Source organism: Neodiprion lecontei, chromosome 4, assembly GCF_021901455.1.
Source record: "Neodiprion lecontei isolate iyNeoLeco1 chromosome 4, iyNeoLeco1.1, whole genome shotgun sequence".
Taxonomy (NCBI): domain Eukaryota; kingdom Metazoa; phylum Arthropoda; class Insecta; order Hymenoptera; family Diprionidae; genus Neodiprion; species Neodiprion lecontei.
This window is the reverse complement of record NC_060263.1, coordinates 36997659-37139822: the sequence shown is the minus strand read 5'-3', so window position 1 is coordinate 37139822 and position 142164 is coordinate 36997659. Positions and strand designations below refer to the sequence as shown.

Here is a 142164-nt window from a genome sequence, read left to right as displayed (position 1 = left end):
GACGGCTGTGCGGACAGTCAGCGGTGATTTTTCACCGATGCAATAAAGTGTCCCACTCCTTCTTCAGGCGCAGGTCGTCTATTTTTGCCGGTAAATTACGAAACTCTGCTTCGCGACGATCAGGGTGGTCCAGCCCGGGTTACAGCAGCAACAACGATGCGGAGCACCGGTTGCTCCGCAAGACGTCGTGAGATACAAGACGTCGCGACGCTCGAAATCAAACAAACACGAACCGTGGACGAGTTACTCTATCTGGCCGACGACGAGCTGCACTGCAGGTTCACTCCAGACGCCGCATCCAGGCCGCGTGACAGACGGAAGTTTCGCTACTTCCTCCGTCACTTATGTATATTGTTTTATCTCTCTACCTCCCGACCTTTCATCTTCCACCTTCCGGTCTTATGCACCTTTTTTATACAATACGTAAGCTCGGTTCGATCGGCGACGGCGCGGTTAGCACTTGTCGTATCTCAAAAAAAAAAAAAAAATAAAAACTGTGGGTTTATACGTGTACCTCTTATGGGTTATTATAGAAAAGGTAGATGTATAGTGTGAGTTGGATTCGGTGTTTGGTATATTATTCAATAAAGAAATAACGCTATATAATCAGTACGTAATCAGATGAAACTTATATAACACTGGTCAACACGAATTTTCAGTCTGAGTTCTAGATGTACAATTTTTAGTTCTTACACGAAACTAATAAAAGAAAAAATAGTTTTGTTGTAGAAAGTTTGCTTTTGTAAAAGCCGGAACGATAGCTTTGATTTTCAGAAAAATTATTCATTTCATCAAATATTTATACGAATTTTTAGGAATATTGGGATACTTCGTACAATTCTGTGCAAAATAGTACCTAAATTATGTAACAAGGGAATAAAGTCGACTTTTATTCCTGTGTTACATGTAGGACTTTACTTCCGATTCAACTCTGGCCGCTATATTTATTTGAAAATTGGGACTTTTAAATTGGGCTCATATTTCCCGCTGATTTGGATTTGCGGCAAATAATGAGCTCAGAATACCCGCAAATGCGTTTTAGAAAAAAATATGCCACTTTCGTCTCGCTTTTGAGGTGAAAAAATTCAACTTTATCGTTGTGTCGGGAATAAAATAGTTTTCGTAAAAAATTGTAAATATCGATAATTTCTCATAAAAATTTGTAGATTCTCATTAAAAAATCTTTAAGCTGTTACAATTTTTCTCACGAAAATTAACGATTCTTTACGAAAAAATATCAATATTCAGAATCTTGTAAGAAATAATACGAAATTTTCCAATTTTTGTAAAAATTCTTAGTGGTGGAAATTTTTCACAAGTGTAAACCTCTATTATACACACGCATATGAGTCAGCCGATCGTCGCGCATGCATCGAAATTACAAGTGAAACGAGCTGTGCTTTGAACGGCCGACTTCAGCAGCGAAGTAAATTTGGCATGCAGCGAATATTGAGACATGGAGAGTTTTCCCTGCAGTCCATGTCGCAGAATGGTTCGAAGGCATATAGCTATTTACAAACCATCTGACATGTGTTCACCAGACGTTTGTCCGCGATACCGAAGCGACCGTCCGACCGACCGACGTCAAGGTACTCGGCAAGGAATTCACTGTTTTATTGGACCCTGCAGGCTGCCACGAACAATGCTTACCCTCGCAAAAACTTTGGACCATAGGGAGAAGGGGAGACTTGAAGAGAGAGCTCGAGGGGAGAGAAACAGGGGCAAAACTCCACCCCCGAAAAGGGTCGTCTGCACCGTTGTTACCGCCCTCAAACTGCAGGATTCCAATCGCTGTAGCTTCGGCGTTGTGTTTTCTAAAATCTTTGAACACGATAGAAATCGAAAAATACAGTGTAAAAAATGCGGTGTGGACTTTTATAGATTGTAATTATTCGTGTCAATTTATTTGCATAGAGGAACTATCTGATGTTGAATATAGGAATTGACCACGATTAGAATCAATCTGCACTTGGCCAATTTGACCACCACCACTTTTTACAGTGAGTATTTCCAAAGAGTACTTCCGGTCCGCCTTTCGCAGGTAGAAACGCAGGCAGTCTTTCACTTGGCGTTGTAAGGTGAAAATCCGGATGCCAAACACCATGGTGTACTCAATGATATGTACTATACTGTACATCCACGCGTCATAACGTGCAGATGTCAAGCAGACTTCTTCCTGGTACCGTACAAACGACTAGCATAATCCTCGAAGAATTTCGTCAACGAATCTTGTCGGAAGTTAGTCAACACTTGTTGCTACTGCAACTATACATTCCTTGTTGGGAAAATATACCGGTGGTTCAGTTCATGAGTACACAAGTTTATCTCATGCTCTCCGATTCAGGTCGAATGGAACTCGTACCTGAGTTAACCTGAACGCAGATTTGTTAACCCTTTGACTACCATCGTAGCATATTTGCTAGAGTGACGAAACAGTTATTTTTGAAAATATCTTCTTAAATTTCAATTTAAAAATCCTGAAGTAATTCGTAAAATAGTAACGCACTCTAAAGATTGTTTTTCACTGAATAATTTCATTTGAAAAACTGTTTATTTATGCATGAAAATTAAAAAAACTCCATATTTTAAAAACCGTAATGTTTCAAACATTTTGATTGAGACAAATTTGAAGCGGTTGATGTGAAAAACGAGTTTTTTTCAACGGGAAAGAAGCTTGGCCGTTAAAGGGTCAATCGCACTCCACAGAAATAGCATTCCTCATGTGAAATTAGGTAAATTAATTATATTATCTGCGGTAGCTTGTGTAAATCGAAATTTCAATGTTCTAGTACTCCATCACAATTATCGTAAAACCAGTGTGACGGTAGAACTGTAATTTTTTACCAACATCTAAATTACAATATAAAGTGGCGTACAATATAAAGTACAATATAAAAATCAATCACGTGATCCGTCTCCCCCCCTCGCCGCTGTACATTATCACGTAGATTTTTCCTACTATAAATTCGTATGTCGGTTCGCCTAAATCATAGCGCCTATCATTGTATACTCTGTCCATAATCAACCGACCAAAAATAATAAACTTTATTGAAAATTAAACTAAAATTTAACTCAAATCCACTCGGTGTTTGTTGGGAAAAAAAGTACAAAAAAAAAAAAAATAATAATACACACGATATTGCTAGAGATCACCACCACCCCTCCCCCGCTTCACCAACGTGATCGATCGATCGTGATCTATTCACGTACATTCCCCTCCCCCCTCCGGCGAGAGTCTCACGTGACTCAATGAACGTTTCCGAGGCAGTCAACGACGAGTCAAACTGCAGCGACGTTTCACTTTGTACTTGTAAAACTGACCACAAGGAGTCGCATGCGATGAAACGATAGCTTGTGGGCTGAATTTGAGGATTATTCCTTTTAAACAGCGATGCGGAATCGATGGTCCGCTCAATTTTTACCGGATAAACAAACTCCTATAATTCTGCACAAGTGGTCTTCACCTTTTTTACAAGTACGGGTATTCCCAAAGGCGGGAATGCGTTCGATAAATATGCGCCTGCTTTCTCGCGAGTGCAATAATCTCGTCTCGTTCAGTATATATAAATGCGCTGCACACAACTCAGTATGGGCGGTCCGATACTCTTCGGCACAAACGAATCGATGCGAACGAGTAATGCCGCTTGTTCGACCGTGACGGACTTACTCCATCTCCTTCGTTCCACGGTCCGTCCTCCACGTGGGCGAAGGGAGAGGGAGGGGTAACCTAGCTGTCACGATTCTGGCCTCGTGCAGGGCTTCATGGTTATGTGAGTAGTCAGTGACCAAGTTAACTACAATAACTGTCCGATATCGATGAAGCGACCTTCAACTTAATCCAGTGATCGTCGAGCGTCGGATCGGGTCAGAGTTGGTTTGAGCTCAGGTTTCTTGATATAGCTTGCAACCATTGCAGTCATGTATCGAGAGGTTGGTTTCAACAATTCGGATACTTGATCCATCGTCGTACGTTACAGCCGTAACAGTGACTTTGACCGCTTTTTTGACCTTGGTTTTTTATTGCGAGTTTTTACTTTCGTCGTATTTCAAACTGTACCGAGAGGCGATCGTACTTGCTGATATATGGGTGGGAGTTAAAACTTGGAAGGGTCGATATTCCGAATAGCCGATATAGTATCGAAATTTCAAACATGCGAAAATAATATAACGAAAGATGAATGATCTTGATTTTCGAACGATTCTTCTTGAATTTCGATACTATATCGCGGGGACATTCGAAATATCGATCCTTCCAAGTTTAGATCCCCACATTTTTTTAACTACACCTATCGCTATGTTTCCGACTGTTAAAAAGCGTCAATATTCCTCTTTGTGGACGCTTCCTCTCCGACCTTGACGGTGAATTATCAAAAGACCAGAATGACGGTGAAATTTCGCATCAAGCTTCGGTATAGATGAATTTGCCTATGTGACATAGGTATGAGAAAAAAGGAAAGAAGGAGTCACGGCAAAAATCTACCACCACCACTAGCGTCTACTTTAATATTCTAATGTATTATTTTTCGAACATTATACGTTATAAAATAAAAGTATGTTCACACAGCTTGTATAGCGGGAGTTCTTTTATGTGTCCGGGAACTGCGGACCAGCGATGAGTCGATGAGGAGGACGAAGCCGAGGATGGTAGAGAGCGAGTAAGTAGTGAAAAAAAGGTACAACAGGACGAGTTTGAAAGGGTAAAAATAAGCGGAACGGTCGGAGTTTATACATACCTATTTATATATATATACAAATACGTATAAACGTGCATACGTACCTATATGTGTACGATATAGCGAAAAGAAAAACCGAGAAGCAAAAGGAGCGGAATCGCAAATAAATGAAGGCTGATGCAGAGGAGCTGCAGTGCTAACTGGGACGACCGGAGACACAAATCAGTTCCCTGTCACGAGGAAAACTCAAACTATATTCATTTTAAGAAGCTATCTTTAGCCTTGAAATATAAAAATGCACACCGCGCATATATTAGATATATATATACATATGTACATATTATACTTGTATATATTGTTACAAAAGGTGAAATCTCCCGTTTTATCCCCCCTTTTTGATCTAGTACTTGTCATAGATAAAATAAGTATGAAAGATTTGATATGTCAAAAAATGAATTAAGTTGCTGCATGAACCAACATTATTGTCAAAACAGTCTTGTTTCAGACTTTATACTGTAAACACGCATTGTCATTAAAGCATTTTTACTCGTCTTTTAATTTCGCTTCCTGTTTATTCGCTTCATCAACTCACGAACCTGTTCCATCTATTCCGTAACGCCTAGTTCGTTACAATATATACATATATATATATGTACATATGTGTAAATGACAGGGGTCGTGATCTCTGGATCTTGTGATGTCGAGACGACTTTCAAAACCCGTGGGATCGAATATAATGATCGGGCTACTCTGGTCCATCACTTTTTCTTCCACCTCGTCAAAACCCGCGTGATAGGATAAGATTTGAACACGAGCGTATTTGAGCGTATGCCTGTGTGTGCGGGCGCATTGCACATACCTATATTTTAACGCAGCGTGAAGACGCTCTTGTGAGAAAACAATAAAAACATTTTCCCCCGATTGTTCGTGACGCTCCAACTGCGACGTGCTGGCTTCGAGAAAGCCGGATGATTTATTTATCTTATCGTGAAAATTAAGTCGACCGGTGAGTTTTAGAAGTTTTGAAAAAACAAACAACCTGGCATTTAAACCGCCGCGGTTATATAAAGTTTGAGGAGCACTGTTTTTTCTCGCAGGCTCTTTCAATAACTGTAATATAATTCGACCTAAGAGAAAAAAAAAAAAATTGCTCGATTCTTGTTGAAATTGCCAGAAAATATTTCACACGGAATAAAATGAAATGTAGATTTTACAATGTGTGTGTGTGTGTGTGTGTGTGTGTGTGTATATAAGATGTATATATGTATATATAATATTACGACTATGACATCTTATTATCGGATTTCTAAATCTTTCCAGAATTCCTGTACATTTAACTCGAAAAAAGTGCTGTCCACATAAATATATATATGTTTTTTTCCGTTTACTTAAGTAAACGTTGAGTGCGGGTAACGATAATTGTCGATACTTGTACATTCTCATAATTAGATATTTTCCCGCTGATGGTGGTAAAAAATTAGAATAGTTCGAGGTCTGCGGATGACGCCGAAATTCTGACCTGACCCGCAATCTGCGTCTGCCTTCATTTCTGACCGAAGGCTGACCGTCCTTCAATATCTGCAAATGGAGGCTGCAGGGATGAAGAGAAGGGCGAAATTTTTCGCTGGGAAAACAATGGCTGCAAGGTTCTCGCCTAGCGGCTGCTTTGCAACCGACTGTCAACGCCCATATGGTACTTGTCCCTAATTCTGGGAAGGAAGAAGGATCCTCAGACGTTACGGCACCGAAAAACGACAATGGAAAGAACAACAATTTTTCCCCCCTGCCGAGTTCTTCGTCTCGCATGAGGTTTCATTTTTTATCGAACTCGCCGAGACGCTGTTGATGCTGCTGATGTTATACTGAAACTGCAGTTGTCGCATCGCGTCAATCATGGCGACGACTTGAGACGATGATTTTTCTTTTTCAAAAGCGAAATTTCTCCGCCATGCCGGAGCTCGGTGGATGATTAAAGACCGTTTCGAACCGCTGCGTTGTTGACGACCTTTTGTTCGTATAGTCAGACTTCTCGTAAAATATTTTAGGTACTACCAAGTATTTTTACAATTTAATACACGTATCGTGTACACTGAAGAAAAATAAATTTTCCGAAGCGTGATGAAAATTCGATAAGACGAGGTCGCTAAGTAGAATAACGAAGGTATTTTCACAGAAGTCGTTTATAAGTTCTTCAACTTTACCAACAGATCTCTGACCCATTTTTTCAATAACTATTGCGATTCCTCCGTCTATTTCGATAGCTCAACGCCATCCGGTCTCTGTAAGGTGCCGAATAAATGTGTCTGAAAAATTCGGTCAATTTTTTCTAAAGTTATTCAACAAAGTCGACGTGATATTTACAAATAAATTTTCCACCCGATTTGTCATAAGACGATTGTAGACTACGACGAAAACGTTTTCTTTCTTCGGCAAGATAAATTTTTGAGACACAACAAAAATATACTTTTAACAAGAAATTTCAATTTTGATTCGGTAAATTTAATGAAATAATACTTGTTCCTCACAGGTTATTAAAATAACGAAACAGCATTGAGTTATAGGTTTAAGATCCGTTGTACAGTTTACTAAATTTCCCACCAAAAATGTATTTTTTGAGCCAGCGTTCGGATACATCAAGTCATGGTTCGGATAATTCAAGTTTAAAATAACCGAGGTTCTACTGTACTGAGAGAAATTTTTAATTCCGGTTACCGCTCAGTCCTTAACTATTTCCATTTTTTACTAAAATTAGTTTTCTATCTGTTACCAGAAAGTCTAGTATCCGTTACTATTCTTTCTCATTACGATCAGTGTTACTAGATTTTCTTGCAACTGTTGCAAAAATTTAACGCTTATGCAATGATAAGTTGACGTCAAAGCCTTATTTAACTAAAATAGTAGAGTAAACCTCACAAACTGATTTTGCGTTGCAATTACCAAAAAAGGATCGACGGTAGCGCAAAATGGTTACGCGTACCTCGTTTTTCGTAATCCCAACAATATTCAAACAGTTTTTTCAACGATACCTGTTTTACCGAATTTTTCTAGTTACTGTAACAAATGAAATTCTTCTCCGTGTGTACATAATCTCTCCTTGCCGAATAAATTAGAACAAACCACTCGATAGTTCCTCGCCGAATGCTATCGGTGCGATACAGCTAAGACGCAGTTGCAGAAAGCTGTTGTCCTCTCTCAGCAGGATGACGTTACACAGATCTAGGTGTTCCGTAAATTATACCTACATATGTACGGCCAACGTTTACCAGGAACTTAAGAAACCAGGACACGCGACACCGCGCTCGAAGAAGTTGAAGAAGCCATTGCATGCATAGACGGGATAAGGAAGCGTGCCAGCAGGACACCCACGCCGCAGGAACGATGACAGAATGACGGTTATTTTTTCTTTCAGAACTTGTAGTGCACGACTAGCGGAGTCTGCAGTGCAGACACGGATGTCTGAACAGCTTATAATACGTATCCTGGAGCGACAAAACCGACCGCCATGGGAAGTCGGCCATCTTTGATACTCGGTAAAGGTGGTGAACACCTTCCAGCCGGCCTTTCGCGTCCGTTGGAGGACAGCCGGGCAGGTAAAAATCGACGTCAGGTAAATCTCGGAGAGGCGAACACCCCGCCCATCCTAACGGTGATCGTGAAGTTGTCGACGAACTGGAAGGCAGGCACTGCAGCGATGGCCCCTAACCTAAAAGTAATCGACGCATCGATTAATCGAGTCGAAAAAAACAATCGAACTCGACTCGATTGAGTCGGTAAAAATTAATCGATTAATCGATCGTTTCGGATTTTTTAAAAACGGTCCATTCGAAACCAAAATTTCCGTTAATTTCAGTACGCAGTCTTAACAGCGGATAAGTTTTTTCATAATTTACAGTTTTATTCAAAATATTTTTCAATTACAGGTAAAAATATTCATCTATCTATAACTTGTTATACCAGTAAACACGCTTTATAAAGCGTCGTTCATGGGAATAAAAAACAAAAGCCGATTGTTAGGAACAATAATCGATTCGGTCGATTAATTGATTACATTCGATCAATCGGAGCAGAATTATCAATCCAATCGAGAATCAATTGTTTTCGGTAATCCTCAGCAGGCAGGCAGACAGGCGTGGAGGCACGGGCACCTGTTACATTCGAGGTTCAGGCTAGGGCGCATCTGTTTAGAGCTGCACCACTCGAGTTTCCTTCCAGCTTGATTCCTCGGCTCGCATATGCGTCGTCGTGTCGCGTGTTCCTCTCGTAGACGTCTTCGGTGTCTTACAGCTCAGCTCCGACTCGTCTTGACCGACCAGCTGCGTCTCTGGCGTCAAACGACCAGCTGTTACGTGTTATCTCCATCCTTTCCTACCGTTAAGAGCTTTCGGGGTCTTCATTATTCACGCGTTTTCGAGCCTCATCCGCATGCAGCTACGAGTCGCGTCGCACTCCGGTTTCTGCATATCTGGCCGTCGCCCGACACCTGCGACGACAAACGATATAAACGATAATTCTTTTGAGGAATAAAAAAAAAAAAAATATACATAAAATGAAATAACAGTCTCCAATGCAATTCGCTACCTTCAATATATTATACACGGAAATTGTTCGTCGAACGCGCGGTCGTGTAAATGTTGAAAGATGGCGTCCGTTCTGCAGCTGATCATTCCAATTCGCAAAATATGCGACGGTTGTTTTTCTTATTCCCGCAGAAAGAAAAAATAAAATTACCACGCGCAGCGAGAATCGGTGGGCATCGTTCGGTTGTAGAAGCTGTGATTTATCGCGATCTCCGCCTACATCGAAGATGGTCGGCGGGGGGGAAGAAGGAAGGAAGAGAGAGAGAGAGAGAGAGAGAAAGAGAGAGAGCGAGAGAGAGTCACAGGGAAAAGGAGACACGCTTGATTATTTTAGTTTTTGTCGCGATGGCGCCAGCGGGGCGGATTCTGTGAAACCTAAGCTCTTGAATCATCTTACCCGCTAATCTAAGAGTCCTTGGGAAAGTTACGGGGCGTGGAACTGGCTGACTGAAAGGTGATATCGATGGAAGGGGCGGCGACGAAACGGAATACGGTATTACGTACGATATCTACGTATGTACATCAGACCAAGAGACATTTCGGCTGGCCATTTTGCGTCCGAACTGCAACGAATGTTGCTCAATTTATACCGTACATAATCCCATAGACACTGACCTAATCCTTGTACCTATATAAATTGTTACAATTATGTATAACATAATTTCTGCCTTGCTACCATAGCTGAGTTTGATATCTCTCAACATAAAAAAGTGAAGAGAAGACATATTACGCGTCGCTGTCGTCCCTTATCTCCCGAGACTAATATATATATATATATCTACCATACCATGCATATACATATTATATATATATATATATATATATATATATATATATATATATATATATATATATATATATATATACATGAATATAAAGACTACATCAGAGAATTCAATGCGCGCGTTTCGTTTCTATAAAAAGTCCCGTCGTCGTTCTACTTGAACCCTTTTAAAAATCTAATCATAAATCGTAAGAAAACAACCCTTTTCACTTTACCTACGCAACGAGGGTGGCGGTATTTTTTTGTTTTTTTTTGTTTTTTTTTTCCCGAGGTTTCTTCTAGTCGACACCCCTTTCTGCAGCCGGGCATAATACAAGGGTGGTTCGCGCACCGATAGATACGACTACAGACGCCGACGGCGAAACTACGACAACGACGAGGACTAGAAGACGCCGACAGACGCGGACTGGCGTCTTACACGAACTCGAGCTCGACGCGACGCGACGCGACGCTCAACTACCACCGACAGATTCACACCGTACTTCCGGCTTCTATATATCGTCCACCAACCATTCAGCGAACTGCGGGAAAATTTTAAGAATATCTTTCAGGCGACACATATGCTATAAATTAGTCTACTACTCGATTATCTCTACATGTATATGCATGTGCATGCAGGTACCTCACGTATATGGAGACTTTGTCTACATTGATCTCGTGACTCTTCTCTGATCTTATATTTTCGAGCGCTGAAGTTAAATCTCCGGAAACGTTATGGCTTGTACACTGAGAAAAATTTCATTTTTTATAGTAACTAGAAAAATTCGATACCTAAAACAGGTATCGTTAAAAAAAACTGTTTGAATATTGTTGGAATGACGAGAAACGAGGTACGCGTAACCATTTTGCGCTATCGTCGATCCTTTTTTGGTTATTGCGACGCAAAATCAGTTTCTCAAGTTTACTCTACTTTTTTAGTTAAATAAGGCTTTAACGTCAATTTATCGTTGCACAAGCGTTAGATTTTCGCAACAGTTGCAAGAAAATCTAGTAACAGCGATCGTAATAAGAAAGAATAGTAACGGATACCAGACTTTCCGGTAATAGCTAGAAAACTAATTTTTATTTTCTACCTAGAACTATATTTTTCGATTGTGGTAAAATATGAAAATAGTTAAGGACTGAGCGGTAACCGGAACTGAAAATTACTCTCAGTATACCAACTTTACTTCAAAAATTCATATTAATTCAAGTTTAAATATATGTATATTATAGGTTGCATTACGAATGTACAGTCCGTGTAAATACAACTAATGCGATACACTTTACCTCCTATTATATACTTACACGATATGATAATCTAGTCACAAATTTTTTGGAGGCAGTAAACTTGGCTAAAAACTGCTAAGTGGGTTCCACTAATGGTTTCCACAAGTTTCAACTAGATTTTTACTGTAACACCGATGCAGAGAGAATTCGGTTCGTACTCATATATAACGATCTCATCTATAATTGTTTACCCTCAACGTCGTCCTCTGCAGCTTCTTAGCTCCGACCCTCACCGAAAGTGGTTAGTGAGTTAGGAATCGACCTCTGAGAACGTCTCAAACCGTGAACCCGAATACTCCGACACATTCCTCGACAATATTCCCCAAGAGGGAATATAAGCGGAACACTCACTTCTCGAACAATCTTTCCAATTTCCGGCTCCACTCTGCGCCAAGAGTAAAAAAATGTGTTAGTCTTTCCTCAATAGTTACTCTGGGAATTGCTGAAATTTTTCGCTACGGTGGTTCTTCGGTAACGAATCAAGAATGTACTCGCGTGTTCAGTGGTATGAGTTAGAACCACTGTACGGGAATCAGTAAAAGCACGATTAACAATTGGGGTCCAAGCTTATTCCTAAAATATAATAAATGCCGCATGTGGCTGTAATTTACCATCGCAAATGAACTGTAAGTTGAAAAAGCAGTCATTTACTCAGAGCTTTAAATGGTTAGAAAATTATAACTAAAGAGTTTCACTGAGAGAAATTTTTATTTCCGGTTACCGCTCAGTCCTTAAGCATTTTCATTTTTTACCACAATCGAAAAATATAGTTCCAGGTAGAAAATGAAAATTAGTTTTCTATCTGTTACCGGAAAGTCTGGTATCCGTTACTATTCTTTCTCGTTACGATCGCTGTTGCTAGATTTTCTTGCAACTGTTGCGAAATTTTAACGCTTGTGCAACGATAAATTGACGTTGAAGCCTTGTTTAACTAAAAAAGCAGAGTAAAGCTCAGAAACTGATTTTGCGTTGCAATTACCAACAAAGGATCGACGATATCGCAAAATGGTTAGGCGTACCTCGTTTCTCGTAATTCCAACAATATTCAAACAGGTTTTTTCAACGATATCTGTTTTACTCAATTTTTCTAGCTACTATGACAAATGAAATTTTTATCAGTATTAGCTTCGTCTTTCTTTCGTTAATATTTGGCAGTTAATTCCGTGTACTATTCGCCTCCCTAATTTTCCCCAGGTTGCCTACGACGACAGCGTGAAACGCTTCAACTTTCTGACCTTCGACGAAGATTTCTTAGACGCCGCCCCGTCGTCCTCATTAATCAGGGCAGCTGTCGCGGCGGGGTCCAGGGCACCCGGGGCCCGGTGTGGCCCAGCATAGGAGGGAGGACAGAAGAGGATGAGGATGAGGTCGAGGAAACGGGGAGTACACTCCGTATTTCCATTAACACTTCTCCTCCGAGACAATTTTCGTTTATTGAAAACCAATGCCGGGCTGCATGATAAATTTATTCGCGGGTTCCCGTATAACGTCTCGAATCTGACTTCCATGTTCCGCGTCTCCGTCTTCGTCTTTCCTTATCTTCATCCGCTGCAGTTTTCTTAATTCTCTTATTTTTGTCGTTATTTTTACATTCTTTACAGCGCCGAAGTCTGCGGTTATTACACATTTCATCGCCCGTTTCACCGATTCATTCACAGTTTTATCTTTCATTCTTGGTGTGCACAAAATGAACTTGGACCGATTCGCACTGACAATAACGTAAATTGTTTTTTATTATATTGCTCTTCCTTCGGACCGAATAAAATACTTGAAGATACGTTTTTGTATAATCCGTTTGAAAATTTGTTATTTATAGCTGATATCCCCTTTCGGTTCAAAGCTTAACTCGGCACATGATCACACGGTTAATTTTTAGTCGACCATATTATCCCGAGCCAAGTGATCGGTCAATGATATAACGAAAGAGTTTCGAAAAATATTATTCCAACGATCGTTTTTCTTTCTTTTTTCTTACTTTTTAAACATTTTTTTTCTTCTGCTCCACCCTCTCAAAATTCCTCTTCTTTTACGATCCTAAAATAAAGCCGCGAGTGTGCATCTTAAACATATTTCTCAATATCTTAGATCGCAGGAGTTGCTCAATCGGTTATTATTAAATTATAAAATTTATTTCACAGGTGTTCTGAGAAGACGGAAAAAGTGTGATATACAAAATAGAATGACAATCAATTATGATCGATAACGATTAATTCAAAATAAAAATCGTATCAACGGAAATCCATGCTGGTGTAATTAGTCATAACGCGAAGTAAAATCAATGAGTTTTTCGGTACGGTAAACGTCTACTTAATCTATAATCGTTTGAATTTCAGCATTCGGAGATCTCAAACTTACGATGAAACCGAGTCTGCAGCCCGGACGTTACTTTTTTCAACTTTTTACGCGTCAAGTTAATACGCGTTCGTGACACAAACTCGCACGAAGAGCAAAGGAGAACGTCAGGAGAGAAGAGAAAAGAAGAGAAGACAATTTCTACTCGACACGAAGACAGCTGCGGTCGTAGAATCCGGTTCACATGACTGTCGTCGCTGTCTAGATCAAGACTCCCTTGGTACAGTAAACCACGAGCTTTTTGCCTTCGAATTGCCATCAAATTCAAAGGCAGAGGAAAATTCACGGTGTCTATCAGCTGACGGATGAACCTAATTTTCTTCATACGGAAAACCATCTTCACCTCACTCACGAACACGATCACGAATATTTTCACTGAGCCAGAATAAAGTTACTGATTTATTACTGCAACATGTATCTAATTATTGTGTGTGTTAAAATTTTTTCCAGACAAACTATATAAGTGATCTCGCAACTTATAAATGGAGCGTTGCCCACGTTGAAATGCATCATCAAGCGAGCTAGACTCAACAGTGTGCTTCGATTATAACTCACGTGCAGTGATTCAGACACGGATTAAATTCCAAAACTCTATACGACTTATTTAACAGCGAATCATACACTGTAAAAAATTTGCGGTGTAAACAAGCTCGGAGTTGTTGTTTAGGAATATCGGTGTCACAAACAACACCAATAAAGTGTATGAAAGACTCCGGCGATGTTGTTGTAATTAAAAATGGTGTTATCTTAACTAAATCAACACCATCTGCAGTGTTTAACTCATACTGACACCTTTTGGTGCAATTTGAATGACTAAGGTATTGATTCAGCCTCTTCAGAAGTTAGTAAGCAAGCTCGGTGTTATTGGCTGGGAATTTCGGTGTCACGAATAACACCAATAAAGTTTATGAAATACTCCGGCAATGTTGTTGGGATTAAAAATGATGTCATCTTACGTGAATCAACACCATCTGCAGTTTTTTACTCAAACAGACAGATTTCGGTGCAATTTGAATGATCAAGGTGTTGATTTACCCTCTTCAGAAGTTAGTATATCTTCAAAATAAAAATTCTCATAGTCACAATGAGCCTCGTCTGTGGTACGAGGTATACTCACTCTCTAGATGTCGGAAATCTTCGCACATAACTTCAGAATTGTATTCAGTGATTATATCTCACCGTGCGCGAGATTACTCGGGAAAAAAATAGTCCGCCCTAACACGATAAAATTAAATAAAAACAAACAAATTACAATTCGAATTTGATCCAATAAGATTATATCAGATTATACGCATGTATGTATAAATTAGTATATATTATATGGGCAACATTTATTCGCTAATTCAAAATTTAGCACTATATGGTGTCGAAAATGACGAGTTACGTGTGTTTAACAAGCTGACCGTGAGCCAGCCCTCGATCTTCCCGTTATCACACTGCAGGTTCCAAGTTGACGGAATAAAAAATTATTAATATCCAATTCGAATTTCGAACTACAAATTCAGATTCGTGATTGATGTGTCGAAAGTCCTTGGATACCATATTACATGAAGATAATATGATTTTCTTTTATTTTGAACCACTATAATGGATCCACCATTATGAATTTGGGAATTCTGACCTTGGATTTGTTATCGGTGACCCAAAAAACCTCCGACTACTAATTTCTACCAAAATCCGAATATTTTTAGATTTTATTCCACCGTATTGGATTCGCCATTTTAGATTTTGCAAATCTGATCCCATATTCGTGATCAACGACCCCAGAAATCTCATGGTACCAATTTTCATTCAAATCCGTTGATCCATTCTCAGGATATTTTTATTTTATTTTTCGGAGATTTGTTGTTCGAATAATTCAAAAAGTACTGAACCGATCAAAGCAAAAATCTAATCAGTTCTAAGTTTTGAAAAGCCGCGTCGATTGGGACCAAAATCATTGAAATGCGGTGCCTCGTTTTTGAGATATCGTCGGATAAAAAAATTGATCAGATACGTATATACATACACACATACACACACACAGTCGTCCGTCCGAAAGCGGTCGGAGATGATTCTCTGGATCTTGAAACGTCAAGATTTAGTGAACACCTAACTTTTCATTTTCGGGGTGATGACAATAATTTCCTTTTTTCTCCGAAAATGGAGAAACGGGAAGTTAAAAAGCACCAAATAGTGTTGCTTCCAAACCGAAATGCAGTCTATAGAAGTTTTATAGAAGTTCACACCGTCGATTGTTTACAATGTGTTGGTTTGACGGCGATGGTGTCAACCTCAAAATCCAAGTCTGTCACAGAATTGCGTGTACACCGACACAGTGTTGCATTGACACCGATATAATGTTGAATTGACACCGATGGTGTCAATCTGATGTCGAAAGCTCTTACGCGTACAAGTTTTAACATGCCGCAAGTCCTTAGCCCGCAGTCAGAGAAGCTCAGTTTCCTCCACGCGCGCTTACAAGCAGTCGCTTCGCATTTCAGGTAAAACGTGTTGTCTGCCTCGTGTATGGTTCTAATTATGTCGGAATCAGATTTTGTTAATGTTTTTACCGCGACTTTGCTTAATATGGATGGCCCTGAAATGGTAAATGTGTTGATTGATAGTGCGCAGCAAGCAGCAAATGTGCAGGATGCACCGGATAGTGGTGACATTGTTACCGGGACATCTTTCCAGTTGCGAAAGGGACGATACAACGGGGAGACTAAATGGATAAAAGTGCTCACTCCCAATGGCAAGCCCTTGGAATAGAATGATTTTATTATTACAGGTAAGTGTTAATAAATAATATTTTCCAATAAATCGTTAAATGCTATTTTCTGTTCATCTAACACTATTTGGTGTTCTTTGAATAGTATCTAGGGTTCTTTCAACGCTATATGGTGTTATTTTAAACCATTTGGTGCTGACTTGTATAATTGAGTACCAACCAAGCATTATCATTTCATTCCGCGTACTGAATTACCAAAACGCTCGATGTACACTAACCTATCTCCATTTGGTGAATTTATTGGAAATAAATTATTAAATTGGAATAAAATACTGCCACATTCTAGTCGGCATTGGCTTTGAAAAAAATTTTGAATTAACATATTTTATCTATATATAAGTGAAACTTTAGCCCGATATTTTTTACAGGATCATATACAGTAGCGAATTGTTTATGTGTTAATAAAACTATCTAGCATTTACTGATTTGAATTTCAGAAAATATTCTATGACCCTGAAGGCCGGTCAGGTTACATCTCCTGGAGACTGCGCACCCTCAATAGACGTCGTCAGGTGCCAAGTAAAGAAGTTAAAATTGAGCAGAAAGAAAACGTTCTACCCCCAAAAATGTGTACCCTCACAATGAGGAAAGTGCGCAAGGACAGTTGATCTTCCTCCGCAATGCCTGTCCTAAGACACAAAAGAAAGAAATTTTATTGGCACAGGCGGAGGCAAATTTGATAGGTATGACAATTTTATATCTGAATTTTTGTTAGCGAGAAGCGATTTTCAATTTAATCCATCCGATAGAATATACGTGGTTAAAAAAGTAGTTTCTGGATTTCTTTATAAAGTCGGATTTTCAATTGCAACCCATATTGATGAACAGACGGATCTACCCGTATTTCAGGTCATCACTCATATCTTTGTACATCGCAATGTACCATTCGTTATTTGTACCAAATGTAAAACAAAATATTTTAGTGACGAGTACCATGCTTTTGTAGTCGAACCCAAAATTATAAAGACCTATAGTTTAATCGATCTCAATCTGTTGGATCATAAGTATGCCTATGAATTTCATCAAAGTTATCACAAAACTATTACGTTCGTAATGCCGAAATGTCATATTTTTTAAACGTACCTATATGCTACTATTTTCATCATTATCATAATTATAATCTATATGTATATTGTACTATTAGTTTTTACGCCGTTTCGTGTCACTCAATTCATATGTTCATATAAATGCATACGGTATTGAAAAGTTCCTATCCCGCAGAACGGAAAGTACAAACAATAATGATTAATTATTATTTAGCCAATTTGTTGTTAAAGAGAAAATAAGTTTTGTACTTTTGATATCAAATATATAATATGTAAGATTATTCTAAGGTTCATGTGGTTATATATATTATATATGTATAAGCAAAAATAAGTTTATATATGTATATATTTGAAAGCACATGTAAGGTGTTTACCTATGTAATAGAAATTATATATTGACTTGGATTATCTTATGAATCACTGTATTTTATTTTTGAACCCTACCTCATGTGTCATATATGCATATACCTATATTCATATAAGCAAAAATAGTCGGTTTGCCAATTCTCTGGTGTTATTACCATGGTGTCAATTTTTTGGAGTTGTTCTCAGGGTGTAAGTTCTATAGTGCTATATTGCGGATGTCAATTTTCTGGTGTTATCAACTGGGTGTCAGTTTTTTGGTGTTATTGCCAGGGTGTTAATCCGCTGGTGTTCATTCGCAAGGTGCTTATTCAGCGGTGCGGATTCTTATGGTGTCCATTTCGATGTTGTTATTTCGCAGGGTTCAAATTCCTTGGTGCTGATTTTTATGGTGTCATAATTGTCTGGGCGTCAATACTCTGGTGTTATTCTGAAGGTGTCAGGTTTCGGGTGTTACTGCAATCGGTGTTACTTCGGAACACCAAACTTTTAACACCGTCTGTTAACACCAAGCATGCACACCAACGGAGTGGACTTTTCGGGACTACGCGTGGTGTTAAAATGGTGTTGATTTTGACACCAAATTTTTTACAGTGTACTTAGTACACTGATTTTCAATTGCCAATTATCAGTTTCTTTCCAACCACCGACTTAATATAAAAACCGAAGAAGGAAAATAGGCGATACCAGTTAGCGATTATTATAAACGACTCTTTTGAATTCGCTCAGTCCATTCTCACCGGTGGTTGCGGAACGATGTATCAAACGGTACCCAAACACCATGAATTGAAAAGAAATTAGTTAACGGAGAACAGAAAAATTGCGGTCGAATTTCCTGCGCATTCTTTGTCCAATTCGACATTGTCGAATTCGTTGCTTCGAAGTGAATTTAATCAGAGCGCGATGAGTCAGCATTCCAAAGTCTTGACATTTTTTCTCTTCGAGAATATAAAAAGAAAATGAGAAATAAAGATAAAAATAAGAAAAAAGAAATTTCAAAGGTTTTTTTGCCAGAGAAAATTTTAAGCTCGCGAAACCGCGTGTAGTGGCGAAGCGATGGTCGGCTGAAAATCACCGAAGCGAACGCCCCCGATGATGACTCGTGGAAAGCATCGTCGGCTAATTTACGTTTGAGATGCGAACCTGCTGACCCCCTGTACGCATATTTGACGCCCACTCGCGAGTACCATTAACCGTTACATTCGTTGCAGATATGTAGATTTAGATGTAGATGAAGCCGAATTTTGGACCATGGCCAACTCTTTGTTCGCCTCCGGATCCTTTTTCCATTTTTGAAGAATTCTCACTGCTGCCAACAGGCAGAGTCGGTCGGTTCAGTCATCCGCTTTGCGCAGAACTCGTTTAACCAAATCCTGGTTCAAAAGCACCGCCGACAGAATGCCAAATGGATCTCTGACTACAGTGATACGAAGATCTTGAAAAAACGAAACTCGATTCGAATCGCTGCCATTTATTATTGATGATTTGTTTGCCAGGATTTAGACGATTATCGAGAGAAGCCAATAAATGGCAAGGTAAGACAAAGCGCATAGTGCATGGGTAGCCTGTATGGAAACCCATGAGATTGAACGGTCAGGGCGGCGAATGCGGTCGATAAAGAGAGCTGGTGAAGACAGTGTCTTCATTCATTAATTCCCTTCGTGACCCATATACGCGGAATTGGCCCGTCGGGTCAGGCTTTGTTTTTGCTCATTTTTTCCCCTCTTTGATTTTCGGCACTCAGGCTAAGAGAGTCGAACTACACGGATACATGAGATGTGTTTGACGGAATGTATACCGGCTGCTTTTTACGACCTTTATATCATTTTCCGCTAAAGCGTAATAAAGAGGCGTCTATAATTAGTGACTCGTAAAATCAACAACAAAAACAACAACAACAACGAAGACTATTTTTCCTAGTAATCGTGGTCTGGTTATCATTGATTAGTTGATTCCTTTTATTCCTGTTCGATGCACAGTTTTAACGACACGTCGGTTCGGAGGCTGTGAGTGAATTATACAGCTCTTGATAAATTTCTACCTCGCTGCCAGAATATTACTGAAGTAGAAAAAACGATAGGAAGAAAGAAGAAGGAGAAAGAAACAAGGAAGTGTAGTAGCAAAAAAGTCGTCGCCGGAATGGATCGAGCAATAAATAAGAAACGGCATAATTAAGCGGCCATGATTCTTTGGCCCGAAACAATTTGTGTTTCGGGTCCACGCGACGCGTTGCAGCATCTTCGTGGCGCATCCCAATCCCTAAACGTAATCTTCCCACGGGTTAGTGTTTTTTGTTTTACACTTTTTTCGTCACCGGGAAGAAGAGATATTCCTGGACCCCCCCTAAGCTGCGGACGAGGTGACAAACGGCATTTCATCGGCACGCATTAGACACCCCTAAAATTTTATGCGCTGTAACCTGATTATTATACCTACGCATCCCATGCGGCTCCTAATTTTCAACGTCAATAAACGTGACGCATTGTACAGTAATTGATTGGTCGGCGGTTCCGATTGGCTCAAATATTGTACTCCACAACTGTCATTCGCATTCGGATAAAAATCTCCGAGCATTGGTTCCGAGCTTTTGTAATAACGGCTGTACGCAATCAATGAAACAAGGCTTCGTCCACTGGAGACAAAGTTCCGAGATGTCAAGAAAAGATATCCCGACTCTCAGGGCGGTCAGGGGACGGCTTCGTACAAGACGACTGACGTCGCGACGCCGCAGTGGTTTGTCGTCTCGTCACTTCGTCACGCCATTTCTTCCATTTCCTCCGTCGTCACCGTTCGCCCCACGTACGGTGTACGTACTTGCATACCTTGTACCGCACCGCGTCTCGCATTCTATTTTCGAAACTATTCAAATACGTGATAATTCTAAGGCTCGTCAACGTGAGCGGCACACTTCGTAAGCTCTATAATGTACAAGCCCTCCTCCGACTTAGCATGGTAGCGGATAATAGCACCACTCGATTAAAAATCTACATTTGAAATGTCAATTTTTCGATACCATTAATTTCTTTCTCGAATCGTTGGGGGAGGGGGGGGGGGTATCATTACTCATTAATATTCTACACTGAGAAAAATTTCATTTGTTACAGTAACTAGAAAAATTCAGTAAAACAGGTATCGTTAAAAAAACTGTTTGTATATTGTTGGAATTAGGAAAAACGAGGTACGCCTAACCATTTTGCGCTATTGTCGATCCTTTTTTGGTTATTGCAACGAAAGATCAGTTTCTGAGGTTTACTCTACTTTTTTAGCTAAATAAATAGTTGCGGGAAAATATAGCAACAGTGATCGTAATGAGAAAAAATAGTAACGGATACTGGACTTTCTGGTAACATCTAAAAAACTAATTTTCATTTTCTACCTCGAACTATATTTTTCGATTGTGCCGGATGATTGAACCGGAACTAAAAATTTACCTGAGTGTAAATACCGAATTTCAATCAGATTCTGCATTATATCTTCGGTCGCCATCTTGAATGTATGGTTTAAGTTAAAAAAAATGATAATGACTAAAGTTGTGGAAAATTCAATTTCCTACAACTTTAGTTACGATCATTTTTGAGTAAAAAGTTGAATATCGGTGAGTTATTTAACTAAAACAAATTCCACCACAAATTCAAAGATGACGACCGAAGCTGCTGCAGTATCTGCTCGAAATTCTCGATTTAGACCACTAATTATCTCCCCCCCCCCCCCCCCCCCCCTCTACCTGGACGATTAGAAGAAGAAAATAGTGGTATCGAAAAATATTACTTTCGGATGTTTTTTTTTTTTTTTTGTATACACGGCAACCGGACTCGCAATCGAAGATCGGTATGAAAATATCGTGGAAAATATTGAATTGCGTATAAATAAAAGTAAAAAAAAAAAAAAAAAAAAATGAACGTGATAAAACAAGCATGGAGTGAATTATTTACGTCACGTTGAAAATAGGCGGAGAACAAGATTGTCCGAGAGCCGGGTGTTATTATACTTATATTCGCGGTGCGGAACGAGAGCGTATATTAATCATCGAAATTGGTACACGATTGCAGCGGTGCCGCAGGAAGAATAAATTTTTACCTCTGTCCGCAGTAAGGCGAGAATGTTGACGACACGGATGGACTGACATTCAGAAAAGTATACCGTTTCGAAGTGCCGACGTATAAAAAAGGCTCGCGATGCCGCAATACAAGCAGCGGATTTCGGCCCTCCAGATGCCCGATTATCCGCCACCGTATTCTCGTCATGAGACCGAGAGAGTCCTTAAGCCTGAGGAGCCTCTGTCAGTTTCGCGTAATGGTTCATTTTCACGTATTATTCAGTTTCCACGACTCGACAAAGATATGGCACGCGATAAATCCACGGGGTAATCACGCCGCACTCTCGCGTGCGATAATTAATCTGCGGCGCGGTTCTGGTTCTTGATTTTTTTTACGCCATCCATCGGTTGAGACGTAGAAAACGGAAGCGAGCACTGTACTTCGTGTTTTTTAAATAATTCAAGGGATTTTTTTTCGGCAGACGTTATACCGGAAGTTCGGGCGACGAGTCGGATATCTTCAGGATGCCGTTTCAGCTTCTGTTGCATCGGTGCCGTCTTCGTCATCCTCGCGTCCATCTTCTTCATCAGCGCTCTCTTCCCATACCCGATGCACGCATCCTGCACTGTAACGTGGTACGTTTACTAGGCGATAGACGAGCCATCGGCGAGAAATCTCCTTTCTCCAGCACGCGGGATATCAGCAAACAAGCAATTGCGACGATTCGGCGATTGAATGACGTAGGTACCTACCCGTAAGTCGTTACGACGCCTGCAAGGAGTCTTCTAAAACATCCATAATCGCATCTCCAGCCACTGCACCAATTTTTTTAAGTAAGCGATTTTTCACCGTAATCCCGGGACTGATTGATAACAAATTTTACGGTTCACCCCAAAAAATTTGGGGCGCTCCTCACGGACGGCAAAGAGATTTGCTCCTGGACCACTCCACCAAGGTTTTGCTGGATACATGGAGCGAACGGGCCTCCGTGGAAACTCGATATTGCAGGAGCCGCACGTTTGTTTGTCATGGGGTTGGCTTATGTTTGCTCTCTTGGCCTGGCTCTGGTTACAAAAATATACATTTACACACAACTAGACACTGCAGCAGCGGTGCTTTTCAACTCAAGCCATGAGAACACGTATAATTATACCTATACTATAATATTCATGGGATAAAAATCTTGGGAAATTACCGAAAACCATCTTTATATCGTTGCTTATACTTTCCACCCTCCGCAACTGATACCGTTGAGACCTCGAATGTGTCGTATCTTTCAGGAAATTCGGTGAACCATGCGTATACGTGATGCAGAGACTCCGGTGCCAGATCCTCAAGTGGTCTACGTGTCACGGCTGCGGTCCTCGAGGTACCAGGTGCTTGTATTCGGTGAGTTCTTCGGCTTTTTATATTTCCTCAATATTGCTTCGTCTCTTTTCATCCCGGGATCTTGGTCCAACGAGGAAGTCAACCATTCCGTGATAATCTTGACTCAAGGTGGTGCCCTGGTCGATTTCGACGTTGACGTATAAATATCTCCGAATATCAAAGCCCACGTATCTCGAACGCGAAAAAAGGCTTAACAGCTCCATTATGTACACAATTTTGAACTAAAACGCTCCGTTACGTTTTTATTTAACGCAGACATAAAGAAATGGCATGGATTTTACGAAATTGCAATAGTAAATTTGTAGAATTCATGCCATTTCTTTATTTATGCGTCAAATAAAAACATCCAGGAGTGTTTTTGTTAAGAATTGTGTATGGAATGGGGATGTTAAGTCCTTTTTGCACGTTTGAGATACGTGGACTTCAATCTCTGGAGATACATACGACAACATGGAAATCGACTAAGGCATTCCTTTAAGGACTGCGAAATTTCGAGTGACTTCGTGACTTCAAAACACTCGAGTACCCGTACACTTAACTTCAAGCATAATTTACCTCGTGTCTTAGTGTTAGACTCATTTGCGTCACCGAGCGCTTGATAATTATAGTGTATGATACGCAAGTTTCAAGTAATTTCTGAGCCCCACTTGAACCAAAGTTTACCTTGTGATATGTTTATTTTCTTTTGCGACAAACGCGTTAATGTGCATACATACGCACAACGTTGTTAAAATGACTCGGTGACGCGGCTGGGAAGGCTTTTTAAGATATACACTGTCGACTTAATCCTGCTAACGGATAAACTATGAATTACATGCATTAATCGCAGCTTCACGATCCAAGACCGAATGATAATTATACGATAAAAGCTACGCACCTTACGCCGAACATCCGGTTGGTCGATGGCATTAAAATGATCTTTCAAAAAACAGCTAACAATAGCTGCACGGCAGTGGTAAGTGGTTACTTCGATTTTATACAACATATTATATGTATATAAGATATCGAAAGCGTAAAAATTACGATATTGCATTTCCAGACAAGATTATTTCCACATCGTATCGCTACATTTTTCGCACTACATCTAATTTTGGAAATTATCGTTTTCGCTTTAATCAACGAAGAATAATGTTTACAGGCAACTTCACAGTCCAACGATTGGTTCGTTATATTTGACTATGGAACGAACTACTGTAATCTCCACAATCTAGTAGTTGGTGCAGGTCTTGATACGGATCAAAATTTTTTCGAGTCAACCAACAACGCTGTTTGTACGCAGTTGAACATGGCATCCTGCAACTAATATGGCTTTGAGAGTGTCGAAAAACACATCTGTTTTATTTATATACTTTTATCAAGACACAACGTTTATTACTATGTATGTACACTGCTCGACCTGTTGTACGGACAATTGCCTCGGGTATTAATCCTTGGAGCTAATAAAGATCGGCATCCTTTCTAGTTTGAAATTACTTTTCGCCCATTTAATGAAGATTTGTTTTTCATTCTACACAGTTTAAGAGTTATTACAGTAGTAGATTAATGTTTTGTGGATTAAAGGCGGGATTACTTACAAATAGTCAAGATTTAAATAAGCTCAATTCCAGTTTGGCCAGGTTTTGCATTTATTTATTTTTTTGTCACTTACTTAAGATGATCAACATACTTTACTTTATAATTTAATTAAAAATTTGAAGTCCGAATTGGTAAAAATTAGGGATTAAATCATTATAGTTAACCAACGAATATTTTCGACTACAAATTATAGGTAACGCTACTTTATTTATTTACTTTTTCTCTAAGTAGCATTGGTTATTGACATCACTCTCCGTTACGCTCATCAAATTTGAAATTTACGTTTATAATCACACAATATTTATAATTCTTAAACGATAACTGCTTGAAAAATCTACTTAATCGGTTTAAACCTCAACCTTCACTCATCACCTTTCGACTAACTATTACTTGTTATTCGCGTCTCTATTCAATCGCTTCGGTATTCACTAATGAACTTCAATGATATTCTTAGGGTAAAATGAAGTAAACAACGAACCGCTCAGTAAAACAAATTTTAATTTCCGCAGCCAATTATTTCTATCTTGTTGTATTACCTCGTTGCGATAAATGAATGTCAGTATTATTACTTGTTCAATGCCATTGATAAAAAAACATGAAATAAAAACCGAAAAACTGTTGAAGTCGACATAAAAATATTTTGTAAATTTAGATATTCTAAAGATTTTCCTGAGCAAGATAAAAACTAATTCATTGTAAAGATAAAACGATCACGGAAAAATTGGTATTTATACATCACTTTCAGTGACTTGGTTCATTTTACTACTGCCTGTCAATATTTATCACATAATAGGATAAGATCGATTGTTTTGAGGGAATCATTCCTGTCTATTATCTATATTTCTAGACTCGTATTAACGTCCCTTGGAGTTTAGTCACCCATAAAGGAAGACCCATTGCTGTGGCGGTGACAAAAATTCCCTCCAAGATTTGAAGATAAACGGCATCGTTTTCCAGTTCTGGTTAATGCACCACATTGGTTTTTGCTGGTACCAGTCATAAAAGGTGTGTTGCTGAAAAGTAAAGCTCAAAACAATTATTGTGTAATATACACAATAGGGTGGATCAAAAAAATCCACTATTTTTTTTTCAAAGTCACACCTTTAACGATTAATGTTATTCTTGGATATGAAGGTCACAACTCAAAACACTTTTTTATAGTGTTAACGTTTCAGCCCTGATGGGGGCCCTCCTCAGAACCAATTTATTTAAACATCTGTCACGAACAAAAATAATAAAATAATGTACAACTCCGTTATAACAAAATTAAACATGAGTGGTTTAGATAATAAGCAAGGATGTTTATGCAGATATAAATGAGAGGAATTACCTAGTGTGGGATGACACTTTCAATTACAGCAGACAGAGAACACTCCTAAGTAGTGAAAGCGTGTTGGTGAATAAATAATAAATAGAAACAATAAAAAAAAAAACAAAAACCGAAGCACACTGCGATCGCGATACGTAGTTCCCAAGACTTCATCCTTGTAGTTAATTTGATAAAATAAAACACACAGCCGTTATAGGTTTAAATTATATAAATTATACTGCACTGACAAGGCATGCCACCGATTTCGACCACTCTTTCAATTATTCTCAAGCCAGCATTATTGACGTTGAACCATTGTATTACAACAGGCTATTGTTAGAAATGTGCAATATTGTTGCACATCCCAATTCTGTCAACCGAAGACAAAACATCGAACATCTGAGTACTATTTACATCTCTGTGATACAACCATTGTAATTATCCATTACCGACTGAGCTTGCTCTCGATTTTACCTTCTTAACAAAATTTTGGTTTCCTTTTAACCCGTTGACTCTGCGTTTGCTCTGATAACTATCGATATCGATCTCCCCCCACTACACACTGGACGTTCCACATGTGCAAATGTGCTCTTGATTTAAACCTATAACGGCTGTGTGTTTTATTTTATCAAATTAACTACAAGGATGAAGTCTTGGGAACTACGTATCGCGATCGCAGTGTGCTTCGGTTTTTGTTTTTTTTTTATTCTTTCTATTTATTATTTATTCACCAACACGCTTTCACTACTTAAGAGTGTTCTCTGTCTGCTGTAATTGAAAGTGTCATCCCACACTAGGTAATTCCTCTCATTTATATCTGCATAAACATCCTTGCTTATTATCTAAACCACTTATGTTTAATTTTGTTATAACGGAGTTGTACATTATTTTATTATTTTTGTTCGTGACAGATGTTTAAATAAATTGGTTCTGAGGAGGGCCCCCATCAGGGCTGAAACGTTAACACTATAAAAAAGTGTTTTCAGTTGTGACCTTCATATCCAAGAATAACATTAATCAACAAGTCATCAAGGTCAAGAAAAATCGTCTTCATCACACCTTTAACAGTTGTAGGAAGAGGAAACAAGATGTCTGCTAAAATTTGAGCCCATAATGTTAATATTTAGTAGTTCCTGAACCCCATTTTTCATTTTCCATTTAATTAGTACGCGAAAATAATTTTACTTCCATTCTGAATTTCGTAGCTCAGTGACGAGGCAATATACATACATAAATATCAACTAAATATTTTTGTAGGAAATGATGATCTATAAAAATGGTCTCTTATAATTTTTCGATAACTCAACTCTTTCAAAAGTTATTCAAGATTAAAGTTGAAATTTTTTGGACCACCCTATTTCACCAACCTATTAAACAATACAAACGAACTTTCAAAATGAATTACAGCTTGAATCTTTCGCTATGAATCAAATTTTAACTCACCTCCTCGAAGGTGACGGTGGATAAACAAAGTTGCTTCTAGTTACCGACCCGTTTCTCGTAGTACGACGGCGTAGTTCTGTCGCATCAACAAGATCATCGCTTTCGTTGTAGTTATCATAATGTTCGTTTAATAAATTACGTGATTCGTGAATTGAAGCCGACGACATATCGTCTGACATATTTGGATAGTGTCCTGTGTAATCAGTAATTAATTCTTCGCGAGATTTCTTTGAAGGTAAATACGAACATGACATTTCTTCGTGAAGCAGTTGTGAGTTACCTCTACCCCAAGACGGCATGGTTGGTACGCAGGACCAAAGTTTATCTGAAATAGATCATAGTAGATATAGATGACGTGCTGTACGTTAATAGACACATAGGATACATATTTTTGTAAAAAAAAAAAAAAAAAGTTAGTTTTTTTCGGGCACCAGATGTTGATAACATTCTTTCCAAGAGCTTATAAGCTTTTTGGACAAAGATTGCTGAATTTTTACTTGGCAAAACTTACTTTTACATGAGTTCGCTTGGTAAATAAGTACCGATGGGATGCCAAGAATTTTATGCAACATAGTAAACAATACAGATTCTTTTGTATCATTTACTGCAGCATCTCTTCTCACATTATTACCATTGATGTAATTAATTGGTGTACTATTGGCACCCAGTATATTTATCGATGGCATGACACCAGTATTAGTTGGTTTTATAGCTACGTCTTTAGGTCTGAGTATATAATGAATTGCAACAATCAGGTAATGCACTGGAAGTAAAAAATTAATATTACTAAATGATTAATGGTGCAAATTACTTTCAAAGTATTTCTGGTTTACGTTTACAAATATTAAAATAGCTTGCTCAAGTCAAAGAGTTCTACATTCATAATTATTTTCTTCAAAATTGCATATACGGTATGAAGACAAATACATACTTCCAGTTATTAGAAATATGAGCGCAGTTATTGAGCCAAAATCGAGAGAAGCTTCGGCACCTTCTTTCAAGTATGACAAAAGATTCAATGGTAAAATACCCATTATAGTAAATCTAGTTAGAAAAGGTGCTTGCAAAAAAGATGCAACAATCATAGCTATGAGTAAGTATATAGCGTGCAGCCCGGTGCGATACACTTTTTCAAATTGATCCCCTGAAACAAAATAAAAATTCATCAGTAATTATTTCGGGAAAATTTTAATTGAACACAACGCATTTTCGATAAAAAAAAAAAAAAAAGTTATATAAATCGCACCAGTGTCGCCAATGTAATTTGTGATCCAACCAAGTTTTTGGTCAACTTCAGTTTTCAATGTATTGGTCAAGTCCAACAGAAAATGAACGGTTTGGTTTATTTGATCAAGTTGTTTCAGAGTTTGCTCATATTGTTCAGCGGCCTCCATATTATGCTCTAATATATGGTTGGTACTGGATTCAATTCTATCCCAAATCTGATGAGCTTGTTCTTGCATATTCTTCAAATCAGCTAAAACCTCCTGATGATTCTCATTCCGTTCTGTAGAGTGATCGGCAAGTTCCTGGCTTGCTTTCTCTGTAATGTGAACACAATACCTTTTAATGGTTAACAAATTGAAAAGAGCTTAAATTTTTTTATTATACTTCTTTGAATCTACTATGGATTTAGTAATAAAAGTTTTATGGAAATATACTGAAAAAGTATCAACTACTTACCTAATTTCTTCCTGATGTCATCCGTCATTGCAAGTAGCTGTGCATGGCCAGACCTGATGAGAGCTTTTTCGTTGTTTAATATCTGAAGATTCCTGGCCACAAGACTATGAGCAGAGGATTGGGCTTCCTTTAACGATTCCTGTTGCTCAAGCAAAACCTTGTTGCCAGTTGCAACGGAATTCAAAGCATCTATGGTTTGCTCTTCAAGACGTTCTTGACTTTCCTGATTTATAAGGATAGAAAATATTTGTGTAATTCTTGAGGTTCTTTATTCCCGAGCACTAAGGAATCGGCTGGTTCAGCTTCACTTTTATGTTCTAGGACAACGCGGGGATAGGATGAGGGTTGAATAACTTTAGGTATGTTGAGAATATCCATTTTGATTGATTGAAGAAAGATTGTCAGGTGAAATGAAGAGTCTATTAGATAGGAGAGACGAAGAATGAGGCGTGAATGTTAAGAGCGGTCAATCGAATGACTGAATCGTATAAGAACGTGGACGAAAGACCTTATGTTCAATACTCCTGCATAAGAAATATGTTTCGTTACCTTCAGAGAGCCCATCGCCTTGATTTGCGAATGCGCAGTGTTCATCAGTTTATTTACTGTAATTTCAGTCAGAGCTCGAAATTGAATATTTCTAGCTGCATAACATACAGCTCTTGCTCTGTTGCTCATTAAGTGATACGCGTTCCACATATCTGGATCCATTTCCGTCGTGCATTGTCTTAGCGTCTAGGAATAGATATAAAAAATAAAATACTTACTTAGTCTAAGATGCTTGGCTCAAGCTCATCAAGAGTTCAGCACAGTACACGAAGCTACGAGTACAGCTGCTAAATGGCGGTAAACACTGTTAATGTTCTTTACTGATTGTTTTTTTTCTCTGAATTACAAACGAAAAAAAATATCAATAACGAAACTCTCTGTTATGTAAAAATTTTGATATCGTAAGAATTAACACAAGACCATACAGGCACAAGCAAGCAAATAGATCCAAAGTCAAATGAGAACTAAACCTTCCAGGAGGTCTGCACGGGTTTAAATTTACGCCTGTGGGTATAGAGAGGGGAATGGGACTGGGGAGGTATGTGCAAGTCTAAACACGCTTGCAACCAGCCCCTAGTACAAAACGTCATTGTCCTATACTCTGGGAATACTAATATACCCCTAAATATATCCCCGACTATTTGGGTATGGGATGGAGCCACAATAAAACTGCCTAATTTAAATGAGTAACAGAACTCAATTATTCACAGTTGTCCATTTTTCATTCGAAATAAAATCAATTAATCTAGGAAATTACAATTATTTCCTTGAATTGTTTCATTATTATGGAAGATAATTTCTTTTACATTTCTGAACACGTTTTTCTTCTTCTTTTTTTTTTTTGTGCGGAGGCAGAATCGAATTGCTAGACACACTTGCTTGAAATTCAAAAAAATACAAATGCCGTAACAGTTTGCATGAACGAAATCATTCAATTTTATAATTTCTAAGAAAATCATAATCTATTGAAATTCTTATTGCTCAAAATAAATTAAATCATATTACCATTTCCTCGGTGCACGGAAACAATTTTCTCCCTTCGGCAGCAGACTGACAATTCAATAAGCTGACGCTCATTTTAGCAAGTTCTTCCTCAGTCATGTCACTGCATGACGTTTTTATTTTCATGACGACTTTGTGCTGACAAGTATCCAGCGCTGAGGAAACTTGAATTTCTGAAAACTTTGCTGCCTCCTGGAGAAACTTTTCATCTTCCGTCATGGATTCATAAGGGATGGAAACCAAGGGAATGCCATCCGATGGCACGACATCATTTGATTCCTCGGAATTTTTACTCCAGACCCAATCATATATCGAAGCATTTCCATCTTGGTACGTCAAGACGGTAAAAAGTACAACAAAGAAACACGACTGTCTCATTTTTAAATAAAAATATACAAATCTGGTATCAGAGGTTTAAAGAAAAACGTTGTTCAACTGTATCTTCAGAATTTGTTTACAGTTGGCTAGAAATTGCCAAAGTGTGGAATGAACTTTTACGAAACTTTGACAACTTATAACCTATGCACTGAAATTATCACAAGCGTCAAGTTCCCGGATAGATAAGACTGCGGATAGGTCAACTGTCACTTAAAATAAATATGCAAATATATAAATAAATAAATAAATAAACATACACCTGTATACTTTTTACAGAATCAGTGAACGCCTTAAAGATTGAAGTAATAAGATAAAGTGTGCTAAACGGACGTTACGTTTCGGAGTCTCGTCACATTCGTGTGACGGTCAATTGACAATGTATAATTACTTCCCGAATAACGAGAAAATGAGGTATTTTTATTTAGTGCCAAGAACTTACAGAATTGAGTAACATTTCTCACTCAGTGACTAAAATAGAAGCACCTATTTGTTCGAGACAAAATATTGAGCACACACGCCGATCACCACTTATTGTTTAAAGTAAAGTAACAGTAGATTAACGTCGCCTAATCCGTTGATTATTGGCATTTAAACTTGAATAATTAATTCGATTACGCGACGAAAACCAACGATCAACGTTCACGCGAACGTGACGATGTTTGTTCTTGTTGCTCTTTCTATCTCAGCCTTTTAAACTAAATTCAAACTGAAACTTCAACGGACATCTGATCGACCAGAACGCCATCAGTTAGCGAAATTAAAAACTGCCTGTAACGGATAATTTTTTACACTACCTTACCGACAGATTCCGACTTTGCTTTGCTTGACTTTGCGCTTGGCATTGCGCTTATGATAAGAAGAGTGCGTGACTATTACATACATTCTTCGTATCGAACAGACAAGATTAATAAATTAATAGTTAACACCGTGATTTCGGAATTGATTGATTAATTGAGAACCATGGATCTGCTTGGCTCAATTTTAAATTCAATGGATAAGCCACCGAGTGTGAGCGATAAGCAGAAAGCATTGATGAAAAGTCAGTTTCGTACATAACCCTCCTTTCTGCAAATTTTTTTTTTTTCACTCTTCAAACAAGTTACGATAACGATTAAACAATTACCACGTATAATAAGTGTACCATTTATTTAATGAAATCAATTTTACACATTTTATAGAGCAACGAGAAGAAATTGAGAAACGTCAAATAGTGGAAGCGGAAAAACTGAAGGTGTTTAGAGAAAAGGTATGACGAATGATCCTGAGTGATACAATTACGATATTCCAAAAAACACTTGACCATGATTGTAGATATTTTACTCTGTTTGTAGGTTGAAGAAAAGATAAATAAATTTCTGCAAAATGGTGCGGCTCGAGAATGTAAATTTCAACCTATGGAACAGGTCTACAGAAGCATTATGTAAATAATTTAATTTATTTCGCGCCCCAATCATTATATGTATTACACTTTGAGTAACCAAGACCACTTTTACTCTCTCAATTCAATCTTTTTTTCAAGTCTGAAAATTGTTTCCACCAAAAAATATGAAAAGCTAGAAATTAACTCTATATTGAGAAACCGTTGTTTTTCAGACACGATGTTGCAGAAGTCGCCAATGTATTAGCATATTCTTTTGGGATGGAGGGAGTCGATAGATATATAATAATATTTAAAAGGGAATATGCTCCAACCGAAGACCACTTAAATGCATTGCGTAGAGGAGAAGAATGGAATGAGGAAATAGCCAAGAGATTAAACGAGGAAAGAGAAAGACAAGCTAAAGAAGATGAGGAAGCAAACAAATCTAGGAAGAGAAAACAAGAATTTGTACCGATAACCAATTATAAAGACAAGTATAAGCATCTGATTGGAGAAGAAGCTGCCTTACAAGCAGCCAGAAAAACTGAAACTAATCGTAGTTATGGATTTGGTAAAAATTTATTCAACTATTCAAGTTACTTTGCCCAGCATCATGCTCGTGGTTCACCAACGAAAATTTTTCTTATACCACCTCGATTCTTTTTTCAGTCCCAAGTGAAAACAAAAAAGATCAGCGAAGTATTGAGGAAACTCTAGCAGATATTCGTGCGAAAAAGAAGAAGACTGAAGAACCAGCAAATCAAGCATTGGAACCAGAAGAAGAAAATGTCCCTGAATGATGTGAGCTTAGTTGAATAATTATGTTGTAGAGTGAAATTAATTGCACTGCTAAACTGTAAATAGGTAATAAGTATTTTTCTGTTCTAATATAATTAGTTATCGTACATTAGATGAATCACAATCATTCATTGGCATTGAAATACTACGGATAAACTACAGAGCTTTATTCCGTTTCTTTCAAGATGCCACATGTGATTAATCAAGTCCCGATTGCAAAGTAACCTGTGCACCAATTTTGTACAGAGATCGTCATTATCTTCTGACAATGATATTATTAATCTACATGTAGCTTGTTATTTAAACATAACACATATTAATTTATTACCTGAATCCTAAATATATTTATATGGGATGCATTCTATATTAATTTTCAATTCAATTTAACACGTGTTATGTTTAAATAAAAAATTCAATGTAGATTAATAATATGATTTACCAATTTTGTACAGAGATAGCATTATCTTCTGCGAATGATATTATTAATGTACGTTGAATTTGTTATTTAAACATAACACATGGTAAGTTATTAGCTGAATCCGAAATATATTTACATGGAATGCGCTCCATATTTATTTTAAATTCAACTTAATACGTGTTTATCGGACAAACTTTAGTACTATGCTTTAATCGATACGAAACAATATTCATTCAGCGTTAACAATTGAAAAAAGATGAGTTAGGTAATGCTGTATTAGTTTTAAATTTGTAGAATTAGTATGCGATTCAAAAAGTGCTCTAGTTATATAGAATACATGAAATAGGAGAAATGTCAGCGACAGACTGATTAGTGAATAAGAATAATTTCGTTAATTATTCATGTCCGAGAGTATGTTCTTTATTGCATAAGTTCCTTCACACGTACATGTATTGTTACTCCATAAATTCGAATATTACTAAAGTTTGCAAAAAATATGTCGTCAAGACTTTTTATACCAATTTTTCTCGTTATCCATTTGTATCTCTGGAAGTACTGATAATGCGATATAATAATAGTTCAATTTCTCGTTTCTTTCTGATAAATATAATTAGAAGAAAAACATCTTGTAGAAATGGTAGATGCGTTTTTAGCGTCGTGAAACTATTCATTACACATACAAGCATACAATACTTACCAAGACAAATAATTACAATCATTCAATATTATTAGGCGTTTTAAATTTTTATTTTACATATATATTAATATAAAATTTGACATACCTTACAAGTGAAAAATGAGTCATATATATTCTGTAGTCGAGTACTTTGTAACTGCTGTTCTTGGCGCAGGTCTAGGCTTCGTTGCGGCAACAGGTTCGAAGACAATTTGATCTTTCAACGTGACTAGTTTTGTAAATGGTCTTGCTGTCGCACTTTGGTAAAGTTCAAGTCCTCTACCAATTACAATGTCTCTGATATAAACTGCATTATCTTCCACCACTTTTCTCTGTAACAGTAAATCATATTGATTAGACATTCGTGATCAATCCTCAAGTAGTGACGATCACTAATTATTACCTCTTGTTTAAATTTTGGATTACTTAGAGATGCCAAAAGGTGTTGTACTTGAGCTCGCATTACAGATACAAGAACACTGTCTATGGTTATCATCAATTCTGGTGTATTAACGCTAAGACAATCCTCAAGTAATCCAACGTACAGTCTTGAGAATGCCAGTGTATTACTTGTCAGTGATAACCATGTTTCACTTGTCATGTAAGACAATGGAACACCAATTCCGAGATCTTCAAGCTCTGTCATAAGCTTCTGGAGGTTTTGGCTAGACTGATTGGACGGGCGCCAAGTATCCTCAGCTGCCCGAACCTTAATCGCGTCAACGTACTTTTCGCCAGCATCTTGCAGAGCTCTAGCCAATGGAGTTCTGAGATGGCCATCCAATTGGTAGCGAAGATCTATACCCAGCTGCGTCAGCTACATATGAAGTTATTGATAAGAACAAACGACTTCTGTATTCAATTTCAATAGTATATTACTGTAATTAAACGCTTAACAATTGCTGTGACCATAATTACCTGATCGCAGTGGCTCCTTACAGCCACAATGCATTCTGCAAGCGTGTTCGTAGAAACTTGTGGTATGAAAACTTGTTTAATCAAATGTGACGTTAAATGGTTGACCTCTTGACCACACCAGACTACCAGAGCTGTAAAAGATGTGATTAGAGGTTAGCTTCATTGAATTCTTCAACATACGTGATGTACTGGACAGGTTTAAATGTGATCTAGTGTATTTTACCTTACCAGAAGTGCAATTCGCAGAATTTGGGAAAATACGTAAAAACTCTCTAGCCATTTCAGCCACGTTGCTAAAGGCGATGGCGCTCAGCTGTTTGACGTAAGGTATTGTGGGGCCTTCTCTTTTAACTCGTTTCAATTGAGCTTTCAGTGCAGCATTACATAATCTTAAAAACAGTTGACAAGCTTGGACACTTTGATCCAACTGAATTAATAATCTTACAGCTCTTCTCGCACTCCTCAGGCCTCCCCCTTGAAGTGACTTTGCTTCAGAACTCAATTCCAATTCTTTGGTAAGAACGTCGACCAGAGACTGTGCTCTATCGTCAACTTTAGCCTTGATACCAACTAATACAGGCGTTGTTTGAGCTTCGCTCAGATAAGATCTTGCTTTCTCTAACAAATTGTAAGCTTCTTCAAAATGACGTTGTGCTATACAAGAATCTAGGTCCTCGGCAACTTCTAACAACCATTCGGGTAGAGATTCGGTACCCTCTGCTTCTGGACTATCTTCCGTGCCTGGTTACAATTACGATCATTAATTTTTACGTAATATCCTTACATACCGCCTAAAATGCGAAACTCTACTTACTGAAACTTACCTATTGTGTTTGAATCTAGAGACATTGAGCGAGATGGTGCTATGTGTTCATCTTTTAGATTTCTATCCTTATCAACTGATTTAGTTTGATCTTCTTGCACTAGTCTTGCTTTTTTAGCTTGTTCACATTTATCCAACCATTCTTTCTGCAAAAACGTACAAAGCATGAAAATATATTCCAAAATCTTGGAGAGTTTAATATATTCGTGTTTCAACTACAAAGTTACTATCGGACTGCGTAATAGGAAAAATAGGTCTGCTAATAACCTTGCTTGTTGCTGTCGCACACTGAAAGACCCTCGTATCAGGAAAAGCCAAGAGTTTGAAGGCTAATTTGACAGTTCCCAGATCTCTAACATTGACAACGGCTAAACTCTGCAAATCATAAACAGCTTGCATTTTATATCTGGGTGGGCCACGCCTTCCACCAGTGGCTAACCATGAGGCGATCATTAGAACGTCGTTGAATAAATAGGCGTGAATCCTTTTCAGGGGTGTTCCTTCCAATGGGTCAAGTTCAAGCAGAGATCCTTCGTGTAAACAAATCCGACCTGGTGTCTCTACCAAGCTCTGTAATAAGAAAGGTTTCAGATATCACAAGTGAAATGTTTCAGCTTAGATTTGAGTCTCTAGATTTTTTCTGATACCAAACTTCCATCAAAAATAGATACTACTAAAAATCAGCTATCAGAAAATGCGTTTCATCCAATAATATACCATAAGTTGTGGATGTAAGAAAGTGGTGAATAATCTGTCTTACATAGAAATTGTGATACAATCTTACCAAATTGATTGAAATATAGCTGACAAAATAATTCGTTTTGCATCTAATATAATAATGAACAATGATTTAATAAATTTTTTATTTTAATTTGAAACTGACCATGGCACCTTCAACATTCTCCAGTAGTTGAATCAGTTTCGATTTTTGTTCCTCTTCTTTGGTACCAGCATTATGAGATTCCCCATTTTGAGTTTCTATGTTCTCATCAAAAACAACCCCAGTCGCACCGATAGCACCAAGAGTTCCCAAAAGTGAGCGTTGTTCTCCCAGTAATTGTGACAACTGATACATTTCGCTTTCCAAGTGAGATATTTCCTTGGCTGTTTCGATAAACTGCATATAATTTTGGTAAACATTTTTTTTCAATTGTGCCGACGTGCTGTCAGCGAGTATTTGAATCTTTGCCCTCTGCTGTCTCAGCTCGTCCACGCCGACGCACTGACTGCTCAACTCTTTGACAACTGTAATAGATGAAATAAACTACACGTGAGTAGTAGAATTGATAATCGTATATTATGTAAATGCACTAAATTCTGTTAATTAACAGCACAGCAAATGAGGACCTTATTTTTAGATTCAAGTAATTTGTTAAATACGGCGGAAAGTTTTTAAATAAATAACGTATTGTATTGGTTCACTTATTGAATAGAGCATTGTTCGCATCGTTTCATTTCATGATTCTATCTCATTTGAGAACATAACCTGTATTAGCATATAAGAATATTGCTTAAAATCTATTCAAAAGTAGAAGAACTTACATTTTTCTGGATTAAAGTCATCGGAACCGAGATTTTTCATCAGGTCAGTCATGTTTGCGTGTATTCAGTATTACCTTTGATTAAATACTATAATCCGACAGACGTAAGGCTCGTCACGCCTCCCATGACGACATGACAGTTGCAATTTTATGTGCTTCTCGCTTTTGAAAGGAAGGAATTTTATTCAGTGGGATTATCAAGAAATCTTTTGACAACTACGCTACGTGTATGATAAATGTGGAATTTATTTGAAACTGAATTAAACAATCCATGAACTCGAGGTATGTACCACACTGCTTCACGAATTCCGAATGCGAGAGTTTTTAGGGATGAGTTAGGCGACATCTAATAATAAGGGGGGGGGGGGGGGGACATACAAAACCGATAGTGTCGCACTCTATCCGAAAATTTAACGGACATATCAACTGAAATACAATCTTCATATTGACTTGTCAAATATTTTAGAAAAGTTCTTTTGTTATGATGTTTGTATAATTTTTACCGAAGCCACGTCATTTCAGGGCAAATTTTCGGATCTAAGGAATGACTGCTGCCTCATGAAATCGCGAATGATCTGTTTCTGTCAAAAATATTGTAACAAGTAGTTCACTCAATTAGTACCGTACATGTATTCGTGTTTCTGACAAATCGTGCCCAACTGCACAGACGCTGGTATGTCGTACCTCTAAATTCGTATAACGAATAAATATAGAATTTATCCAGCTTGATGCAATGAATCTGATGCAGCAAACGTGTAACGATTAACAGCACTCCTTAATCCATCCGTGTGATTGACCATACACGACTTGCACGCCTAGATGCACACAATTGCATGAAAGCTATTGACAATCAGTGAGATATTCACACACGTTGAAATCACATATGACCAGTTGAAAGTAGTATGTGTGTACAGTACAAAGCCCGTGACAGTCTCTGCCTCCCACTGAAACCAAGGATGCGTATACAAATGAACAACTGTTGAAAATTAATTAAGAGGTGGCAAGTGGTGTGGCTAATTCGCGTCTTAGTTTGTTCTTTTTTTTTACAAGTACAAGTCTGTTAGTTATTTAGTTGTCCTAATCTCATGACACATTGTATTTTACTCACGCAACAAGTGGCTTGCAGCCTTACAGAGACGGCTACAAAGGCTTATTAGTAATTGGATATTACCCTGGCTTGAAGAGCTCGTAACAACAACATGAGTTCTTCGGTACCGGTTGGGAGCATGGCTGGTATGGAGACGGTTGTTGCAGTCGCCCTTGGTGCTCTTGCTGCTGTTTTTCTTGGCGCGCTTCTCGTTTTGTTAGTCATTTGTAGAAGACAACGATGCTATCATGTAAGTTTGCCATTTATACAACTTTATATACTTAGGTAAATAGCTCAGTGGTCGTAGCCTGTATTATTTTGTATCCTTATTTATAAAACGAAATTATTCACTTACTTCCAAGCTATTTGTAACGTTATACCAATGGCCTTCCAGTAGAAAAATTGAACCATTTCTGTTCATGCTCTGTACAGTTTCGATATACTTGGATGCCACATATTGCATTGCATCCTTTATTTGAATATTATTACCGATAAGCAAGATACCGCTTTCATAGCTTTCTTGGATTAGTTTCATCATCAAAGTCTTCAGCTTTGTAGGTGATCACAAAATATATTTTTTGATAACGAAACTGATGTAATATTTTCAGAAACAGAAGGATTCCCATGATTTGAATTCAGATTTGTTGGAAAGCGAAAATGGTGGAGCTCTGAGTTTGGATGCTTGGGAGGGCGAAGAATGGCTGGTTAATGCTGAGAGGTGAAACTCAGCTTTTGATAATTGGATGAATTAGACTTAGTCCTGAAGTATAATTATCTTTGATCATTTAAAGGTGGGTTGACGATGCGACTGGTTTGGCTCCACCGTGTATAGCAGTGCTAAGATCATGCCATTCCCTGGCAGCGAGTTTGACCAAAATTGCTGGAACAGTAAACAGCAACACAGTACCTCTTGAAATTGTAGACGTAAGTTGAAACCAAAGAAAAAGATAAAAAAATTTCAAACCTATACACACATATGCATAATAATTTAGATTAAAATTCAAGCTCACTATTACTCCAATTTAGGTTGCCAGACGCATACCACCAAGGGTTGATGATGTTGTACGTAGCCTCTACCCACCCCTAGATGCTCGTTTACTGGAAGCAAGAGTAGCAGCTCTAGTTTTAGCAGTCACCAACTTGGCCCTCGTTACGAAACATGGAATACCGAAAAGTCAGGCAAGGAAGTTGGCATTTATCGATCAGGCCCTCAGTGACATGGATTTACATCTCTTAGTTTTACGGGAAGCCGCACTGGCACAGGAAGCAGCTTGTGCCATCCCAGCGTCTACCTCAGTGTAAGCTTCCATAAATGTTGATCAGCAAGAGCGAGAAATTTTGTCTTGACATGGGGAATTTTTCTACCTTTAAAATGCAAGTATGGAGGGTCAAATCCTCTTGTTTATTTCACAGATTAAAATGATAACTAAAACTATGAATTCCGTTTCGTGATATTTACAGTTGATATATCAAAGCTGTGAGTCACCATTCAATTTTTGAAGCGGCATAGTTTTATCGTATGATTCGCTGCCCTCTTACACCAAGACAATATGTTTCATTTGTATATGTATTCCAAGTAATATGATTAACTTCCAAAACCTCAAAGTATTTTCAATTTTTGAAACTCCTGTTCATTGTTGATGTTTTATGAAGATATTTTGTGGTTTTTAGATTATAAAATAGACTATATTTATGTATGTCATATATTTATATAAATGCGCAATCAAATTTTTATACGATTTTACTACAATATATATATGGTGCGTTTATACGAACAATTTACGAAAGAAACTTGACAGATCTACAAAGAGAATTCTTTTTCTACTTGACCTTTGTAAATATGTTACTTTTTATCTATTCAAATGATTCTGTCAAGCTACACGACGTTTCGTGAATGATATTCGCCCAAGAAGTTTCAAGTATTGGAATCTGTAGTTAACCGAATCAACCTGATTCATTAAAAATAATCTAATATCATTTCGAGCCCGGAAATTTATCTCGCAAACACGTGGTAGATAATTTCAACTCAGCCATCAGTGCCACAGATTATAACAATATTGGAACGAAATCTATTATACGTCAATAAAAGAGTGGCTCACTATGGCTGACTAATGCATTGTTATTACTTATATATCTATATTGCTACATTGTACATCATTTTGAAGTTTGAGATATTTCTATTTAAATATGCACCTAATACTGGAATAAACCAGTATATGTTGCGGCGCAATGATTCTATTTTTGTTAATACATGCATATCAAGAAACAAGCCATACATTTACACTTGTATTCACAGATATATTTTGTATTTACTAATCCACATCAAACGACGAGTAAACAACGTAATATTTTTGAAAAAAATTTAAAAAATTCCATCTAATGTATAAAATTTGTTACTGCAATGTTAAACGAATGAAAAAGGATATTGTGAGTTTTTACTAATTACCATATTCTTTCAAGTATTTTATTAATATTCAATAATTAGATTCAAATTACAATCTCTGAGACCATAGGGATTTAATCCCAAAGGGCAACGGTTTCTGTTAATTAATCAATTAGGTCATTGTAATTAGTTATTACTGATTTATCGTTTTAAATAAATTAGCTAAGATAGCTCAAGCCATCTTCGTGCTACACAGCAGCACCAATTTAAGATGGCAGGCAAGTTTATTTTTCGGTAAAATTTCTATATAATTGGGGGTGCAATATAAAAGGAATAAAATGGTTTTCAGAATAACATCAATTATTTGCCTCTATTAGCAAATTCTTTTTGATTTTTCTGATTATCCTTCAACACCTTGGTCTTCAAGTGTTCTTTGTAATTTAAGATGCCACCTTGCCATTTTGTTACCGTCCCATTTTCACACACCCAAATTTCTTCCGCTACCTGTTGAAATAAAAAAAAAAAATAATAAAATGAGATATAATCGGAGAACCTGATTATAACAAACTATTTAATTGTCACTAAGTATAAACGCACCTGATTAATTAGTCTAAAGTCATGGGACACTAAGACCATTCCCCCATCAAAGTCGTTAATTGCATCTGCCAGAGCATCAATCGTTTCCATATCAAGATGATTGGTTGGCTCGTCAAGTAGTAGGAGATGCGGAACTTGCCAGGCGAGCCAAGCGAATACGACTCTGCAACGTTGTCCATCGGACAACTGGCGAATGGGACATACCTGTTTCAAATCATACAAGTTATTGCCAATACCCAATTAGAAAAAACGTTTGGTACCAAAAAATACACAAATAACAGTGAGTTCCAGGCGGTCGATTAAACAGTTAGAATACCTGCTGTCGCCCAGTTAATCCGTATCGACCGATTATCTTCCGCATTTCTTCGCGTTCTTTGACGTCAGGGAAAGCCTGCATCATGTAATCTAGAGGTGATAGGTCCAGATCCAATAACTCATGTAAGTGTTGGTGGTACCTGGCAATCCGGAGATGGCTGTTTTTACGAATCATGCCGCTACTGGGCACCAACTGGAAAGTTTAAATTGAATGACATGACATTTGATTTCTCGTAACAAATATTGGCGATGAAAAGTGCATATTTCTATTGCTAACAGTTAAAATACGTTGTCTTATAATGTGTTCAAACAAAGTTTTAGAGCGTCTGATTTACATGTAATTTAAGCAATATATCTTATCTAACACAGAGTACAGAATGAAACTTACTTCTCCATACAAAAGTTTAAGTAATGTACTTTTGCCAGCACCGTTAGGCCCAACCAGAGCAAGTCTTGTATCAAGATCTATTCCAAACTCTAAATTCTTGTAAATCCATGGTGCGTCGTCAGTATAACGAAAACTAACGTTCTGCACCATGATTACTGGAGGTGGAATGCCTCCACACGAGGGAAAGTAAAAGTTGAGAACCTTATCGCTAGTCACTTTTTCAGTTAAACCTTGGGCAACCATTTTAGCTAAAGTTTTTTCTTTGGACTGTGCTTGCCTGGCCAACTTTGCTGATCCATGACCAAATCTAGCAATGTAGTTCTTCATGTGCGCTATTTGATCTTGCTCCCAGTTGTACTGTTTGGCTTGATTCTCCAGCAACTCCATTCTACATTTCGAAGAATAACGTTACATTAGAGAAGAAAACGTATGAGTGGTTGAAACAAATTATAATATTTTTTGTCCAGCATCATACTGTATTCTTTGTTGTATGTACTCATATTGTGTACGAAGTATGACATTTACCTGGTTTTCACGAAAGCTTCGTAGTTACCACCGTAATACTTGAGCTGTTTTTTATTGACGTGAATGATGTTAGTGCAAATGCCATTGAGAAAATCTTGAGAGTGGGAAATGATGACAAGAATTCTCTTGTACGTTTTTAGTTCTTCTTCAAGCCACACGCAAGCGTCGAGGTCGAGATGATTGGTAGGTTCATCCAGCAGCAGCAGATGTGGTTTCACGTAAAGTGCTCTAATAATATAAATATAATTTCGTTAATAACAAAACAGTAAAACTCGGATCTGTAATAATATTCATGAACTTTAAGGTTGGTATCTTCAAACTGATACAGTCCATAGTTGTGGTAATGTAAAATGTTGCTTTTCAAATGTGTAAACCCCTTTTAACATTTTAATCATATCAAATCTTTGAATGATTTCAACTCTAGTAAAGTTTTACCTAGCGAGAGCTATTCTCATGCGCCAACCTCCAGAAAAGTCCTTGGTTGGAGTTTGCTGCATTTTTGAACTGAAGCCCAGACCATGCAGAATGTGAGCAGCACGAGCCTCAGCCGTATCTGCATTCATGTCATCTAACCTTTCGTAAACGTCCATCAGTTGTTCCTGCCAATTGTAATAGTAAAGATATTACTGAAATCTGTGCTTTGGATAAATCATAATTCTAGTGGAATATTCCATCTGTATCTATCCATATTCCAATTAACGTCATCTTGACAGGATTTCTAAGATTCATGTATTACCTGTGCATCTTCCTCGTCACATTCAATCAATTCCTCTGCCAATCTTTCAAGTCTAACACGTTCCTCATCGACTTCCATAACACATTGTAAAGCGGTCTTGTTACTAGCGGGCATTTCTCTGGTCAAATGAAAGATATCGATTTGATCAGGAATGGGAACTTCTCGATTACCGACAACGGAGAGCAAGGTCGATTTACCAGAGCCATTTAGACCCAGTAAACCGTAACGCCGACCACAATTCAACTCCAACATTGTATCCTGTAGGAGCTCGCAACCATGGAAGGTTATGGAAAAATTAGATATCTTGATGTCACGACTACGAGGATGTGAAGCCAGTGATCCAGTGCACGAACGAGCTTCAGCATTGAGGCGTGCATCAGATTCCAACTTCATGCACAAAGCCTCTGCAGACGTGAAAGAAGAGGAGTGTTTTGTGAATTAGATAATAGCTATTTCAGGGTTGCATCTCATATAAATGCTGTAAAATTCAGCATACCACTTAGTCAACATATAAAGACTTTTTGTGGCACAGTTTGGATGAGAAAATAATGAATAGCTCAATTCAGGGATGACCGTTTTGAAAATAAAAATGATAAATTAGGGGTATATTTATAAGTCACCTTCAGCACTGATGCTCGTTCCATTGGATCCGTTTTGCAGCTCTCCACTTACAGGGCTCTGTTCTTTGCTATCATCTCCAGGCTTTCCCTGTTGAGGAGTAGCCTTTTTGCCGGTCTGCCTAGCCTTAGCTGCATCCTTCTTTTTTTGTTGCTGCTTCTTTTTTGCGTCGGACGGCATTTTAACTGAAATTTTTTTTGTACAAACCCACTCAGATTCATGAATTTTCACGGTTATGAAACTGACGTTTATTTCTTATTTCCTACAAACTTTCTAAGTTATGTAATTTATAGGTTAACCATCTGTCACTTCAATAGTTCAAATAATTTAATGGTATTAAATGTTGGGAGGATAAAATTATTACTCAAATCTCTGCTCGAAATTCAAGAAACGTGCGTGGCTTCCAGCTGAGACAAAAGATTACAGGTATTTCACACGACCCGAATGACATCCGTTAACTTGGATTGTACGCATTGAAATTTAGTTATTTTATCGACTATGATAGAATGACTAATTTTTTTACTGAAAAATGTATATTTGCTGATAAATACCTAATTATATGTGGCAAAATGCGGCGTTAACAAACTGATGGCTCACGTGTGCGTACAAATGGCAAAGCCGTCAAATTAAGAAAGACCGATTGGCATGGATCGGGCATCGGCCGCTCTCCATCGTAGATGGCGGTTATTTAGCTGCTAGAAATTTCAGTGGAAAATTACCAGTGTTTTGCCCGGGAATTTTTAAAAATCTGTTCCATGAAGTGATTTAGATTTTCGACATTTTCTGACAGAAGTTGAAATTCTGAAATCATATCAAATTGTAACTTTTGCACGTTATTTTATTTTTTAAATTCTAAGTAGATTTAAACCCAAAAAGTCTTAGTAGAATGAATGAAAGCCGTTAACTCTGGAACGCGTGCGTGCATATGGTGGTAAATACCGGCATTCGTTTGACGTAAGCTAAATGGCATTTGATCCCTCGTTAGGATTATAGATCGTTTTAGGACTGCTGAAAAATATTTTTTGAATCCAGCTAACACCAAGATAAATTATAAAAGAGAGAACTTGAAATTATTACGTATAATGCGATTGTAGTCGCAAAAATCTGTACGGTACCATTTTTTCTTAACAACGGATTCATCTTCAAAGAATGAAACTGTCTCAATAGCATTACGCACTTTTTGTATAACAAATAAAATCGAGAAACCTCGACGACAATTCATCGTAAACGCCTCGTAAAAAGAGCAGCTATAAAAAACCGAAATTTATAAAAATCGTGTGTACAGATGGTGCACAGCACGTGCTTACATGTGACGTCATCAAGCGTGCGTGGAGAATGAATAGAACATCATTGCGAAATTTCCACCAATCACAATCTTGGAAATTTGCTGAATAGTGACGTCATGTAACGATATTGGGACGTACTAGCGATGATTTATATGCATATGTATGCAGTATTATTGAACTCAGTCGGTGTTTTGAAACGAACTGTCATGTACGACTTAGCACTAATCTCTCCATCACAACTTGGAGTAATGAACCAAGAATTGTGACCAATCCAATTGACAGGTGAAGACATGAACGATAATCCACCTTACAGTGTGTTATCTAAACCTATATTTATCATTTCATAATTGTTTATATTATATCGACATCTGCAACCAATTCTTATTAAAAATGCACTGGTTTGGAGTTTTGCTGTTTGTCGGATTGATTTTTGTAGCGATAAGCTTGTGTGAAGATGCGCCAAGGCCAAAAATTGGTAACGATAACAATGATTTTTCAATTATAAAATAACTGAAATAGCCAAAGTACACACGAATGTCGATCACTATATCACCGGTTATTTTCTTTACTAGCAATTGTTGGCGCAGGGATCGGTGGTGCCTCAGCCTCACATTTCCTCACAGAATTACTTGATGGAAATTTAGAAATTGATATTTTTGAAGCAGATCAAATCGGTGGTCGTTTGGCTACTGTTAGAGTTAATGATGAAGAATATGAGGCTGGTGGATCCATAATACACTCACGAAATAAGTACATGAAAGCTTTCCTTGAATTGCTCGGTAAATATGATGTAGCACTACTACAAACAAATGATATGTATTTGAACAGCTATCTCTTAATTTTTATATTCTGCTAGCTGGTTCTTTGATTTGCAACATGAATCAATTTCACTCAAAATTTATATGTGTTAGAATTAATGTAAATCGTTCTTCTTTGCATGGTAAATTGAGGAATGGAAGAGAGACCTACTTCTAAGGGGATGAGAGCAGGCGTATGGAACGGAGGTGAGTTTGTCATCATGGAGAGCAATTGGAAAATAGTGACTATGATGAAGCTACTTTACAGATATGGCATACAGCCATTTAAGCTCTACAGGTATAAATAAAAATTCTCTTGTACGCAGTAGAAGGAAATAATTATTTACCTTACATTTTTCATGCTGCTTGAAACGTAAAGAAATTTTTTTTTCTTGAATCAGCTGCTCTAGTATTTAATTTTGCGTACTTTGAAATAGTTAACTTGATAACATGTGTTTATATCTCTATTTCCAACAGGCACGTTAATACCATTCTGGATAGTTTTGAAAATATATATCGATATCAAGATGAAGGAGTTGCATATGACAATGTTCACGATTTGATATCAGCTATGAGTCCAGAATTTCCAAAACTTCTACAAATATCGACAGCAGAATATCTCCACTCCCTAGGATTTTCTAAAGAGATTATCAATGAGCTAGTCGAAGCTACTTTAGTCGTAAATTATGGACAGAACACAGATGTGCACAGCTTTGTGGGTTGCGTGTCTGTTGCTGGTGCAGGAGCTGATCTTTGGTCTGTTAAGGGAGGAAATAAAGAAGTAAGAAGGAATTATTATATGAACTAAAAAGCATTATGATACGTGAGAGAGACATGTATGACAAAGTACGGTAATTAATTATTAATCATGGCATCACTATTTCAGGTACCTATACATCTTATATACAGAAATAGTAAGGTAAACTTAGTGCCTTCACAAGTTAAGGAAATTCGGTACTTGTTAAATAATGATTCCCTACCTCAGTATGAGATTTCATACAATAACGCAGGTACTATTTAAATACCTTACGAATTTTATTATGTCAAAACAGTTCTGTTTGTGATTTATATTGACGTAATTTTTTTATTTTATCATCAGGTAGCAATAATGTGATGAAAAATATTTACGATATAGTCGTTATAGCAACACCATTGACGGAGGATCAAAAATACGAAATAAAATTTATGGATTTTCAAAAAATTGAAAGCCTGCAATTCCCAGGGAATTATCAAACAACAGTGGCCACATTTATTCAAGGAGATTTAATACCAAGCCACTTTGGTTTGGATGATCCAATAGATGCAATATTAAGTTGCGATCCAAACAAAACTGAAATTAATTCTGTTGGTAAATTATTCCCAGTGAATGGACCAATTGGAAAGGACTCTCAAGTTTGGAAAGTTTTCAGTAAACATCGTCTGACTTCGCGTCAAATTAGTTCCATGTTTTCAAACGTAAGAATTTCTACCTTCATTCAAGAAGTGACAGTAAAATTTGACCATTCTGAGTTTCAGTATTATTGATTTTTAACTAGTCATATGACATTTCATTCGCGTTGTGAAGTTCAGTTTCAACTCATAAAAGATCCGTTTGCTCATTCAAATTACTTGTAACGATTTGATATTTTACATTCAGGTCGGTCAACTGCGAGAAATACCGTGGAAAGCATATCCGAAATATTCAACAGCTCCACGATTGGATAATTTTCAACTTCATGATTCGCTATACCACGTTAATGCAATAGAGTGGGCTGCTAGTGCAATGGAGATGAGTGCTATAGGTGGAAGAAATGTGGCATTATTAATCCATAAAAAATTAACATCCTGCTGCCGAGAATCGTCTGAAATCGACAAGCAAAAGTGTAAATACTCGTGTGAAGAGAAGACAGTCCGGCGAAATACACAGAAATCAGACCTGTAATAAGTATTGCCTAATTTGTTTTCGTTATCAGATATAAAGATGCTATGATTATTTTTATTAATATTTTTAATAGTCATTAAAGACTTCTATCTTGTATTATAAAACCGCGACAGAAGTTTATTTCATCTTACCTGCCCATTCCTGACGATAATAAGACAGAATTGATTTAAAACTTTTTCAGTATGATGCGTTTAAACACGTTTTATTTCTCACTGAATATTCCTTGATATGAGTACAGATAAATTATACTATAGCGCTAATTGCTATACATGTAGCACGCCGTTTTTGGCACTAGATTGATGTTGCAATTGATTGGCAATAACCGTAACCGATTTTGATCACTATTAAAAGCCGATTTTTGAAGCGGGACTAAGGATGGCCGTATTGGGTCAAGAGTAAGGCACGTATCATGTCTAGTTACGCTAAAATAAATCAAAATTTTTTTGACAGATATTCAGAAGTACGTTATTATGAGAAAGTCTTGAGTGCGGGTGTTTTCTCTTTTCAACTACAACTAAAACTTGACAATACAAACTATTACATGATTGTTAATCTATAGCTTATACATAAATTACATCTACTCTCAAGTTTAAGCATCGGATGTTCGCCCATTATTCATGAACCTTTAATTAGTTCCTTCAAATTTATTCAATAAAATTTGAAATATTTACAAATAATTTTATAATTTATATGTGTACGATAGGTGAAAACAAATTAAATTCAATACTCTCAACCTTATATTTAAAAATGTTAAGACGCGTGTGAAAATTTAGAATATCAATAATACAGCTATTTTAAGCCGTTGAAATATATATATGTATAGTTGTTTTCAATTAAGTACAAAACAGTTTTTAGTACTTTTTATCTTTCTAAGTCCTACGATACGAAGCACGGTAGATACATTTCGGTTATTCTTATTTTGTACCAGAAAAAACGATCGGTGACTTCACGTAATTCTTTATGAAATCACCTAATCAAACCCCTGCCACATTAAATGATAAGTAAATAAAACTAATATTGGCATTGTTGCATCTAGCAGCAACATAGGAATCAGGCTCTCGAAACCAAACCGTGTAATATGTAAATGATGCACATGTATAACTATCGATTTATTTGATCTATCAAAGATTGAACGTATTAAGACTTACTTTGATTAAGTCTTCTCCTTTTCATGCTTGAAGCAGAGAGCCAGAATGCCTGATGTTAGTAATTAAATTGCTAATATGTACAAGGGAAATGTAATACGAACAATATTTTATGATTATGTGTAACTAGCAGTACTATGACTACATTGATTAATTTTCAATGTAACGCAGCTGCCACTATTCATTCAAGTCTTTCAAAACTTTGGCTTCCTGGGTGACATTCAAGAGTTATAAAAATAAAGTGTTTCTTCATTTCAACAACTAATACTTGACATTCAACTGATTCCTTCTCAACACCCTGTTTGTCACACATATAACTTATTTACGTTACGCATAATCGCTAAGATATTGTTTCTACAGAAACGAAAACATACTGACTTCAGAAACCAAAAACGCAACATTTAATGCAGAATCTGAGTCTTTTCTATTCGTTATCACTTAAAAGCATCGATTGCAAACTTGATCCTGAGGGTTGAAAATATTTCCACGCACACTTAATCCGTAATGGAAATCTGTGCAAAGCCTATCAAAGCTTTGTCATCTGGTACTTCGTTTGCCGCATACCCCGAATTCTAGAATGAAACATTTATTTGGTCAATCTGGAGAACTGATTTATAGAGTATAATTCAAGCTTCCATCCTTACCGAAAAAAAAAAGTCGAAACTCAATGCACTTAATTCAAATTCAATGCAATTGAATTATATTCAATCTACTACTATCACTTGATTTTAATAATAATTACCAAGGAAAATGTGACAGTCCGTAGTTGACCTGCACTGTCGATGAGCTTTTGTAGATTTGCTGCTATGACAACAATATCTTTGCCGTCAACCAACCCTGCGCCAACAAGTTCAGCAGCAATACCTTCTGCAGAGTCGATTCCAACAGCAAATTCGAATCTTATATCATTCAGTTCTCGTTTCTGATTTCTAAAGAAAAATTTACGAATTCTATCTTACTCTGAATATGTGAGTATGTATTATTAAGTACCGATGGGTTAAGTTTTAGTTCTAAATCAAAATAATATAAGAATTGAATGAAAATTCATCAGAATTATTCATACGTTATAATTCGATAAGCAAACAAAATAAATTTTAATCACAGGATCGAAAATGCGGATTGGAGGATGATTTTCAGGTATGTTGTTTAGATTTGGTATGGAATAGAATGTGCTAGAAGGGAAGTTTAGGAGAGGCACATACTTGGAGTTTTCTTCGCAACTGAAATGAGCATCTGGACGACTGTAATTATAAAGTACCCACGAAGATTAGACTATTTTATTGTACAAAATGTGTTCTACAATAATTTTCGATTATGGGGTGGGGAAATAAGGAACTTCAAGACATTTAGAAACTCACCGTAATCTAAGGACCAAATTTATTGGTACATTCTGTTCCGCAGCTTGGATGACAACGTGGCTCTGTGCAGGTTTCACCATACCATAATCTTCTTCAGATTCGACAACTTCGTCTTCGCTACTACCATTGTCAATTGTGTTTACCGGCAGAGCCTCCTCTCTTTCTCCGTCGCTCGAACCACCACTGTCCTCTTCTTCCGATGACCACACCCATTCGCCGGTCACTGTTCTGTGCAATCGACCCGAAGTTCCTGGCTGTCTCTTGGAAGCCTGTCAGTATAGAGATGTTGAAATTTACTATGTAATTACGTAATCAGTTAATGACGCACGATAATGAATAAATAAGATTTACAAATCTAGTTTTACCTGCTCTGCTGGTAATTTTCTTGTAACATATTTACGATACATTCTGTCGTTTGATAGATTTATTTAAACAAAGAATATTCGACACCTCACGTGTTGTTTAACTTTCTACAACAATCAAATATGAACGTACTTTTTGCACTCGAGTTTCCAAACTAGGACCAATGGCTACCAACGTCTGTTGCAAGTACTTTTTATCCTTAGCTTTTTTGAAGAACGGATGTTTCAACAACTCCGTTGCCGTTGGTCTGAAAGGAGAAGAAGAAACACAGTAGAATATCTTCACAGGCGTGAATTTGCAATGCAAACGTATGACGCATTAACTTGTTTTGGTAATGTAACTGTTTAATAGATGACGGATGAGCCGAGAGTGAGTAGGTGTTTATTAACTGGTTAGATACTGGACAAAATTTGAGATATTTAAGCCTGCTAAGAAGTACAGCAAAAGGTTCATAAATTCAGCACAGTAAAAACTAATGTCATAGATTAACATTTAGATACAGGTACCTTATGGAATTTTAATTATTACATAATTTGTATCACCTTTTTGTGGGATCCTTTTGCAGGCAATCTACAATCATTTTTCGAAATGTTTTCCCATATGCTTTGTATTGATCTTTGTCATCCGCAGCTGTATCAAGGGTAGGAGGATCGTTTTGTAAAGTCAACATGAGAACTTTCATTGGTGGGTATTTATGGTAAGGCGCTGTACCACTAGCCATTTCAATAGCCGTAATTCCCAGTGACCAAATATCCGCTTTGAAGTCATACCCGTGATCCTGTACCCAGATATTTCGTCACGTTATGATAACACAATACATGAATAAGTACGCTTCAATCTAACAGTCAATTTTATCAGTCGCCAAATTCATGCGTCAACGGCGAACAAGATTATATTGATATCCTGATTCTTGTTTGCGAGAAAATGCTCAATATGTATGTGCAGAACTGCTGTTAAACGGTATGAAAGGGATATGCGCAAAATCATCAGGTACAAATCTGCTTATCATGTAATTTTTTTCAAAATATGACTATTGATGCCAATTTATGAAGTTTGTTTCTTTTTTTTCCAGTTATACTTATAACAGGTATAAATTATATGTGAATATTCGTTGAAGTACATAACCTGATAAGAAATAATTTGTTTAGACTCGTATGATGCACTAGCTCAGATCGAATCCCAGAGAAATTAAAGATAATTTAAAAAGTACAGCATTATATCTAATAATTATTCAAAGCCTGTTATTGTTACGTGCAAGGGATTATTAAATAGCATACATTGTTATGAACATTTCAATAAACCGATAACATGTGTATGTTAATATTGGATGCTTTAATGTGAAGCAAAGCTGTTGTGAAAGTCTGTAGACATACTAGAGGTAGAAGCGATGAAATTATACCTCGGTTCATAACTCTTGCACGGATTATGTTGTTAATAATCAAACTTTAAAACTTCAAAAAGTACGGTTTGTATATTCCGTTACAATACGTCATGGTATTGCTGACATTAACGCATCAATTGCAGGCTAAGAAATTGTAGAGCAACTTTCCTCTCTCACCTGCTCCATGACCTCAGGTGCCATCCAGCATGGCGTTCCAACAAAGGTGTGCCTAACTTTTTGCCTGCTCAAATCTCGCCCAGTCGCAAGCCAGGCGCTTACGCCAAAGTCGGCAATTTGAACAGTCCCATCTTCTCCCAGCAGTATATTACCCGCTTTTATATCCCTGAAAAGAAGTGAAAATTGAATTCAGGAAGGTAAGTCATTTAATGGTAGAAATCGAAATAACATGGACATTGTTCAAGAAAGTAATACTCTGCTATCATGATTGTTCTGTATTTTTCGTTTTTGTTCATTTTTTAAACGCTGTATCATACTAATTACCTGTGAATTTGACCGTTACTATGAAAGTACTCTAGACCTTTCAACACCTCTCGAAGTACCGTTGCTATTGTTGGCTCGTCAAACACTCCATGTTTGCAATTTGTAGTCCGTGTTTTGTGTTTAATTATATCAAGTAGGGAACCTCCTTCCAACAATCTCAGAACAAGCCACAGCTCTTCTTTCACGACAAACGACGTGTAATAAGTTACTACATTCTCGTGATTGCATGATGACATAGCTTGGATTTCTTTCTACAATACAAAATAGAAAAATCTTATTATTACGCTACAGCATTTTAAAATATAAAGTCGGTAAGTTTTATCCCAGTAGGTCTAACTAAGGACTTTCTACTTATCAGTCCATACCGAGTTCGAACAATTTTTATCTTCCTATTTGACTTAAGTCTTCAATACTCTTTGTATTTTATTATACAATTCAGGTTAAATAAATATTGAGGGCTGGACATTTCTGACATGTACTTCCATTTCAGTTGAAGAAAATGTGCAAGGAAATTATTGGACTTAATTACTGACCGATCTGTTAAAGTTTAGTCATTACATCTCTTTAATATAATGACTCCGATTAATTAAAAACTTAAACTAATTACAGTGAGTAATGGTTGAATTGTACTAAAAATTTTCAAGGGATTCGAATAGCCTGTGTGGAAATCCTTATAATCGTAAAATTTCAAAAAAAGGGTTCCAGAAGTTGCATACCAACAATTCGTCCATACTCGTGTTCCATTTTTCCAAGTTTATTCGTTTGATTGCACATTTTTCTTGACGAGGGATGCAAAATGCTGCATGTACTACAGCCGTGGCACCAACACCTAGAATGAAACAATGTAATGCAGTAAACGAGGCAGCCGGAGATATTGTGGGACATATTCTTGAATTGAAATGATGACCTCACATCTCTGATGGCAACAATTTAGAGAAGAAGAAAAGTTGACTCCTCTCTCATTTCATCATCAGAACAATTAAATCCTCTCAATAAATTGTTTACTGACAAAATGAGCTCTCAAGTATCAGACTATAATAGGGTCTACAAAAGAGAAGATCATGGTAAAATGGTACTGAAGCAAGGTGCATAAAGGAAGGAATGTGATCCTCGCAGATTATTGATAAAAAACGGGAAAAAAAAAACGTAGAGTTCATTATTGCGTGATCGGTGAAATTTCCTCACGATGTTAATTCATCCGCTATCGCGGGTTTGCACGCGGCATTGCATATTCATAGTTTGTACCGCACGCGCATATCGACCCTCCAAAGACAGCAAAGTACGAAAATCAATTCCTCTCTCCCAGCGGTCGATGGAAATTCACATTACCCGCCAATACTATCCATTTGGCGTTTTTAGGGGAGTCTAATCCATCACGTAGTAGATTTCCCATTCAATAAAGTTTGCCGAACGATTGATGAAGCGCGGAATCACGAATAAAAAGTAAATCGAAGCCCCTTCTTGACCGACTGAACCAACCCTCGTCTCGCATTGCTGCGGTTCTTCACAATAATTCGTGAGCGGAGACGTGAAATCGATTTTCATTTTCGCACTGCAGGATCTTTTATTTTCCTTTCTCTGATTTTGCGAAAAATTCAGTTGCGGAACTTCAAAGTATATAATGTATATACGGTAAAACAAAGCTGCGCGCAGATTGCCACGATTGATTTGTAAATGAATATAGCAACGAGTAAGAAATTACAAATAATTGTAGGTTCTTATTTTGAATGAATAATAAAGATCTTATTGCGAGATAAGATAGTACGATTGAAATTTTATTAATTATACGAGTAAGTGAAGAATTAAGTGATATGTATCTTTGTTTTACCGATAATTCCATACTATCGTGTCTGTACAGCGAGTGTAGAACGCCTGTATACATATCTATATATACAAAATAAAACTGTAAATTTGCCGGTGGCATTCCATTGATAAACAGAAAATGTTCAAACATTTCAACATACATATTTACGTAGTACGTTGTTCTAATAAAAATGAATTATTAGGAGATGAGCGTAGGTAGTTGGAGGCGGAGAAGAGGCAAGGAAGGGAGAGAGGCGAAGGGGGAAATGGGCGAGAAGAACGCTACACTAACACAAATGCATCGTCGCAGCGAGTGTACCACTACCGAAAATATTTATTAACCTTGTTAAAAGCATTGACCCCGGTCAGATGGGTTTGCATCGGTTAGTCAGGTTTCGGAACTAGGTTAGGTCACTTGACGGCCGGTTTGACGCGCAAAGAGAAACGGTGGTGGATTACCCTTGCCAAGAAATAACACCCGTATTTATAGTTAGGAGAGAAAATTTGAAAGGAACTTCACGTCTGGAACGAAGCCTAAGTCGGCTCGATCTTTTACCGTAACACAACATACGTGCGAGGTGATATAGGTGGATTTAAATAGCCGAAACCCGGTATATGCTGCAAGATCCAATTATCATCCAAGAATTTTTTCTTAAATAAGCTGAGGGGGATTAATAAGCGATTAGGGTGTTGATAATTACCGATAACTTCCTTGAGGTCGTAGTCGTCTTTGGTATTGGGCCAGCCCTGTACGACCGCAGTGGAACTCGCCGACGCCATTTTGTGGGCTAATGCAGTGCCGAGACGCGAGTGTTTGGAACCCCGTGCCGAGTAGTTACGATAGGTATGCGCAAGACTTGGTAAAGTCGCGCATTGGTTTGTCGTCAGGCGAAAAGGCTTCTGTCGAAATATCCCCGGCGAACACGCTGGCAATACGTCCGGGGATATCTTCCTGCAGATATCAAATAGTTTTATACTATCCAGCCTGCTTCTCTCTCCTTACACGTGTAATTCAAATGCGGGACCAATATGCCTATGTCTCTCTCTCTCTTTCTCTTTCTCTCTCTCTCTCTCTCTCTCTCTCTCTCTCTCTCTCTCTCTCTCTCTCTCTCTCTCTCTCTCTCACTCTCTCTGTCTTTCTATCTCTTTTTCTTTCGCTCTCCCCCTCCCCCGCCCCCGTTGCCCATCTCTCTATATCTATCTATCTACGCATGGTTACCCGTCGTTCCACATCTGTCAACATGCATGTAACTATACATAACTATTTTTAACTGAAAATAAATACATGCGTCTAGCCGAACATATATAAATACGACGTGGGTATCTATTGTATTTGGTTTTGGTCCCACTGCGACGGGACGTATTTATCGGCGAAGAACGCGTCAACGGTCCACTATTTGTCGATATTTTGAATATTGTTCGTGCTAAATGTATGTACGCAACGATATGTTTTGTCTGACAGAACAGAATATGGGTGAAATAATAGATACGTATCATAAATGTACGGTGATTCATTCTTTTCCGAATATTATTGGGGTGAAGAAGGATAATATTATTCCTATGTACGGTGACGACGTGTCGAGATTTCATACGGATTCGTGTAGTCCGGCGAAATTGAATTAAGGCGATGTCGTATATGTATACCTTATACATATTATCTCTTCCAGGAATGCCGTCGTATCAATGATATAAACTGCACTGCAGGTTGCGGACTACGGTTTTTCATGTATGAAAATCTATATCGAACAATCTCGAATATGGACACCGAACATCGCTGTTACTTTGTTATCTATTCGAATGAAATTAACAGCACTATGAAATACATGTACATGTGTACATGTACCTACGCGAATTGTAGATGAACGTTTTCAATTTCTTCGCGTGATCTAAAGAAGCGCGATATACAAATTTTTACCCAGCAAAAACAGCCAACTTATGCACAAGGCAGTTTTCAGAATCTAGCTTTTCAAACAAAAACCGATACCGTAATGCAAGACGGAAAATTGAATTTTACGTGTCCGTTTATGGGTAATTGGAAGAGCTGTAGCCAAAGAACGATATATTCTATAGCACTACTTAAAATTATAGCAATGATTCGTAGTTATAGTTGTGTGAAGCATTTTTTTAAATCTTTTGTGTATGTGAATCGCTGTATGGCAAATCAATAATTGAAGCTAAACCGCCTAGACCTTAATTATAAAAAACGGTTCAGTTTTATACGATTGAGCAAATATTGGCGTGGGATGGAAGATTAGTCATAGGTAGCTTACATATTGGTACATGTTATTGTCACTGGGATTAAGAGTTTAATCGATAAGAATGTGTGTGCACATTATCTTCCCAGAGCTTTGAAAATTCTCAAAATCTAGCAGGTTGCGAAATTGAGTACGCAGAAAGCTCGGTCTGACCAGTATCTGTCTGTTTGATTTGTATCACTGGCGCAATGTGTTATATCGTTTAGAATGATACGCAGATACGCGTAATCGATAACATTTATATTTTTATGCAATTGCACACAGTACTTGCAGACTCGAAAGGAGTAGAAAAATGTCGTACGCACATGAGAATAATTGATTCAGATACGTATAGATTCTATTCACTCGAATTTTGCTTGTTTCTTTCAAATACAAATAAAAGAACCGGTCCAATTGAATGTCAGGATTCAATCAATGTAATTGAACGGAAATGCGACTCACAGCAATTTATATGTACATATATATCAATGAATACACTTTGCAGAGTATATACAAATCATCGATGTGTTAAGTAAGAGTGTGTTTTCAAATATTTTTGCGCATGCGTGTTTATTCGAATAATTAATAAACGTCGAGAATTTTTCAGTGCTTTAAAAGTCGAAGGATCGACAGAGACGTATCTGAAATCTACTTGAGTCCATATCGGCAGTAACTGTATCAATGCAGCATAGCATTGAAATAGTTGCAAATGAAATGTGTGGATACGGTAGAACCATTAGCGGTTGGATTACAGGAATAAATTTACTCTTGATTACAACGTATACCTATATGTATACGTATTATGTACGAGAGAGCAAACACCTTGGGCTAATCTGACTCATCCGGGTGTTATTCTCTAATCAAATATAACGTGAAACCATAGGTTGTTATAATAGATTGTATAATATACATAATTGTACGATTGTAAATTTGGTAACTGTTACACGTAAGAATATCGCGAATAACCACGTAGATAATCTTTTATCCCATTGCAAAATAATGATCCAAATATGAAAAACGTCTGTGTAAGAAGGATTGGATCGTTGTTTGCAGTTTCACACACTCAACTTTGACCATAAAATTTTTTTGTACAAATAAGGATCAGTGGTGCTTTACACAGAGATAAAACTATTCAGTGTCGACCAAATTCGGTGTACAAAAATTGATTAAAACGCCCTTGACGCGTCGATTGATTTATGGTTTAAATTAGTGTATCTGTAATTCGTCGATGGAATTTACACGACCGTGACTATTGTACCGTAGGGATGGATTGTTGTTCACAGGGTTGGCTGAGTTCGTATATCGACATCAGTGTTCTTCCCCGATGTTTCAATTAGTACGATTAGGAAATTCAATTAAATCAAGAGGAAATGCGATATGCCTGGCTACTCGTACATCGGGTTATCGCTCGAGTATTTGCACAAAGATTTTGAAGGCTTTTCCGTTTTTACGCACACAGAAAGCGATTTACCGATGTAACGGAAGCCAGCAGCTATAAAATACCGTGGAAAATCGCGCCTGCTCTCAGTGCACTGCTAAACGCTTTAGGCTCCACACGAATATAATAAAACGCAATAGCATAACAGAGAATTGAAATTGAATTAAAAAAAAAAAAAATAACGCATGCAAACGAAATATCGAAAAATGTACCTTCTCGTAAGACAGACGGTTAGTTAATTAATTATATGCTACGCATATGTCGTGTTTCATGTATTAACTGTGCGCAGGTATATTGAATACTACAAAGCTTTAAATGTGCCTAATATCCATGTACTTACTATACCTATAACTCGAATTGTCTATATGTCCAACATTTGTTAAGTTAATTATCAGCGAAGGAGAAATTTCTCTATACACATCGAAAAGAGATACGTATCGTTGATTATCTGTTGAAAGTTTTTCCCCACCAGAAATTATCGTCAAGAACCACAATATATACACTGCGTACAACAAATACATACGGACAAACGATTTATGTAGTTTCCGTATATAAATTACTCATTAGTTTCAAATAATATACATACCGCGCAAAAGGTAGAGAGTGAGAGAGAGAGAGGCGGGGGGAGACTGAGAGAAACAATGAACTTCAATCGTACATACAATAAATCATAATGCATGGAATATGCCACGAATATTTGAATGTTATTGCACCATAAGATATTAGTATAGCGACGACGGATGGAAACGTACTGATAAAAAATAAGACTTGATTACGAGTACTGAGAAATTTCAACGATCTTTCAAATTTACTTCTAAAAACAGCGAGTAGACGGAATGTTTATTTATAATTTCTGCTATATCACGTGTATGCCACGCATTCAATTTCACTCGGTATAGAAGGTATAATAATCTGCATTACAGTTAAAACACGGCACTGTTACTAGAGAGGCGTTTTTCCCGCGGGTAAGAGAAAATCTTTTGGGCTTACCTGCTTCTACCCAGTACTAAAGTTGTCAAGAATCTAGTGTCTTGGAACTTTAATTGCCCATCGGTAGTGGAAACTGGCGCCGCGGCACTCAAAGCCCCCGTCTTAGGCTGCCTCATGTTGCCTCTGTGTATGAAACCAAACAAACTTGGATGTTAAACGGGTTGCCGGTATGCAGGCGCTATTTGTAGAAAATTATTTGAAACCGTTGGATAGAATTTCACAGAACTTGAGGCGCGCGGGCAAGATAATGGGTTGCCAGTCTACAGGCGTTATTCGTACAGAAAATTTGAAACTGTCCGATAAAATATGTCACATAACTTGAGGCGTCCGCTCAAAATAATGTTGTTACCCATCGATGCTATCGTGAACGAACCATTAATGACACAGTCCAACAAGAATCACAGTAAATCGTGTATAAATGACCGTACAACGGTTTTCGCATCTTGTGTGCGTGCCGTGCCTCTGCAGCTTTACGAAGCTGTCTGTACACCCTTTGAAAGGCATGGAATATTTCTAAATTGACAACCGCTTGTCACCTAAATAGAATAATTGCAACCGGATTGGCCTCACAACTTATATTTAGCTTTGAAGGGGGGTGAATTTTATCCTGTTAGCTAAAAATAGCAATATGTAGTGATAATGAACAACTGTTTGTCTGGCTTTACTTCCGTCTGTCGGTGTGATTTTGATTTTTAATATTATTTCTTCAACCCTGTAAATATCTAAATTTTTTTTCTCCCGTACCCTTCTATCATACCTATATTCCGGATGTGCAAATAACGTATGATATATATTTGTGAAAATTTCGGTGAAATTTTATCACATGTTTGTTCGCGGGTCGATTAAAGGCAGCTTATTGTTCATACCTCAAACATCCGAAAATTCCTTTTATCTCAAGTTTAACGCCGCTGCAGTCCATTGAGGGAACCGCTCCTAATCTATGGATTCAACAGCATTCAGATTAGCGTACCTAAATATGCCTCACGCGCGTCATAACAAAATACGTACATACAATATTGTGTCTGCCTACGTAGATCCTTTTATACGATGCGCGTGCGTGACACATATGTATAACGTATGGCAGAACCGGTATATTTGTTTTACTTATACAAATAATTTTTAGTTTCGTACATCGAGGAACATCTTGCACTGGGTAAAAGTTATGGAACAGATAAGTTAATGGTTGACACGAAACAATAAGGTAGAAGCACGATCGTACATCGTTATAACAACCGAAACCGTGGCTCAGTGACGTCCGCGTCTGACTAAAACAGTATTGGGAAAAAATGTAAAACGTGACTTCTGATACGTCGTGTATTTTCACTTCCAAAAGAAACGTCCTTGTCACCTAGAAGGCCGTTAGACTGTGTACCGACTGAACGTTCGCGACATTTGGTACCTTATATATACTTTACGGAAAAACTGGAAATCCGAGTCATTGCAAGAAAACGCGTTCAGATCTCGGAACGGAACATACAATTATTGTTTAGTCTTTCTGTGAAATATTCGCGTAGCAAAAATGTATCGGGACAAAGCAGGTCACGAATCGTCTATCCTGTTTACCGATTCTGAGAGGTATGACTTCGTGATTTGACAATGAGAAGCACTTAAATACTCCCAATACCGATAGCCAAGATATAAGTGCAGGATCGCCTGACGGCAAAGTCACGTGGTGTAGGTCACTTTGAATACGGATTCTAAGTGATATTACAAACTGAAGAATCAATTACAGTAAGGAAGGCTTTCGTGCGAACTCGCATACCAATTAGTCACTTCAAGTTTACAGACGTATTGATTCAACGTCAAGTCTTATCGTCGAAATTCATTTTCAAAAATAGCCACACATAACCCAGAGTTCTATTTGCGCCGTATATTTTCCGTTCAGATTTCATTGGTCAGTTTTTTGTTGACTAGCAGAGATTTTGACTTTATTTTCCCTCCCTTATGATAATCGTATTCAGAAATATTCTTATCCACAGATTCGATCGATCGTTTTGTTCGATTCCGAAAACGCTTTGATGTCAGATTGTGCCATTTGAAAACGGAATCTCTTTCCTCAAATTGAATTAGAAAAAATGCAATTTCAACGAAATCATTGTTGTGCTCTAATATCTGCGATAAAAATCAGCATTTTTCCTTTTACTCAAACCCGCGAAAAACAATTTATACTTGCGAACGGTTGCAGCAATGGTTAAAGTTAATGATCAATTGACCCTCAAGTCATGACACACCCAACTATAAAGTGTTCGTCGTGTGCGCACACATGTCATATATGTGTGTGTCATAAACTCGGATAGATCGTTACACAGGTTACGCAGTCAGTGTTTAATAGAATGCAACGATCGTTTATCGTTTTACATATTATATTTATGATATATTTGCACGATAAAATGGAATAAGGATATCTTCCAATCAAAGAAACGGAACCGTCCAGGCAAACGTAAACGCGCGTTATTGAGGTATACAAGCTTATACATTCGTAGCTGTAAATTGTCGTAGATTTTAATTGTTCGTAAACTACCGCCCCTGACGAGTGAACAAATTACAATTGTGAAGACCGTTTAACGAACAAACATAAATTGGTCCCGGTGAATTAAATAATCGATCGAATACGTAGCAATTTTACAAAGAATATAACACGTACATGCGTATGATATAATAATATTATGAAAAATTATTATTTTATCCAAGTGCAGGTGAACCCATCGATCTCGTAATTTCAATTCCAATACGCATCGTTTTCGAACCTCTGATATTTGAAACAACGTAATTTATCCAGTATCATACTGTAAAGGGTAAAATATGACCATGTATACAGGCTCACCTCTCAGACGCTCCTTTTACCGATCCAACAGGATACAAGTCCGGAAATAAATCAGTAGCCATATCAGTAAACTTTTGAACTGTTACTTAGCTTTCCCATATCGAAGCAAACGCGTAGATATAATAATCTGTGATAATCTGTTCAAAAAGAAGGAAACTACTGTTTCAAAATCGTTGCACTAATATACCGAACAAAAAATTGTAAAATCGATGCTGTCGCAATTAGGCTCGCACAATAGATCGGCCCCTTTTCATTCCTGTATATAGTTTCCGTTTCCGTTCGGCACAATCGCGGTTAAAAACCGTTTGCAATTTCGGCGTTAAAGTTTACTCGAAACGATTGATTTCTTTAAACGTTTCCTCTCTTCTTTTACTCGTCTTTCCGGTATCACCGAACGATCCTGTATCGGTGGTAGAATTTTCGGATCGACCAGAGGGACGGACGGGGCACTAAGAGATCAGGTCGGATGATCCTTAGTTCGTCGCTAACTGAACGAAACGAATCACTACCACCTCGGGCATCGCTTACTTACATTTGTACGACGTCCTGTAATAACATCTGTGTTTATGTGTATGCACTGAAGAGCATGAGGAACGGGGTTCTGTGCCACCCGTCGTCAATTGGATAACTATGTAGCCACAGTTTCGCCGTACAAATGCTCGCATTATACCGGGTAATACATGCACGTATGACACTCGACTATACCTTATATTTTCCTCGTAAACCGAACGGATAAACGATGCTCGCAAACTTCCAACGAATCTTAAGTTCATACAATTATAAGAAGGATTCGCGCATCAAATTACGCCAATTCCTTACTTCATTTTTCATTAATCCGGCGTGCAGGATGTGCAATATACGAAGATTAACGTATGAGGTAATTTGTGTATATTGCGCAAATTATGTAATAACTTTTTACGATCGCTCTTACGTTAGTCGTAAATCCTTCGCATTATGGTAAGCAGTACATGCAAGCCCCAAAAAAAGTATGAGTAGACCGATATAAGCAGGCAGATATTACATTGCACGATGTACGGAAATTTTTCGCCTCCAATGACGAAAATCTCCGAATTCAAATGAAAGGTATATTTCAGACTGATACGACTGTTGAAATAATTCGACACATTCTCTCCTGTGGAATAGCGGACAAACGATTTTCGACTTGTTTGTATAACGGAATTTTTTAGTATACATAAGTCAGGCATTCCATTTTGTTATTTTTAAATTATTGACGAAATATTGCGGAGAGATCACACGTCTGTTTCGAAAACTATGATCAAAGATACAGTCAAGCACAATAAGTCTGCACTTGTTTGGTGGAATTTTACCTAATCGAGCGACCGGAAGTTGGATAGTTAAGGCTTATAAGTAGCTGCATCGCGATTAGGCGCAAAATTGATCGATTGGATTCTCTTTCCTTTCATGGGATATTGTTCAACGAATTTGTGTACAACGGAGTGTGTATTATGCATAACGTACAATATTATATATTTAGAGATGAGGAAGCAGGTACAGAGAGAGGTAGAGAGGTCTCGTAAATTAATTGAGCGTTCCTCCAGGGGAAGAATAATTCGTGTCACTTCGGGCTAATCAAAACCGACCTTGAATTTTAACTGGGTGATGTATAAAACGTTGGGTTTATGCGAAGAAAACCTCGTTCGGCATCCTTATACCGTTCAAGGTATACAATTTTACACCAATCAATTGTAACAAATCGTCGCGCGCTATTAAACATTGGTCTAAATAACGCGCTTATACATCGTATAATGAAGTATATTGCAGGGGATTTCAACGCCAAGTCGACCGTTGAATAGCTATGAACTGACTAACTCAGACTGACTATTTTCCATGCTTTCAATCATCGACTCTTCAAGTTTTTCATAATTTACACAAATTTCCAAAAACAAAAACTATGTAAATATTCCCGTCTCACATACTGCGGTTTGGACTCGCTTATTGCGCAGCTATTATTTCATCTAATCGTTGATATGAAATTAAGATTCAATGGTCTAGACAATGTTTACAAGGCTCACGATAAGCCGGATGCAGTGATTGTGATTTGTGAGCAATTTTGCGATTCAGAAATCTGGTTTCAACCGACAGTAACAAAACTGATATCGTTGCAACGTTGGCACAATATTAACGCACAAATACCCTTCGGCCTTGTGTGGCAGTTATCAGAGCGTTTCAATTAATTACACAAATTTTCATGGCAAAAATTGAGAATATTAAAACAATAATAATAGCAATAACAATAATGATTGTAATTACGAATGCACGGTACATTTTTGTCGTGGAATTGAAATCGTTGCCTCATACTATTTTCCACGAGCGAACCGCAAAACATCAGCTTTTTTCTTCGATGTGAGCTCAATGATCTGATCACATACGATATCACGAGATTCGGTCTTCAAAATATTCCAAATATTCTATGAGTATGTTGAAATTTTTTTTAGTTTTCAGACAATCGTCGATGACTTTCATCCGGAATGAAAATGACGGCGCATAAACATGTTTTCACGTTTGTTCCACCTTTCATTTCAGATCACGAAAGTACTTTTTCTGTCTTGCATATCCGGTGCTCTGGGCCAACAACTGAACTACACGCAAATTTTCGAGAAGAGATTGCTCTCCCAACTGTACCCAAACTCGGGTAAGATCGATACGATCGAACAACCATGGCGAGCCGTGAAATTCCAGTCTTCCTTCACCCCCTCGGCAACGGTATTGCAAGATCTATCTGCATATCTTCCCGAGGACGATTACGACCTAAAAGATGGCTTGACGAGTGATCGGGAATTCTCGGACTTCCAGAGGGACGACAGAAACTTACTTCCGGTAAAATATTATCGATCCTGAGAAAAGTGGGAGAAAAAAACATGTTTTTCATTAATTTTTCAGGAATATCGGAGCCTCTGCCAGACCAAAACTAAGAAAGTCCAACTCAGCGATTCGCAGTACGAATACCAACCGCCACACTATCACGAGGTCTTCTGTAAAGCCTATTCCTTAATCGAACGAGTCCAGGCTCTAGCCAGACCTTCACAGCAGGTAAAATCCTTGCAATTTAACGCCAATTCCCTTCTCTGGATACTAGACGGGTCAAAGGATGTAACTTTGGCGATTTTTGTAAATCCGCCTCTTTTTTTCCTCGCTTGCTCAGATGTGCGCACATCCGAGCTTCCACTGTGTTCAAAGAAGCAAGACCCTGTTCACGGTAAGACGACGTTGGGAAAGCGACTGCTGGGAGTCTCACACGATGCAGGTGGCAAGCGGATGCGAATGCATGTGGCCAGTTTCAACCCTGGGCGATATAACCGAACACTATTAACGATTATAATGGCAATGAAGATGAAAGTGGCTTGATGACACAATTACGGATTTACAGATAAAAGACGGAAGCGATATATCCGTGTCTAATTATTTCTTTGCCAACCTTGCGCGACACCTGAAATTGCAAGCTTACAATGTCGATGTAGATGACTGCGATCGATGTAGCTACTGCAACAAGGATAGCTTGATAAAAAAAAATCACTTTGTCGAATCACTGAAAGCCAATGTAATGTATATCAGCATATTGAATTGATAAATAAAAATCAACTAATCAAATTGTATATTGTCGCTTAAAATATTATATTTCTGTACGATATACACAGTTTATAGCGTTTGAAGTTATTTACAAAATGCTACCTGTGACTCATCATTCCTTAGTCCTTTTTTTTTTACATCTTACCAGGAGTTTGCTTTATGTTTTGGCAGGAAGTGAAAACCTTCGGGTACTTTGCCGAGAAGCATTTCTCTGAAAAATAAACGCAGCACGAAACGTCAAACGAGATCTTCAGACAATTTACAAATAATTTAAAACATGTCTTAACAACTTACGATATTTTTATCCAGTCCGCACAATTCGAGCTAGCCATAAGCGTTTCCATATCATCTCGACCCCTGTAAAATGGCGGTCTTTCGTTTATCTTCTGCGGTGGTCGCTCTAATATTCCCACAGGTATGTATCTAGTGAATGAACATTATATGTAACGAATCGATAAGAATGAAGTTTCCGTTAGATTCAATCGTACCTAAATATCAAAATTTTTCCCTCAAAAATCGGCAAATCTGTAAAATTTTTACCTGTGCAGAAACGACATCCACTCAAGTAGAAATCGTCTGGTTGTTTCCACGCCCCTAGTGTCAGAGCCCCAATGTTCAAGTCCATACTTGGCATATTTCTTAACAATTTCAAATCTCTCGGTGCTTGGCACGTCCAGCAGTTTTTGTTCCTTGAACTCTCTGAATATCCACGGTTTAATCAGAGCACCACGCCCGACAGTAACACCCTGTAAAGAGGGGTATTTTTCCTTTGCACTTTTGTAATCATGAAATGATAATATATCCCCGTTGCCATAAACCGGAATTGGCTTCGCCGCCTGAGCACACCTTTCTATGTATTGCCAGTCTGCCATCTTAGTGTACCTCTGCTCTCTCGATCTGCCGTGTACCTGCCGATTTATTTTTGTCTTTATATAACAAGGGTAAACTGATTGAATCAACAGTGAACATCAGTCAATTTGTTTGTTGTTTAAATCATTTTTAAATCACAGATTTAGGGGGTTTTGAAATTAAATATGTTGACACTTGGAAATTTGAGCAAACAATAAGAAATTGCAGAACCTGGTAAAGTCTGATGTAAAGAAATTAAGCTTTACCAATTGTTTTTCGACAACATTAATAAAAGTCTCACCGTTATCATCGAAGCTCCCCAGTCTCGGAACAATGGAGTTAAATTATGCGCAATAGGTTTGTCCATGTAAACTCCCATCCTGGTTTTAACGGTCAAAGGAATCTGCATGACTTGGCTAATAGATTTGATCGTTGTTTCCAGTACGTTCAGTTTATTAAGCATTCCACTCCCTCCGCCTTGTCTATATATGAGATCTATTGGACATCCCAGGTTTAGGTCGATGAAATCGACCTCAGCTTCGCTGTCCAAGAGTTGAGCACACCTGGTAAGAACTCCGGGATTGTTGCCACATATTTGTGCACCAAATATATCCTCAGTTTCGTGCCTCTTAACTAATGCCCACTCTTCAGTGGCACCTTGCAATATTTTAGGAGCCAGTGCCATTTCTCCGCAGGTAAAATCAGCTCCATATTCTTTGCAAATTCTACGAAATGGCAGGTTACCGACTGTTGTCAACGGGCTTAATAAAATCTTATCTTTCCAGTCGATTCTTCGCCTTTCTGAGGGTAGTTGCCTTATTATGTCGTAATCAGACACTGGGCCAATCTTTTGGTCCACTTTGATTGAATTTTCAGAGTTTCTAACAGAGCCATTAATCGTTTCGTCCTTGACGCCATTACTGGAAGCATCCAGATTCGTTTCATGTTTTACTTCTTCATGTGAATTATTTTCTTTTGATTTGAATTCAACATTTTCGTCAGTCTTTGCGATAATCTCAGCCTGATTAGATGTTGCAGTTTTCTTCCCTGCAGCAATTGTAGCATCCTTCTTCCTCTTGGCCGCATCATTAGCCTTGACCACTTTCTCCGCTCTAGAAAAATTATACTTATGCTTCCTAAGTTTGTTTTGTAAGTCCTTGGGCAGTTGATTTTTGGTAGACATTGGTTTTTTTTTGTACTCTTCAAGCTTGGCTTCATCAATTATATTTAGTCCCTTTTCAGTTAAGTGCACAGCACCCATTCTGCAAGCCGTGCCTCTAGGGCATCGACCGATTGTATCAAAGAAGAAGCAGCTGTCAGCAATGTCTTTCGGTTTAATTTTCATGTACTCCACCCTGTCGTGCATAAACTGACACCTTGTGTTATCACATTTTTTATCAGGCTCTCCAACCGCCTGGTCTACGACCCATGGACATAAATTTTCTTCTCTAGGTGCTTTGTATGGTGGAGGCCTAGCCTTGTTTTGCCCGCGAGGTTTCTCCTTCTTGTCATCTAACTTTATTTTTTTATCCACCGGCTCCTCAGCCAGGGTTTCATGCTCAACATCGCCTGTTTGCAACGCTGTTTGTTCCTTGTAGACATCAGTCAATGCTTCTTCTATTAAGAGCTTTTTGTGATCTTTGATAATGAACCTATGAATGAAAATAAAAAATTAAGATAAAATGGCGATTTTTGTTAGCATAATTTTTTTTCAGGTCTATAATCAACTATCAACTCCTAGTCTTTTCTTGTTTTGACATAGCGTGTTTATTATGCATTTTGAGGTTAGCACACCATAATTTATTGTAGTTCAGCGCTACTTAAAAAAACTGACGAATGACAAGATTTTAATTTGGTTGGAAAATTATATCTTCCATTACTTGTCTTACTCTGGTTTAATGGGGCATACGCCTTTCAATTTATCTTCTTTAATATCCAACGAAACGTCGGCGGATTTTTCAATCGCATCGGCCATTCTCATGCAGACGTGCTGACTGAAGAAAAATTACACGGTGTAATTTACACCGATATTGCGATCAGATCTTGTCTGGTCAAAGCGAACCACGCGCAGAGAGAACCTTCACGCATGGCAGCTACGGAAACGCTGTGAGATATTACCGTCATGCTACAACCCACGCTACAACCTAAGCACAGGAAAGTTTCTGGATTGTGTTATCGACCGAGTCAGAGCCGGCTCAAATATGTGTAAAAATGAATACAAAACGAAGGAAACGCGTAAAAGTAGTCTTTCTTCAAAACATAAACGTCTTTTTAGAATTTAGACTGATAGTAATGTTACTGCCAATGTGGCCATACGTATGTCTCAACTCTCAATATACATAAAACGAGCGGAAACCTTTTTATTACAAGTAGATGTACAGACTTGATTTGGTTAGTTTGCTTTCTGACAATAGATGTCACTACTAACTACTTCAATCCTATCCATCAATTTGTGTTTTGCGGATTTAGTCATTGAACGTAATTAATAACCAATTCAATCAGAATACAGGCGGCTTTGATGAATAGGATGTCATGAAAAATTTGTGCCGAGTTATGTTTGCGTCAGACGTAATTACATAGATTCCAAAACTTGTATTATAAGTTATTTACGGTCTCATATATTTAGAACGGCATTACAGAATGTTTGCTTCGATTGCTACAATTTCAGAAGGTAGTAAGATTGAAGAACTACGTATGAGTTATTCGTAGACACACGGCTAATATTTCTGGAGCATTGAACTCAATTAGCCACGTGCAATCACCTCGGAGAAGATTGCACAATGATTTGGAATAAAATGACTATTTCAATGACAATACTGAAACTGTCGGAGAAGTATCACAATGCTGAAATAGGTATATGAATAGAAGCGCCGGCAGAAACTCGGGACTGATCACGCGCTACTTCACCCCGACGAGAAAGAACATCTTCACTACTGACGCAACTCGACACATTCGCGAAAATATTATACACACGTGCATTGTACATTATCCATGTGCAGATAACCGTTATTTACGACCACGACGCCTACCGTTGGGGGAAAACTTGCAAATGAGAAAATAAGAAATCATCACGGGGTACGGTCAGCTATCCACAAATTGTCCAAACAATCTTGCTGCATGTGATGCAATTAAATTGATCACTGATTTGTCAAACTATTTTTTCCGTCTTTCTATAAAATTAGATTCTTTTTTAAAATATAACGGCCCCTTGCCTTTTATCGAAGTGCACTGTTATCACTTATTTCAAATTTCCCGCGATTCCACGATTCGCTGGTGATAAATGACGTCATGTCGATAACGTCATTTTCACGATTACGTGGTATATCATTGCACTTTTAGAAGGAATAGATACCTAAATTGGATTATCGGACGCAGATCCATTTCGTGATAAATTATACTCGGAGGTTATTTAATAAATTACACATTGTGCGCTTTTGATGAAAATATATTTCTGCAAACTGAACAACTTGAGGAAAATTATGTCGGATATTATTTGCTATTTCACCGATTTTTTGATTGTTTAAAGGATGAATGGCGGTATACATAAATCTGCTGATAACACGGTCCGACGTGCAGTACGTGAAAATTTCATTCTCTGACCGAAATAGCTACATCTGTGTAGGTGAAACCGTAATAGTTCTGTGGTCCGACGTCGAGGCGAGGCGAGAGGGTGAAAAAAGAGTTGAAACTGTTCTTAGCTCGACACCTCGGTAACGGTGCACGGAGGCTCGCCTGACGACGACGCCCTGTGTTAAATTTAAGTTGAATTAAATTTAGCAAACTGACGTCGATTTCACGTCGACGTAGGCCCGTCGCCGTCGCGACGAAACTAAACGAAATGCGTCCTCTAGCTCAGTCTCAAGAACGTATTTCGTCGAGACGGTGCTTCGGTTGTTCTTTTTCCTATTGGCATTTCGAATTCGAGAAAAAATCGGTGGTGGTATTTCAAGGATTCGAACAGCATACTTTAGTCCAAAAAATCTTGCAGCACCGATTTCATTCGCGAATCGATTTCTCCTGCATCGATCATATTTCCAAATAATTCTAAATAATTGGATAAAATCGTCAGGTAAATTATTGTCGTTGTCATTGTTTTTATCGTCTTTGTCATTGTAATTTTCTTATGTCTACATTATCCAACCGATTTAATTAAACTATATGTAAGTTAACTGAATCGCCGATTCAAATTTATTAACCCCTGGACGGAGGACAGCGCAGGAAAATCGAGACGTCAAGGGTCTGTTCAGTTGCGCACCTACGCGTGATTAATCGATAAAGACAGAAACCGTTGAAAATCATTCGAATCTATTCTACCGTTGCTTCAATGGTCGGTCATTTTATTCTGAATCCAATGATTTATAAATCACCGCCGAAAAAAAAACTTAGACTTCACTATGAATACAAGTTTCAAATGATTCTACTAGGATTTAGAGGAAAGAGTACAGTACTGGAAAATTGGCGGTGTCAATAAAAGTCCGCACTGTTTGGCGTAATATGGCCAAAATAATTCTCATGGTTGTTTGTTATGACACCAGATATATAAAAGTCATCTTTTGTAGAATATTTCCGATGTTACATTTGACATTGTACGGAGTTGGATATTTTCACTCAAATACATTTTTTTTTTTTTTGTATTATATGAAAAAAACAACTTTATCCAAAAAGAGAAACAACGGTATTTTAAATTGAAACAGATTCAGGTCACTTTAAAAATTCACTCAGTGACTCTAATAATAAAATATATGACGTCTGACTGTGTGATCATTTCGTATCATTCACTTAGGATGCGAGTTATGTATGCAACTGGTATATGCTACAAAGTTGACTTGATATTTATTGGTAAATATTAGATGTAGGTGAAAATTTTTCTTGCCAAATTTTCTAGCAAACAATTTTGTTCGTGGCAACGTTCCATCTCGCGAATAAGACCGTATGGTAGATAAGATATTACTAGCCGCTGCATATAGTGCCGTTTATTGCTCTTCGATCCGAATTGATGACGGTTAATCAATTTTATCTATTCCGATCGTTCTGCGCAGTTTCTATTATCCATTTACCGTGACACCCTCGGTAATCCACGTACCACGTGCGGTTCGAAGGATGAAATAATAAGCGCAGTTATCTCTCGTTGTTGCATTCACGCGCATCAATATCTGCATACACTGCACCCACATGCACTTATAAGTGCGTACAACAATTATGCGCGCAATGTAATTCGTTTTTGACGAGATAAAATTACCCCCGGCTTCGTTTTTTTTGTAAGAATTTAACTCGAAATGCGATATCCGGGGTACGAACGACTTCTTGACCTCATTATTTTCCACCGGAAATCGAAAATCGGAGAACAATCGCTCCTCAACCGCAATGATGAGAAAAATCAATTCGGCTATCTCGATATGCCTGTCGTCTTCTTCGCTCATTGATTTCGAGCATCACAGTCGCTGGGTTGTAGCCTTGACCAGATGCCAAATATTTGACAGGGAAAGCCTGCGGACTCTCTCGCTTCAACCGAAGATCTAATTTTAACAAGTTGCCATAATCGAAGTCACGAAGAAATTTTGCGGTCGAAATTGCAGTATAGAAATTGATGAGACAAAAAAAATCAGTCGATCCAACTTGGAGAAAAAGAAATAGATCGTGTTTTCAATTATGTTAAAGGCTCTGCGGTGATGAACCGGGACGACGACGATTTCGGGGAGGGTTTTATCGCTGAATCCCACCCTTTGAGGGCGACGCATCTTTCGGTACCCGCCGGTGGTATGAACAATTCAAGAGCACCAAGTATCAGCAGCAGTGTAAGCGACTTGGACGTTCCCATCTACACGAGGGAAACCACCGTTCCCGTTTCAGCGAGAGGGGTAAGCAGACTTAAGCATTGAACATGTTGTCCAGCAATAAGTACAGTCGTAGTTTGCTTTTTAGCTTCTAGGACAAATAACTCAGTGAATTGACTCGACCTGAAAAGATAAGCAGACTCAAGATCAAATTTATTCCATTGTTTTTAAACAGCTTTCTTCCTGAAGTTTGTTAACTTTGTCAGTCGCGTACTTGCTGGAACAGTATAACAGCGGAGGTTTTTACGCGTCGGTAATTTCAATCGTCTCCGTCGGTATAATATCTGAAACTTGAAGTATCGTCCTTTAGTCAATCCAGTCCGAAAACTGCTTTCTCTATCTTATTCGCACGTTTTCAATAAGATGGAGTTGCAGTTTTCGCAAAGAAGTTGAAAGAACAAACCCCGAGTTCCGGGCGATACCGACCGAAATCGTAGTCGAAATTATACCGACAGGGAAAAAAAATTGCCGTGTTTATTTTGAAAAACAGCGAATAGCTACAATCATTTCCGATCAATTCTTACCTTTCCATGTTTCACGACTGAATTGATGCATATGTGCATGTGCCAGAAATAAAAATCCCAATGAACCAATTCAGTGGGATAAACGATCGATTTCGCGGTAAATCGTAACGTTTATATTACAAGTTGGTACAGACTTTTACTTTAGGTACGGATGTTTATTATTCGTTTTTAGAAGCCCAGATTTTGCACGTAGGTACAGGCATACCGTACGCATAAGATTTGGCGCGCAAAGATATAAATATGAGCGGCGCTATAAAGCAACGCGAGGAAAATTGGGAAGACGACGCGTGCCAGACATAGAGATCTGCGTGCATTGAAGCACGTCGCTACCTCCCTTTGCGGGTGAACGGAGCGAAGGTGTTTTAAAAACCTCCATTCCTCCGTTTCGCCTTCTCTTTCCTCGACCCTCGTCCTTTCGCTGTCTCTATACCCAACTTTCTCCGCGTTAAGCCGGCGTCGACTCATGCGAGAAAAAAAATAATCCCTGGAGTCCTTTGGCGTGCCGCGGGTCACGTATCCCACTGTCAGACCCTTCGAAGGGCAAGACCTTATTGCAAGTACGTCATTCGGTCTTCCGATCGATGCCTCTGGTTCTGCTCACGGCGCGGCGAGCAGAAATTCTTCCTTTGCTCGCACGAGGATGTTATTGTATATCATATGCGATGTGCTGTTGACGTTTTGCGATATTTGTATACACTATTTTTGACCTCTTATGGTATTTCGTTTGAGAATACGAATGGAAGGTAACTGTTTCCATCTTATAGTCACAAATTATCACGGCATACATGTAATAGCATTGAAATTTGAATACATCATACATTTTTTGGATAAAAAAGCAACTCGAGACTATATTTTTTTTTTTGTGAAACTGGGTTTTATCGTGCAACGACTTGGGATTTATGCACTCGACCGTCAGACTTCACACATGCGGCGTTCTTCATTCGGCCGCAAAGAGATACAAGGAAAAATTGAATAGGGATAGTAAATACCGTACATCATACCAAGAACGATTCTCAATTCGTACCTTTGTCATTTCAGGAATTTGCGGGTATTATATTGAACGATTGTTTTCCTTGTGTAACAATTTTCACACGCCAACTGCTGCTGTAGTTGTCGTTTCTTATTGCCGATACTGCCTTGAAAATTCTAAAAGAGATTCATTGGAATGTGAATTCCTTTACCATCAGTAGAATTTCTCGAGGTCATTCGATATTCGTTAATCGGTGCTAATTACACGCTGCAGTGATGCATCCGTGTAAGGTAGATTTGTTGACCAAGTTATTGAATACGTGTCAAATTTCAAACTCCATTCATCATCACATACGGCGAGTGTGAGTTGATTGCGAAACTGAAATACAACCAATAAATCAACGTCTATATCCAATTTATACTGGAACTTGGAGTACCGTCATGTATATGTATACCTACCAACATTGCAATTCGAGGTGCGTTTCAACTTCTTGTTCACCGCATAAAAGAACCGAAGTATAACGTCTAACGGCTAACGCTATCAGGTGTACAAGTTTTTCGAAGATTTATTTCCAGACCGCGTATCTCCGACTCTCTGCCTTTCGAAAATTTATTTTTAACCCCGGTAAGATTAGCTATACCTCCGCTAATGCGAAACGTTCTAGTAATATATCAGATACCTGTTCTCGACCCTCGTCACGAGCAATATGACATAACGCCGAAGGAGAGCTAGGAAATTTGGCTAATCGATTTTTGAGCACTGGTTTAGTGGGAGGGCGCGGCTAATTATCGTAATGGCGGAAAGTAGGCTAAAAACGAAACAGCGCCTCTTCGCAAACACGTGATGCATGCACAAATTTATCAAATTGCTCTTTTATCGTAATTTAATTGAGTTACACTCTCGGCTGCAGGGTGCAATATTATAAGCCATGACATTATTAACCTATGACATATCAACTCAACCCGCCAACGCGTATATGTCAACATGTTTCGTGAACGTAAATTGGAGTACGTCGGAGAGGCTGCAGAGGTTAAGTAGATTTAAATTACAGTAGTTATACGTCGGTTGCACAGAGACGCGAACTGCATTAACGATCTATACGTCGCATGGTATTATATTGGCATATTGTAGGTGTAGATGAAATTGTTGCATAACATTCTATATTGTCAGTTTAATCCGGTAACGACCAAGCCTCTTTCCCGTTGAAAAAAATCATTTTTCTCAACCGCTTCAAATTTTTCTCAATCAAAATGTTTGAAAAATTACACTTTTTAAAATTCGAAATTTACAATTTTCATGCTTAAATAAAACAGTTTTTCACAATTAATTATTCAGTGAAAACTTTCTTTAGAGCGCGTTAACTATTTTTACGAATTAATAAACTTACTTTGTACAACTTAGTTTACTATTTTAAAAATTGAAGTTGAGCAAGATATTTAAATAAATAACTGTTTCGTCATTGTATCAAATATGCTACCAAGACAGACAAAGGGTTAAGGTTGAACTGCAACGCAAATGTTTCGTACTTCTGAATAAACGTCATTGCTAATTATATACCTACACAATCAGTTTCGATTTACTGGAAATGAAAACGAATAACGTTGTGGTCTGGTAAATTATTTCCAGATGACAGATAATTCGTTTATCGTACAAGGTGTATAGTACAAAAGTGTGGGTCTAAAATTTGTCAAATTTTCCATAGCCGCTTGATTCTTAATGTAGGATATCCTGCAGCTTCTATTTTTGTCGCGCCTTCGAAAAGTTGTTATCAATATATACAATACATATTAAATACTATCTTATGAGCTTAAAAATAAGAATCTTAACGTTTAACTATATAAATATGCACGTGTATGTAATAAATTACCTTTATTGCTATACACGTGATTTCCACAAAGACATTATAATATTTGCAGCTTTATACGCACGTTTCTCGTTTCATCATCCCTTGACGTTATCAGTTTCCGGAGTTAATGTTTAAAATTAACGATCTTGACACAGATTACTGTCATTCTACCGTCAGACCAAGTGTAGTATTACATTTTATACCTTATATGCGTGTATATGCTATACATTTTTTCCCTTAACGGCACATAAGCTGTCTAAAAATAGGTACGTTACGCTTATGTTACGTGTCGATAAAGACTCGCTACATTTTCATGTTTTGTTACACATAATAACGATTTTTTTTTAACAAAAAAACCATTCTATGAACAAGAGACAAGACTATGAGGTAATTATAAGACGCGCGTATAACGTCTCATAATTGTGCGCAACTCGTGAAAAACCTTCTATTCAATCTCGTATTAAATTTCTATTCTATTATAATACCGAAGTTGAAAATATTTCTGACCTAATTCGCACCGTTGCATTTTTTTAACTTGTGATCATCTTTGGTGATATAAGAAAAGTATCGGTTCAGTCGAAACTATTTTTTATAATTTCAACGAATCCTTACGTTTTCAAATCGCTATAATTCGTTGAACAGGTGTTTAGAAAACTGTCGATCTGTCCGACAAACTCCCGCGATGATATCGGAAACTGGTCGATGAAAAGATTTGAAACTTACAGGATTTTGCAACCAAATTATGGGCATAAAAAATTGCCACATCCCGTTTAACATCAATTTCCGGTTCAACTGGAAATAAATCGATTTTCAAAGTTTTATCGAGAAACATATACTTTTTCCAAATGAACGATTACGTTTTTCCCAGTTTATATATGAATTTAAAAAAAAATGAACAAATGTTTTATTTTCCAGAAATATTATACTTCTAATTTTTCTGTTAAAACATTTTCATTTGGCCGGCAAATTCTATCAGTTTCAGATTTTTTGCTCGGTCGTTTTCCAGATCATCGCGGTAGTTTCTCGAACAAACCGACAGACTCGTTCCTTTTCACGGTGATGAATAGTATCGCGAAAAAACAGTTTTTCCGGCATGTCTTTTTTCTTTCTCCTTTCAACCCATCGGAATCTGACGCATCCACGCAGTTGCACCACATGGGACCACACATCGAAAGGTTGCACAGCCGGCCGAAAGCGAGAGTCTCATCGTCTCGAGCTAAGGTCCTCGGCTGACGCAATCTACGTTGATATTTCGACTGGCAACCGGCGTCCAAAGTCTCGCCCTCTGATTGGCTAGAGTCGTGGGTGTGTCTGGAGGCCCGTCGGCGCTCGGAATGACGTCACGACTGTTGCATCGAGCCGAGCCAGGGATCCCGACTCTCGCATTTATACAAAGGTCGCCTCGCGGCGTTGCCTGGATTCAGAACTGGTTTTCTCCTACTCCTTAGGTCACTTTCGTCCGAACCGTTGCTTATGAATAAATAAATATTTCGATGAAAATTAGACGTTTGATAATACATGATCGATTAGACACGAATTATCAGCGACTATTTAGCAGTCGGTCTCGTTTTTTCAACAAATTTTTTTCTCTTACTTTTGATTTTACTTTTTGACCTATATTTTTGTATTCGTAATGCGAGTTTAGTTTTCACTTGCAACGGTTTCGAAGAACGTTGCGTGAATGATTCATTGAGTGAATACTAACGATAAGTTACAGTGTCGCCCGCATTTTTCTTGGAATCGAGTATAGGCGCCGCCATGCTGCACGAAGCGGTCCGGCTAGTGCTTAAACTGCTCCTGAAATAATGTTCGAAAATTGTGCAAAAGTGAAAAATATTTCACTGTCAGGTGTAATAATGGAGTAACCGTAATGCAAAGTAGTTAGACCAAGGTCCAACGGACAAGTTAGACGCATACATGTGCAAGAAACGTCCTTACTAATTAACAAACTTTCTATGGCCGACGCCAAAAGTCTACAATTCATTGATAAACATTATTCGTTATATAATAATATGAACTCCTCTCGGATTTTATTTGGGTCAGACGGGCGAGTAACCATTTAGACGATACGACAATGGATACCTAGATGTATGATCTAAACCGACTTTACGGGTGCAGAAGGCAGACCAGAAACTACGACCAAGTATACAATCTGTCAAAGTGAAGACCTGAGTATAAGAAAAAAGAGGGGGGTTGGTCAAAGACTCGGAGGACTCGGAGGTTCGTCCTCTGTTGCGTAACGAAGGACGAAGGGTCCTTGGAGCACCCGTCGGTGCTGCGTCGTGGCTGACGCAACCTTTTTGCGTCGTGGGTTATTCGTTCGTTTATTCTGCACGTGTAAACGTACAATGCACGTACGCACGGTTTACAGTATTAGTCACGTTTTTCAAGCCACACAGTCCGTTCGGGGTGGGCTGAGGTTGTAGGATAAAAACCTCAACCGGATGTAGATACGGTGTACATATTACATCGTCATTCTTGCAAACACGTGTATATTGTAATGTTAATGATAATCAGAGACTTGTAACGTACATAGCAGTATATCGAATTGATTAGACTCGCATATAAATATACCGAGCTAAACTTCCTGAAATTTTTTATCCTATCATTGGAAAAAAATAGTTCACTGGACCAAGCAGTTTCAGTTTTAATACATAAAGACAGCATGAAACGTATTTTTACTGCGATAACAAAGATTTTCTAAGCCTGGCCAATTGGGCTTCCGAATGTACGACGAGTTGACCCGTGAATAAAATAAAACTTGAAAAATTCTAGCTATGCAACAAATTGATTACGAAATTTCCTGGTTCACATACTTTTTTCCGCGTATAAGTCAAGAGACGGAAAACCCCAATTACGCGTTTTGCCTTCCGCATGCGATATCAAAGTTTTTAGCTGAACGTATGCAGCGTTTCCAAGTATACATATTTTTAGTATAATATAGCGTTTTCAAGTACGTATATGATATAAATTGCTGGTTTAAATAAATAAATAAATAAAAAAAAATATGCCTAGAAATCATTCCGCTTATTATACGTGCGTACTTCCATGTAGCGTATAAATAATGCAAAGGATGATTCAGATTGAAATGACGCATATAATCGGAGGATAAATTTACACTGATCAAAATCTATGAAATCGTTGATCTGCAATAATCTACATCTTTTACGATTGCGTCATATTGAGCTATTTGTAAGCCTGCGAGGCAACGCGTATCCCGAATGTCTTACGCCTTGTTACATCAGCCGAATCCTGAAACGGATTTTGGGCTAACGGTAGGTAGATACATAGGTATACATATATCACAGAGGCTGGATGATCGTTCGTGCTGCGAGGCGCGTGTGCTTGATTACTGCCATGACTCGAGTCACGTGCCTCTCTTCCCATAAAACCTCGGCATGCCCGCATCTGTGGTGACGCACGTCATTTCCGCATATACATTATCTTTCATTAAATTTTATTTCCGTTGAACTCTTAGAATGTATAATAAGATTAATTATATTTTCCTCCTTCATAAAATCGTAATCATGCGTTATACGTACGGTAATATTCATTAGCGTCTCGACCTTTCGGCTAACTTGTTTCAATCTTTCGGCTAACTTGTTTTCGTCGCGAAACAAAACGCGAGTTTAATTCTATACGAATTATGTGACAATGACTGGCGGTTCAGCCGATGTAAGAGAATGGGAATCATTGTCACATAATTCGTTTAGATATCGAAATCGCAATTTGTTTCGGACCGAAAACAAGTTAGCCAGAAGCTTTAGGTATCAACGCGTATTACTGTACATACCTATAAACGGTATTACATGCATAGGTATGTGCAATGGGCATACAAAATTAAACTCTACACTTTACACTCTACACTCGTTAAATGTATGGTATACATATATTCTACGTGTGTTATATGGGTATACCTATATACATATGCCATGTAGGGCGTTCGAATATCCCGGTGGAGGTCAGGTCGAGGACGAGACGGGCGGTATCGACGAACAGCCATTCTGTATAAGCGAGGGTCGATGTCTCTTATATATAATCCGACTCCCAGAAGACTCGGATGCGTACACTGGTACTTGCATGTTTTAATAACAGAGATCGAGCATCCCCCCTCGAATAGGAATCTCACATTAAGGTATAATCTCCGCGTAGCGATGAAACCCGTGATGCAATTTACAGGGAAGATTTCGGTGCGTCGCGGCGTCGTTACATCGCATAACGGTGTCTAATGACGAAAATCACAAGAAATAAAAAAGATACATGTATGTAACTACGAAGAAATTGTGAGGTAAAATAGCATTTATATTGATTTCTTTTTGAAATTATAAGAAAATTCTCTAGCTTTGACTTGACTATATGACGGGAATCGCGGCCGTTTTCGCGTCTGCGCTTTTCGTGCGAAAAGAGGGCTCGCCGCCACCCCCGTTTCGGGGGCGGGGGTGGCGGGCTTCGGGTTTTGCCAGACATAGGCGGACGGCGTATAACTCGCATCGCGACGAATCGAGCTGGTCGATTCGCTTCACCCTGTGAGCGCATTTCGCGAAACACGCGAAAACCGAATTATACCTGATTGCACTCTGTTCAACGACTTGTATCGCTGCAGGTCAGTCTTTTTCCCTGAAAAGTTGCGACGTGCTTAAGTAGTTCGCTTTTGTCGTGTCACATTCGTTACACTTTCGTTGCACGCAAAAATCTTCTTTTTTTTTTTTTTTCTTTAACTTTCTTACGGTACGGATGAATTTCTGTGCTGTAGGTTATTTCTGTTATATTCATAAATGTGTTTTATTAATTATCACGTGAAGAATCGATAATAAGTCGCGGTAACCGGCGCGCGGTTTTCCATCATCAATCCTTGACCTTCGGTGTACTTGAAAATCCCGCAAGCCTCGCCGAAAGGATAACAGTGAGCCGCTAATGTCCCGCCTTTCGCCAATAGCTGTAAAAATAAAAGAGAAAAAAACAAGTTATTTTCAACTCCAACGCAACGATTGTCGAAAAAAATAATAAAAGAAAGGATGCAAAATAGTTAATTGGATGTGTTTCGTTTTTTACTTTTTGCGTTTTATTCTCCTTAGACTATATTTTCGAAAAAATCTAAAGAATACGTAATTCGTAAAATTTACAGAATGTGCCAACCTTTTTTCATACTATAAATGAACGAACAATATTGGCGTACCGCGACGAAAATATTTTTCAGTATTAACGTAAGAGTGGTTATTTTTTCTCTTCTTCCTTGGTCTGTAACGTCTGTAGTTATCTCTTACATAGAAGTGATTACGCGAATTCGACAAATTCGAAAATACATTATACATACATATAACTGTGCAATCTGCAAGAATCTGACGTCCGATATAATTATAGGTACGATATATATCACATATCGTACGGGAAACAAGTCGAATGAAAAACGCGATAAAATCCGTCAAATATTTATTTACTATCTAATCAACTTACTCCCGCGATTTCGAGGACAGATTTACGAACCGCGATTTGTACTTGACGGTTAGTAAAGAAATCTTCTCTCTAAATTTCCTTGGAGTGAAAACTGAGCAACTCGCGTTATGGAGTGGAATATTCAATATTCAATAGCGAACTTTTACACTCCAAACGCTGGGAGTGAAAAAAATCACTCTAAATTTCACTCGATTGGATTGAATTCTAACTTCACGACATTAAGAGAGTGTCTCCTTCTTCCTTTAAATCTGATAAAAAAAAAAAAAATCCGATGGCTCGATTGTACATTGTTGATTTATTGAAAAGCGCGGTATTGGATTTGCGCATTAACTTCGGTATGAGTGAAATGTTCGATTAGCACTGCTCCGATATAATAATTATCCGATTGTTGTATATGAGCCTTGAATTATCATATCCGTGTAACTTGCGTCTAGCTTTTACCTTATATTATATTATTATGTATAATAATATCTTCTACAAGACGTAAGAACACCTGTCAATCATTCGGTGAAATGAAAGTGATAGAAAAATTTACTACACGCTATAAATAAATCCGTCTCCGCAGATGTGAAGTCCACTTCATCGTCGCATTTTCACTAAACGATTGTATGTAATTGTGCATATAGTTTAACTAATACACGCGGATTAGCTGCAGATTAGATATCTTAGCAACGCATCGTGTGTGTACTGGCAATGAAAGTGCAAATATTATCAAAATCTTTTTAATAACTTTGGCAACATGTTTCTGCCTTTAAGTTCTGATCGAAAAATCGCCGCTTATCACTAACTCGTGAGGAATGTATATCGTACAGATCCTACGATAAAATCGTTGCCTTTAGTGATTACAACAACAATTAACTTGGCTCTGATTGTGTCGAATGTTGCGGGTTTATCGAATTGAAAATCGTTTATTAAAATCTGTAGAGTTGCGCCTCGTATCTATATCTTGCATTGCGTAAATAAAATACCTCCTCTATAATCTTACATTGATTGATAATATTTTTTGAAAACAATCAGGTTATATTATATAGTTTTATACAACTAATTGTAAGTCAAAATTCAAAAATAATTTTGTTTACTGCATTTTATTCATCCATACGAAAGAATCAACTTTGCACACTTGAATATTTTTCTTCTTTATAACTGACGGTCGTCGACGTACAAGTATAAGGTTGTATTAACGATATAAATGTCGAGATTAATCACTCAAAACGAAGCGAGCTAGCGTCTCGACTTTTTTTAAGCTCGAGGTCTCGATAACACTAATACAAATTAAATACCAACCGTCTCTAAATTTACTGCTGCAGCACAGATCATCCGACTGGAAGACCGCTAATTGATTTTTGCAAAAGCAATTAGTGGTTAACGATTTAATTCTCGTTTTATGTTGTATATTTACACACACGTGACTTTACAATATATGCGGCTGGAGCTATTGCGTTACATTAGTCTTACACGTATAAAATTTGTAGGATGTAATAGAATCGGTTACACATTTATTCTTATAAAAAAATCTTTCAAGAAATTGCATTATAATATAAATATGCGTTAACGCAGAAGTAAATAGTGTTGGTAAAAATTTGCAAAGCTGAAACTCGCGATAAATGATCATTCTTGGAATGTACGATACTTGCAATATAATGTGCGTAAATCCGTAATAACAGTGGCGCGGTTTGACCTCTGGTTACCCTTGACGAGTTCACACCCACTTTTATCAACGAGTACAGAAAGCAAACCGGTACATCACCGTTAAATCTAATTATACGTTTACGCGTCGCGTGGTCTGCAAACTATTTCAAAATGTGTTTTTTATTTTTTTATGAATGTATAATATTTATATCTACGGCTGACCCGTTCGGTTGATCTTTCGAATCGGTGTACGAAATTGAGTAGAGAAAAGAAAGGAAAAACAGTGAAAACGGAACGACTCACGTATTTTGTGCATACTGATTGTTCAAGTTCATGCGTCGATTTTACGCGGGAATTTATATATCGCGACGAGCTGTTATCGTGTTTCTAAAACGTCTTGTTTATATTTAGGAATATAATGTTTCATATCAATATGAATATAAAAGATACGCAAGACACGCTTGTCCTACTAGACGTAAATTACGTTTTTTAAATTACGTTTAATGGCCGGAAGGGTGAGATGTTACAATTATCGACGCGTTCGAATCGAAATAAGAAATAATAGCATCTGAGCTTTGAATTGATTGATCTATTTTTACCTGCAGAATTTATTTGCCGATACGTAATAATTGCTCTAAACGTATATCGACGTATCTTATACGTGTACGTTCTTCGCTTGCGAATGCGTCTCAGACTCGTCGATAATGGGTGTAAATTTTGTCACGAGTCTGCGATGTGTATTTACATATATACACACACACATATATATATTATATTCGCACTCATGTCAGAAACTACTTCATTAAACACACGAAGAATATTATGTTATTATCATCGTTTACTACTTGCACGCGATTTTATATTTATCACACGATATAAAATGTGGTTATTTTCCTTCGATATGTAACATATATTATACATATATTTCATTTTATATATTTTATCGCACGTGTAATAAACTGCAAAGCGGCTAGTGGTTAATTTTTCAATCGAAATAAAAAAAAAAAAATATCTCTTTCCTGTTTTCAAGCAGCTCTAAATATGGAGGAGGAAAAGGTAAAGAATAATAAATCCGCCTAAGTGATATATCGTGCATAATATATTACAATATCACAAACAATCACTATGTATAATTTTTACATAAAAAGATGATGTTTTTTTATGGATATCTAACGTTGAAAAATGTTGACTAACTGCTTTTGTCTTTATCTAACATTGTCAGTCAAAAAACGTAATCGAGGAACAACCGTCTACTCCAACAGCCTTGAATCCGACAACGAAGGTAAAAATCTTTGCTCAAGCAAGAAAGTAAATGTTTACCTGAAGATGGAACAAAAAAGTTGAACAAAATCCTGTAACATAGAAAAAAAATATATCATTTGAGAAGTCGCTGCATGTAAAATACGTAGAAAAATATTCCAACCGTTAAGTTTAATATTTATACAATTGGCGTTAAACTATAGAATATTATAATAATCCGTATACTCGGATATTAGAATTTTTAGAGTATGTATAAAGCATGCGCCGCATCTTTTGCATGCGTGTAGAAAAATTCGAACCGTTTCAATGAATAAAACGTGTTATTCTTTTTATTCAAAGCAATACAGAGCTGGAGAAAAGGATTGGGTGAGTACAAGGTAGACGGAACGATTATTAGAATGTGTTTGGTAAATTTTATACGTGTTAAAATTTATACAACTTATAAGCAACTGCAGGCGATGAGACGTTAAATATTGTTCCAATGCTCGGTCGAATTGAACCAGCTGTGTGCAACGTAACGCGAATTATACGCGTGCGGAAATTGCGACAACAGATATACTCGTGCATGTACCATATATTTGATTCGTACGGTGGTCTCTCCGTGTGTATGCGACAATGACGAAATTGCTGGTAGGACATCGCCACTTATCTAATAAAATGATACATACCTACCCTATGATCGCGGACAAACAAGTCGAACAACATACGCTGCACGACATATTCCATCTGATGAATTGAAATTTATTAACCGAAAGTCTGGCAAGATTTGGCCATTTCCGGTTTATAAACCCGCAGACTGTAACCGGTTAATACAACGTGAATACAATATAAGAATTTTCCGACCACGGAGGAAGTGTCTGCACTGAAGAAAATTTCATTAGTTACAGTGACTGGAAAAATTCAGCAAAACAGGTATCGTTAAACAAAAGTGTTTGAATATTGTTGAAATTACGAAAAACGAGGTACGCCTAACCAGCCAGATCTGTGCTGAAAAAAAATTTGTCGGATTTTGATTAATTCAGTTATAATAAATCTTAATCCTAGTTTTGTTCGGTCTGGTTAGTCTGGTACGTGCAAGTTAAGACAACTGCATCGCGTAAAATGCACACATTCGTATGTAATGTGCGGGCGTGATTTACTCCCACTATACCGTGACTTTATTGTGACAATTGAAAGACCGCGAATGGATGCAACGACGTGCATAGCGATATGCAGCATCCACCAGAGCTAATAAATTGACATCGAGATCTATAAGAGGGTATCTCCGTCAACTCGGCCACTTTGTTTTCGACCATCTCAGATCTGCCCCGTAATTGGTTATATCAAAGTATTACTAAAAGGTACTCTATGTGAAATTTTTCAGATTTTTTAATTCATTATTTGAGAAGTTGCCGTTTTTTTTTCAAATGAATATATCTCGGAAACTTGAAGTAATTGAAAAAAAATATGTCTCCGTATAAAAGTTGCAGTTTTTTGTTAGCTTTCGAGAGGAATTTTTGAAAAAATTTTTACGTTCCGGTAACGCTGATTTTTTACCAAAGAAGGAAAAAAGAATTTTTTTTTATTCAAGGTGGACCCTTTTTTGTTTTGCTGAAAAAATTACAGAGTCTTCCAATATGTGTGACAATGTCACCAAAAAATCGCCAAAGTGGCATAGGTCAAGGTTCTACGGTAAAAAAAATTCACATAGAGTACCTTTTAGTAATACTTTGATATAACCAATTATGGGGCAGATCTGAGATGGTCGAAAAAAAAGTGGCCGAGTTGACGGAGTTCTTCTTCATTTCTGCATATGATTATCAATTCGTGTACACCCACGTATCACACGGAGATATTTAACTTTTCAGTATACCGATCAATGATGATTCATTGTTCCAGAAACGTTGTTTCCGATTTGAAAATTTACAACTTTAATCGATCTAATAATTATGTTGCGTATATTATATTCTTGGAAAGAAAAATTCGCGCATGGATCTGATTGTAATCGTTGGAAACTCGCTGACGGATTGTAATCTATCAAGTCACAAACCATCCGTGTCTGAAATGACAAACAATTACCGAGTCACAATGCAGTAGGTTGCGTTTTAGCTGTCAATAGATTGAAGGTATGCGTATCATTATGCAACTTTAATTAGATTAATTCATCTCCGCATGAGGATTATATCCAGGGATGCTGTATATAGCGTATGTAACCCTGCACACTCGGTATATTACATGTATCATTAGCCTACGCAGTTAGTACATCCGTCCAAATTAGTCGTCCCTGGAAGAAAATTTAATTGAAATTACGCGCAGTTAAATTATCGGGTCACGTGTGTAATAAATTGAATTCGGCTGTAGAGCATCTTTTACGTGGTATTTTTACCGTATGAGGTGTTTTTTATTTTTCTATTCAAAACCTGATTCAATTATGTACACAGGACCAGAATCCTTCTACCTATCAATGAAATCCAGGTTGTTATACGTGTAAAAAACGAAACGCCGCGTTTTTATCGTTCTGTGGTAAATATTTATCGGTATTGATAGTTGTACTAAAGATTTAAGGTCAGGAGTCGAGTTTTTGAAAAAAAATACGCGTAGGACGTAAATAATGCGTGAAACGCAAATGCAGGATTGCAGATAACCGCAGAACAGAAGTCAGGAGTGGTTGACCTTTGAAATACGGGTCGCGTATTATTCCCCCGTATAATTATCTCCGTACGTCGTATGTGCTCGACACGCTAAATGACGATGCACTTGACCAACGCTCGGTACACAAGCTTATCGTGGATTTTGTCTAAACTTTAGTCCGTCGGTTTCACGGAATACGCATGTTCTTATACCCTGTATCTTCGGAAAATATCACCAAATAACGACACTAAAGGAAACCGTGTCTTCAGATTTTTCAAGAAGAATCCGAACGATTTTTACCAATTTCAATTTTTCAAATTTATAAAGCTCTGATAGTCAAGGATCGATACTTCTACATCAGATATTCATTGCTATATGGCATACAGTCGCACGTTGAATAATTATTTCATTTTCACCTATAAATAATGCACACAAATAAAAATACCAAGATTAAATCAGCCGTTTAGAATGTCTTTCAATGTTTTTTATTTCAAATCAATTAAAAATCTTAAAAAATCTAGTAGATTTCGTGAGATTTCATGCTGAAGTGATTTATTTTGACTGTAACATTATTTTCTACAGAATACTCCTAACGATGAGAGATTTTATTTCATCACCGCGTTGGTAATGTTGCGTAAATATTTTCTTGATATTCGACTACTATATCTATTCTGATCAGCAATTAAGATCAAATATTGCGTTAACCGTAGAATTAAAAAAAAAAAAGGATGACACGAATTAACTCTTCGCTTCTCTCCTTGAAAAATAGAAGGCAAAGAATCACAGAAAAGAGTGTAAAAATCAACGTTATCGCAATTTCGATTAGAAAATTTGAGTTTCGCATGTCGCGCCGACCGCCAAAGATACAATATCTGCTTAGCAACAACGAGATACTCTTTGCAGGCTGATTATCGTAGCGTCTGTCCATCGATACTCTGAAAACAACCTCGAGGGCGTAAAACTGAACCTTATACAGCTTGTATTACCTCGGTACAGCAACTATAATACACGCGATATTATTTACTTTGCAGTAATAATTATTCTTGCAAATTGTGTGAATAAAGTCTGTTTTGTATGTACACAGTTAGCGGCTGCGAATAACTTTCATGCGGTCGAACCGATTGATACCTGCATGCATGCGTGTAATCGCAACCAGAAAAAAATGCTCCTTACGGATAACTGCTTGGTATTAATTAACCGATATACATTTCGTTACAACTAGCTCGTGTGAGATATCCGATTATAACCTTGCGCGCGGTCTAGATTTTTATTACATGATGTGAAACATGTCGCCGCGTTTTGTCCTTTCACTAGTTCATTTAAATATTTGTTAATCCATTCCCACGATTGTTTCACCTCAATTATACACTCTGTAATTACTTACATGCATGTCAAAAACAACATGCACGGTATACATTAAGGTGTTTGGAGAAAAAATCTAACTTACCTAAATCTACCCCTTAAAAATTTATTTAAAGTCTTTGAATAAATTTTGATCTAGTGAATTTATTAGAAAATAAGTAAAATAAATAATTGAATCCTCCGAAAAAAGGTCTCTACTCGTTTTATGATAAATATACTCTTTCAAAAGTTATTTAAAGTCTTTTTTGAATTGTGAGCGTTCAATTCTCTACAAAAATATGTATGTGAATTTTCTGTACGTCGCATCGTTAGCCAGTTACAATAATGAGACGGAGCAACAACCATTTTGTCCGTGTTATTCTTGAGGAAAATAAAAAAGTGCGATGCGCAACATCTTAATGTTAATATTAAGAGCTCAAATTTTAACATGCGTAATTTTATACCTAAATGAAACTTTCGAACCTGTCTGGAGGTTGAACAGAAATTATTTTTTTTCTTTAAACACCCTAGTCTACGTGCATAAAATACAATTTAAACCAGTCAATCTACGCAGACTAAATTCTCTAGGCCAGTCGTTCGTCACAAAAATGTCCATCGTATTTTTAAACCAGGTACGTCCGACCTTCGCCGTGGTTTTCAGACTCGAAACGATGTTCAAAAATATATAATACCGAAAAATTGCCTTCGTAATTTACTTGAGAAGAGCGTGAGATATTAGAAAATTCAATCTCGAGTTAAAATTCGTATTTTATAAGCTTTGATTATTCTTCCATGAGCCAATAACGAGACGATATAACTTGCAGCGCATTTTCGATTTCGGATAATTTTCCTCTAATACACGCATTCAAAATACTGAAATGGATATTTACTTGGCGTTTAGTGCAACATCTGTAATATTCGATTATAAATTTATATTCAGTCACCGCGCATCAGCAGCAGCAAACCACATTAGATAATTGACAGGGGTCACCCAATGATCCGTTTGCTATAATTATCAGTAGTTTAACGCTCTCGTAAAAGTTTACGGCAAGTTCATTTTGTCCCCTACACATATGCATATTGTGTGGATCTTTCGTACTCATGTTATTTAACTGTCATCGTATGACGAGTGTTTGTCGGAGTCCCAGTTACTCTTGTTTTCAGTATCAATTGTCTCCCGACGTTTGTAACCCGTTGAACCTTACACCTCCGCCTAATTGCTCGAGTTTTCTCTTTCTCCTCTTCACTAGCTGATGCACGAATATTATCACAATCGCGGATAGAAAAGTTCACGTGTATAATAAACACATCTTTTTTTTTGTTATTTTGTTCTGTTTTTATGTTTGAATAGAACCGGCCGCAGTTTTACAATTTATTTTTTAGCTAAGTGCTTGCAAAGATATTGTTTAAAAAAAATTGACAACCCATAATACCGAGAAACGTTCCGTCTGACCTCTGGTTTTCATCACTTGTAACTTTTTTATAGTTGTATAATAACTCAATAGTTATATATATGTAATATGTACACGCGATGTCTATAATACCAAATACTTCGGAGCAAAATTAGACTTTGTATTGAGTATAAAATTATTCCAGTCACTGTATAGTGACTACCGTTAATTATACTCACTTTTTTCACCTATAAATTATAACAGACAAATTGCTCAGAGTGTGCAGAAACATTCAACCACACTGCAGGGTTGCCATAAAAATTATGTACACACATACTCGTGTGCCTGTGTATGTAATAATTATTACGCAGCGTTATGTAACGCCGCGCAAATATGCTACGTCAGCATTGTATTTATCGTAATTTTTATTTTCACCAGGTTTTTACAAGTAAAACTTTCTTATAGTGAAAATTGGTCGGGCTGTTGAAAAAAAATAAATAAATACACGGATAGTTTTTGCATAAAAAACTTAACGATCCATAATATCGAATATACCGTAAAATGCGTGAAACTGACGAAATTCGAATACGTTTCTTCTGAAGTACGAATCAATGGAAAATAACCTATAATTATCGCTTTCGGAATGATATTGTTATCGTCCGAACGTCTAGTTTTGAAGGAAAAAAAAAAAAAAAAAAATGATAAATCTTGCGCAAGTGATATTGGCTGCAATCCAAATTAACTGTGCATGGCGTAACGTAAACAGTGGGTGGTGCTGTTCGTGTCTGCCGGTCTTTCTCGAACGATAACCCCGTGGCAACCCGTGGTCAACATAAAAAAATCGCACGGCGCCATTTGGGTAATATTGCGATAACCGAGTATCGAAACGAGACAGATTGTAACGAGACTGGAAATTTTGTTTGAAAAAGCAATTGATCGTAATATCGATAAAATCTATCACACGTTTTCATACAATCTGAAATATCCTCAAAGACAAACTCGATATTATATATTATAGATATCGTAATATACGAGGATTTGAAATATTTAACGCGCGATCAATTAAACATTTTGCGCTAAGATCCGACCGGCTGATAAATCGTAGCTATATTTTCAAGCGCGCGGAAAGCCAAGGCGTACGTACATACGTACGTATTGTACACTTATGCAACATTCACATCGAACATCAGGTAGCTATTTTGAACTTTGCCCGTGCGATGCGATGTGGCGGCGGTGGCTTAAATGTTCACACATGCGTGTATACGCAACAGCGCAATGTATTATAATGTCTGAATAATGACGACGACGATGATCGTTGTTATAAAATATACCCATACCCGTCTCTCAATAATACCTAACAACTTATAATTCGTCTTAGAATAATATACCCGTTATATAATTCATCGACATCCCGTCGTGTAATATAATATATCTGTTTCGTCTATGTATATATAGTTATATAAATACACGCGTTAACAATACGTAGTAGCTGCACTATCTCTCGAGAGACAAAATTTTCGATTCATCGTCAACCGATCAACAGCTTTATAGGTATAACGATTCTACCCACACCCATATCCAAAACGAAAATTTCGTTTATTACAGACATTGGCCATATCTGAGAGGAGCGAGTGTGTGTGCATATGTGCGCGCACGCCTTGTGCAAACACTCCGACATTCGTTTGAGGATGCTCGTGCTTGCGTGTCTGTAGGTATATACATGCAACGAAAGGTGACGAGGAGGGAGGTAGCGAAGGTGGGAGGGAAGATTTACGGAGCCGAAGTGTATGTGTGCGCTTTTTACGTACAATCAGGTATATACAAGTTTGCGCACTCATGTGCACGGTCATAATTACACTGAGTAGCTACCGTGCTCAGTCTGTATCGGTATTACAGAGCCGGTCCGTTGATAACGTAGTTGCTTTTTCTCCCCAACCGGAGTTTCAGCCGCATGCTTCAGGGGGTATATTATACGTACCGATCCGCAGATCCACCGATCCGCGTCAGTTGCAGCGGTTGCAGCAGAGAATCCGTCGTCTGTTTTCACGCGTCTCGATCACACGCGATCCAGCAACACCTGAAAAACGATCGATCAATTTTATCCGTGCGTTAACACCGTCGCGGTAGATCGACGATACTTGCTTCCGTAATTTTTAGTGCCAATGTGAAACGGTCTCAGGTTTTTTACGTTCGTTCTGTACAATTTAGTGCACGTACGAAAGCGAGAAGAATACGAAGATATTATATCGAGAAGCTGCAGACTCGTCGATTATTTTTTCGTCAAACGTATCTGACCAACTTTTACTCTGATTCTGACTCTTTGAGAAGCTGCGCGAACATTTGGACACTATTCAAACCATGACTCTGAGAAATCCGCAGGTAACGTCTCAAATTATAAGCACTTATATTTCACGTTACATTTGTAACATACTGAGGTTGAAATTAATAATGTTTGTTTGACGATTAACATTGACCAAAAAACTTCGTTACTACCAAACTTTTTTAATGGTTTAAGGATCAATTGAATTTTTGCAAAACAATATTCCGCTTTATTACTTAGTCTTATACGGTTTATCGCATAATGTTCCATAACAACGATTTTATTTCGCAACCATGCATCGTCGCCAATTTCAACCTCTTTTCATTTCATTTTTCAACACTACGAGGCAGGGAAAGAAGCGACGTACGGAAGCTTCGCGTATAACAATCACACGCTAAATTTTCAAATCAGAACTAACTTGCAACGGAGCATTGACCGGCGTAGGGAAGTCAAGGAATGCTGCGTATAATACAATAATTCGCTATCGTACACATGAGTGCAGAATTATCTCTGGCAGACAAAGCGTGGGCTAAAGTGCAGAGCAGAGCCCAGAACGAATCTCGTTTCCCATTTTATACCATTATACATATATACAGATATACACATAAATTCGCTCCGTGAGCGTTCGCTTGATCATATTTCCTTCCAAGTTTATCGAATGACTGACGATATTGTTGTTATTATCTTTGCATTTTTTTTTCCTCATCCATTTTCTTTGTCAACTTGTGTTTTATTTTTTCTTCAAACTTTGCAAGTGTATACCTTATAACTCCCATAATAATGTAAAGGCATACATTAGTTTTATATGAACACCTATATCTTTGCGATGCGTGTGCGGGCCAACTGTACCTCTTGTTTATAAGAGCGCTCGGTTATTGAATATCAGCGAGGTCATTCTACATGTAACTATGTTATATTACATGTACATACACAACATATCAAACTCTTTGCAGGCTGCAAATTTTTAAAATTCGTTCCTCTTCTAAATAATAATTTTAATGATGTTGATGATTATCATAAAGGTCACTTTTCAATCTTGTATGTACAGAAATAATTATTTTTTATACATGAAAAGTATGGTGAAACGAAGAAAAAAACTTCAAATTCGATTTCGCTACGCGTTGTATTATGCATACAGCAAATAAGTACGTGATGTCTCTTTTTCGACATACTATAATCATGCATAATATCGTCTAGACGCTATTGTAAGTTCACGGCCGTTACAAGTGATTGGATTTCGGTGCCGCTCTCTGCTGCAGTTTATAATGATCTTTGAATGTCGTCTTGAGCCGACGGTTTATAGGAATTGCAACATAATAAGTCTTGACATTATAGATCGGCAGTTAGCTACAGCGACAAACGTATAGTAGGTGATTTTAGAACGTAATTCATAACGCCAATCAACTCGACTCCGACGGACGAAATTCTTTGCACGTTCAGCCAAAAGTTGAATGCAATAGACAGTCGGTCAAGTATTTTATTACATGTAAATCATACATATTTGCACCTAATACCTATAAGCCTGTGCTGAATTTTGCGCAGCCCACGTTTAAATCCATCGAAAGATGTGAAGGAATTAATGAACGTTAACGCGTGACGTGGCGGAAATTCAAATTTCCTGGGTAATGATTATTCGACGCTCGAGTCGTATACTTTATACATGTATAGTTATACATATATGTACAGGCACGGCGTTTGAAGTTTGAAGAACCTCAAACTGACAAATAGCTGTACCGCTGAAACGTCGGAATATTCTCAAATTGTATTTCATACCGTCGTTTTTTATACACGTTTTACTTTTCTCAGCTAACAGAGACGAAGGCCTCGTATATAGATATCGAATTGAAATGCAGAATAGCCGATGTAAAGGTCTCCACCTCGTGAATGACGCGCGCAAACTCGTCAAGAGTTTGAATTTTAAATTCATACGACATGTGTCATGAACATATTCATACGGAGAGTTCTTCTTGAAACGACCTGCTCGTAGCGCGCGCAATTCTCCTTGCTTAATTTTGATTGGCCGACATCCATTTTCCCAGCCTGAAGCAAACCTTTTCCGACAAGAACAAATTCCCTAGAATCGACAGGTTAACAAATGACAGTCAACCGTAATCCTTGGTGCATTAACAATGGCCGGCTCACTATTTTCTAGAATAGTGTAAAATTTTTACGAAGGTGGCTATGCTTATAAACTAGACAAGTTCCAAGGTTGCAGTTGTCGGGCAAGTCCATTCTAGAAAAACTCACGGTATATATGTATATTGTATACGTAATGCAACTTGTACGAAACGCTGAACGTGTCCTACGCAACATATTTGAATAAACGCTCGACAGCTGATTTCCGGTTTATTATAGAGTTTGTGGTAATGAAAGAAAAGTTGATTAGATCTTTATTAGTAAATTTCAGCCTTTGTACAGCTGCAATCGAGGCGATAAGAAAATAATTTTATCCTTCTGGGGTGTACAAACTTTATAAGGGTAAAACAGTATAAGAGAGATGAAAAACACGTTTTTATCATTAATTCGGAGAGTTTTTCGCATAGCGGACAGGTTTCTTTTACATGCACAAGTGCGTACCGTCCATGGACTAAAGTACAGCATTTACGTCATCGTCTAACATAAATATATACTAAGTTTGATTTATCAAATTGTATAATTATCTTTAACACGGTAATGTTTAAATCGATATCGATAATGAAAAACGATCGAATTTTGTACATAGAAATATAGTAGAATATTAATATGATTGTAGCTAACAAATCACGATAATAATTTTCCGTTTTCATCTAATTCGAGTAAAATGATGAATGTTACGTGGAAACAAGAATAATTAATTCACTGAATTATAATCGTTTACAGTTATAAACAATAAAGTATTCATTTGAAAAGAACGTATTTATTTAACACGAATTATAATGGGAAAGTTTTTTCCCTCTGGAAATTTACGCGCATGTAGGAAAGTGTAAACATAACCGATATTATAGATATATTTATTTTCTCTATTGTATACATCTAACAAACTTTGTACAGTGGTAAATCCCGTTAGTAACAACGAACGTTCAACGACGTCGCGATCCTTCTTTCTCCAAAGCCACAACATGCCTACGTGCAGCCAGACGTGTATACAGCTGTTATGTGGTATTATTTAAAATACGTGTACGGTGCACTACATCTATCTACGTCGCGTCACCGTGACGAGCCTTTCCCATTCGACCAATAGCTGCGAAGTATGACGAAGCGGTAGACGCAGCAAGTATTTCGCGATCGATATGCTAACTCACCTTTTGTTACCGACACACACAGCATAATCCGCCCTGTATAATATATATTTTGTCCCCAATCCCCCCACCAGAATCCTTCTTGCCGATTCGTACAGGTGGGGATAATCGATTTTAAAGAATTTTTAAATTCTCAGTACCGGAGCAAAAAAATTGAAATGTATGTATGTATCTTGACCTTTCTATAATTTGACCTTACTGTACATAATGACTTTTATATACTTCAAATTTCCTGTATATTTCAAATTTCTGTCAAATATATTTCACCGTCTTTGAAAATTCGATATTGAGATGTTTATATTTTCTGATCTTTCTACATTGTTATCAATTTTTTACCATCCAATAATCTGCATCTTTTTTACCGACACTTTGGCGCATAAATAAATATTCGAAAAACATTGATTAACTAAAAACGAGAAGAGCAAATTCGTTTTTACGAATAATCGATAATCAGTTCGTCGATTTGTGTATAACAAATTGGAAAAAAATAAATCATGAACAGTATTAATACAAATCAGCGTATAGACACATGTGTCCCTCAGGTTGAAAAATTATTATATAAACTATCAGATAAATTGATGTTATTGCCTAGTAATTTGCTAAATTTTACTCAATGTCCTTTATGAGGATATATTTGGTAACGAACGATGACGATGTAAACATTTTAACGTCCAAAGTGCGCAACCCTGCGCAAACACCGCACATGAAACACGCCTATATATATACATACGCCTATCTGTATGTACATACGTATATTGTACATATGAAAAGGCAGCAGCGACGCCACGTGCGCAAATATGCGGAAGAGAGATAATCTAATTTCGACGAATTTATCGCTAGCAAATAATGATCCTTCGATACCTCGGCGACGGTGTTCGTTTATACATGAAATGAATCAACCGGGATTTCACGTTCTTTTATATCATTTACACACGTAGATAGGGAAAAAACGTGCAAATCGCATCACGCATAGATTGTGTAGGTTTAATATTCCATCCAGCGTTTCGTCACGGGTATAATTGCCGCAAACGCATGCGCTGAACGCGTTCGAGTATATTCTCATCGAAGTGAACCTAGTCACTTTATGAGCAGCAATAACTTCTCTCCGAGGTCGCAGACGCGCCTTCACGACGCGAAAGTGTGTCGCCGAGCTCTGATTGGTTGCCGCGGAGGTATGGCGCGCGCTGCTTCACGCCGATTGGCTCAACTCGACGAGCCTCCACGCGTCAGCAGCTGTGCCGTTGCTCTGCTGTTACGATGACGCGGCGGCCGTCGCGTCGCGCGGAATGTAGCCGCATGAGGCGACCGGCGCTCCCCCTCGACGACGGTTTTTTTCTTTCCTTTTTTGTTTGCATTAGCTTTTTGCTTTTATTCCACCTCTCCTTCTTTCTCGGTTTTACCTTTTTCCTTCTCTCCCTCTCTCTCTCTCTCTTTCTCCCCGTCATTGCGTCTGGTCTAATCGGGGTCCGACCGAGGTCTGGAAACTACGATTCGCGTTAACTCGGGCCCTCGTCCTCTGCCGGTGCTTAGAGGTCGCGAACCAAACCTTTACAATATTTACTCATTGATACTGACTCCCGATAACTGATGTGCATCGATTTAATTGAAGGTCGGGATCGAAAATTTCAAATAATTAAGTTAACAGATTCAAATTCTTGTGATTCGATTTTTTTTTTCTTCAAACTGAATTTCAAACTCCGTGTATGGTTTTTCCGCCATTTTAATAAAACGGGCAAGCACACTCGATTCATATATTAATTAGCTTAATGTACAACATTTGTGAGACAGAGGTTTTTTTATCCTCAGATTGTAAGTTGATAAAAAATAATCTAATGTGTGAAATTATATTGTTATAGTATTTCGACGAGATGACAAAGTTTGGATTCGGACAAGAAATACGTAACCATCGCACTTATCTAAAATCTAACTGTTGTTTTCGTTAGTTAGTAATTGGCAGCAGTAAAAATTTTTTGATAAAATAATTATAGGTCAATGGGACTTACTCCGATGTTGTTCAAATAATCAGTTACTTAGAATTGAAATTGAGTGTATTAAAATTATATAATAATACCGTACACACGTAACTTTGACATTATACCCTATATAATTTTACATTGCAATGACAAACAAGTTCTCGACACTATTATTATATATATTGTAATATACTTAACATTAATCGTTATACGTGCAATATAATACGCTTAATTATCAGTCAATCTGCTACGTTTATATCATCGTAGGTGCAGACAGGTTACCGTTCTATTGCTCTGTCGCAATAAACTAACAACATTTTGAAACACTATACATATACCTGTACTGCACGGGTTGTACCCCGTTCACCAAACAAGGTGCGCACCGCATTCCACGGACAATTAAATCGGCACACTTATATCTGATAGCCTAATTTTTTCAGATAGCTCGCCTCCGTCGTCACCGCAAATATATTCAATCACGCTATTAACGTGCACACAAGCCTATCTCTTGTAGGTCGACAATCTTCAATCTGTAAAAGTTCCTTCAATCTGTGCTATGCTGCAGGTTTAATTTCCACAAATGAGATCGTAATTAGCATATTGTTGCCGATTATAATAATAGTTTTCCAAACTCTATGGTCCACGACGTCGTTATATCGACGGTTAAATCTGTCGTTCTTCTTTACTTAGAAAAAACCAATTTTTATAGCGCGAAAATAAAGTTAAAATAAAGAAAAGTAAGGAAAACGATTCGTCAAAGTAGTAACGAATTTCATATTATCACAATACTTTTGAGCGCTGCTGCATATGATAATATACATATAAGTTATGAGTATAAGTATACGCTCCGGCAAAAGTTTGTATAGGCTGCAGATGCAACACAGGAAAATATTAAAACTTAAACTAAAGGTTAGAGAGACCTCGTAGTTCGAACAATTGTCGTAAAATATATGGATTATGTCACAGATCTCGATGACGTTACCCCGAAAGTATTATAATAACATTTATTTACGGTTTAGTTTCTTCATTCAAGCCGCGAGCTTCACTATATTTCCCTTGAAAAAATTCACCCGAAAAAAATTCCCTTCCCAAATATACGCTTATTAATGTCGGTACCGTTATTTATTCATTTATTTGGGGACATTTTGTCCGGGGTGATTTTGTCCTCGAGATTTTATCCGGAGAGAACTCGTTGCAGGGGGATTCTGGACGGTCACCGAATCATTGATAAAATAATTATTCTACGCGGCGTGAACCGAGTCACTGGATTAATTGAATCTGGAAGTCTGAAAAGTGCAAATCACGTTAATACGAGCGCTAGCCGCGCGTGTATAAAAGACGGCAAAGACGTCAGACAACGCGGCGTAATCTTCGGTGTGTTTCAATTTACCGACGTTGATATGCCGAATAATTACCCGTACGAATTAACAAGCGAAATTTAACCTTGCTTCGTCTTTGTGCCATTTTGGCAAACACGTTTTATTTATCTATCTCGTGACATCTACGCGCGTCTCGTATCCGTCGGTATTACAGACACGGGCATAGGTTTTATTTAACTATCGCATATACAATAACCAAAGTATCAAATTTTGCTTAGATCGCGGGGCCCGCGATTATAAATACGCGTATATAAGGTATGATAAAATTAATCCTACGGAGCGACGTTGCTCTCCATGCATGCACTCTTGCACTAATTGCTGAGTTGAGCTAAAATCTGAATTTCTACACTCATTAGGCGCGATTTGACGTTTCCCGTTTCCATTTTTATAAGACATCGCGTGCGAAATTTCCACCAAACACTTCCCGATGCATTGAGTTTAAGAATTGCATTTATAGAATATTAAAATAGCCCAACCGACGAAAGACACAAGAAACGATCTTTCGAATTCAATTTCGCGGAAACATTTTGCGCCGAGTTAAACGAACTTTGTCGTCCTTCGTCAATGCGCGTGACGTTCGAATCGAAGCTGTTGTTATCAGGCGCGCGTCCTGCGACCTTGTAAAAAAGCAAACAACTTCGCCTACTACTCTAATATAATTCGGCTATCGATCCTTCATCTTTTATTTTTATCTCGTAATTGACACACATGAAGGGTAGTTCCTTGACGCACATACATATTTATTACGGTATACCGACTTATCAGCATGCATATAATTATCGTTGAAGCTTGTATCACGGAAAAATCAAGTGGTTCGCCACTCGTTGCGTAGGATTTTCCACCACGTCTACGGTAATCTTATTATTATACCTACCTACACGTCGATCTGCGTACGCGGCGGTATTACCAAGTCGTTAACCGTTGCACTTTATCGAGCTGCTGCATAAGTCGGTGTGTCTAGACTCCGCGGTGTTAACCCGTTAAGCCTTTGCGAGCAGTGGGTTTTAAAAACTTACGTACGTCGTCGTTCGGAGTGGAGGAAGGTGTGCGTTGGGTGTGCAATGGAAACCGCGACTGCGATTGGACCAGGCGTAAGTTTCTCTTTCAGATATAAAGGATCGCCGGCGACGAGCCTCCCGTCAGTCCAACTCTGAAACACGTGGCGGCAACGCGTATTTCGTCTTCGCACACACGTTTCGTAACCAGAATCGCGCGTTTTTATACAGTTTCGCTGTACGAACACATCGCGTGTCCTACAACCGTACAACACTCCGTATAAACAAACCATTGAATCGACAGGTCGATTTTGGAAAACTTTTAGTTGTACGACTGAGAAATAAATCGCGTGAGACATTTCGAGTGAATTGAAGAAGGAGAATAAGGAAGAAAACAAAACTCCGCGATTTTATAGTCCCCTGCTGCCACGCAGGACAAAATATAATACACTTGACATTCGCAGTTTACTCTGCACTGTTTTCTCAACGTTTGACGAGAAATGCCGTTCATTAAAAGATCGGTAAGTAATTTTTCGTTTTATCTGTACCGTGTCGTGAAGATTCTATTTATAGGTATCATAATTGATCCTTGATTCGAAGAATTTACATTCGAACGATATATTTCAACAATGCTGGTGAAAGTTATTCGCAGTGAGCTGAAATTTTTATTCTCATCGTTTTAATTAAATTAACCGACAACTCAATGATTTGTCCCTTATACGTATCGTCGACATGTACAACTATTCAGATAATATTTTCTATTTTGTTTTTTATTTTTTTTTTTTTATTTTTAAATTTATTATTTGTCATTCATGGCTATTGCGAAGGTGTTCCTGATTTATAGTTTCGTCAAGTTTTGTGCCCTTATTGAGACGAAGGTGCAGTAATTATGGCTAGAAATCATTAGGTTGATGGAAAAGAAGACCATTGACGTCACCGTCGGTTACCTCCGCGGGGTATCATCGTAGTCGATCGATCGGCCGCTTTCTATCAACCGAACATCGTATACTTCGCTTGAATCACTCTTTTTGCACAAAAAAGAAGACAGAAGAAGAAAACCTGAGAAACCGATGTATAAAGGATCGCGTTCGTCTGCATTTGGCGCTCACGTTCATTAAATTCAGTTTCAATATCAGTGACGGTCATCAGGAAATATTTATGAATATACTGAATTATACATATTCCTGCTATTGCTGTAGATTGTATGTGTAACTTGTATAGAGGAAACGACGTCGACAACGCGGGAAAGAATGTTGAATTTGAAAGGCGGAAATTGTCGCGGAAACGTCGAAGGTTTCGATTACAAAACGTGCAGTGCAAGTTGTCTTTTTCAAACCTCGGGCGAATGTATTTATTGAAGAACAAACAAAGGATATCAACCCGTTGTATGTTACACCTGTATATTTGCGATAAATCCAAAAGACCAAGTGATAATCTTAAAGCTCGCATGGTATATTTATCGTTAACCATGCAAGACTGATTTTCAAGATGTGCAAACAATAAAAATGTGCGAAATTAATTTTAATTTCAACACCGACTTCAAGGAAGTGCCGCTGAGTAGAATTAAGTTCGTTTAACCACTTGATTATACACGAAAACAAATCAAACATCTGTATTTTCATTGTTTCAGGGTCTCAATGGGCGCCTGGCTTTCGCTATTGCGGCTGCAGCCCTTGGCTCGTCTTTCCAGCACGGTTACAACACCGGAGTTGTGAATTCGCCGGAAAAGGTGAGATTTAGAAATTTCTATTTTTTGATATTTTTACATTTTTACCTACATTTCACTCGTAATGAATTATTTATTGAAAAAGTTAAACCTCTGCCTAAGTTTCACAAGCCTCGATGAAAAATCCGACTCATAAACGCAGATAATATATAAATATGACCGACAAGTAATCTTCGTGATTTATATAAACTTTTTACATGCTAACTATAGAGATTACTAAACTTTGATTTAGGTTTTTTTTTATCATGGTTCTGCCGTAATGTTATCTACGTGAAGATGAGTATTCAGAATTCAATTCCCGTCAGTCATAAGATCGCTCATTTTATAATTCGAGGTCGGGACTGTAGCAATAGTTCAAAAGCCATAGACATAGCGTAAAATCACGCAATAAACGTCGACTAATTTGTGGAGCAGTAGATAAAGAATTGACTTTTGCTTTGCAGCTTATTACGGCGTGGATAACAGACGTGAACGGAAATCGGACGAATATTCGTCCGACGGAATCGGAGGTGACGACAATATGGTCTACGGCAGTTGCGATATTTTGCATCGGTGGAATGATAGGCGGATCCCTGATCAGCGTGGTGGCGGACAAACTCGGCAGAAAGGGAGGCCTGCTAGCCAACAACGTCCTGGTCCTCCTCACCGTGCTGTTCGAAGGTCCGGCTAAGGCTGCCGGAAGCTACGAGATGCTGATTATTGGCAGATTTTTCATCGGCATAAATTCGGGCCTAAATGCCGGCCTGGCACCGATGTATCTTGCAGAAATATCTCCGGTTCATTTGCGGGGCGCGGTCGGGACCGTTTATCAGCTGGTCATCACCATCTCGATCTTGACTTCCCAAATCCTTGGAATGGAGACACTTCTCGGGACAGCCGAGCAGTGGCCTCTACTTCTCTCCCTCACGATCGTTCCAGCGATATTTCAACTCGCCACTTTACCTATTTGCCCTGAAAGTCCAAAATACCTTTTGCTCAGCAAGGGACAGGATTTGAAGGCCCAGAAAGGTGAGGATTCACCGATCGTAAATCGGCAAGACATTAATCACCTGTAATTAACAAAAAGACAAAAATCAAAGTCAATACAATACCCATACATCGCTTTACGGCCTAGATACGTTACGGAAAAGTTAGCCATAAAACGAAAAGTCGTGTAACGAATCAATTATTTTTTCACCAACCCATACAAAGTCAACTGGATCTATTGCAATTTTTTCTAAAATAATATAGTTTTTAATTCATAAGGCATTTTATTCTGTTCTATTTCTTACAAAAATGCTTACCTAGCCGTAAATCTACAAAGTACCATAATTAAAAAAGGACGTTTTGGCGAAGTGCCGTATGAAGAGCGGCCCTATAGAGAGGTATAGGTGAAACCGAAGCATCACGTCGAACGATTTTTCAAATTATCACAGTTTTGAGAAATCGTAATTATTATCTACAAGTTAAACCGCACAGATATACTGACCAATATTTTTTTCGCTGTTTTTCAGCTCTGGCCTGGCTCCGTGGCACGATCGAAGTTCACGATGAGATGGAAGAAATGCGAGCCGAATACGAGTCGCTTAAGATGATTCCGACGGTGACGCTGCGGGAATTATTCGTCAATTCGGCACTCAGAATTCCGATAATAATATCGATAGTGATTATGCTCGCCCAACAGTTCTGCGGTATAAACGCCGTGATGATATTCTCAACAAACATATTCAGAGCCGCTGGTCTCGACCCGATATCGGCCCAGTACGCGACCCTTGGAACCAGCGGTATCAACGTACTCATGACACTGGTGTCTCTTGTCCTGGTGGAAAAAGCCGGTAGGAAAACTTTGCTGCTCGTCGGTTTCAGCGGAATGTTCGTCAGCAGTATTGTCCTAACAGCGTGTCTCGCTTTCGCGGTAAGTTGACGAAATTAGCTCTCGGTTTTTCGCCGAATATTATATCTACGACGTAATTGACTTGCATTAAAACATGTACCTATAATTTATAGCGTCTAAGGAATTTAACTTACTAACGTTTTTATTTTTCAACTTTCTTACAGGAGACCGTTCCCGTTGTGGCTAACTTGTCCATCTTCGTTGCGATCATGTTCGTCCTGTTCTTCGCTGTCGGACCCGGAAGTATACCCTGGTTCTTGGTCTCCGAGCTATTTTCCCAGGGCGCAAGACCCGCGGCAACCGCTGTGGCGATCTTCACCAACTGGGCAGCCAATTTCGTTGTCAGTATGGGATTTCTGCCGCTTAAGAATCTTCTGGGAGGTTACGTCTTCCTTATATTTGCCGGCCTCCAAATGGTGTTCATACTTTTCGTATGGAGAAAAGTACCGGAGACAAAAAACAAGACCATGGAGGAGATCAGCAGCATGTTCAGACAGATTTCTTATCAATGAGAACAAGTTTGTTGATAGAATTAGGTGTAAAAGTTACACCTCGTTAAGAAACGAACTTCGGTATCGAATCCGATCGCTGCGACGTCCGGAACCCCATTTCCTGACCGTTATGTGCACTGAGATTATTGAGGAGTCATACCGGTATTTTTTGATCTTTACAATCCATACGTAATGCGGGACGAGTGCTATACGTCGATTGATAAATTACATTGTACGAAGAAGAAAACAAAGTGGAGTAAATTACAAGGTCAAATGACAGTCGGGATGTGTTGGATTCCGAGCAGATTGTGTTCCGATCTTTACATAATTAAAAGAAAAACAGTTTAGTTCCTATTTATTTTTGGAGCCAAAACTTAGTATTCAAAATGGACAAACGAATGTCGCACATATTATTATCAAATAATCCTGGAAATATAAAATACGTCAAGAGAATGGCGTGGACGTGTAGTCAGTATTTCCTCATATTGGGGGAGAGTGAAGGGGGGAGACTTGTACAGCTTTGAAAGCTTTTGGATTTTTTTTTTTTTAATGCAATCTAGTCGCGTGAAATATACCTCTTTGGACGTTACCTTGAGGAGTTCGTATGATGATATGTAAAATTGAAAGAATATCTGATTGAATCGGTAATTATAATAAAACGGTACAGGCAATTTTGTGGAGAGGCGTCGCGCGTATTATCCGTGTACGTAAATTTGTTTCAAAAGCTCCATGGAAAGATTAAACAGGTAATATATTTATATAAATATATGTATATATTTACATTATGTGTTATGTTGTGAAATGATGTTTGTCGCTTTGTCTATTGTATTTGTATCTTGTGTGATATGAGAATGTGACAAACGTACTACATTTCACACAGGTGTATATACATACATATAAATACTTACTCAAAAAGTATCTGTGTCATGATTGTAAATACAACAGTTTGATGTATAAAACTGTATAGCTTGTAGTTAATAGTAATTATTATTATTATATTTATGTATAGGAATAACAATAATAACAATAATGACATAAGTAATTATATAAGATGTGTACAATGATGTTGTTTTACATATTTTAAATGGCAAGAATTATTTATTCAAAACAAAAAACAACTATGAGCAAACCGAATTAGAAAAAGAAAATTTAATAACATTATGGAGAATTCTTTGATCGGCTGGTAGAAATCAAAAATAAACAAATAAGCTAAAAATAAATGGAATATTTATTTCGTAAGATATATTTGAATCGCGGCTTGCTTTGAATTGTGTTTGACGTGCGATTCTTTTAGTACATATATGTATTATGTATATATATACATACACACACATATGTATACATATACTTATATAGGTATGCATAGTGCTCAAATATCATAATTGTTTCTGACTTGGATTCGTGAAATAAATGATTTTAAATTAAAAAAACACCATGTAACATGGAAGATAGGCTGAATTGAAATACGGCAGATATTTTTTTGGAAAATATTTGAATGATTATAGATTTAGTAAAAATATATACCTATATAGATTAAAATATTTATTGCGACAAATTTCGCAGTCAAAAATTAGTCGATGTTTCCCTGTAATAGGATCAAAAATTTTAGCGAGTTGCTTTCGATTGAAAAAATATCGCGAGGGTAGAGAAATTATGATAAATTAAACGAGTTGTAGGTTATTTTTAGAAAAAATTTATATATGAATACCTGAGTTGAAAATTTTAGTAAAATTTGACTGTGAGCAGTCTGCCTATAAAGAATTGTTAACAAATGGAAATTATTTTGTAAGCTTACAGAATATGCCATTTTATTGATTATTGTATAAGTTTTGCAATGCAGTTATAGCATTTAGTGTAGCGGGTGTTCTTTTATATACAAGACGAGTGACTTTAGTTACTTTTAAACAATATATTGTATAACATTTTAACATCGAATGATCGAGGGTAAAAATTTCATCAACTCACGATTCAGTAGCAAACCGAAAATGTATGTATCTATACGTAACTTGAAATTATACATTGAATATTAAAGAAATTTGATAATATGTTCTCCGAAAGAAACCAACAATTTTTACCGGTCATTATATTCATTATCTTTGTCTCAGAATATCATCACATCATTTTTGTATGGCAATTCCACGTCTTATAGGTATTTACTGTATCGTTAACACTCATCAAAGCACGATTGTAAAATCGTATTGTCATGTTTAATAGAATATGTTCAGAATTCATGTCTCGTTTTCATCGCTACACGCATATTTTAGATACAATATACAGTTGTGAAAATAAAATATAACATCCGATAATGGTGACCGTTGAATGATTTCTAATGCGTATTCCTCACCATTTTATTTATTTTTTTTATACACAAACTCGGACTGCATTGAGCTTATTGATGCAAGCCACAATGATTGTGCCTCAACAATATCTGATATTACTAGCCTCGCTTTATATTACCCCTTTACTTTGATAATTATATTCACGTTTATTATTATTTTTTTTGTTTCAATACAAGCATCGCAGCTGGGCTTCCCCAGAGTATTTTTTCTGGCTAAACAAAAACTTATTGGAGTAGTTGCGTATTCCAGACTGATGGCGGTTCGAATTGCCGTTGAATGATTGCCAATTAAAATATTGCGAGAAAAGGATTTTAAGGTATTTTGTAGGTCAAGCAAACTACGTTACACAATCCGCTTACTGTGATTCTCAATCTTCCATTCGTCTGGTATATTCGAGTCATCGCCGCACAGCATATGAATGAAAAGATTCTTCGATGCATGTTTCAGATTGGTTTTCCGTGTCTTCACTGAACCCGGTTCATTTAAAATGGAATTAATTTCCTGGGCTTGTAGTAAATGACTAACTGATTGTTGTGCTAAGCTCCTCATTTTATAAGTAGTATCTGGATACATCTGCAACGATCAAAGTTGCCTTATTATAGTATTTGATTCGTTATTGCATAAATTTCATATTTATCTGGAAGACATTGAGTTAATTTTATATTTTCCGTGAAAAACGCTCAATAAATTTTAGATTCACAATTGGTATTGCAGATTAATAATTACATCCTTGACGAATCATTTGCTGCATCCTGAAATAAAACAGGCTGTCCGGCACGGATGATCGCTATCACTCTTTCTAACGTGATATACCGTGAGTTTCTGTATGCATACCTATATGTATACGTGTCCCTGCGCCTGACGCACTGAGAAAGGCAACCGGCAATAATTTTTTAAATTTAGGTTGAACTCCGCGTCCGGTGCATTGAATTTGAAAAACAATAATTGACGTTTGCAATGCGGTACTCAACCTGAATATGAGTGATAGTAATTCCAGTTGCTTTTTTCAGTGCATCAAGCGCACGACTGTTCCGCATATACGGAAACTCACGGTATACCACGGATTGGAAATCTACAACATCTTTTGGCCCTGAAAATGGAACAAAACTGTACTTCAATATATGCTACACGCTAGTATTGAGCTATGCTATATTTTGACTGGACGAACTGCGTGCATAGAAAGATCGGATTTTTCTCGAGATTTTGTTAGCTCAAACGCTGTTGCGGTGCCAGTTGACAGATTCTACACGGCCTAAATCTCACCGTGGAGCGTATTATAAGTATAAATGAAAATGTTCGCGACGACGTCGCACATTTCTTTCTGTTTCAAGATGACATATATGTACCAACGATATAGCGAGATTCGCCAGTTGAACAAATGAAAAAATAATCAAGAAGGTCGTGATTTGATCGTTTGTCGTTTGTTTGTACTCAGACGCCACAGATTGGTCCGTACACCATTGAATTGTAGAGAATTTTCCATCGTCAAGTTTGTTGGTTCGACCGTTGACTGAAAACTGTAAAGACAGTTACCCCTGGGTAAATTTTTGTGTATCAGTTTTCGACGGGCAAGTGGGCCCAGGTGGGTCTGGGAGCGTAGGAGGTTTCTGCTCTATCGACTCTACCTAATGGGCTTCTACCGACATTCGCAGCAGCCAAAGTAGTGTCGGTATGGAAGCTTCAGATTGAGAAGGTACGAAGCGAGTACGTAAAACTACGTACCGATTGTGAATGCTAGTAAGATATCTTTATCGACATAGTCATTATTTTATTCCAATAATACGGATATGCCTTTCCAATGTGACATAATTTTCCTAAAATCGCTTGCCCTCATTTCTCTGTATTCGACCAAAATGTCTTGCAGAATTGAATACAGCGAATTAATATGAGACATGAAAAATTGTCATAATTATCCAAGTAATTATATTTGTTACAATCATTATATAAAAACAACAGTTTCGATTCCTGGCTCCGTCGTTAATTTTTCAAATCACCAAAAATTTTCGAATTTACATTCTCTAGCATTTTTCTTCTCGCTAAAATAGATATGACGTATTTTCGCATCACTTCATAGACGGCCGGGACCGTCTTACGTGGCTTTTAACAAGTAGTGTCATACACTTGTAAACATGTCACATACACACAAAGATTTATAATTGTGCTTTTTGAGACGAATTTCATAATATATACTTATTATTAGTTCCTTATTCATCTGAATTGTATGATATAAAAGATCATGCAACAGATTGTGAGGTAAATACTTGAAACTTATAATTGTGATTACTGTTTTGTATATTGATGACGTACTTATGATGTCAATTATTGGCTACTCGTTTGCTCACGAGCATTTCCAGGGGACGCCACGAGGAGGCCAACTGACATTGCCTCCCATAGGTCGATTAGCTCGATCATCCCCGTGAGGAGACGTGAAACCGCAACCTAAATATGTCGATCAGCAAAAATGGCCGAAATTCGGAATCAGGTGGGGGGGGGGGGGGGGGGGGTGAATTTCTTTTTAATATCATAATTAATAACTCCTACTGATTTACAGAATTCCCATTTTAAATCGCGAATATTCCGAGAACGGTGATCGATAAGGCGAGTTCTATTTCCAGCACCACTGAGAGAGTTACGTTAATGTAAACAACTGTAATGGATTCAACGTGAAGAAAATACGTATGTAACATATTTTCAAAAAAGTTGATTGTTCAAGAGCCGTTTAACAAGTTACATTGACGGGTAAACCTCGAATACTGATAGGTATTTTCAGTAAAAATTAGGATAAATCAAGAATACAGTGTAAGGATTATGATCATTTTTATTTTGTTACATTTTACCAAGAAGATTATGAGAAAATTATAAACAATCATAGAAATTGTATTAGCGCATTGATAGCTACTGAATTTAGGTTTGCGCGAAAAATGAAATAAAATATTTTATTGTAAACATGACAAGTTTAAAAAATTTTAGATAAAATAAAATTACAATTGCCATTACTTTTTTTAAAAATGTTATACTCATCGTGCACAAATAGTAACATAGCATTTTAACTTCCCGTTTCTCTGATTTGAGAGAAAATAGGAAGTTATTGTAATCACCCCGAAAATGAAAAGCTGAGTTCTCACTAGATCACCACGTTTTGAGGTCCGGAGAATCACCTCCAATCATTTTCAAATGGACGTCTGTGTGTGTGTATGTATGTATGGATGTATGTAAGTATGTAGTACGTGCGCGATCAATTTTTTGTCCGATATCTCGGGAACGAGTAGTTAGATTTTGATGAACTTGGTCTTAATCGACGCACCTCTTTCAGACTTAGACCTGACTAGACTTTGGCTGTGATTGGTTTAGTAGTTTTCGAATATTTTGAAAAACCAAATTCTTTTTTTGTAATTTTCGTATACAATATCGAATGGGCGTCAATTTTGGTACAAGAAATTATTATACCGTCGAATAATGTGCACTGAGAGAAATTTTTAGTTCAGGTTATCGCTCACTCCTTAACTATTTTTATTTTTTACCATAATCGAAAAATATAGTTCTAGGTAGAGAAAGAAAATTAGATTTCTAGCTGTTACCGAAAAGTCCAGAAAGTTCGTAATTCTGGCAATATTCAAACAGTTTGTTTTTTTAACGATACCTGTTTTACAGAATTTTTTAAGTTACTGTAACAAACGAAATTTTTCTCAGTGCATAATCAAAAAAAGCGATAAGCTTTTTGCTGAGATTCTGTCTGTTGGTACTATATACCTTCCATTCGTCGTATTCTTACATGCGACAGTCTTTATTACAAACAAATCGAGTCACTGAAATGATTTAATTGGTACAATGACAACTAAAAAGGCCAATCGGTACAATAGAACAAAGTTGAATCTGATTATAATATAGTATACTGGTTTCGTCGACATTGTATAATAACTTGTAAGATACTTGACGCTTCATTTTTAACTACAAATGCACTAGCAGCAAATTTTTCCCCATATTGAGATTATGAGAACTTTACGGCAAGGTTGAGTGAAACTCGACAACGAAGCGGAACTCATAATTTACGTATCGATCACTTATTTCCCAGCACGGCGTTAATTTTGCAACCCTGATATTATGCTTCAAAGTAGCAGGTGGCGAGGGTGGGTAAAGTGTGAAAATTATCATGCGCCGATCTGATTGACCGCTTTTTAAACTTGTCGACTCTGAAGAACGCCTGAACGACAGGCCATGATCAGGGCAATACAGGCGAGGCTCTTGATGCCAAGGACGCGACACGATCTAAGGAAACATCTGGCCCGTTAGAACATGACGATTATCAGCGCCGGCGACTTCTCATAATTTCTGGTGTAGAGCTGCGGCACGCCGGCGGGGAAGAAAAGTCGAATATTATTTTTTGGGTCTTATTTCTTTATTGCGAAGGTAGAACTTCTGACGGGGTTTTTCAATATAAATTCATGAATCATTTTATGGATGCTCAGATTTCCTGCGATTTCTCCATGTATATGGAGAATCGCAACGCTGTTCAAACGGTACTGCAGCATGGTTGGCCTGAGATACGTTTTTAGTCGACCGAGAGCAGAAAAGGACCTCACCGCAGTGCAAGATGATGCAGGAATTGTTAGCGGAATTCTAATGAATTTCGAAAATGACGTAAGCATGTCGGCTGCAGATTCATTTTCTTTAAAAAATGTGACGACATCTTTCAAATTACGGACTTTCAAATTTCGAGTTTCAATTAAGTCGAGAAACATATCGCGATGGCGTTGCGGCATGTCTCCATCAAAATCGTCTTTGTAAAATTCAACAATTTCTTCTACATTCTTTGTTCTGGCAGTGACAAAGTCTTCGCAAGTATTCAAAAATCGCATTGTTTCTGAACGATATCTCACTTGCAACGAAGTAATGACTTGGTCAAGAATCTCGTAGAAAATTTTTCGGTTGTATTATTCAGGTGTCTTAAACACGTGCACTTGAGCTTTCTCCAAACGTTTTGGGGCTCTACGGACGCGCGGTAATTTGGGTTCCTGCAAATCTAGATCTTTTGGCTCGTCTATCGCTTTTTTCCATATCGAATCAAGCAGGAAAAGCAAACTGAAAATTGTTATGATCTTACTTGTGAAATTCAATGTTACTCAGGAGAATTTTCGAGTGTGGAGATCTCCACACCTTCAACATAAGTCTAAGTCGCCTGCGGTGACGATTATATCTTCAAATTTCTCGTAAATGGAAAGGCGTAAAAGAAGGAAGATTGACCGATTTTCCTATCCTTATATGTACGCCTAATAACACATCAAATTTGCGGCCCGATGAAAATTTCGACACCATAACGTTTTTACCAGTGATCGGCCAATTGATGTTCGTACGTAATGTGTAACTAATTTCGGTATATTTCACGCTGTCGAGTTTCTTCAAAAATCTGTCGGGTTGCACCGAATGTGAGTCATGCTCGAATACAAATATCGTCCTGGTTTTATGGTTATTATTATTTGAACCGGACATATGGCAGAAAATCACGAAGGACGCAAATTCCGACTTGGAATTCACGGATGGAAATATCTTTTGAAGCAATCTTCTTGCAAACTGGCTTGGATCGTTGCTAGATGGGTTTATACGTCTATAACATTAAAGAGAAACATGCTTAGAATTTAGAATTACGTTAGTTAACCCTTCATTACATACGAAACCATGTTTGTTTGTATTATTTTTTCAGTATATTGAAAGATTTTGTTCAAAACCAACTTTGAATACTAATTATATATTTTTTCGTGTATCGCAAGGTATTTTTATTTTTTGTTTTCTAGATTGAGTGCAAACTGTCAAATTATTTGAGTAAATGTAACATTTTCATTTCATCTTCTTCGTAATTCGTAATTCAAGGGGTTAAGAGCTATTTATGGAGAACATGTCATGAGATACCGTCATTCCGGGAACGTTTGACGAAAAAATTCTTTCTTGTTTGTTAATACGCAGAATGATTTATATATAAACATGTAGTTGTATTTTTTTCGGAACCTTTGGTGAGAAAATCTATTGTTTTCCATCACCGATTCGTCTTTGGTAGCTTCTCATATATTATGATCATATGTTCACGAAATGATATCGATGCTCGCGAATTGCCGAAACATGAAAGAACATCCATTTTTGGCGGTACATTCAAAATGTACGGACGTTTTTTGCCACACCTACCACTATTTATGATTGTTACAGTTATTCATTCTTCATAAGGTTGATGCGTACCAACTACTGTAATCGCGTGAGACCAAGTTACATTCGATATTTCACGTACCTATTATGTTTTATTGAAAAGGATCGTTACAATACACCGGCTATTCTCCGAATTTTCACCAAGCAATTCAAAGACGAATGAAAAATTTGAACCGTCTGCTTTTCCTCTTATACCTCAGACTAGGTGGGTATGATCACCTCGTCATGTGAAATGAAATCGGAGAATCACAGTCGAATGAAATTTTCGATGCCCGACTGCTGGGTTTGAATTACTAGACCAGCGGATATACAGAAAATTGGGTACGTGTCGTGATGCAATAAAATCGTTGCGATCCTGCGGATTATCTGCTTCCGTATTCACTCGCCGAAAATAGCGAGAAGCGTTGCGATATACGAGAAACTGGTTGATAACCCCTGGAATAAAGAATGAAAATCAGAAGGTTGAGCTAGTTTGTGAAAAAGTGAAAATTGTACCACAGGCTCGTCATGTACGTACAGCTCCAAACGTTTCCAGGTTCAAGGCAGGAAGCAGGCCGTCGATTTTGATTATGACTGGATCATTGGCCCTTTGCATCATCATCACTACCGAGCGTTGCATCTTGGGCGATTTGCCTAGCCACTGGCCATGTAAAACGGATTCCGATAGACGTTGACTCTTCGGGGGAAATTGAAATTAATCATCGATTTCAATGACCAACGAACGTGCAGGTGATAACAACACATCGATAATTCGATTGAGCTAAGAAAATGGTGCGCAAAATTTTATGACGATTTTTGAAGTACGGCAGAAAAATTGAAACAAGATATTCCATAAGTATCCAAGGTGGTCATGCCCCGATAAAATGACCGAAGGTGAGCTATCCTGTTTATTATTACTATCATTATCACGATCATTTTCGTTGTTGTTATTGTTACCATTATTATCATCATTGCTACATATGTGCCAAACGTGCTGCCGAAGAGCACAATTGGCCAAGTAGTGCACTTGGCTGATCGTTGGAATTTTTCAGTTCACACGCGTACAAGTATTTCTTCCATTATTGCGAATTGTTTTCATTCGGTGAACTTTGCAATTGGATTCTTCGATCGCAATCCGGGGATCGCCAGACTTCACAATTCAGCTGAGCATCAGCGCTAGTTTAGAGTTTAAATGAATATGACCAAGGTTGTTCCGCGTGATTCCTGTATCCTTGTGCTGATTACCCGATTCGTATTCGCGCTGCCTAATGCTCAATAACCAAAAACTGGTAATACAGTGCGTTCTCCGATGTGTAACGACTCACATGTATGTTCACGTTCATTGGTCACAGCACCGTAAATGTATCAACGGTGGAGGTTATCGAGTCGAATATTGATACAAGCTTTCATCTTTCGCAATAAAATCGAAAAATGCCTCACCGTTGACATAACTTTCTGACATTTTCTTGATTTCCGTGACCAATGTCAATTTCTCTGATATTTCCATGTTTACCCTGACTGTGGACACTGTTGTTGAATGACTGACGATATATTTGTACACATCCAACATTATACTCAACTCTTAAGACTTTGCAACGAGCAAACTTCCGGTACTGTGGCAACTTCTTGCCTCCACAAATATAGCTTTTGAACGAGAACATTTCGTGTCATATTGCAAGGGAATGATCAAAAATTGATCCGGGCTTTAATACCGTCATTCGACACCTTCACGCTCACTTAGAGCCTAATAACATTAACACTGGAGAGAAGGTGAGGATTTTTTATTAAATTTTCGTGAAAGTTTGTACTCGCGAAACTTCTCGGAAAGGAGGGTGAGATATTTTTCGTTTACTCCTACTTCGCCAAGCACCAAAGATGCCGAGCAAAATGTTTGCGATGTGCGTACCAAAACGTTAACCTGCATTTGTTAAGCTGCACTATTAAACGGCGTACCACCATACGAATCCTCTGCGTTTTATTCGGCCACCTTCTGTGGATGTTGAAACATCAACACCATTTAATTATGTTAATCACCAACGTTTCGATGGAGATCGGACTTCAATTCTACATATTTCTCACCAGAGATACATTCATGTGACACGCCGTATGTGCTCATGCTACAAATCCTATTTTCCGTGCCATCTTCACTCAAAAACAAGAACACTGGTACTTTCAGTAAGCGTCACTACTTGATAGTTGACTTTTAAGCACTGGTGGTCATAAAAACTACAAAGTAGCCTAGTTGTCGACGTAGGTAACGCAGAATAGTCTTTCTTGCAAATTTGTGTTCAACAGGCGCAGACGCTCGTCTGAGACTCATATCGCAAACTTACCCTCGGCGTAAAAAGACCTTCTTTGCCTCCGCGATGCACAATCTAATGTTGAGCTTCAATCATTTAATTTATAACGATTGCTGACGTACGATTTCGGTCAGTTCGAAAATCACGAGCATTACGAAACTGAAGTCTGGCCAGACCCGATTAGAAAAACTCGATAAGAAAAACTGAAGTCACTTACCAACTGAGCCAAGTAGTCCGCTGGCCAGGCGTACAAAAAAACATGGACCATCGACATCATCTCGAAGGCCACCACCTTGACGAAATCAAGTAAGTAGAATTGCCTCTGTATTGACATGAAATGCAAAAGAAAATTAAAAAATTTTGATTGACTGCACATATAATAGGCACCCAACGTTTCGGACCATATTAATTTTATCCGTTACAAATCAATCTTACAAAAGTGATCACGACTCCTGCAAACATAACTGCAGCGAAGTTCGATGCGGCCACCGCTAAAGCCATACGACCCACAGTCTTCGACAGTCTGCTCGCAAACCTGGAGATTGTAAAAACGTTAACTAAACCCATTTAATTTTCTAGGAAATATCAACATTTTTAAGCTGGTGGCGTCGTGACAAAAGAGTTGACATCATTTTTTTTCAACGCGACATGGATCATTTAAATTGCCCATGATTCCTCATTTCACCTGCTATACGACTAAACCGAAAAGACAAGCTGAACGCTTATTTCGCAGAAACTGAAGTGTGTATTTCTCTGCAGAAAATAAAACTGTGAAGCAGGGAAATGTTGGAGAAAAGGCTCTTAATGTTGAGGCTTACATTGATGCTTTACTGCAAAATGCAGGGAAAGCTAATCGGCCTTGGAATGTAATTGCTGGAGATCTGTGACTTTTTCATTTTTTACGAAAAAATTATCGAACTCACGAATGAATGTTTCTCGAGGATTCATGCACCTGTCAAAAATATTTCAGAGGGCAAAAGAAAAGAGGATGCTTCCAAACGACGATATTTCGCAATGTTCCATTTGCCCGAGGTACAAATCCGTCGAGTACCTTGGCGCAAGAGGACAACAGATGCATTTGTTGTTACAAATGTTGTTTTTCCCGAAAATTCGAACATGGAAAATAGGCGATGGTGAAATTTTATTATACACGACACTCGATCTATTGGAATTTTGTTAGATCGTCAAATTGCGTCGATGAATAAAATCGTTCTAAAAAATTGTAGAAAATTCGAGTCGAGTCGAAAAAATATTTTTTGAAAACCAAACGCTTTTCAACGTGAGAACAATCACATGAAGAAACACGAGCCCAATTCGAGAACTCAAGGGTCAGGCCCAGGTCGGAATGGTATGGAATGCCCCGTTTATTCTTGTGAAAGGTGCATCAAAAAATTGAAATTGACACGGACACGAATTAATCATACTTTAGCGATTCTTGGTGATGTCGAACACATTTGTTGACTTCATTCAGGTTGCTCGCCCTTTCGATTTCCGTGTTCACGATATCAAACCTGGCAGCGGCGAACCAGGTTAAATCAACGAAGATCAGGCTCGTGCACACTGCGGATGAAACTTGGAGAACAGTGAAAACATTTTCGCCGTACAGAAGAGCCCAAATCCAAAATAGCTCTATTGAAAACGGGTATGCGGTCTTAATCGGTAAGGGCTGAGGTAGAACAGTGGGTGCCAAAGAGTACACAATCCCACCGAGAACCATCACTGCGATAACCATTGTATGGAGTAATGAACACTTTCTCATGTAGAACCCAATCACAGCTAGTTCTTGATCCGTAGCATTTCTCACGAACGTCGTCATTTCGGTTATCAATGCCTGGTAAAAAGTTTTTGAAATGAAAAAACTTTTTTGTTACCATGACAACGAATGTAAAATGCGACTTTTGACGGCAAGTTTGGGAAAGATGCGTACAGTTTTTAACCAGTAATTTTCTACAAGCCCCGTATTTTTGTGAATAATTTAACATGGCATTATAATAGGTAATTTGTGCGTACAATCACTTAGTGCGCGAGTCTGCAAATAATTGAATTATGAGTTGTTTCATGTATTCGTCATGCGAGACACTTCACTGATATTGCGACAAGTAAATTGGAAAATTCCATCGAATCATCTGAAACATCATGCATCCGTACCAAACTCGCACAGTTTTCATTCGACGCGACGGCTATTTTCAGAACATGAATGACAGAACCGACAATCAGTTTGTGCAACTTTGCGTGTCTATACGACGTGGACACTTCTGCGTATCGCAGGTTGAGAAATTCGGAAACTGCTTGGGCATAAAAAAGACAGGCAGTATGGAAATTCACCGAATATGTGGCGACTATCTTTGCAAAGACCCAAATGTTTCCAAGTACTTGGTGATGGGTGGTGTATAGAAATGCGAAAGTCCAAAGAGTCGACGGGACGAAACCCCGAAAGTTCAACTAACGACAGTTGAAAACCTATGAAAACCATAAATGCGAAAAGATGACTTGTAGAAAAATAAAAGTTGAGAACGGAAAAATGTACCTACGATTAAACTTGTACCGACAGATTTGTTTTTTTTATCACGATTTGAGAATGGGCAATATCACGAAGGGAAAAATATTGAGTTGCGAAAATATTGAACCATCAAAAAGTCGACTTTGCAAATGTCGGAATCGGGCCTTTTTCGAAAGTTGGCGAATCCGGATTTATCAGTACGGACCGAACAAAGATTCGAAAGCTCGAAATCCCGAGACCCAACCTAAGGCAGAATGGACAAAATACCGTAAAGTCACATCAGTCACATAAATTGCTGCAGTAAAAATATCCAGTCAGTTTGTACTACGTACAGCGAAAGTTTTAAAAGTTGTTATAATTTTCATCGACCATAACTGAGACACGGAATTTCCCTCCGCGTGAAATTTACCATGCACGTTCACTGTCAGAAAATTAAATATCGGCCTGTAACTCATTTTCTTTCAACAGAGATTAATAGGGCAATGAAGAGCCGTTTATACTCAACTCGAAGGCGGTCTTCTTCGATATGATAGATGATCAGAAATGCCATCACAGCAGATATTGCCGTCATCTCTGTCATGCACAAGAACATGTTGAGGCGGTCTTCTCTGTTGCGGTAAATATTGAATATCTGTGCTGAAACTATAATTATTATATTAGCCGTCGATAAGATCCTCAAAATCCGACGTCTCAGGATGATGATACGCTTAGTGCCAAGAGGCAGCGGCCAACCGAACATCAGTCTCGACGATGTCTTTACGAAGCGAATCGTCGTCTCTAGCGACAAGTACATCTTCATAAGTTCTTCTTTCTGTCGAACTTTCTCTGGATTTCAAATTCTTCTTCGGTTGGTGAGGAGCCACCGATGGATTAGTCTGTTCCAATTGTCAAATAGACTTGACGTGAGCTAATGGATACCGGTGCATGTCGTAAGTAATGGGCGCCAAGCGTCGGTACAAGTCAGAACTGAGCGAATACTTAATCGGTGATATCGGACGAAAATGCGAGCTGTCCATCGTAAATCATCGTCGAAATGAAGTGGCATCGACGTAAGTTGAGAACTCTTGTTAAAATTACCTTCGTGAGAGTATTGCAAGAATACGGGTCATCGTCAGCCGATTTCGGTACGTGTGGACCCGCACAACACGAGAAGTGACAAAATTTTACAAAAACCTTACAACCGTTATGCCGACGTTTGAGTAACTTTGCGAGGTTTTTTGTGATTCTGTTATCTCTGTTAACGTAGTATACAAAACGAAATGCGAGATTGGAGTTGAAGCTGTGACGTTGCCGGGTTAAAAAAACAGAATTGTATGATTATTAAATTTGACGATCAAATGAATCAGCGAAGAACACGAAGAAAATTAATCAAAGATTCCATACAATCGGATAGAAATTATAGGGTGAAATTGAACAAATAATGTGAAATAAATTCCTAAAGTATTTCTAGGTATAACAGAATCGCGCCTTGTTGAAATATATTGCGGTTTGTGCGTGAGGTTCAAAAATGCATGTTTACGACGTCTAATTTTCTACCGACAATTAATCGTCACATGTTCGCATATTGACGAATATAGTGAGCGAACTGGAAAGCTTGCGTTGTAAACTTTCCATTAGGATACTTTTATCAACGAATGTGCAGCGCGAGAAGTAGTGCTTTAACTTTAACGTTTTGATTGATTACAAAGAATACTCGAAAAGGAATATTATTTCCGAACGTAACGCTCATCCGTAATTCTGTTGATTTGATTGAAAGCAGAAAATAGATAATCCGTTACTGAAAAATTATACCTTTCTTGATTACAAATTCGTCAAATCAATTGTTGTGTTTCGAAAACTATCAGATTCCAGATAAAATATTGAAGAGAAAAAACTTCAAGCTTTTGAACTTGATTCTTCACGCATGAAAAAATAAAATAGTCAATCGCGTCTCTCACCTCATCTGTATGAGATTTTTGTTGTGAATAAATAATTGCACATACGCCGACCAGCCCATATTCATCGATACATTAATTTTTTAACGATGATTAGATATGACATGCCTTGATTACGTACGGTAATAATCATGTCTCGTTTTTAAATCTGAAGTTCTTTATATTTAGCCAATTTTACACGCTAAAACTTTTCCAATATGAACCTGTGCAACCTTTTGCCCTCCAGAAATTTTATCTGAAACCACCGAGTTATTGATTCACAGCTTCGTTTCTAAAACATGTCTTTCTCCGTTAAGAATTGAATCCTGGGGCGAACAAATTTCGGCCGAAACTTTTTCAGAAACGGAATTGCGGGTTAAGGTATCCTTTTCAAATTCACCATAGAGAAAACGGAGGATAAAATTTTTTATCAAGATGTGGAGTTATTTTCCGACGGCTATGAAACAGTCAACAACAAGCGTGTTCAAAAATACGTACCGAGGCCAAAAAAACTGAATTCATACACTAAATAATTGCGGCAGTGACAATTCGCTTGTCAGATTTCCGGAACTTCAACCTGTCGGAGCTTTGACGATTCGGAACTTCGACAGCACACCCGCAGAATAGTAGCCAAAACAAGCTTCACTAACAACGACAAGTGCACACGAATGAATGTTGACTCGAAGTGCTATGAGAAGAATTGGAAACTGGATTGTCATAATTGTGGTCAAGTTGAGCGCCTGTGATGTATTCCACGAGAATATCCTAAATGCCGTGCGACTGAAGAATGGTAATGCATTGAATGTTTTAGCAGAGAGCAGGATCCAGATTCACGGATTTTAAAAAAATTTGTCAATTTGTAAATTATGCGGTGAGAAGGATTTCATAGAATGCCAAACTAACGATGCGTGAGTTAAAGAATCATATACGTCGAACAACTGGTTTTGTTTTTCAACGAACGGATGCAACTTCGTTGCAACATTCGGAAAATAAAATGATGGAGATTTCACGAGTAATATTCGTGAACACATTATTGAACTTTACAATGATTCCATGTACCATGATTGGCGCCCATTAGACATTTTTTATGAAGATCAACGTGAATATTTTTTGTTCAAATATTCACCAGCTACTTACTCGTTATTCAGGGATTACGAAATTCAGTCAGAATACTCCAAGATCCATCGCTCGTACAGTAATTTCATTTCACAGTAAATATTTGAGAGAAATGAAACTCAAGGTCTGCTACTCCGTTCTTTCCTTCTCCGACAATGATAAGGCAATGAATCTTACTTGCCGTTTCGATCTACGCTGATTGTAAGAAATATCTGCTTCGTGTTTTGCGCAGTCCGTCGACAGGACGGCACACGGCTAAAAGCCGTTTGATTCCAACGAGGTAGAACTTGGCGTTTCCTGGCTAACTATTGGCTGAAACAAGTATGCGGAGGGGGCCTTCTGGTTCGCAGACTTGAAGCCAAGGATACATTGTACGCAACGTAACCGTTAAGTCACGCCTTGTTTTTAACCACAACGGCGATAAATGATTAGCCAATATACACATGCGAGTGTGACTCGTCTCGATGACAGGTCGATTACAACACTTAATAATGCGGGAAAAATAATTGTCTGTGTTAATTCTGCCGCATTATGGACGAATGTTTGCACATGAAACATCAAATGTGACAAGAGGATATAATAGAAGTTGAAGTTAGTAACGTCGTCATACCGAAAGACGAAGAAAAAATCGACTATTTCGCGATTTTCGAATGACTTTGAAGGAGTCGAGTTTTCGCAATATCAGGAACTGACAGTACGATATCCGTGGCGTCTAATTATAAATTGACGGTAGAAATCGCGAACTTCTCGATGACTAAGACCAATTGCTAGAGAGTTACACACTAGAAATTCATTTTTTGGTAACTTTAGATCCAAGGATTAAACAGATACAACCAATAAAGGTCAATAATTGGGACAGGGTCAGTAACTGGTGCACTTACCGTATTCCGTACGGAAAACACGGAAGTCCCAGTCGAAGCCCAAAGGTTAAAATGAGCTCGGCCTTCGTATGACAGGAGACTCGGTGTTGGCCTGAATACGGGAAAAAAATGGTGAAAAAGAGAGGGAAAAGGCACATGAAATATCAGATCGACTTCACCTCCCGCGGTGCGTAATTTTGGCGTACCTATTTCGAATTTTGAACCGATGTTCCACATCAGAGTCTAACAACCGTATGAAAAATCGAAATATTTCATCAAGTTGAATGCATTTTAATTTTTGATGAAAATTTTCTTCTCAAAATTCATTATTGACAAGACAAAAGACAGGGAGATGAACTTATTTACACAAATCATCATTATTTGATAGCATCCTCGAATCATGTACCAGATTTACTTCTGGGAAAGTGAAATTCATAGTATCATTTTCAAGGTCCGGAGATTCAGTATTGATTTGGTATCGAGAGACGCTGTCTCCATCAACAGCATTGCGTTACGTCCCAGCACTTACGTTATTACAATTATTCCGTATTTATGCGGACCCTGTCAACTCATGTCTCGACACGTGTCTTTCCTCACGATACGTTCCTCAACGTAGCGTCCGTACGACATTCTCTGTCCTCTATGTTATTTTCATATGACAGTACGAACGTGTTAGGGTGGCCGTTGTCGCTCGATAAGTTATATCCTTTTTGGGTCAAGATCGGCGGTCGTCAATCGCACCAAGTACAATGAAAACATGAACGCGCGCGACCCGACGCACTATGTTTAACCGCGAGGAGATCCCTACAAGTTTCACAGCGGCATGGATGTTTGAAGAAAAAGAAAATTTTTTCTCTCTCCAAGTTAGACTTACCACCCATGGAGTTCTTATACTTCTCGAGAATCAACAGAACCACACATCTGGAAAACCATCGGCTCATTCTGCTACGTTGAATATGGTTATGGTTGTACCCTTTCAGTCTATGTCACATACAGTCGTTGTCATCAACGGTTGATTGGGAAACTTGGAATTACTCGGCTCAATTGCAGAGCTGACTGGAATTCACACTTGTGTGGAAACGCGGGAGCTGCGAAGTTGAAGTTTATTGATAAATTGTTCGCTGATTAATGTACATTCAATTATATGTTACGATGTACTTGCGGACTTGATAATTTATCAGATTGATTTGTTGCTTTTATTTCACACATGAATGCAGCGACTCAAAAAGATTCGTCGGACGTAACCTCGTACGTGGACACATAATTCACGGGGATACAACTTTACAGAATAACATGACAGCTTTGCTGTCAAATTGCATATTCAATCACAATGTGAAGAAAAAGAGTGACTTAGAATAATGTAACGATTCGAAACGATGTCCCACCAAATCGAATCCGTCGAGATACTCGAAGAAGTCTCACGACAAATGGACGCCGCAGGAGCTCGAAGGGAATAGCAGCCATCGACTTCTCCGTAATTCTTCGACGCCGTTCAATATCGCGTATCGGAAGATCTTCCTAATCGACAAAGATTCGAAACTTTCGATTAAGACCTAGATCAAAATGTTATCGGTGCCCGAAGAGCAGCGACGTGATTACTTGTAGAAAGCTTCGCCTACAGTGTCTTAGCGGCGATTTGACTCCGCGAATATTGAACGCGACATCGAATAATATCGTTTTCATTTTGTTGAGACGTTGCCACGGCCCCAACTAACGATAAGTCACGCTGATTACAAGTAGCCCAATGAAATGCTGTACTCGTGCTCAACTGCCTTAGTGTATTCGGAGTAAGCTTGTAATCTGAGATCACGTTCTAATGGTTTTTTTCTTCAAAAACGAAGTTTACATAATAGAACAGGTTTTGATCAATTCACAATAACTGTATCTTCTGTTTTACTTAATTGCAATTCGCTTTCTGATGAATTCGATTGTTTGTCCTCCAAGTCTCTGGAGCGCTTTGGTGATTTTCATCGATTAGAATGTAGACGAGCTTGTAAACCTTCAAGATTTTCGATTGAGTCTGAAAAATTGGAGTCGCCTTTCTCATCATTTTATATTACATTACGCAAACTGTAGAATTATATATCTTATATTCTCGACTCTTTCGAAACATTATATAATCTCCGATTGTTACACACCGACATTTCTTACACGTACTGGGTCATTTATTCGTCGCGGAACACGAGTATGACCGACGCAACCGATTCACCTGGGTCTCACGATCTGCAACGATTCGGCCGATCAGCCACTTTTATAAAAGTATTCGAAGGATTTGTGCACAAACGTGTGTGATGGGCGAAGTCTGGGTGAAATTTGCTGCAAAATTTACCAAGATTTCTACTATACTTGACGCTCTTTATAGTGGTTCTGATTATTCGTTTATTCTATGGTTTCCAGTGTATTCTACGTTCCAGCTATTGCGATCACACGAACCAAAGTTGCATTCGATCTTTCATATACCTATTATGTTTTACTGAAAAAGATCTCCACAATACACCTGCCAGATTCCAAAGTCTCAATGAGCAATACCTCCTTAAAAACTTGATTTGTTTGCTTTTCGCATTATATCTCATATTAGGTATAACGATTTAATCACGTAAAGTGAAAAAGGGGAACAACGGACGAATCAAATTTTCGTCGCCTGGCTGCTGGGTGTAAATCACTAGACGGTCTGGCGCATAGAACGATATAGAACGAGAAATAATAAAAGTGCAATACATATACAAATATAGTGCCTTGACGAAAGACGGTTATTGACTCAATCTATAATCTCAAACATATCCACCAGTTTTAATCATATACACTGTTCTAAACCATATACACCTGGAACGAATGTATTGTGGAATGGATGAATGAATTAATTTTAAACCTAATGACGGCTCATGTGTGGATATATTTATAAATAAATTAAAATTTTCACTCTACTACTCATAGTTTATACAAGATTCATAATATCGATTTCGAATAATTTTTAATTTTCAAATAATCTTATAACTTGCGAAGGTGCAGGTGATAACAACACACCGACCATTTGAGTGAGCTAAGAAAATGGTACGCAAAATTTTTTTATGATTTTTGAAGTACGGCAGAAAAATTGAAAGAAGATATTCCATATGTATCCAAGGTGGTCATGCCCCAATAAAATGACCGAAGGTGAGCTATCCTGTTCATTAACACTATCATTATCACGATCATTTTCGTTGTCGTTATTGTTACCATTATTATCATCAGTGCTACATATGTGCCAAACGTGCTGCCGCAGAGCACAATTGGTCAAGTGGTGCAATTGGCTGATCGTTGGAATTTTTCAGTTCACACGTGTACAAGTATTTCATCCAATATTGCGAATTGGTTTCCTTCGAAGAACTTTACAATTGGATTCTTCGCTCGCAGTCCGGGGATCACCAGACTTCACAATTCAGCTGAGCATCAGCGCTAGTTTAGAGTTTGAATGAATATCACCAAGGTTGTTCCGTGTGATTCCTGTATCCTTATAATGATTACCCGATTCGTATACGCGCTACCCAATGCTCAATAACCAAAAACTGGTAATCCAGCACGTTCTTCGATGTGTACCGACTCACATGTTTGCGGCATTCGGTTGGAATGTGTCCGAAGAAACTCTCAGCAACAGGGTGCCGAAAAGTTAGAAGAGAAACTGAACATAATAATGAAAAATTAGCCAAACAACGGGCTAAGTGGTGGATTCGGACCTCCGGTTCGCCTAACAATAGCTCACCATCAGGTGAAATTTCTTGTCCAATAAAGACGTTATGAATGAACCAAACGACCAGATATTTAATTATTTTATTTCTAATGCTAATTATGTCACATTCGGGACAAATTGTTGGTAAAGTAGAGGCCCTGGAACCCCTGGACATCCGAAATTCCGAGAGGGGGCATTGTAGCGAGTATATAGCGAATAAGATATTTCAGGCTTCTTGTCTTTTTATTATTTTTCGAGTTCCAACGGCATCAAGCAGTAAAGTCGGCAATGAATTCGAGGAAATCGCGGAGTGACGGAATAGCGACGCTTTCGAGGGAAGATTTTGTTTGGTTGAGGTAAGTAGAGAATAACGTTTATCTCAATTTAAGTTGTCAAGTGTAGATTTAAGTCCACTCGCGGTAGCGTCGAAGCTCCGAGTCGGGTGATATTGAGAACGCCGCGGCGCCGTCTGTTTGATACTCCGGCGGCGCACCGTCGAGAAATTCGTTATAGTTTCGGTTTCGAGCAATTATTGCTGTGGCGCTAAAGTTTCTAGGTTTTGAATTGAGAGTTGCGCACTTGCGACTCGTTAATATTGAGTTAGACTTTAGTCAAGGAGCTGCAGGCTCAGTACATCACGAAATAGCGTAGGTTACGAATAATTTTCTGTTGTTTAATTCAGTATCGCAAAGAGCGGATTCCGAATCACTTCTTTTATATTTTAACTTCCCGTTTCTCTGATTTCAGAGAAAATAGGAAGTCATTGTAATCACCCCGAAAATGAAAAGTTGAGTTCTCACTAGATCTTCACGTTTTAAGGTCCGGAGAATCACCTCCAATCATTTTCAAATGGACGTCTGTGTGTGTGTATGTATATATGGATGTATGTATGTATTTTGACGTGGTAGTTCATAGCCCGTCACATGTGTTAACTTATCGCACTTCCCTACGTACAGAATTTCGCTAAAAATACCGAAAGCACGTCTGAGACCAATACTCCAAAAAGAACGACTAGTTAACTTCAAGTGAAATTCTTTTTATTAAGCTCATTCTACTGTAGTTTCTAATTTTGTAACGCTCTACAAGAACCGACCACGAGACTTCCGCTTCGAGATACCAGGACACTGTCTGACAGAGGTCACGTACCAGCTCAACACCGACCACCACCGACCACGGACTAACGAATACCGCTGAAGCCACTCCCGATGGATGCCTACCTAAGTTGTGAACAGGGTCGCTCTTGCTGCACAAACAGTACCTACAACTATTTAGACTTATCGGCCAGGAGCCGAACCACGAATCAACGCTTCCACAGCTCGGATGCATCGCCGACGGCGTACAGCGCTGAATGTGAAAAACACAATAAAGCCTCCTGTCGACGATACTCATCAGCCTGGAGCTGAACCGACCATGACATCTACCAACTCGTTGTTTATAAAAAAAAAGGACGGTTTTCTCTTAATGAACCGTCTTATCGAAGGGCTGTGGCGTGGGTTACGCTCGACTATGCGGACCACGTGGATCTGGTGGATACAGTGTGGTGATCCGGGTTGAGAGCCATCACTACCAGATCGTTCCGGCATGAGGGCTCCGATGGGCGAGTGCCGGGATGCAGCGCCAACGGAATAGCCACAACGGGGAGTACCAGTAAAGCAAGAAGTGAAGTATAATCGGTCGCAAGTCCAAAATATCGATAACGCAATATTCTCGCACACTTCAATATCGCAACACATGAGTGGTACGACTTCCCCTTTCACCAACGATACCGCACAGATGAGGGAAAACATCCCCGACTACCGTCCGACGTCCCGATACCGCGATACCCGTCGGCGAAGAAGAAGAAAGCAAACAACGAGGGATTATTGCCGCCTACCTGTAGACCCGACCTACGCGACGTACTGGCCCAATTAGACTAACGCAGATTTGAGGAAGAAGCACGTGACAGCAGCACGAGGAAAATCAAGATCATCGCTCGTCTCGACACTCTACGTTCAGTTTTCAACTAAGCCAGACGTGTCAACGCTATCGCTAGTAAAATTTTCTCGCTATTGTATCGCATTTTCTAATACCTGTTCCATCTTCTTTTCACATAAGTGAGGTTCCTTTCCTATTTTGCGGAGCCACGAAATTACTTACAGTATATCGTATCTCTTTCTCTCTCTCTCTCTCTCTCTCACGGTCTTGTCCGCTCACCTCTTCATACACTGAGAAGGTCTTGTCCGCTCACCTCTTCAAGGCTGGACCAACTGGAGAAGCAAAGTAAGGACTTCGAGGTTTTTGTGACGGGTCTTCCGGAGATTTCTGGCACTACTGTGCTAGGGATGGTCTCACGTCTTGCTGGTGCCCTGGGTGTTTCCTGCTCAGCTGGGGATATGGCTCGCGCCTATCTAATTCCCTCTAAGGGCGACAATCCGCGTCCACTCATCATTCGTTTCACTTCCTGTGTGATGAGGGATATGTGGCTGGATAATTGGCGAGCTAAAAGTGGGCTACTCGCCAAGGATGTCGATGACTCTCTTCCTGCGGCTCGTGTCTTTGTTAACGAATCCCTGACATCCTCAGAGCGACTGCTCCTGAACTCCGCACGTAACTATGCCCGTCAACACGGCTCCAAATATGTTTGGGCCAGGAGGGGTACAATATATATTAAGAAGACCACCGGAGAGGTACGATTACGCATACGCACTCCTGCTGACCTGCTTACCGCTCAGCCCTCTGCGTCTCTGTGACGTGTGCAACGGACGTCGACGTCGACGTCACCTGCTACCCTGGCTGCTCGACCCAACGCACATCTTCGAGACTCGGACTGTTTGACGATCTGTCATGCGAATGTGCAATCGCTTGTTCCGCATTTCGATGAATTTCTCAGTTATTTTTCAGACAATCTCTACCACGTCATAGCAGTCTCTGAATCGTTCCTTCATGATCTTATTCCCGATGAAGTTATTGGGGTTCAAGATTACATCCTTTTTCGAAACGACAGATTAGGCAAGGGCGAAGGTGGGGTTGCGGTATATGTCCACAAAAGTTTAAATGCGCAGTTAATCTCATCCTCGCCTAATCTCTATTGTCACAAGCCTGAGTATCTGATTATGGAGATTATCGTATCGAACGCCTCTAAACTTCTGTTTGCGGTCGTCTATCGACCTCCAAAAATTGGTTTTTTTATCAGAGTTTGAGGAGGATGCTTTTATGCAACTTGCGCAATCGTATAAGAATCTCGTTATTGTAGGAGATTTTAACGCCAACCTGAACTCTGACTCGTTTGACTCCCGTCAACTCTTAGGTATTTTTCATTGTAATGGCCTTCATGTTGTCCCGTATCGGGCGACTCATCATACTGCGCACTCACATACCTGGTTAGACCTTTGTATTGTTGACGATATCGCTAAGGTTTTAGCTAATGGGCAATCTGGTACCCCTTTTCTTTCAGGCCATGAGCTTATTTACATTAAATACTCGCTTAGGGTGCCTAAGTTGGCGACTAGATCAATCAGGTACCGAGATATCAAAAATATTGACCAGCAGTCCTTCAATCGTGACCTCCTTGGTCTTGACTGGTCTTCTATTTTCGATAGGTTTGTGAATATCGATGTTAAAGTAGCCTTGTTTAATGAGCATGTGCTTAGTACTCTGGACACCCATGCCCCCTTCAAAACTTGTCGTCCTAAGCGTCAACCAGCTCCGTGGTTGTCTGAAGTTATCCGTGACCGTATCAAAGAACGGAACGTGTGTTTTAGGGCATTCAAAAAATCTGGTTCTGTGACTCTCTATGGCGAGTACAAGGCTGCTCGGAATCGAGTTCAATTGGAAATTCGTGAAGCTAAATCGGGCTATTATGAAGATCTGTTTTCCGCCCTAACTACTCCTAAGTCTTTATGGCGAGAATCCAGGCATCTTGGCCTCTGCAAGCAGCGTCAAGGTGTAGTCCATGCTGAGTTCACGACCTCGAACTCAATAGTCATTTTGATAGGATTGCCAATTCTGCCTGCCATTGCACGGTCAGTCCAATCGTACTCGATCCCGAGTCCGCTTTCGACTCTGAGCGCTTTTACTTTAAACACATCACTCCTACTTATCTCGCAGAATGTTTACTCTCCTCGAAAACTGAAGCCTGTGGTTGTGATGGGATTCCGGCAAGCTACCTACATCTGGTTATGCAATCATTGCTTCCTTTTGTGCTGGAAATTTATAATTACTCGCTGACTTATTCTGTCTTCCCCCTTGAGTGGAAGAAAGCGTTAATTCAGCCTATCAATAAGATAACAAATCCAACCTCGCTTGACAACTTCCGCCCTATATCTATTCTTTGTGCTCTCTCCAAAGGTATTGAGAGGATTGTTTACTTCGAATTAACTGCTTATTTGGAGTCAAAGTGCTTGTTGGATCCCTATCAGTCGGGTTTTCGTCACGGGTACAGCACTCAGTCTGCCTCAATTAAACTAACGGATGACGTTAAAAAAGCTATTGATAACCGGATGATCACTCTTATTGTACTATTCGATTTCCGAAAAGCTTTCGACACTGTCTGTCATGCGAAGCTGTAAGATAAATTAAAAGCTCTTAACTGCTCAGCTTCGGCGGTTGAATGGTTTAGGTCGTATTTGAGTGATCGACGTCAAGCGGTCAAGGGGTCAGATGGGGATTTATCCTCCTGGGTTGATATTCACTCGGGGGTCCCGCAGGGCACGGTGCTGGGTCCGTTACTATTTTCCATTTTTGTCAACAACTTACCCACATCGATACCTTACTGTAAGCATGTCTTGTACGCTGATGATCTACAAATTTACCTTTCATTCCTACCATCAAATATTGCCGAGGGCGTAAGTAAAGTCTCGCGTGATGTACAAGCAATTCATGATTGGGCCGGTGACAATTGCTTGAAAATCAATTTCGGAAAGACGAAGCGAATGTTTTGTGGTAGTTCCAAATTCATTGATAGGCTAGATGCCTCTCATCTACCACTAATTAAGGTTGGGGATCATACAATCGAGTATGTCAATAGGGTCCGTAACCTTGGACTAATTATGAATTCGACTCTAACATGGAATGACCATGTTGATGTAATTTGCAACAGGGTCAACAGGGTTCTATACCATTTGAAAATCAGCAAGGAACTGTTTTCTGATTCTCTTCGTAAATGGTTAGTTACGGCTCTTATATTTCCTCACCTCGATTATTGTTCAGCAGTCTATAATAATCTACCTGGTGTACTTGATATTAAGCTCCGGCGACTTATTAACGCCTCTGTTAGATTTATTACAGGCGTAGCGAGGGATGAGCATATTACGGGACACCGACTTGAGTTGGGCTGGTTAACTCAGCGAAATAGGAGGCTATACTTAATCGGTTCTTATCTTTTTACTATTTTACGCTCAGGTAGGCCAACTTATTTGGCTGAGACGTTGCAACCAGCTGAGGCGCGGTCGCAACGTATTGCTGTCAATACGGGAGCTACTGCCAGGCTTTGCATTCCGCGCTGCCGCACGGTCTGTTACCAAAAATCATTTACAGTGAGTGCCTGCTATTTGTGGAATTCACTCCCACAGACCATTGTTGACAGTGACAGGCTAGCTACATTCAAGGTCAAACTTTATGATTATTACTTAAATCTCGAGCAACAAAGATTTGATTCTTTGCAGTAGTTATTTTTCTCGTCTAAAATATAAGGCTATTTTATTTTATTTTATTTTATTTTATTTTATTTTGTTTGATTATTTTATTTCAGTGAATCTATTTTTATGTTTATTGTTCTCTGCCCTGCTAGCCTTCTGTTTCTGTTTCTTACTGTCACGAGACAATTTTCGCCCCGGCTATGCCTTTATCCATAATCCTATTATATATGTATATATTTTATTTATTTTTATTTTTATTTCTATATTTTATTTTTTATTTTTCGGCTCACTCCCCGAGTTGTTATGCTCGAGTACTGGCAGTCTCAACCAATTCTATTCTGTTTCTTTCTCTATCTTTACTTACTTCTACCTATTTATTTATTTATTTTTATATATTTACATATCTATTTATCTATTTATTTATTTATTTTATTTATTTTCTATCAATGTTATTGTGTTTTATTTTTATTTTATTTTGTATTAATTAATTAATTTACTTATTTTCGTATTTATCAATTTTTCTGTTTTCGTTCTTGATTATACATATGCCGCCTGAAGGGACTTGTCCCAGGGCGAATAAATAAACGCTTCTCTCTCTGGTGAGTACCTGCTAACACCCTCTACATCACGCTCCTCCTTTGGCCCATTTACTGCTGTTTTCTGCCCGCCTGCGGGCGTTGCTTCCAGGTTCTTCACCTCCACCGTCGCTCTGGCAATTTTCTGAGCTAAAAATCGTGGATTCTCTTTTTGAGCTACGGTTGGAAGTGTAATCAATCGAAGACTGGTCTTATATAACCTACACATTGCTGGCTGATTAATTTCGATACTCTACGTCATTGCTGCTTTGTGGGACCTCCTCACTATTGGTGGATACTATTTCCTTCGTGCTTGCCGTTATCACGTCGTCTCACCCTTTTCAAATTGGTCAACTGTCAGTTACTTCGGCCGTTACACTTACTCCTGGACAGGCTATCGTTGCTCTTGCTAGACTACCTGTCCCTCAACGCTTATCGCTGGCTCGAGCTCTACCCCCTCTCTCTGACTCTCGATAAGCACAATCCTACTCCAACGCCTTGGCTGTTAGGCACAACTACATCACAGCTGTTCGTAAGTCGCCCTCTGCGCTTGTGTGTGCGTACACTAGACTGGGCCAAAAAAATTGACTATTTTTTTTTTTGAAAAATATATTGAGAATATCATTCAGTATGGCAAAAAAAAAATTTCATGAAATTTTAAGCCCTTAATATTAACTTTAAGAGGTCTATCATCGCTATTTTTGATTTTTAGTAATAATTTGATGTTTTACGTCAGAACTGTCGAAATATTGAAGTGAAAAAATTTATGTTCACCTATCCCTTTATAAAATTAAATTCCCTACAAAAAAGGTCTGATTATAGATTTTTGTCAGACAAGCCGTTGCCGAGTAATTAAGCTTAATAAATTGATATAATTTCTCGATTTGACTTTTTTAATTTGGAATTTTGTGACTAACGAATCAATGAATGTATAAAAAAGATCATGACAGATTCTTAAAGGAAATTTAATGTTCTACAAAAAAGATCTCTTAATATTTTTGCCTCAATTTAATTTTTCAAAAGTTATTCTCAATTAAAATTGAAGAAAAACTTGAAATTTCAATTTCGGAAACGGCTTGTCTGACAAAAATCTATAATCAGACCTTTTTTTGTAGGGAATTTAATTTTATAAAGGGATAAGTGAACATAAATTTTTTCACTTCAATATTTCGACAGTTCTGACGTAAAACATCAAATTATTACTAAAAATCAAAAATAGCGATGATAGACCTCTTAAAGTTAATATTAAGGGCTTAAAATTTCATGAAATTTTTTTTTTGCCATACTGAATGATATTCTCAATATATTTTTCAAAAAAAAAAAATAGTCAATTTTTTGGGCCCAGTCTAGCGTACACGCTTTCTCTCGATCGTGCCTCTCGCACGACTCTATTGTGTTTACGTTCAACGCTGTACGTACACAGCATCATGCCAGCTGTCAATTGCGGGTTATGTTCAAGATTTATCGCAACGGATGATATCGTGCGACTATGTACGGTGGAAACGCATGGTTTCCACGGCGAATGCCTTAGAAATAAGCTCGGACTCTCATCTGTATCCGAATTGCCTCTGACCTCGGGTGTTACTTGCTTCTTGTGTCGAAAATGGTCATCTAGTCTGTCTAGCGTCTCGGGCGGTCTCTCTAATATATCTAATACATCTAATGTACGTGCTGTACCGGGTATTGGCGATCAAATAGCGGGTTTTTCAAATCTAATTACCTCTTTCGCGAAAAAGCTCGACGGGTTTGAATCCATTGTTCAGTGCCTGAGCGTCGTTTGTGCCCGTGTCATTGCGATCTCCATGCGAGCCGCGCTTGAACGACTCGTCTCCGCAGCGATGCCAAATCTCGTGTAGACGAGGAGGCGAGCGCGCATTACGCATTTTTTAAGTCAGTGACACGGAGTATAGATACAAGGAGTCTGAACGGTATCGGGGTTTTCATAGTATTAATGTACGCAATAATAAACCTAAATCATAGTTCTCTTTTCTGCCACTGGCTGCGCAAGTACTCAGGACGTACCGTTGTTATTATTATTATTACACGTAAACATACACCATATACTAGCTCGCGAATGTTAAAATTAATTAAATTAAATATAAAATAAAAATTTATCTATTTAAAATTAATTTTAAGAAAACAATGGGTAGGTGTTGTGCTGTTCATGGTTGTCTTAGTGGCCGAAAGGCAAGTGAGAATGTAGAGAAAGTAGCTTTATTCAAAGCACCAAAAGTGAGTAACCTCAAAATAATATTGAAAATTTGTGTTATTAACAAATAATTCTAAAATTTATGTAGTTTTCTAATATTTAAAAAATATTTTTATTTATGTGCTTAAATATAAAAATATATATTACTTTTAAGGATGTTGAATTGCGTAGTAAATGGAGCTCAGCTTTGGGACAAGAATTAAAAGCTAGCAGTTTTATTTGCGAATTACACTTTAATCCAGAGAATGTGATTAAAACTGATCGAGAGATTTTAAAAGATGGTAGTGTATATGTGTATGAATACCAGAAAGTTCATTTGAGGAAGAAAGCTGAGCCAAAATCACATACTAATGACGACAATGAAAACAATTGTAGCTTGCTATTAAATAATGATTCTTCAACAATCTCTGATATAAATGACGATACGACAAGAAATATATCAATTTTTGTTGGCTGTGACGAGCATAAAAAAGAATTAACAAAAAAAATAATTAACAATTTCATAATAATGCGGGGGCATTTTCTAGTCAAATGTTTTAATAAAAGTGCTACGGAGAGAAAAGTTAAATGTAAATCCTCAAACTTTGTATTTAATTCCACATTTCTCAGAATATTTTTTTCCAGAGAGGTGTCAATAGCAACAAGACTTCCCGCGTAAGAATTTAAACGAGTGCTTCTTGAAAAGTGGCGCACTCTACCGGCAAAAAAATCTGTCCCCTAAATTACGACCATTCGTTCAACATTACGTTCAGACTCCTTGTATCTATACTTCGTGGTCAGTGACGTCGTGCGCAAGAGAGCCCGTGCGTTCTCTCGTACCACGACCATAAACGAGAGGCCCAAATATACTCTCATATACGTTCGCTCCTCGGAGTAAGGCAAATACAAATCATACGAAATTCGATCGAATCGAATAGAACAAAAAATCGCAGTACAAAACGCACTTGAGATCGCGGTGGCATGAGCCAAACGGGCGGTAACAAGCATATACACATTCGTATACACAATCGACACATTCGCGTGTGCGACACACGCTTTTATACGTTTACAAATAAACGTTCATACGTCGTGGGTTTTTATGCCGCAAGGGTTTTCCCACAAGAGCTAATAAACGACAAAAATCCGATCGCTCAAATCGCGAGTGTACTTTATTTCGAAATCAAAACCTTCAACCTTTGTCCCTCAAAAGGAAAAAATCGAAAAGAAAAATTGAATATACAGAATCACGAGGCGACTTTGAAAATAAAGGAACTCCGACTATACATCCATCATAAAAGTCATTCCGAGTTTATCTGAGAAGCTCGACAAAATTGATACGACTATTAAATAGCAAGTGTCTGGTCTCGATGGACTTCGCTCCGATGTTCGGGATTGCCTCACAAGACTGCACTGTGTCTCGGATAGGCTTGACAGCATTGAAGGGACTACAGCGTCTCTCTCCGAATCGGTCGACACTTTGTCTCGGCGCCGCGGCGCGTCGATAATACTGAACAGCTTCCCCCACCAACCGCCGTGCCGCCTATGGATTCACGAGTCCTAGATCGCGTTAGACAGCTCGAATGCGCTCGGCAAGCCACCGATCTCGTTATCACGGGTCTCCCGGAAACTCACGGAAACGATCATGATCAGATTATCGCTTTGTGTGCTGTCTTGGACATCACAATAGATCGCACTCAAATTACAACAGTCCGGCGTATGCGAACTACGAAGAACACGGATAAGCCGCGATCTCTGTTCCTCTCGGTCTGCTCACCCTCGTTGCGTAATTCTATACTTACTGCTGAACGTTCGAAAGGCACGGTAAATGCGAAACAAGTTCATGCCATATATGTTTCCTGATTCGCACATTATATACATTAACGAATTTCTTCCGGCCGAGGTCCATAGTCTCCTTACGCAGGCAAAGAAAGTAGCGAAAGAAAAACAATACCGGTATGTCTGGACACGCGACGGTGTAGTTAACGTCAAGAAATCACAGAATGCGCCAATTATTCGTATCACGCATGCCGATCAACTCGAATCCCTAGCCTGACTCGATCAGGCCTCTCTACCACACTCCACCATCCACCCCGTACCGACGGAACTTCGAATTTGTCATCTTAATGCTCAGTCACTTGTTCCTCGATTTACTGAATTCTCGCATTATTTCTCAGAGCATTATTACGACATTATTCTCATTTCTGAGTCTTGGCTAAAACCGCACATCTCCGATCAAACTGTTTCCCTGCAAGATTATAATCTTACCAGATGTGATAGGACAGGCAAAGGGGGTGGTGGAGTGTGTATATACACGCATCAAACACTCCGGACGAGCATCGTCGCCACTTCGCTCGCCTCGACGTATTCACCGACACCCGAATTCCTGTTTCTTGCTGTTACTGGTAAGAGCACCTTCAAATTGCTCGTTGGTGTTGTTTATCGGCCGCCAAAAATACCGTTCTCCGATAGGATTGAAACGCTTTTAGCTTCCGTATGTCAAGATTATGTATCAAAAATAATAATGGGCGACTGGAACGCGAATTTTTGTACAACCAACCCTGATAGCACATATCTACGGCGTATTTTTCGCTGTTACAATTTTGATATCGTCACGTATCTGCCTACATATCACACGTCTACATCTTCTACGTGGCTCGACTGGTGTATAGTAGATTCCATCGATAAGGTCACAGCGCAGGATCAAGGTCCTCTCATGTTTGTCGAAGGTCATGATTTTATTGCGATAAATTACAGTTTTGCCCGGACTCGAATGCCAGCGTTATCTAGAACGATGCGTCGTAATTGGGGGTGCCTACGAGATCCGTCCTTCCCTGATACTCTCACGTTACAAGACTGGGCCCCTACTCTCGCTTGTACGGACTCGAGCTCGAAGGTCATGAAGTTCAATGAAACGCTTGCTAGTTTTCTTGACGCAAATGCGCCTTATCGTGTGGTTGCACTACGCCGTCCGTCTGCCCCGTGGATGTCCCCTGAACTTCGTCAATTATTATCATCGCGTAATCGTGCCCGCGCAAAATGGCATCGTACTAAATGTGCAGCCGTGCATCTTGTGTACAAAGACCTAAGACAACGGGCGCGAGCACTATTAATGCGTACCAAAGCGGATTAGTATCTGCAACGAATCGCGGGTATTACCGAACCTAAAAGTTTATGGTCAGAGCTTCGACGTCTAGGAGTAATCGCGAACAGGTCCCATCCCGTAATTACCTTTCCACCTGAAGAACTCAACACATACTTCTGTTCTGTATTCAATACAGGATCGGTTATGCCTGTTTCGCTTCGTCAAACAAGGAGAACTTTTGACGACAGACAGTTTTTCTTCGGACACATCACGCCAGACACTCTCAAACGTCACATTTCTCTGGCCGACACGCATGTGTCTGGTCCAGATGGTTTTTCTGGGTTTCTCCTGCGGCATTGTACACTTCCTCTCTTTCCATTAATTCTCGACATATTCAATTGCTCCTTGATGACCTCCGTGTTTCCTTCTCCGTGGAAATCTTCCTTTATCACCCCTGTTGCTAAAGTTCGAAACCCGTCTACACCGTCAGATTTCAGACCTATCTCGTTACTATGTCAGCTCTCAAAAATTCTGGAGAGAATCGTGCTCGACGATCTAATAAAATATCTTCGAAACTCTGCTCTTATCGACCAACACCAGTATGGTTTTGTCACGGGTGGCTCCACCCAAGCCGCTCTTGTCAGGGTACTGGATGCTGTGCGTCATGCAACCGATCGTCGCGAGGTCACGATTCTCGTCCTGTTCGATTTCTCAAAGGCATTCGATACCGTTGGTCACGCTGAACTCATTGACAAACTCGCAGCTTTCAACCTTTCTTGCTCAGTGCTACAGTGGATTTGGTCCTATCTTACAGGTCGTCGTCAGGCAGTTCGCACAACCCAGGGCTTATCTAACTATCTCCCGGTTACATCCGGTGTACCACAAGGGTCGGTGCTGGGGCCAGTGCTTTTCTCTCTATATGCAACCGATGTCAACAATGTCGTTAAGCACTGCTCGATCGTTAAATATGCAGACGATCTGCAAATATTTGCTCATTGCTCTCTCGATCGAATTGACGAATGCGTCGCTCGTATTAATGAGGATATTGCTCGAATCTGTGGCTGGGCAGATCAAAACCTTTTGCGCTTGAATCCGACCAAAACGCAAGGGATGCTCGTAGGTTCGGCTCGAATTATTAACACGCTGCGACCAGCCCAGCTTCCAGAAATAAATGTGCAGGGTTCTCACATCCCGTTTGCCGATGTCGTTAAAAACTTAGGCATTACAATCACGCCATCTCTCAGCTGGCGAGATCAAGTCACGAGCATTCTAAACCGTGTATATAAAACGCTGTACCAACTGAAGGCTAATGGTCAGGCACTCACTTATAGTCTAAGACGGCTTCTCGTATCGGCGCTGATTTTTCCAATATTTGACTATTGCTCACTCCTCCTGTTGGACATTACGGTTGTTGAAGATATCCGCCTACAACGAGCTCTTAATGCCTGCGCTCGCTTCGTTTTTAACGTGCGCAAATACAAACATATTACGCCCTACTATGAGCAACTTAAATGGCTTAAGCTACGCTCCGTCGAATCCACGCGGGCTCACGCGTCACGAGCACCCCCCTCCGGCCACGCCGTGCCGTCATGTAGGACTTCGTCATACCAGAAATCGACGTTGGTCTCGGCCACTAGATTCTGGAACTCTCTCCCTCCCGCTATACGTGACGCAACGTCAATCAGAACCTTGAAGGCCCTTGTTTTTGAGCACATTATTCAAGGTCATTAGCTTTCTTTTCTTTTCTCTTCTTTTCTGTTCTTTTCTTTTCTTTCCTTTCTCAGTTTTCTTTTTTACTTACTTACTTAACTTACTCGCTTATACATTAGATTTAAGTTTTTTTTTTTTTTTTTTTAAGTTCAAAATTTGTATTTCTTTGTTACTGGGCTGTCAATTGATACTTTTGGGTTCGCTACCCTAGTATAATAAAATTTGTTCTATTCTATTCTATTCTTGCAGTTGTGCTGCGCGAGCCACGTGGGCTCGTATCTTATTCTTTTCTATTTCTTATCTTATCCCTTTCTATTTCTCATTGCAAGTAACTTCGCGACTGGTTGACTCTTACTTACGCATTGTTAGTGCTAGATAGACTTATGGCAAAACCGTATTAATTATTACCTCGAATAATAGTATCGCGAGCCTCCGCACATCTCTCATTTATGCTGAAAACGTTCTATTATTTGTTAAATCTCTCGCTTAACTTTTTTCTGGCTGTAAACTAATCGTCTCACATATCTTAAGTGTATCTGAATCTCTTCGGTTATTCGCTTGTTATTAATATTTATCGCTTCTTGGTCAATATACCTGATACTGTTTCTGCTTCACCTGTCTCTTATTTTATCTGTTGGATTCAACCCCTCCCCTCTGCCATTATCTTGCCTCTACTGAGCAAGCTGTGCAGAACCGTCGTAGAACCTGATCTTGTCTTTATCTATATCCTTTCTTCTAATTACCTATATTCTGACGCATATGTGCGTCTGGCGCCCAACGATCATATCTTTCTCTCTTATCATCTCTCAATATCTAATTATTCAGGTTGGTAACTGCGCCGTAGGGTAACCTATCTTTAACCCTCGCACTTTATCTTAAAGTTAAAGTTTAAATAAAGAAGTATTGGTTACAGTGTATATGTACGTGCGTGATCAATTTTTTGTCCGACGATATCTCGAGAACGAGTAGTTAGATTTTGATGAACTTGGTCTTAATCGACGCACCGCTTTCAGACTTGGACCTGACTAGACTTTGGCTGTGATTGGTTTGGTAGTTTTCGAACATTTTGAAAAACCAAATTCTTTTTTTGTGATTTTCATATACAATATCGAATGGGCGTCAATTTTGGTACAAGAAATTATTATAACGTCGAATAATGTGCACTGAGTGAAATTTTTAGTTCCGGTTATCGCTCAGACCTTGACTATTTTTATTTTTTACCACAATCGAAAAATATAGTTCTACGTAGAGAGAGAAAATTAGATTTCTAGCTGTTACCGGAAAATCCAGTATACGTTACTATTCTTTCTCATTGCGATCACTGTTACTATATTTTCTTGCGACTGTTGCGAAAATTTAACGCTTGTGCAACGATAAATTGACGTTACAGCCTAGTTTAGCTAAAAAAGTAGAGTAAACCGGACAAACTGATTTTGAATTGCAATAACCAAAAAAGGAACGACGATAGCGCAAAATGGTTAGGCGTACCTCGTTTTTCGTAATTCTGGCAATATTCAAACAGTTTTTTTTTAACGATACCTGTTTCACAGAACTTTTCTAGTTACTGTAACAAACGAAATTTTTCTCAGTGCATAATCAAAAAAAGCGATGAGCTTTTTGCTGAGATTCGGTCTGTTGCTACTATATACCTTCCATTCGTCGTATTCTTACATGCGACAGTCTTTATTACAAACAAATCGAGTCACTGAAATGATTTAATTGGTACAATGACAACTAAAAAAGCCAATCGGTACAATAGAACAAAGTTGAATCTGAATATAATATAGTATACTGTTTTCGTCGACATTGTATAATAACTTGTAAGATACTTGACGCTTCATTTTTAACTACAAATGCACTAGCAGAAAATTTTTCCCCATATTGAGATTATGAGAACTTAACGGCAAGGTTGAGTGAAACTCGACAGCGAAGCGGGACTCATAATTTACGTATTGATCACTTATTTCCCAGCACGGCGTTAATTTTGCAACCCTGATATTATTCTTCAAAGTATCAGGTGGCGAGGGTGTGTAAAGTGTGAAAATTATCATTCGCCGATCTGATTGACCGCTTTTTAAACTTGTCGACTCTGAAGAACGCCTGACAGACAGGCCATGATCAGGGCAATACAGGCGAGGCTCTTGATGCCAAGGACGCGATACGATCTAAGGAAACATCTGGCACGTTAGAACATGACGATTATCAGCGCTGGCGACTTCTCATAATTTCTGGTGTAGAGCTGCGGCACGCCGGCGGGGAAGAAAAGTCGAATATTATTTTTTGGGTCTTATTTCTTTATTGCGAAGGTAGAACATCTGACGGGGTTTTTCAATATAAATTCATCAATCATTTTATGGATGCTCAGATTTCCTGCGATTTCTCCGTGTATATGGAGAATCGCAACGCTGTTCAAACGGTACTGCAGCATGGTTGACGTGAGATACGTTTTTAGTCGACGGAGAGCAGAAAAGGACCTCACCGCAGTGCAAGATGATGCAGGAATTGTTAGCGGAATTCTAATGAATTTCGAAAATGACGTAAGAATGTCGGCTGCAGATTCATGTTCTTTAAAAAATGTGACGACATCTTTCAAATTACGGACTTTCAAATTTCGAGTTTCAACTAAGTCGAGAAACATATCGCGATGGCGTTGCGGCATGTCTCCGTCAAAATCGTCTTTGTAAAATTCAACAATTTCTGCTACATTCTTTGTTCTGGCAGTGACAAAGTCTTCGCAAGTATTCAAAAATCGCATTGTTTCTGAACGATATCTCACTTGCAACGAAGTAATGACTTGGTCAAGAATCTCGTAGAAAATTTTTCGGTTGTATTATTCAGGTGTCTTAAACACGTGCACTTGAGCTTTCTCCAAACGTTTTGGGGCTCTACGGACGCGCGGTAATTTGGGTTCCTGCAAATCTAGATCTTTTGGCTCGTCTATCGCTTTTTTCCATATCGAATCAAGCAGGAAAAGCAAACTGAAAATTGTTATGATCTTACTTGTGAAATTCAATGTTACTCAGGAGAATTTTCGAGTGTGGAATTCCACACTCCAGGCATTTCGAGTGTGGAGATCTCCACACCTTCAACATAAGTCTAAGTCGCCTGCGGTGACGATTATATCTTCAAATTTCTCGTAAATGGAAAGGCGTAAAAGAAGGAAGATTGACCGATTTTCCTATCCTCATATGTACGCCTAATCACACATCAAATTTGCGGCCCGATGAAAATTTCGACACCATAACGTTTTTACCAGTGATCGGCCAATTGATGTTCGTACGTAACGTGTAACTAATTTGGGTATATTTCACGCTGTCGAGTTTCTTCAATAATCTGTCGGGTTGCACCAAATGTAAGTCATGCTCGAATACAAATATAGTCCTGGTTTTATGGTTATTATTATTTGAACCGGACATATGGCAGAAAATCACGAAGGACGCAAATTCCGACTTGGAATTCACGGATGGAAATATCTTTTGAAGCAATCTTCTTGCAAACTGGTTTGGATCGTTGCTAGATGGGTTTATACGTCTATAACATTAAAGAGAAACATGCTTAGAATTTAGAATTACGTTAGTTAACCCTTCATTACATACGAAACCATGTTTGTTTGTAATATTTTTTCAGTATATTGAAAGATTTTGTTCGAAACCAACTTTGAATACTAATTATATATTTTTTCGTGTATCGCAAGGTATTTTTATTTTTTGTTTTCTAGATTGGGTGCAAACTGTCAAATTATTTGAGTAAATGTAACATTTTTACTTCATCTTCTTCGTAATTCGTGGAACATGGGGTTAGGAGCTATTTATGGAGAACATGTCATGAGATACCGTCATTCCGGGAACGTTTGACGAAAAAATTCTTTCTTGTTTGTTAATACGCAGAATGATTTATATATAAACATGTAATTGTATTTGTTTCAGAACCTTTGGTGAGAAAATCTATTGTTTTCGATCACCGATTCGTCTTTGGTAGCTTCTCATATATTATGATCATATGTTCACGAAATGATATCGATGCTCGCGAATTGGCGAAACATGAAAGAACATCCATTTTTGGCGGTACATTCAAAATGTACGGACGTTTTTTGCCACACCTAGCACTATTTATGATTGTTACAGTTATTCATTCTTCATAAGGTTGATGCGTACCAACTACTGTAATCGCGTGAGACCAAGTTACATTCGATATTTCACGTACCTATTATGTTTTATTGAAAAGGATCGTTACAATACACCGGCTATTCTCCGAATTTTCACCAAGCAATTCAAAGACGAATGAAAAATTTGAACCGTCTGCTTTTCCTCTTATACCTCAGACTAGGTGGGTATG

The 142164-nt window shown here is 38.3% G+C and overlaps 14 protein-coding genes across 35 annotated transcripts in view; 7 read left to right on the top strand and 7 right to left on the bottom strand.

Annotated features, from left to right (window-relative positions):
- The first annotated feature begins 22899 nt into the window (after positions 1-22899).
- LOC107224971 lies at positions 22900-24732 on the top strand. The gene is made up of 4 exons (XM_046737982.1): positions 22900-23012; positions 23152-23260; positions 24090-24215; positions 24399-24732. The coding sequence occupies exons 1-4, from the start codon at positions 22900-22902 to the stop codon at positions 24561-24563; spliced, it is 513 nt and encodes a 170-aa protein (XP_046593938.1). The 3' UTR covers positions 24564-24732.
- Positions 24516-34688, bottom strand: LOC107224981 (protein brambleberry). 4 transcript variants are annotated; one of them, XR_006903998.1, is made up of 10 exons: positions 31639-32041; positions 30825-31408; positions 29820-30005; positions 29271-29493; positions 28834-29130; positions 28519-28731; positions 28099-28350; positions 27588-27912; positions 26166-27511; positions 25684-25848 (listed from the first exon to the last, which is right to left on the bottom strand). XR_006903998.1 is itself a non-coding variant. In XM_046738119.1 (9 exons), exons 2-9 carry the CDS (start codon positions 31197-31199, stop codon positions 25707-25709), a joined length of 2013 nt encoding a protein of 670 aa, XP_046594075.1. In that variant the 5' UTR covers positions 31200-31408; positions 31639-32041; the 3' UTR covers positions 24516-25706. The 4 variants fall into 4 exon arrangements, 3 of the variants coding, with proteins under 3 accessions (XP_046594075.1, XP_015520753.2, XP_046594076.1); XM_046738119.1 differs by lacking the exon at positions 26166-27511 and having other exon boundaries at positions 24516-25848; XM_015665267.2 differs by lacking the exon at positions 26166-27511 and having other exon boundaries at positions 24516-25848; positions 30825-31221.
- On the top strand, positions 32040-34272 carry LOC107224975 (sperm-associated antigen 7 homolog). Its single transcript, XM_015665259.2, has 5 exons — positions 32040-32238; positions 32378-32445; positions 32531-32619; positions 32793-33130; positions 33229-34272. Exons 1-5 carry the CDS (start codon positions 32160-32162, stop codon positions 33357-33359), a joined length of 705 nt encoding a protein of 234 aa, XP_015520745.1. The 5' UTR covers positions 32040-32159; the 3' UTR covers positions 33360-34272.
- On the bottom strand, positions 34501-37875 carry LOC107224980 (exocyst complex component 8). Of its 2 annotated transcripts, none has more exons than XM_015665266.2 (8): positions 37735-37875; positions 37076-37437; positions 36460-36762; positions 36194-36338; positions 35598-36110; positions 35370-35500; positions 34855-35268; positions 34501-34783 (listed from the first exon to the last, which is right to left on the bottom strand). In XM_015665266.2, the coding sequence occupies exons 1-8, from the start codon at positions 37784-37786 to the stop codon at positions 34577-34579; spliced, it is 2127 nt and encodes a 708-aa protein (XP_015520752.2). In that variant the 5' UTR covers positions 37787-37875; the 3' UTR covers positions 34501-34576. The 2 variants fall into 2 exon arrangements, with proteins under 2 accessions (XP_015520752.2, XP_046594074.1); XM_046738118.1 differs by having other exon boundaries at positions 37076-37456; positions 37735-37872.
- Positions 37876-38154: 279 nt separating this feature from the next.
- Positions 38155-41557, top strand: LOC107224973 (transmembrane protein 98). Of its 3 annotated transcripts, none has more exons than XM_046738130.1 (6): positions 38155-38406; positions 38860-39070; positions 39429-39538; positions 39612-39744; positions 39847-40118; positions 40282-41557. In XM_046738130.1, the coding sequence occupies exons 2-6, from the start codon at positions 38933-38935 to the stop codon at positions 40283-40285; spliced, it is 657 nt and encodes a 218-aa protein (XP_046594086.1). In that variant the 5' UTR covers positions 38155-38406; positions 38860-38932; the 3' UTR covers positions 40286-41557. The 3 variants fall into 3 exon arrangements, 2 of the variants coding, with proteins under 2 accessions (XP_046594086.1, XP_046594085.1); XM_046738129.1 differs by having other exon boundaries at positions 40234-41557; XR_006903999.1 differs by having other exon boundaries at positions 38157-38406; positions 39847-40194.
- On the bottom strand, positions 41271-45079 carry LOC107224979 (ATP-binding cassette sub-family F member 2). 2 transcript variants are annotated; one of them, XM_015665265.2, is made up of 9 exons: positions 44934-45079; positions 44385-44567; positions 43765-44168; positions 43464-43627; positions 43029-43256; positions 42504-42891; positions 42117-42308; positions 41801-42004; positions 41271-41707 (listed from the first exon to the last, which is right to left on the bottom strand). In XM_015665265.2, the coding sequence occupies exons 2-9, from the start codon at positions 44560-44562 to the stop codon at positions 41564-41566; spliced, it is 1902 nt and encodes a 633-aa protein (XP_015520751.1). In that variant the 5' UTR covers positions 44563-44567; positions 44934-45079; the 3' UTR covers positions 41271-41563. The 2 variants fall into 2 exon arrangements, with proteins under 2 accessions (XP_015520751.1, XP_046594082.1); XM_046738126.1 differs by lacking the exon at positions 44934-45079 and adding an exon at positions 44747-44869.
- Positions 45080-45818: 739 nt separating this feature from the next.
- On the top strand, positions 45819-49908 carry LOC107224972 (prenylcysteine oxidase). 3 transcript variants are annotated; one of them, XM_046738127.1, is made up of 7 exons: positions 45819-45950; positions 46241-46447; positions 46619-46763; positions 46943-47246; positions 47352-47475; positions 47565-47920; positions 48102-49908. In XM_046738127.1, the coding sequence occupies exons 2-7, from the start codon at positions 46423-46425 to the stop codon at positions 48384-48386; spliced, it is 1239 nt and encodes a 412-aa protein (XP_046594083.1). In that variant the 5' UTR covers positions 45819-45950; positions 46241-46422; the 3' UTR covers positions 48387-49908. The 3 variants fall into 3 exon arrangements, with proteins under 3 accessions (XP_046594083.1, XP_015520742.1, XP_046594084.1); XM_015665256.2 differs by having other exon boundaries at positions 45863-46143; XM_046738128.1 differs by lacking the exon at positions 46241-46447 and having other exon boundaries at positions 45863-45950.
- LOC107224976 (serine/threonine-protein kinase OSR1) lies at positions 48560-62913 on the bottom strand. Of its 5 annotated transcripts, none has more exons than XM_046738121.1 (13): positions 62424-62913; positions 60466-60537; positions 59600-59722; positions 55639-55889; positions 53851-53963; positions 53135-53385; positions 52802-52976; positions 51795-52030; positions 51385-51499; positions 50890-51158; positions 50734-50772; positions 50274-50460; positions 48560-50103 (listed from the first exon to the last, which is right to left on the bottom strand). In XM_046738121.1, the coding sequence occupies exons 1-13, from the start codon at positions 62483-62485 to the stop codon at positions 50026-50028; spliced, it is 1971 nt and encodes a 656-aa protein (XP_046594077.1). In that variant the 5' UTR covers positions 62486-62913; the 3' UTR covers positions 48560-50025. The 5 variants fall into 5 exon arrangements, with proteins under 5 accessions (XP_046594077.1, XP_046594078.1, XP_046594079.1 ...); XM_046738122.1 differs by having other exon boundaries at positions 52811-52976; XM_046738123.1 differs by lacking the exon at positions 50734-50772.
- LOC107224978 lies at positions 58710-66000 on the top strand. Of its 2 annotated transcripts, none has more exons than XM_015665263.2 (4): positions 58710-58839; positions 64968-65261; positions 65325-65474; positions 65587-65998. In XM_015665263.2, exons 1-4 carry the CDS (start codon positions 58795-58797, stop codon positions 65752-65754), a joined length of 657 nt encoding a protein of 218 aa, XP_015520749.2. In that variant the 5' UTR covers positions 58710-58794; the 3' UTR covers positions 65755-65998. The 2 variants fall into 2 exon arrangements, with proteins under 2 accessions (XP_015520749.2, XP_046594088.1); XM_046738132.1 differs by lacking the exon at positions 58710-58839 and adding an exon at positions 63058-63096 and having other exon boundaries at positions 65587-66000.
- Positions 66001-66019: 19 nt separating this feature from the next.
- LOC107224974 (tRNA-dihydrouridine(47) synthase [NAD(P)(+)]-like) lies at positions 66020-69112 on the bottom strand. Its single transcript, XM_015665258.2, has 5 exons — positions 68750-69112; positions 67162-68512; positions 66552-66919; positions 66306-66434; positions 66020-66222 (listed from the first exon to the last, which is right to left on the bottom strand). Exons 1-5 carry the CDS (start codon positions 68839-68841, stop codon positions 66153-66155), a joined length of 2010 nt encoding a protein of 669 aa, XP_015520744.2. The 5' UTR covers positions 68842-69112; the 3' UTR covers positions 66020-66152.
- Positions 69113-70719: 1607 nt separating this feature from the next.
- LOC107217540 (solute carrier family 2, facilitated glucose transporter member 4) lies at positions 70720-106060 on the top strand. 4 transcript variants are annotated; one of them, XM_046736212.1, is made up of 8 exons: positions 80503-80637; positions 84151-84173; positions 84340-84399; positions 84717-84743; positions 101295-101393; positions 101834-102398; positions 102884-103284; positions 103428-106060. In XM_046736212.1, the coding sequence occupies exons 2-8, from the start codon at positions 84159-84161 to the stop codon at positions 103773-103775; spliced, it is 1515 nt and encodes a 504-aa protein (XP_046592168.1). In that variant the 5' UTR covers positions 80503-80637; positions 84151-84158; the 3' UTR covers positions 103776-106060. The 4 variants fall into 4 exon arrangements, with proteins under 4 accessions (XP_046592167.1, XP_046592168.1, XP_046592169.1 ...); XM_046736211.1 differs by lacking the exons at positions 80503-80637; positions 84151-84173; positions 84340-84399; positions 84717-84743 and adding exons at positions 70720-70929; positions 72519-72718; XM_046736213.1 differs by lacking the exons at positions 80503-80637; positions 84151-84173; positions 84340-84399; positions 84717-84743 and adding an exon at positions 91727-92098.
- A 4809-nt stretch (positions 106061-110869) lies between these two features.
- On the bottom strand, positions 110870-120349 carry LOC124293818. 2 transcript variants are annotated; one of them, XR_006903666.1, is made up of 8 exons: positions 120115-120349; positions 117570-117939; positions 115989-116395; positions 115000-115099; positions 114782-114886; positions 112803-112961; positions 112368-112720; positions 110870-111695 (listed from the first exon to the last, which is right to left on the bottom strand). XR_006903666.1 is itself a non-coding variant. In XM_046736215.1 (7 exons), the coding sequence occupies exons 2-7, from the start codon at positions 117861-117863 to the stop codon at positions 112664-112666; spliced, it is 1122 nt and encodes a 373-aa protein (XP_046592171.1). In that variant the 5' UTR covers positions 117864-117939; positions 120115-120349; the 3' UTR covers positions 112354-112663. The 2 variants fall into 2 exon arrangements, 1 of the variants encoding a protein (XP_046592171.1); XM_046736215.1 differs by lacking the exon at positions 110870-111695 and having other exon boundaries at positions 112354-112720.
- A 12402-nt stretch (positions 120350-132751) lies between these two features.
- LOC124293878 lies at positions 132752-133806 on the top strand. The gene is made up of 2 exons (XM_046736677.1): positions 132752-133081; positions 133213-133806. The coding sequence occupies exons 1-2, from the start codon at positions 132992-132994 to the stop codon at positions 133714-133716; spliced, it is 594 nt and encodes a 197-aa protein (XP_046592633.1). The 5' UTR covers positions 132752-132991; the 3' UTR covers positions 133717-133806.
- An 8212-nt stretch (positions 133807-142018) lies between these two features.
- Positions 142019-142164, bottom strand: part of LOC107224323 — an 8091-nt gene continuing 7945 nt past the window's right edge. For all 4 annotated transcript variants that reach the window (XM_046737254.1, XM_046737253.1, XM_046737257.1 and 1 more), the window contains exon 7: positions 142019-142164. This exon is cut by the window's right edge and continues 221 nt beyond it. The gene's annotated coding sequence lies outside the window, so the exon portion shown is untranslated.

Bases quoted from the DNA above. Each gene is read 5' to 3' on its own strand.
- LOC107224971 (XM_046737982.1), top strand. From the start codon at position 22,900: ATGGGGTTGGCTTATGTTTGCTCTCTTGGCCTGGCTCTGGTTACAAAA. The intron at 23,013-23,151 runs GTATAATTATAC...CGTATCTTTCAG, and splicing joins AACTCAAGCCATGAGAACAC to GAAATTCGGTGAACCATGCG. The intron at 23,261-24,089 runs GTGAGTTCTTCG...CATTAATCGCAG, and splicing joins GTACCAGGTGCTTGTATTCG to CTTCACGATCCAAGACCGAA.
- LOC107224981 (XM_046738119.1), bottom strand. From the start codon at position 31,199: ATGAGACAGTCGTGTTTCTTTGTTGTACTTTTTACCGTCTTGACGTAC. The intron at 30,006-30,824 runs GTAATATGATTT...ATCTATTCCTAG, and splicing joins TTCCGTGCACCGAGGAAATG to ACGCTAAGACAATGCACGAC. The intron at 25,849-27,587 runs GTGAGTTAAAAT...TTTACTTTTCAG, and splicing joins CCACCGTCACCTTCGAGGAG to CAACACACCTTTTATGACTG.
- LOC107224975 (XM_015665259.2), top strand. From the start codon at position 32,160: ATGGATCTGCTTGGCTCAATTTTAAATTCAATGGATAAGCCACCGAGT. The intron at 32,620-32,792 runs GTAAATAATTTA...GTTGTTTTTCAG, and splicing joins CAGGTCTACAGAAGCATTAT to ACACGATGTTGCAGAAGTCG. The intron at 33,131-33,228 runs GTAAAAATTTAT...TTCTTTTTTCAG, and splicing joins TAATCGTAGTTATGGATTTG to TCCCAAGTGAAAACAAAAAA.
- LOC107224980 (XM_015665266.2), bottom strand. From the start codon at position 37,786: ATGACTGACCTGATGAAAAATCTCGGTTCCGATGACTTTAATCCAGAA. The intron at 36,111-36,193 runs GTAAGTTTCAGT...AATTGTAACCAG, and splicing joins TCTAGATTCAAACACAATAG to GCACGGAAGATAGTCCAGAA. The intron at 35,501-35,597 runs GTAAGGTAAAAT...CATCTTTTACAG, and splicing joins TTCTGCGAATTGCACTTCTG to CTCTGGTAGTCTGGTGTGGT.
- LOC107224973 (XM_046738129.1), top strand. From the start codon at position 38,933: ATGAGTTCTTCGGTACCGGTTGGGAGCATGGCTGGTATGGAGACGGTT. The intron at 39,071-39,428 runs GTAAGTTTGCCA...TAATATTTTCAG, and splicing joins GAAGACAACGATGCTATCAT to AAACAGAAGGATTCCCATGA. The intron at 39,745-39,846 runs GTAAGTTGAAAC...ACTCCAATTTAG, and splicing joins TACCTCTTGAAATTGTAGAC to GTTGCCAGACGCATACCACC.
- LOC107224979 (XM_015665265.2), bottom strand. From the start codon at position 44,562: ATGCCGTCCGACGCAAAAAAGAAGCAGCAACAAAAAAAGAAGGATGCA. The intron at 43,628-43,764 runs GTAATACATGAA...TACAATTGGCAG, and splicing joins GTGACGAGGAAGATGCACAG to GAACAACTGATGGACGTTTA. The intron at 42,892-43,028 runs GTAAATGTCATA...TTCGAAATGTAG, and splicing joins GAAGCTTTCGTGAAAACCAG to AATGGAGTTGCTGGAGAATC.
- LOC107224972 (XM_015665256.2), top strand. From the start codon at position 46,059: ATGCACTGGTTTGGAGTTTTGCTGTTTGTCGGATTGATTTTTGTAGCG. The intron at 46,764-46,942 runs GTATAAATAAAA...TATTTCCAACAG, and splicing joins CAGCCATTTAAGCTCTACAG to GCACGTTAATACCATTCTGG. The intron at 47,921-48,101 runs GTAAGAATTTCT...TTTTACATTCAG, and splicing joins TTAGTTCCATGTTTTCAAAC to GTCGGTCAACTGCGAGAAAT.
- LOC107224978 (XM_015665263.2), top strand. From the start codon at position 58,795: ATGCAAACGAAATATCGAAAAATGTACCTTCTCGTAAGACAGACG. The intron at 58,840-64,967 runs GTTAGTTAATTA...CTTTCATTTCAG, and splicing joins ACCTTCTCGTAAGACAGACG to ATCACGAAAGTACTTTTTCT. The intron at 65,475-65,586 runs GTAAAATCCTTG...TCGCTTGCTCAG, and splicing joins TAGCCAGACCTTCACAGCAG to ATGTGCGCACATCCGAGCTT.
- LOC107224976 (XM_046738121.1), bottom strand. From the start codon at position 62,485: ATGGCTACTGATTTATTTCCGGACTTGTATCCTGTTGGATCGGTAAAA. The intron at 55,890-59,599 runs GTAAGCCCAAAA...TGATATCTGCAG, and splicing joins TTAGTACTGGGTAGAAGCAG to GAAGATATCCCCGGACGTAT. The intron at 51,159-51,384 runs GTACGTTCATAT...CTATACTGACAG, and splicing joins TGGAAACTCGAGTGCAAAAA to GCTTCCAAGAGACAGCCAGG.
- LOC107224974 (XM_015665258.2), bottom strand. From the start codon at position 68,841: ATGAGAATGGCCGATGCGATTGAAAAATCCGCCGACGTTTCGTTGGAT. The intron at 68,513-68,749 runs GTAAGACAAGTA...TTTCATTCATAG, and splicing joins GTATGCCCCATTAAACCAGA to GTTCATTATCAAAGATCACA. The intron at 66,223-66,305 runs GTAAGTTGTTAA...TTTATTTTTCAG, and splicing joins GCGGACTGGATAAAAATATC to AGAAATGCTTCTCGGCAAAG.
- LOC107217540 (XM_046736211.1), top strand. From the start codon at position 72,530: ATGAACCGGGACGACGACGATTTCGGGGAGGGTTTTATCGCTGAATCC. The intron at 101,394-101,833 runs GTGAGATTTAGA...TTTGCTTTGCAG, and splicing joins TTGTGAATTCGCCGGAAAAG to CTTATTACGGCGTGGATAAC. The intron at 102,399-102,883 runs GTGAGGATTCAC...GCTGTTTTTCAG, and splicing joins GGATTTGAAGGCCCAGAAAG to CTCTGGCCTGGCTCCGTGGC.
- LOC124293818 (XM_046736215.1), bottom strand. From the start codon at position 117,863: ATGAAGATGTACTTGTCGCTAGAGACGACGATTCGCTTCGTAAAGACA. The intron at 114,887-114,999 runs GTAAGATTGATT...ATGTCAATACAG, and splicing joins CAGGAGTCGTGATCACTTTT to AGGCAATTCTACTTACTTGA. The intron at 112,721-112,802 runs GTACGTACATGA...TCTTTATTCCAG, and splicing joins ACCTGGAAACGTTTGGAGCT to GGGTTATCAACCAGTTTCTC.
- LOC124293878 (XM_046736677.1), top strand. From the start codon at position 132,992: ATGGGTAGGTGTTGTGCTGTTCATGGTTGTCTTAGTGGCCGAAAGGCA. The intron at 133,082-133,212 runs GTGAGTAACCTC...ATTACTTTTAAG, and splicing joins CTTTATTCAAAGCACCAAAA to GATGTTGAATTGCGTAGTAA.